The 144,179-nt window shown below is 36.3% G+C and overlaps 1 protein-coding gene and 1 pseudogene across 2 annotated transcripts; both read right to left on the minus strand.

Annotated features, from left to right (window-relative positions):
• Positions 1-23,247: 23,247 nt before the first annotated feature.
• On the minus strand, positions 23,248-25,806 carry LOC121141295 (annotated as a pseudogene).
• A 1,310-nt stretch (positions 25,807-27,116) lies between these two features.
• On the minus strand, positions 27,117-113,132 carry Gabrg2 (gamma-aminobutyric acid type A receptor subunit gamma2). 2 transcript variants are annotated; one of them, XM_040748467.1, is made up of 10 exons: positions 112,607-113,132; positions 83,638-83,789; positions 82,111-82,178; positions 79,251-79,471; positions 76,870-76,952; positions 74,383-74,520; positions 38,423-38,575; positions 33,044-33,249; positions 30,873-30,896; positions 27,117-29,510 (listed from the first exon to the last, which is right to left on the minus strand). In XM_040748467.1, exons 1-10 carry the CDS (start codon positions 112,708-112,710, stop codon positions 29,235-29,237), a joined length of 1,425 nt encoding a protein of 474 aa, XP_040604401.1. In that variant the 5' UTR covers positions 112,711-113,132; the 3' UTR covers positions 27,117-29,234. The 2 variants fall into 2 exon arrangements, with proteins under 2 accessions (XP_040604401.1, XP_040604402.1); XM_040748468.1 differs by lacking the exon at positions 30,873-30,896.
• Between the last annotated feature and the right edge of the window lie 31,047 nt (positions 113,133-144,179).

A 144,179-nucleotide genomic window follows, 5' to 3' on the forward strand; every position in this document is an offset into this window, starting at 1 on the left:
AGATACAGTCAGCAAGACAAAAAGACACCCCACAGATTAGGAAAAGATATTCACTAACCTCACATCTGACAGATGGCTGATCACCAAAATTTACAAAGAATTCAAGAAGCAAGTCTCTAAAACACCAAAGATTCCAATTAAAAAATGGGGGATTGAACTAAATAGAAACTTCTCAATAGAGGAGTATAAATGGGCAGAGAGACACATGAGAAAGTGTTCAACATCATTAGCCATTATGGAAATGCAAATCAAAGCAACTCTGAGATACCATCTTACTCCTGTCAGAATGGCTAAAATCAAAAACACCAATGACAATTTGTGTTGGAGAAGATGTGGAGAAAGGGGAACACTCCTCCACTGCTGGTGTGAGTAACAACTCATACAGCTACTATGGAAATAAAGTTTGGAGATTCCTCAGGAAAATGGGACTCGGTTTACTACAAGACCCAGGAATTTCACTCTTAGGCATATACCCAAAAACCACCCATTCACACAACAAGTTCCAGTATGTTCATTGAAGTATTATATGTAATAGCTAGATCCTGGAAGCAACCTAGATGACCCACAACTGAAGAGTGGATAGAGACAATGTATATTTATACAATGGAGTACTATTCAGCAGAAAAAAATGGAATCCTGAGATTTGAAGGCAAATGGATGACACTAGAAGAAACCATCCTGAGTGAGGTAACACAGTCACAAAAAGAGAAACCTGGCATGTACTCTCTCATATATGGATTTTAGACATAGATCTGGGGAGTGCCAGCCTACAATTCCATGGCCAGAGAGTCTGGGAAACAGAACCTTAATTCAGTGGCTGATGGAAGAAGAGGCAGACTCCCACGGCTAAGCACTGAGCTGAACTCAAGAAGGCCAGTAACAGAGAGGGAGGACTGATGACCAAAGGGATTAAGAATGGGTTGGTTTAACCCCCAGAAACAGCTGACCTGACAAGGGTTAACTCTTGAATCCCAGGCTGATGCCTGGGAATCTAGCATGGGGCTGATCAAGACCCCCTAACGGGGGGTGTCAGTGAGGAGGCCTAGGTAATCTATTGAGCCTTGGGCAGTAGATCAGTATTCATACGGAGTATACACATGGACTGTGGACTCCCATCCAACAATGTGAGATGCACTCTCACCCTGAACTCTTGGGGGAGGGTCTGGGCCCTGCTCTGGATGAAATGACAGATTGTGGACACCCCCATGGAGGGCTTCACCCTCCCTGGGGAAATGAGGGGATATTGGGGGGACTGAGGGGAAGGCATGGGAGGAGGGGAGGGAAACGGAGAGGGACCTGGAACTGACTTGTGAAGCAACCTTGTTTCTAATCTAAATTTAAACTTAAAAATATATAATAAAAAATAAAAAAGAGGGTTGCTACAAGGATGCTTGTGCTCACATATGTTTACATATCCATAAATATATATGTATTTAAAAAATAATGTTGTGTCTTTAAATGACACAACTCTTGGTTAACTTCTAATTGCAGCCCTTGATGTAGAACCTCCAAGTGACAAGCCTTTTTGTTAATAAATATTCATGATCTAATAAAAAAACAGAAATTGTGCATAAATTCAAGCATTCATTTTATTGCTGTGATAAAACACACTCAGGGTAACTTATAGTAGGAAAGGATATTTTTAGTTTATAATGTTAGGCCACAGTTTATTACCATGGGAATTCATAGCCGGATATCATATCGAATCAGCAACTATGGAAGAATTCTGCTTCCTGGTTCATCTACAGGTTCTTGCTTTGTTAGATTTCTTATACAGACCAAGACATGGCCAGAGAATGGCGTATCTCATAGTGGGCTGGGTCTTCTTGTATCAATTGACAATCTTGCATAGAGATATCCTCAAGTAAATCTGATCCATGTGATTGAGATTCCATTCTCTGGATACTCTACAGTATGTTGTATTTACAAGAGAGCTAAATATAGGAAGGAGAAAACATATTTATAATACATTCAACCTAAGGAAGTGTTTACAGAAGTATCTTGTTTACTCTCGTTGTCATATTAATGACTGGGACTTTTTAATATCAGCATCATGAGAGTCTATCATATCATATATTGCTAATTCTTGCAAAGATCACAATGCACATTTAAAATATATTTTCAACTGAATGAGTCGTCCTTTTTATACCACTGCAAGGTCAGACAATCTTATGTCTAATGATCTTATATCATAAGTCAATGCCTGTATTTACCTGTGTGAAGTAGTGAATTAGAATTTTTGTTCCCTAACTAGAAGTATGCAATGAAATATAAATTACTTTCAATCCATGTCTGTAGTTCATCCCCACAGAAAATGGGTTCACTGGGAGCATAGGGTACACAGGTTAACTTTATTGAGAACTGCTCAACATCAGATCTTTTAACATGGCTGTACTCATCAAGTAACACACACACACACACACACACTGACATTCACACTGAATATTTTAAACATGCAAACACAGAGAGGATAATAGCAGACACCTCTCAAAGTTCTAAGTGTCAAGCAAATTGCACTGTAAAATACTAATCCATTGTTTGCTCACCGTATCCTCCCAGTGATTGACTTCATAGAAATTTGGATCATACTTTAAGATGAAACATTTATCACTATTTATCACATCTAAAGTTACTATACAAACTCTATGAAGCTAATAATTTGATTTGGGTTTATAGTAACAATTTCAGTTGCTGCTATAGATCAAGTTGAAGTGGGCTGTTAACAATAAGGCAGAGAAACTCTGGCATGGAAAATGCAGACAATAGTAATTGTAGTTACTGCAGTATTTGTAAGAGCATCTTTCCCTGGGAGTAGTAATATCAGCATCACTTCAGTCCAAAAGTATGGAAAAGAAGAGTGTTTATATTTTGTGTTTAAAGAAGCTTCAATTCAGTTGAAGCTTTCTTATTCCTAACTTGAGAGTCACTGAGAAAATCCGTTCACTAAGCTCAGGAAATTTGCTGGTCTCTGTGTTTCCTGCCCATCTTTCTGCCTTTGATTTGCTTTTATAGCATCTTTTATTTCTGTGATAAATAATGGTTGGCTACACAGCAAACACAGGATGTAATGAACCTTATAAGGTTCAATTTCTTCCACAGTGCTATGAGTCACCAAACTTGAAATGTCTTCCTGATTTCTTCTTGTTGTTATTAATATTGACTCAGCTGTGTGTCCTCAAGAATCTTAATTCTAAAAGTACTTGCTGTATGATGTGATGGTATGTGCTTTGGATCCTGGCCCCCCATTCTTTGTCTCTCTTACATTCTCTCCTTCTCTTTCTCTCCTCTATTTTAAAACTTATTTCACATGTATAATCATATGACTACAGTAGAATTACAAAACCTCTGTGTGTCTCCATTCATATCTACAATAAAGAGATCAATATCAAGTTTACTTTTTCTACAGTGTCTTTATGAAGATCAAATGAAATCATAACTGCAAAGTTATTTACAAATTGTGACGTGTGATCACAAGACTGGATAGCGGCAGCATCATTCTAACCCAGACTGCTTTAGCATCCAGGAAGCACAATTTGTACTTGATTAATTCACAAGTCATTTTGATAAAACAACCATTTTAAATAATAGTTTTTCTGTGATTGTTCTCACATACTAGCAGAGGAAAGAGGGAGGAAATATCATGGTCCAAAGAATACGAAAAACATGAAAAAAGCAAACAAAAACCAGGCATTTTTTTCTTACCTTACATATTTAGATTTCCCTCTGGCTATGAGAGCAAAAACTAAATTTTTTACAAGTATTTATTGTGAAAATATAGCTTTTGGTATGTGTTGGTTTTCTCAGGGGCATTTAAAACACGAGTTGGAGAATGCAGGAATGAATAGAGAGCTTAAAGATAAGCTCATCATATTTATAAATTTCATGAATGTTATTGAAACCATCCATAAAATGGGAATGTACCTCTACAGGCCCATAGATCATCTCTGCATTCAGCAGGGCCTTCACACAGGCATCCATGGATATATGTCAGTGCTGTCAGCTTAGCCAGAATGGAGAATCTTGGACTTGTTGATAGGAGCAGTGAATAGCTTTTACAACTAAATGACAGTAGAGTCCAAATTGATGAGTCAAGGGGGTCCATTGACTACTTCTTTGATCATCGTCACTGGAGCTTCAATAGAATAGAGACTGGTTTAGTTCTATTAAGTAGGGCAAAATAGAATTAATGGGATTTGACTCTCAAATATTCCATTAACACACTGTAACTGTTCTCTTTCCCTCCCTTTCTTTCTCTATTAGTCTCCTCCTTCCCCTCTTCTTCCTCTTCCTAAATACTATCTCTCTCTTCTTTACTCTGAGAAAAATAAGTCTCCAGGATATAAGCAAACTTGTAAGAGTGTCATGATAAAGAATTGAAGCTCCCCGCATGCAAAGATAAGACTTTGCTCAAGACGAGTGTAGCCCAGTCCACTGTAGAGAGCAGCTTTGAACAAGAACCTTTCCTATAGTTGAAATCTTAGTGCTGATGCTCAGAGGCATTTTCATTCTTAAGCTTCCTTCATTAAATGGCTATGTTTCGGGAAAATGTTTTATGTAGAAGCAGAGATGATTAAAAAGATCTTTTCATAGCTTTATGACTGTCTATAAAGTCACAATGAAGTAAGCAAATAGAAGTCATTCCGTGATGATCAGATATCAACATATCACTGAATATAGCTCTCCCACAAAGATGGATTTTGCAATTTCCACCATTGTCTGACTACTAATTTGGCACACAAATGACTCTGATACCAGTAGAAAACAATATTCCTTATCCACATGAAGTAACATAAGTCAAAGAGAAATAAAATAGCTTACTATCCTTGGCTTTTACTAGACATGGGATTGAAAGCCACTGTAATCCCTGTACCACTTGATCTTCTATGAGACGGATCATACTGCCTCTGAGAAGGTACAGTGCTTTCCAGGGAAATGCACTCATACAGCATGCAGTCTCTGGGGACAGGAATGGAATCACATGGTTGCCTCAGATTTCACTAGCAGCATTACAAACAACAGCAGCCTCTTTCTAAAAGCATGCTGGGAAAGCAGTGAGAGAAATTCCAGACCTTTGGGTCCACATATGCACATCATCTGAGAACATGTGGTGCATTTCATTTTGATGCTGTTGTTTACAGGTGACATACAGCAGAATATCTTTGACTTCCCAATGTTTACTTGTCAAGAAAGCTATTTCTAAGATCATCTTAGTGCTGCTTGCTCAGTCACTCATCTGTACCCAGCAGAACATCTGTCAGAACTTGTCACTTTTATTTAAGAAAGGCTTTGATGCAGAGACATCCTCTTCTAATCATGCTTATGTCTGATTTGACAGTTTTAGAATATCTCATGCATGTGTCCACTACACCTGTTTGGAGAGATCACTTATCAGTAGGCTTTTCTCCTTGACCAATTTAGATAGACTCACACCTTCTTTTAGCTCAATTTCTAGGGAACTAAAAAGTGTGCATTAAAACATCACAGTTTTTGAATTCTCTGAGGACTGTGGGATAAAATATATTATAGAAACAAATGTAATTTATTGCTGGAAAGGAAAAAGCTGTCCATGTAATGAAACACAAAGAAATACAGAATCATAGAGAACTGCACCCTGAATGACTTATTTTCTCTTGAATACTATATTGTCTATGAAATAAGTTGTATTCATTCAGTTTTGTCCATATTTTTACACCACACTACAATGTAAATTAAAACGTATGTGACTGATGATACGTGTAAATTGGATCTCCTCACCTAACCTTACAAAGTCATTAATTGTAACTAATGGCTATCATTTGTGATTCAAAGGAAGACTATCTTAATAATCCCATCAACATTTCTAACTCATTACGGTGTGCATGGGACTCAAAGATTTGACTTATTTTATAAACATTACTACATATAACACATTCAGCGTATGAAATGTTAACTCTTTTGCATTAGTAAGGAACATGTCTCAAAGCAAACATCTCATTCACATTTGCATTAAATAAATTCTTGGAAAGTTAGTCATTTACAAGAAAAGTAGGTAATTATGAACACATATCTTTGAGTAATGGAAGCAAAGCAATTGCTTCATTATGATGAAGAATAATACAGAAAATACAAATGACTGCATTCTCAGTAGATAAAAAAGATGAAATGGCTGACACCCAAGTGTAGGAACACCTACACCTAGTTTACACAGGTTCCTAAAATCTGAATACCTGGACACCCTGAAGAAATTATTTTTATTATAGCCACATCCACATTCCCCAATCACAGGCTATTTGTCAATACCTAGAGCTGTTTCAGGTTTCATAAAGTGGGAAATAGCAGAAGGAATTTCTCTTGCTAAGCAAACTTCAATACAGGGGCAGTCACACAATAAGATTATTCAGTCCAAAATATTGGTAGCAGAGAGGTTAAGAAATTTTGATTTTTTAATTGGTGATATGTCAGTTATAAAATAATGACCTATATCCTATGTCAAACGGCCCAGAAATTTTATCAAGATGGAGAGTGGCAGAAAGATAACAAAAAAATGGGTTCTCTTATAATTTTTCTTTATTCTTGGGAATTTCATATATATGAAATATGTATGTTATCCACCCTCACTTCATACTACCAACTCCTTCTCTGTCCTTTACAGCACTTGTTCCTCCAAACGTTTAAGCATGTGATAGCATGCTGTGGAAGAAATGAAATCTTGATGTATCACAGGATGTCCTTCAGACTTCCCATTTTATTGTGAGGATAGCCTGTGACAGTAAGAAGTTATCAGATAGAAAAACTTGTCTATATTTTTTCAACTGTGAACATATGATACTAGACATATTGGAATGATAGTAGTGACCATTATTGTTTGATTGGCAGTGGCAACTTGTTTGTGCACTGAATTTCAGACAGAAAACAGCACGGAATTGATGATTGTCAATTCCAGCATCAATATTATATTGTGGAAAGAGTTGGAATTTGTGAGAAATGTCTCATTGCCTTAAGAATGTGATCATAAGATTTTCAGTGAATCATTCTCATCCTTTAAAGGCGCTGCCACCATCATAAGGCTTTCTGAGTTTCTGTACACAGTGTTGGTGTTCTGTTCCCCAATTGTTTGTATCTTGCTGGTTTGTGTAGCATGCAGTTTCTTTTATCTCATTTGTTCAATGAGTAAGGAAGGCAGTGTTGAAGTTTTCTTTCACAATTAAGTTCTATACAATTATAAATTAAATTCTAATAATATATTTATCCAAAAATATGATCATGGTATGTGTAATTGTGTGTGTGTTATGATGTGGTTGTGTGTGTGTATGTGTCTGTCTGTCTGTTGTCAGGGAAGTTGGCATGCATGAATGTATTTGTAACCAAATGCTTACAAAGTAGCAACTGCTATGTAAATAAATTAATGATAGTTACTGAAAATTTCACGTTAGTTGAGCAGGTGTCCTTATTCTGAGTGTACATCTTTTGAGTATATGCCTAAGAGTGGAATTACTGGATCTTTTGGTAAGGCTGATTTCCACTTTCCTGAAGAATTTCAATACCGATCTCCACAGTGCCTGCACAAGTTAGCATTCCCACCAGCAGTGGAGGAGTGTTCCCCTTTCTCCACATCTTCTCCAGCATAATTATCATTAGTGGTTTTGATTTTAGCCATTCTGATGAGAGTGAGATGGTATCTTAGAGTTGTTCTAATTTGCATTTCACTGATGGCTAAGGATGTTGAGCACTTTCTCAAGTATCTCTTAGCCATTTTAAACTCCTCTATTGAGAATTCTCTATTTAGTTCTGTACCCCAATTTTTAATTGGATCCTTTGGTGTTTTGCAGACTTTCTTCTTGAGTTTTTATAGATTTTGGAGATCAGCCTTTTGTCAGATGTGAGGTCTGTGAATTTAGTTTCCCATTCTGTGGGCTATTGTTTTGTCTTGTTGACTGTGTCATTTGCCTTGCAGAAGCCTCTCAGTTTCAGGAGGTCCCATTTGTTAATTGTCGATCTCAGTGTCTGTGCTACTGGTGTTATGTTCAGCAAGCGGTCTCCTGTACCAATTAGTTCAAGGGTACTTCCCACTTTATCTTCTGAGGGGTTCATTGTGGGTGGATTTATGTTAAGGTCTTTGATCCATTTGGACTTAAGTTTTGTGCGTGGTGATATATATGGGTCTATCTGCTGTCTTTTACATGCCAACATCCAGTTACTCCAGAATTTGTTGAAGATGCTTTCATTTTTCCATTGTATAGTTTTAGCTTCTTTGTCAAAGCTCAGATGTTCAAAGGTTTGTGGGTTGATATCAGGGTCTTAAATTTGATTCCATTGGTCTCCCTGTCTGTTTTTGTGCCAATACCAAGCTTTTTTCAGGACTATGTCTCTATAGTAGAGCTTGAAGTCAGGGTTGGTGATGCCTCCTGAAGTTCCTTTAGTGTACAGGGTTGTTTTGAATATCCTGAGTCTTTTGTTTTCCATATAACATTGAGAATTGTCCTTTCGAGGTCTGTGAAAAATTGTGCAGGTATTTTGATAGGGATTGCATTCAATCTGTAGATTGTTTTAGGTAAGATTGCCATTTTTACTATGTTGATCCAAGAGCATGGGAGATCTATCTATCTATCTATCTATCTATCTATCTATCTACTTGCTATCTAATTTCTTTTCTTTAGTCTCAAAGTTCTTGTTATGCAGGTCTTTCACCTGTTTTGTTAGAGTTACCCCAAGAAATTTTATGTTGTTTGTGGCTTTTATAAAGTGTGATGTTTCTCTGATTTCGTCCTCATCCCCTTTATTGTCTATATATAGTAGGTCTATTGAATTTTTTGAGTTAATTATGTATTCTGCCACTGTGCTGAAGGTGTTTATCAGATGTAGGAGTTCCCTGGTAAAATTCTTTGGGTCGCTTACATAGACTATCATATCATCTACAAGTAGTGAAAGTTTGACTTCTTCCTTTCCAATTTGTATCCCCTTGATTTCCTTTTGTTGTCTTACTGTTCTAGCAAGAACTTCAAGTACAATATTGAAGAGATATGGAGAGAGTTGATATCCTTGTCTTGTTCCTGATTTTAGAGGAATCACCTTGAGTTTCTCTCCATTTATTTTGATGTTGGCTGTTGGTTTGCTGTGTATTGCTTTTATTATGATTAGATATGTTCCTGTTATTCCGGATCTTTCCAAGACTTTTATCATGAAGGATTGTTGGATTTTGTCAAAGGCTTTTTCATCATCTAGTGAGATTATCATGTGTTTTTCTTTTTCAGCTTGTTAATATGGTCAGTAACATTGATGGATTTTCGTATGTTTAACCATCCCTGCATCCCTGGGATGAAGCCTACTTGATCATGGTTATGCTTTTTCTGATGTGTTCTAGAATTCAATTTTGGAAGTATTTTATTGAGTATTTTTGCATCAATATTCATGAGGGAGATTGGTCTATAATTCCCTATCTTGGTTGTATCTTTGTGTGGTGTGGGTACTAAGGTAACTTGTAAAAAGAGTTTGGCAGTGATCCTTCTGCTTCTATTGTGTGGAACAATTTGAAGAGTATTGGTTTTAGCTCTTTCTTGAGTTTTTGGTAGAATTCTGCACTGAAGCCATCTGGTCCTGGACTCTTTTTAGTTGGAAGGCTTTTTATGGCTGCTCCTATTTCTTTAGAGGCTATAGATTTGTTTATATTGTTTATGTGTTCTTGATTTAATTTAGGTAAGTGATATCTATCCAGAAAATCATCCATTTCCTTTAAATTTTCCAATTTAGTGGAGTATAGGTTTTCAAAGTATGACCTGATGATTCTTTGGATTTCCCCAGTGTCTGTTGTTATGTCCCCCTTTTCATTTTGATAATTAGCATGTTCTCTCTGTCTTTTTTTAGGTTGGATAGAAGTTTTTCTATGTTGTTGATTTTCTCAAAGAACCAACTCTTTGTTTTATTGATTCTTTGTATTGTTCTCTTTGTTTCTACTTTATTGATTTCAGGTCTCAATTTGATTATTTCCTTGCATCTACTCCTGTTGGGTGAGTTTGCTTCTTTTTGTTCTAGAGCTTTCAGGTGTTCTGTTAATTCTCTAGTGTGGCAACTCTCCAGTTTCTTCATGTGGGCACTTAGTACTATGAACTTTCCCCTTAGAACTGCTTTCAGAATATCCCACAGGTTTGGGTATGTTGTGCCTTCCTTTTCATTGAATTCTAGGAAGTCTTTGATTTCTTTCTTTATTTCTTCCTTTAGCCAGGGGTGATACAATTGAGAATTGTTCAATTTCCATGAGTTTGTTGGGGTTCTGCAATTTGTGTTGATGTTGAATTCTAATTTTAAGCCATGGTGGTCTGACAAGATACAGGAGGACAATTCCAATTTTTTTGTATCTATTGTGGTTTGCTTTATTGCCAAGTATGTGGTCGATATTAGAGAAGGTTCCATGTGGTGCTGAGAAGAAGGTATATTCTTTTTTTCAGATGGAATGTTCTATAGATGTCTGTTAAATCCAATTGGGTCATAACTTCTGTTAGTTCCATTGTTAAGTTTCTGTCTGGTGGACCTGTACAGTGGTGAAAGTATGGTGTTGAAGTCTCCCACTATAAGTGTGTGGAGTTTAATGTTTGATTTGAATTCTAGCAATGTTTCTTTCACAATTGTAGGTGCCTTTGTATTTGGGGCATAGATATTCAGAATTGAGACTTCATCCTGATGTATTTTTCCTTTGATGAGTATGAAATGACCTTCTTTATCTCTTTTGATTAGTTTTAATTTGAAGTCTATTTTGTTAGATATTAGGATAGCTATACCGACTTGCTTCTTAAGACCATTTGATTGGAAAATGTTTTCCCAACCCTTAACCTTGAGGTAACGTCTGTCTTTGAAATTGAGTTATGTTTCTTGTATGCATCAGAAGGATGGATTTTGTCTTTGTATCCATTCTGTTAGCCTGTGTCTTTTTATAGGTGAGTTAAGTTCATTGATATTCAAGGATTTTTTTGTTTTGTTTTTGTTTGTTTTTATGAGACAGGGTTTCTATGTATTGTTTTGGAGGCTGTTGGTTCAGCCTGGCCTCGAACTCACAGAGATTGCCTGCCACTGCCTCCCGAGTGCTGGGATTAAAGGCGTGTGCCTCTACCGCCTGGTGATATTCAGGGATGTTAATGACAATTGATTGTTGATTCTTGTTTGCTTTGGATCCATTTTTGGTGGTGGTTTTGTGTGTGAGTTTTTACCCTATTTTTGACTTCTGGTAAAGTAAGATTATCTATTGCCCATGATATTTTGTGTGTAGTTAACTTCCTTGTGCTTGAGTTTTCCTTCTAGAACTTTCTGTAGTGCTGAATTTATGGATACATATTGTGTAAATCTGGTGTTGTCATGGAATATCTTGCTTTCTCCATCTATAGTGATTGCGAGTTTTGCTTGGAATAGTAGTCTGGACTGGAATCTGTGGTCTTGTAGTGTTTGTAGAACATCTGTCCAGAACCTCCTGGCTTTCATAGTTTCCATGGGAAGTCAGTGTAATTTTGATGGGTTTGCTTTTAAATGTTATTTGGTCTTTTTTCCTTTCCTGCTCATAATATTCTTTCTTTATTCCATATGTTTGTTGTTTTGATTATTATGTGGCAAGGGGACTTTTTTTTGGTCCAGTCTATTTGGCATTTGGTAATCTTCTTGTACTTTCAGAGGCATCTCCTTCTTCAGGTTGGGAAAGTTTTATTCCATGATTTTGTTGAATATGTTTCTGCATCATTGACCTGAGTTTCTTTGCCTTATTCTATACCTATTTTTCTTATGGTTGGTCTGATCATGTTTCCTGGATATTTTGTGTTAAGGATTTGTTAGACTTAAGACTTTCTATTTCCTCTAGTTTATCTTCAGTGCATGAAATTCTGCTTCCATCTATTGTATTCTGTTAGTTATGCTTGCATCTGTAGTTCCTGATTATTTATTCAGCTTTTCTATTTCCAGCATTACCTCAGTTTGTGTGTGTGTGTGTGTGTGTGTGTGTGTGTGTGTGTGTGTGTGTGTTTTGGCCTCCATTTCAGTTTTCAGGGCTTGAACTGTTTGAATTGTTTCCTTCATCTCTTTGATTGTTTTTCCTTGGCTTTCTTTTAGAGATTTGTTAATTTCTTTCATTTTTGGTTTGTTGGTTCTTCTATTTCTTTAAGGGATTTTCTCATATCCTCTTTGAGGACCTCTATTATTTTCATGAGGTTGTTTTGAAGGTCCTTCTTTTCGTTTTCATCTGTGTTAGGATGTTCAGGTCTTACTGGTGTAGAGTTTCTAGACTCTGATGGTGTCATACTGGTTCTTCTGTTGTTGGCTGTGTTCCTATATTGCCATCTTCTCATTCCTTCTTTCAGTGGGAACTCGTGGGGTCTCTTCCTTTCCTGGTGTGTTTGGGTCTAAGGATCTCTTCCAGTACTTTCATGCAGGCATAATACTCCGATGGGTCTCACAATGGATGCAGGTGGGTCTGAGAAACTCTTAAGCACAGGCGAACACTGGAGGGAACTCAAGCACAGGGCAGGGGCTGGAGGGGACTGAAGGCTGAGGTGTGGCTGGACTCAGGTGATCCTTTCTGGTGAGGCAGGTTCTCTCTAGACACAGGGAACTCCCAGGGAGAAGGAAGCAGGGGATGTGGGGAGTTGGGGCCCAGAGCAGAGGCCCGACTCACCTCAAGTACTAGGCAGGGACTGGAGGAGACTCGTGGTGAGAATATTTGCAAAACCATAAATTTATTCATGAAAATATACAAAAAGATGAAATTCTATGAAGGCTTTTGAAATCTGAGTCAGAGCGAAAGAAAGTATTACAATGGTGCCATGATCAAAGTTATTATCAATTGGCATCTTGATATGGAAATATGCTTTACTGTACAACCTTTGCATTCTGCTTAAATGTGTCCAATTGAACTTTTGGAGCCTGGAAGTAAGGACCCAGAAAGAAATACAAAGGCACATTGAATACCCATATCCTTAGATAACATACATGAAAACCCCATTTTCTGTGATATTTTTATTCTTATTTATTTTGGGTAAATGATCCATCCCAAGACACTTAAAATACAAGTAATAATTTGATTTGGAAAGTTTTCAAATATACAAATTAAGATTTCAAGGACAGTTGATGCATTAGTTAAGTATCACATAATTTTTTTCACTTAGAAGATACATGGACATCCTTTAGTTCCCAGAATTCTAGGTGATTTCTTGTAGAAATCAATTGTAAATAAATAAATAAATTCAATAAATCTTTAGAAAACCTGATGAACAAATAATAGGACCCAACATTTGTACATTTATTCTTTTCCTTTAAAAGGAAAGGCAGCAATACATCAGATACAAAATACTGACCTTCTGTATCTGATGGCAAAGAGCCCAGAATTGGTACCAAAATTAAGACAGGAAGAAAGTGATGAAGCTAAAATAGCAGAAAGGTTTTTTGATGTGCCCACATATTTATCATCGAAGAAGCTTTTGACATAGAACTACTCTTTAAAACTCCAGTTAATTTTGTATTTTATTAACTGAAAACCAGTTGCTTATTTCAGTCTTTCTTTTCATTGACACTCTATATGAAAACAATTCTTAGGAAGAAAATGTTATATCCTTTTACTACTTTCTTAAAACCATTCAGAAAATTATTATGTATACAGCAATTATGCAATGTTATATAGGGCCTCACTATATAATCACAACTAGCCTAGAATTCTAGGTTGAATTGAACGCATAGAGATCACCCTGCTTTTGCTTCCTAAATGTGGGAATTGAAGGCATGTACCACCCCTCCTGGATTATACAATTTTCTTTGCTAAATTTTCTAACTCAACATACAATTTACATCATTTCCTCCTCATCTTTTCTCCCCTCAACCCTTTCCATATTTATTCCCCTCACTTTCTCACAAGTTTAAAACCTGTAGTCATTAATTTTTGCTAAATAGTGAGCCCTGAAATAATCAGTATACAAGTAACATACATATTGAGTATCTTATATTTATATATTAGTAATATAGGCATATATACATATCTGTATCTCTTAAACAGATATCTCATTGGAAATCATTTAATAATGATAGAAGGGAGAAAGTCCTTGAAAAAATGGAGATAATGCATTCAATATTGGGCAACATGTGTATTATGGTTTCATAAGGTACATCTTAGAAATTCTTAGGCCATTAAGTCACTGTTGTTGCATTAGTTATAATTCCAACTAAAACAACTCATTCGATATAATGTTAAAAATATGAAAAAGCAGACTAGTAAACAGAAATAGTCTCTTGCTTATCTAACATTTTTAATATATCCAGGTTTATTAATAAGAGATAAAGATGTGTACTCTAGTTAAAGTAAAACCAATGGCATTAACTGTGATTAAAGCAGTTGAAACATGATTTCACTCCTAAACTCTTCTCTGAAATGGCTTACTCAGTGGAATTACATTTGATCAACAGTTTAATGGCTTGAACTGTCTGATATTGCATTATTTGTAATTGAACAAATTCAATCATCTTCCAGCAGTTAGCTGTTGGTGTTCTTAAGTAGGAGGTTCAAGCAGACTCTACAAGCATAAACAAACAAACAAAAAACATAGTACTAGCGCATCTTCACAGGAGTTTCAATTCCATTTAGTCATTATTAAAAGGTAAATAATTGAAACCAAGCACAGTGTAACTCACCTATCTAGATAACTAAGGTAAACAGAGATGAGAATGGAAACTATTTTGTGGTGTGATTACCTGAAATGATATGCCCCAATAGACAATACTCACAGCAGATTTGTTAGTAATAGCCTTAAGTAATAGAAAAAAAAAGTTGAGATAGCCATCATAGCAGCATGGATAAACAAACAGAATTTTATTTTTACATGAGCATTTTATTTATAAATATACAGGGAAAATGTACATAGCAATAAAGTCAAGTATCAGATGAATTGTACCTTGTAAAAGAAATTTGTAATGAAGAATTCATGTTTCCATTTGGGAGGAGTCATGTGGGAGCAATTAAAATTGTGCTGTTAGTTCACATTTATTTGAGAAGTAAGAATGTTACTGTTTCCACTTGCCTCTACTCTTTGGTGACTTCTGCATATATTTTTGATGCTTGTTTACAAAATAATTAAGCACCTTACACATGATCTTTGTCTTAACCCTAAATCTTTTTTTAAAATTAGAAACAAGCTTGCTTCACATGCCAATCCCAGCTCCCTTTCCTTCCCCTCCTCCCACACCTCCTCACCAACTTCCCCCTGCCCCCCCACCCAATCCCCATTCCATTCCCCAGAGAGGATGAGAGCCTGTATAATCCTAAATCTTATAATGAATATCATTTTTATCAATATCTTTGTAGATCATTCATTGAACATCATAACTTGAGCCTTTTAACCTCTCAATTCTTTTTCTTAAATAAAATTTTACTATTCTTTAATAATTTCATACAATATATTTTGTACATATATTTTGACAGTGTTCACCTCCAACTCCTTCTGTTATCTCCTTCCAGATCCATCCAGTCCTCTCCCAACTTTGTGGCCTCTTTAATTTTTTTTTAACAACCAATCAAGCCTAACTTGTGCTGCTCATCTATTCAGGTTGTAGATATAGGGCTACCCACCAGAGCATGATTGACCAACCTGTGGCTAGACTCTCTCACCCCAAAAAGACACCAGTGTCAACAGCTTTAGTAAGGAGTCAGTGCTGCCCTTTTTGTGTGAGAATATTTACTAGCTCGATTTTGTTCAGAATCGAGTTCTTGATTATAGCAGTCATAGTATGTGTAGAAGACTGTTTCATCACAATCTTCCTGGATCTCTGGTTCTTTCACTTTCTGACCCCGATATCCAATGGACTCTGAGCATCCGTGAGAAGAAAGGTGATACCGATGTCTCATTGGCGGCTGAGTATGTCACAGTCACCTTTCCTCTGCTGCGAATGGTGACCACTTCTTGGTCCCAATATTATTGCACAAAGAAACATATCTGGTGATGTTTTTGAGCTGCACTAAGTTATGGATATAAGGATACAAATTCAGACAGCTGTCCATTAGCAAAGTAAGGGCGATAGATTCACCCCTAGTGCCTCTGAGTTCTGTTCCTCTAGGTTTTTGGCCCAATTTGTAGTTCCAGGCTTTTCACTGTATAGTTCTTTCACTGGTTTGTTAGGTTTATTACTCAATTTTTGTTTGAGCTTGAGGCTATTCTAAGTGAGACTGCTTCTTGACTTATTTCTATTTCTGCTTGTTTTTAATGTATAGAATGGTTTCTGGTTTGGGTATGCTAATATTTAACCTGCCAATTTGTTGAAAGTATTTATTAGTTCTATGTGTTTTTTGGTAGAATTTTGGGAATATTTCATGTGTAGACTCACGTTGCCTTAGGGTTTCTATTGCTGTGAAGAGACACCATGATGACAACAATTCTTATTCAGGAAAAATATTAATTGGCACTAGTTTACAGTTCAGAGATTTCATTCACTGTTGTTATGATGGGAAACATGGTGGACTGTAGGCAGGCATGGTGCTGGAGAAGGAGCTGAGAATTATGTGTCTTGTTCTGCAGGCAGCAAACAAGGGGTGAACTGTCTCCCACATTGGGCATTGAGCAGATAGGCGACTTAAAACCATGCTCCCACAGTGACATACTTTCTCTAGCAAGGCCACTCCTATTCCAACAAGGTTACATCTCCTAATAGTGGCACTTCCTATAGGTCAAGTATTCAAACACAGGAGTCTATGTGGACCATAGGTATTCAAACCACCACATATGCCATCAGTAAATAGAGGCGCTTCGGTTTCTTTCATTTCTGTTTCTAAGTCTTTCATTTTTATGTCTTAGTGCTCTAGCTAAGTTCTTAAGTATTAGGTTGAACATGAGTGATGAGAGTGGACATTTCCATCTTAATGGGAATGCTGTGGGTTTATTTTTCTTTCCCCGCATTTAACATCATGATCGGTACTTGTTTGTCATAGATAGTCTTATTACATTGAGGTAACTCCTCACATACAGAGGTAATCCCCCATATAGAAAGAGGCACATCCCCCTATCCTAGACTTTCCAGGATTTGAGTGCAATTTCTTCTTTGAAGATCTGATAGAAATTTGCGCTGAGTCTGGAAATGAGCTTTTATAGTTGGGAAATTTTTTTATTACTGCTTCTGCCTTATTGTTTGTTAGGGGTCTGTTTAAAATATTTACTTCATCTTGACTTAAATTCCATAGGTCATATATACACAGAAATTGAATTTTTCAGATATACCAACTTAGTGGAACATTAAATTTAAAGTATGTCCTTATGGTTATTAATGTCCTCAGTGTCTGTTTTGTAATGTCTCTCATCTCTAATTTTATCAGTCTGAGTTTTCTCTGTCTTTTGGTTAATTTAATTAAAGTTTTGTCTATTTTCTTTTTCTTTCCGCACACATAGACCTAGTTAAAAATACAGAATCTAAAAAACAAGTAAACAGAGGTTTTAATACTCTTACTAAATCATTCAATATATCCTATTAGGACCCAAATGGCTGAACCCTCAGTTCCATGTAGTCAATCCCCTACCATACCATATAGCCTCAATAAATAAACAAGAATGACAAAAAAAGCTGAAATAAAAAAGTTCTCAACTGAAATTCCCCTTCTGACTTGCTACTGGATGATCTTCCAGTTCTGGAGTCATATACTCACTTAAAACCATGGGCATTTTCTTTTACTAACTCTGCAATTAATCACAACTCTTGTACTTTCTGCCTTTTAATACCACAAGAATACATTTCTCTCTCCCCATCTCTAATGTTCTCATCAGTAATTCTCCTTTGACTGCCTGTAGCCTTTTCTTAACTGGTGTTCTTGTTTCAGGTCATGGCCTCTCCAATCCCTTTTTCGCAATTCAGTCAGTGATTTTCAGAAGTCAAATCTGATCATGTCACTTTTTGACTTATTTAAAACCTGTAAATATCACTATACTGCCTTGAGGATAAATTCCTACTCCTTAGCAGGACATGGAAGGTCACTCATGAAAGAGAATCTACTTAAATTCCTGGCTGCTTCTGTCAAAAGGATTTCATTTCCTTCTAAGCTCCAAAGATAGGATACTTAAGGTCCCCAAACATGCTGCATTTTATTTCAGTTTTTTTATAAAAGATTTTAAATGAAAGCAATTTTCTATTATATTGCTTTGCACTCCCAGGAAGATACATATGTCCCCCCACACACACTTTGCACCCTGTTTATTACGTATCCTGTCTGAATCTATGGATTATAGCATAATTACCCTTTACTTGACAGCTAATAACTACTTATAAGTGTGCACATACCAGTGAACTTGGGGAAGATAGGTACTAGAACAGGAGTGTTGGAAGAGAAAGAAGGAGGGAGTACTGGGAGACCGCACTAGAAATGGGGGACACTTGGTGAGCAATGTGGAAATCTAGTGCAATGGAAACTCCCTGAACTCTACCAGGGTGACACTTAGTAATGAGGAATACTGAGACTGAAGTTGCCAATTTTTATAATCAGGCAAGGCTTCCAATGGTGGGACTGGGATATTATCTGAGTCATAAAATTTTCAACCCACAACCTGTCCTGCCTGAAAGATATCCTGTGGTAATGGTGTAGAACTTTTGTGAGTGACTAACTAATGGCTGTTCTAACTTGAGGCCCATACCACATAAGAGGAAGCTTACATCCAGCACTGCCTGGTTGGCCAGGAACCAAAAGTTGGATGGACCAAAGACCTAGATATGGTAGAACTAAATATGACTGACAAAAAAAAACAAAGAAAAGAAAGACAGAAAAATGAATGGAGAGACTCATACAGGTATTTTGCTATACTCCTAGATCAATGGTTAGCACAATCATCATCAGAGGTCTCCTCTGGCAACTGATGGGAGCAGACATGTAGACCCACAGCCAAACATTAGGCAGAACTCAGGGAACCCTCCAGAAAAGGGAAGAAAGGATTGTAGGAATCTTGAGGTCAAAAATACCAGGAGGACGTAGACCACAGAATCAAGAAAATAGAGTTCACAGGGACTCACAGAGACTGAAGTGGGAATCAGGGACCATACATGAGTCTGTGCTAGGTTCTCTGCAAATATATTGTGATTGTTTAGTTTGGGATTTTTTGTGGGAGTCCTAACAGTGGGAGGGGAGGTGTCTCTGAATCTGTTCCCTGCTCTTAGGAGCCTTTTCCTCCTACTTGTTGCCTTTTTTAGCTTTGATATGAGGATTTGGGCCTAGTCTTGCTACATTATGTTATGCTGTGTTGGTTGGTATCCCTGGGAATTTTCTTTTCTGAAGGGAATCAGAGGATAAGTGGATATGTGGGAGAGCAGAAGTGGGATGCACACTGAGGAGAGTGAAGAGAGGGGAGCCTGAGGTAAGGATATACTGTATGAGAGAAGAATAAATAAAAAGAACACAGGGACGAGGGATCAGGTAATTTTCTCCTGCCTAATAATTTTACTTTCTTCCTATACTTAATCTCATCTTTCCCAAATTGTCTCCCAGGTATGTTTCTGTTGTGGTCTTCTCCCTACCATGAAGTTCCCTTATCTTGTTCAAGAGAATATGGACATTTCCATGGTCATAAAGTTTACTGAAAGAATTCTTGATTAATTTTTACCACAGTTTATACCCATTCAAAGGTAGATGACTTTCTTTTAGCTAGTTTTCTCACAATGAAAATATAAGGGATGGGATCAATGTAAATTATTTTGAATGTGATTACAGGAAACAGTAATAAGAGTAAAGAGACAGAGAGGAGATAGTTGTCAATAAAGAAGTGTTTGGATGTGTTGTCATGCCAGGTACGTGAAGCTTAGTATATTGAGGCATGATTAGCGTACATGTAAAATGTGTTTCTCAGAGTTACTCCAGCTTAAGAATAGTTAAAAGTTACAAAATAAGACAAGTGAACAACTTCCTGAACCTAACACTAGCTCCCTCAGCTTCCTTGCTGAAAACAGGTTACCTGAGTAGGTAAATAACTATTAACTCCTGGACACTTTTAGCTTAGGGTATATCAGCAGATAGATATGACCTCTCATTGCATTAGCTGTGCTAGCCTGTGCAGTTACAGGTATTCAAATTCATTTACTAAATAAGTGAAAAATCTAAAGAAAAAAAATCAATAAAACCAAATTTTATTATTATTTTTCATTGTTATTCTCACTAGCAAGCATTATTTCAGGCACATAAGCACACACTCCTTCCGGACTATCCTTCTCAAACATATGGTTTTATTATCTCCCAGAGGCACCTTGGTGAGAAAAGCACTGGGTTTAATCCTTTTTTGCTAGCCCACATCAGTGAAGAACACTTTTGTAGCCCTCTTTCTTCAGCTTCACAGAAGAGTGACTGTGAGTAATTGCAAGAGGACTACCATGATGGGGTTTGGGGGCACTGCTCCTTAGGAACATTTAGAATCACACTGTGGAGTGGTGGAGCACAGATTAGCTGTGGCCACATGGGATCCAGCAATGATGGAAAGGAAACACAGCTCCAGTCTCCAGAGCTATTACCCTTTGTATTCCCATGAGCTCTTTCTGTATTTTTAAAAAGAAAAGGGACTAAATATAGAGGCTTGAGTGTGGGAGAAGTTGAGTCTTCAAATAGTTTCTTGAAATGTCATGTAAAATGAGGACTCCTGTGGTAAGGACAAAGGAAATGTGTTCAAACATCAGCAGAAAGTGAATGCATATAACTTGGAATTTCTAAAACATTTGTCAAAACCATAACAGAAAATATTTAATTTTTCTTACTTTGGTGAATTTATATGAAGTCTAAATTTAAGTGCTGATTTTTTTGGTATAATTTCCACTTCTCTAAAATTGTTTCTATATTGGCTATTTATATAATATAATTTTAGATTTTTTAATCAAGGAGTTTTGAATTTCATACCACTTTTTTAAAGATAAAATGAATTTCTACTAATCATAGTAACACATACCTGTTAATCCCAGTGCCTTAAGGCTCATGCAGGGTGGTTAGATGCAGACAAATATAAGATGCAGTCACTTTAAGTTAATTTGTGTCAATTAAAATGCAATTGTCTTTGTAGTCATTGGACTTGCAAAAATAGCACTTTGTCTTTGCTATTTTTGGTCTTGAACTCATATAGAGTTGTGCTCTTGGGCTCCCAATGACTCAGAGGCTCTGTATTTCATAAGCCTTGTGATAACAGATGAGAAATGTTGACTCAAAAGGCCCATGGTTAGCTAAAACAGCTCAAGCTCATAGGAAAACAAACAGAACATAGTTTTCTTCTTCCATCAACTGGGTCCTGGGGTTTGAACTCAGGTTGTCAAGTTTGGCAGCAGGGAACTTTACCCACTATGCCAACTCATTGGTTCATGTGTGTATTCCATTCTTTTGATCTTTTGTCGCTAGGGTGCTATGATAGAAGAGTGGCCTCCAACAAATGTTGACATTCTAATCTCTGAAAATAGTAACCATGAAACAAACTATATGTGCTAAAATTCTGTTTTTTTTATAAGCATAAGTAAGAATTTTGGAAAGAGGAAATTATTCTGGATTCACAGTTGAGGCTTATATAGTTACAAGGATTCTAAATGGGAGTCATGGTAACAGACCGAGGGATAAAGCAAAGGCCACATTTATGTGATATGTTTCTTTTCTAACTTCAAAGAGGAACACTAGACAAGAGATATCAGAGGACTACAGGACCTAGAAAAAGGAAGAAGAGCTTCCAGAAGAAATGCAGCCCTGTGCACTCATCTCCACTTTAGCCAATGAGACTGCTAACCATCAAACATGGCCACTTGAATTGAGCTAAGTCAATAAGTTTAGGCAATTTGAAACAATACATTAGGAAATCAATGTAGTTAAAAATGGCTTTTCACGTGGCAGGCGAGAATTCTACATCTGGCAGAGGGTTGATCTCCAAAATTTACAAAGAACTCAAGAAGCAAGTCTCCAAAACACCAAAGGACCCTATTAAAAAGTGGGCTGCAGAACTAAATAGAGAGTTTTCAATAGAGGAGTCTAAAATGGCTGAGAGGCACTTGAGAAAGTGCTCAACATCCTTAGCCATCTGGGAAATGCAAATCAAAACAACTCTGAGATACCATCTCACTCCTGTCAGAATGGCTAAAATCAAAAACACCAATGACAATTTATGCTGGAGAGGATGTGGTGAAAGGGGGACACTCCTACATTGCTGGTGGGAGTGCCAACTGGTTCAGCCACTTAGGAAATCAGTATGGAGATTCCTCAGAAAAATGGGAATAAACCTACCACAAGACCCAGCAACTCCACTCTTAGGCATATATCCAAAAGATGCCCATTCATACAACAAAGATGTCTGTTCCACTATGTTCATAGCAGCTTTATTTGTAATAGCCAGAACTTGGAAGCAACCTAGATGTCCCTCACCTGAAGAGTGGATAGAGAAAATGTGATACATCTACACAATGGAGTACTATTCAGCAGAAAAAAATAATGGAATCATGAGATTCGCAGGCAAATGGATGACACTAGAAGAAACCATCCTGAGTGAGGTAACCCAGTCACAAAAAGAGAAACATGGCATGTACTCTCTCATATGTGGATTTTAGACATAGATCTGGGGAGTGCCAGCCTACAATCCTATGGCCAGAGAGTCTGGGAAACAGAAACTTCATTTAGTGGCTGATCGAAGAAGAGGCCGGCTCCCTTGGTTAAGCACTGAGCTGAACTCAAGAAAGCCAGTAACAGAGAGGGAGGACTGATGATCAAAGGGATTAAGACCAGGCTGGTTTAACCCCCAGAAACAGCTGACCAGATAAAGGTTAACTCTTGAATCCCAGGCATCAGCCTGGGAATCCAGCATGGGACTGATCAAGACCCCCTGAATCTGGGTGTCAGTGAGGAGGCCTAGGGAATCTATTGAGCCTTGGGCAGCAGATCAGTACCCATCCCAAGTATACACACGAACTTTGGACTCCCATAGAACAATGTGAGGTGCACTCTCACCCTGGACTCTTGGGGAAGGGTCTAAGCCCTGCCCTATATGAAATGACAGACTATGTACACCCCCATGGAGGGCCTCACCCTCCCTGGGGAAATGAGGGGATAACGGGGGGGGGTTTGGGGGGAGGGCACGGGAGGAGGGGAGGGAATGGGAGAGGGATCTGGAACTGACTTGTGAAGCAACCTCGTTTCTTATCTAAATTTAAACTGGAAAATAAAATTAAAAAATGGCTTTTCACAATTGGACTCATGGTAGGCTTCAGCTTAGAAAGTAAGGTCTTCATTAATTTTCTTAATATCCATTGGTGCATATTATCTATTTTCTGTCAGTTCTGTAATTAAGAATTGATCATACTTTTTATTTAACAAAAATTATGTTCACAAGTGCATTATAGGAATAGAATCTATGGGAGCCACATATACTGACAGATATGTTTTGTGTAGCATTATTTAATTATAACAATAAAAATTATGTCAAATTTCCCATGGTAGAACTGAATAATAACAACAGAAATCCAGAAACTGCCTCTTATATGAACTCATATATGCATGTAAAATTATACAAAAATACAGATATGCATGGTGTCCACCATTATACATATAGATATCTGTATCTAGGATTTTATTAATTTACCAATCTATTTAACCTATGTGTTTAAACACGTGCAGAGAGGAGAAAAAAAGACATGTGCTCTTTAGAGGGGTTACCTGTAGCTAGCGAATCATTGACAATTTTTCACACTTTGTAAATTTTCTTTAACTTCTCATGACTAATCAGAAAGGAAGTTCTAAAATCAGTGATAAATCTCACATATACCAGAACTTTGTACAACAAATGCTTTCCTGATTTCATTCACAGATAGAATACTGGCTTCTTCTACTATAACTATTGTCTGGAGTCCCATTAAGGTTATTTGTGTCTATCAAGGTATACCTGTAATTGTTCTTTCCCTGGCTTGAAGTTTGTGGTTGTGGTATGTCCTGAAGCTTTCCGCTGAATTCACTTTATAAGTGCTCAATCAAAACTTCCTTGATAAAAGTCATCTCAGAGTCATAACACACCAAAGGTTCAGAAAAACTATGAGGCAAATTTAGCAGGGAGTTAGATATAAAGATAAACACCCTGATTTAGTATGCAAATAAAGGCTAAATTATACATGCCATATTCTTGTTACAGCATTGTTCATTTAAATTTTGTTTGCTAGGAGGGTTGAATGACATGTCACTACCATTTTGAGATCTAAGTGTCACTGATGGTACTACAAAGTACAACTCAGCTGCAGACATACATTCTTACAGTGGACATGCTATCTATTTCCACAGCCATGATTTCAGATACTTGGCTTTCTGCTTTCCTAGGAGTTCAATTCCATGGCCTCAGACATTCCTGAATGTCAACGATAATCTGTAACAAAAGAATCGAGTAGCCTAGGAAGCAGAATTGTTTCAAAAGGATCAATGACAGCAAAGAGAGGTCCTTGCCATTTTAAGAGAGATACACAGACATAGTAAAGAAAAAAGTGAATAAAGATACACAGCTTTGTACATATTAGAAATATCTAATGTGCCACCAACACAATTTCCCTAAAACACAGAAAGCCCCAGCGACTGGAGCCACACTAGTAAAGAAAAAAAGTGAATCAAGATACACAACTTTGTACATATTAGAAATATCTAATGTGCCACCAACACAATTTCCCTAAAACACAGAAAGCCCAGCGACTGGAGCCACACTCATGTGTCTTTGTGTCACTCTTACTTTTGAATTACCAACCATCTATTTTTCCCACATCCTGACATACATTAAGACATTTTCAGCCAGAATTTTTTTGGCAATATGCTGATTTTTTTCAGCTACAGCAAGCCACACAAAAGTACTACCATTAATGTCCAATGGTTGTATCAGCCGAGCCTTTCTGCCACACACGTCTTCTTTAAAAGATTCTCCGTCTTCCCTTCATGAATCAGCAGTGCTTTGTCTTCACAGAGATCGCTTACTTCACACACTCATATGTTCTCTTCATCCAACATTTTGTTGATGCCGTCGCAGAGTTTCTGTAAGTGAGGCTTAAATTTTCCAAAGGGATTATACAAGGCCGCCAGAAAATCACAATCTGAAAAATGATCAAAGACGTTGTTAACCTGTCTGTGAGACTTGGCGGTGAGGTGGCGCTGGATGATGTCATGCAGCAGCTCCCGGCATTAGTTCAGCAGCCTGGACAGCACGTTGTGGTCGAAGATGTATTCCACCTGGTGGAAGCTGACCACCGTCATGGCAAGCTGGTGGACCTTCTTCTTGAACTTCTCCATGAGCACCAGCTCGTCTTGATTGAACTGATTGTTCCTGTGGAGGACAGCCAGCTTGATGACCGTCTTGATGAGGTTCTTGATGACCCTCTCTGCCTCCTTCTTGTTTTGGGTGTACTCCTTGGTGACCCAGTACAGCTCATCCAGCTGAAGATAAGACATTGGGTAAATATCAAAGAAGACCTCCATGAAAACAATCCTGCCCTGACCAAAATATGAGAAGGAGATGTTTAAATCAGAGGCAGGAAGATACAGCAGGGCAACACAATAACATGTGTAGGAAATTAGTAGAAATTTGTCAGTGACTGCTTCCATTGCTTTATTCTCAGGAGAATTTCAAAGACCTCTGAGAAAATCGGACACTATCAGTCACTGAATCATGGCTCATCATGTCCTGTTTCAAAATGTGGAATCATGGCTTTCGGCCTATATTTCTTCTTTGTGTGTGTGTGTGGGGCAGCACATGTAGAAGCAATAGATGACACTTGCATTTAATCCCCACTTTCAACTTTTTTTTTGGTTTTATGAGACAGGGTTTCTCTGTATTGTTTTAGAAGCTGTCGGACTAGCCCGGCCTCGAACTCACAGAGATCCGCCTGCCTCGGCCTCCTGAGTGCTGGGATTAAAGGTGTGTGCCACCACCGCACGGCTTCAACTTTTTTTTTAAGACAGAATCTTTTTATACCACCACTGTGTATATCAGACTAACTGGCCCATAATATTCCAGATATTCTGTCTCTCTCTTCTGTCTCACAGTAACAGCACTGGGATATGAGGTGTGCAAGCTACCACATCCAGCTTTACATGGATTCTAAAGCTATGAATTCAGGTGCTCCTGGCAGATGCTTTCTCCACTCAACCAACTTTCTGACCCCCAACATATAGCTTAATAAAAGGAATTATTTATCAAGCCCCCATTAAAAAGAACCACACTACACAGCCTCACCTTAAGGCAGATTGGATAGCTCTCTTCTAACAGGGCAGATTTTATTGTAGTGGGAGAAACTGAACTACATGGGTACACTGGAAGTGAGAGAAAATGTTTGATACCTGTTAGGTATCATTAATTGGGATGACATTATTATGTCTAATTTATAGTTTATAAACATAAAGGCTTCCAAAGGCATTATCAACTTTGAGAACAGTCTTTTAACTTAAAATTACTGCATTCTGAGAGAATATCCCTTTATGTGGAGTGGGATCCCAAAAGTTCATTCGTCTACTAGGGATAAATACTGATCCACTACCAGAGGCCCCCATAGATTAACCAGACCTCCAAACTAACACCCTCCTTCAGGGTGTCTGGAACAGTCCTATGCTGGTTTCCCAACTATCAGTCTGGGGTCCATGAGCTCTCCCTTGCACAGGTCAGCTGTTTCGGTGGGTTTCTCCAGCCTGGTCTTCACCCCTTTTTGTTCATCACTCCTCCCCCTCTGCAACTGGATTCCAGAGTTCAGCTCTGGAGGTTCTAGGCCCTGCTCCAAATGATATGACAGACTTTGAAGATCCCCCATGGAAGTCCTCACCTTCCCTGGGGAGCTGAAAGGGATGCGATAGGGAGTTGGTGGAAAACAGGAGAGGAGGGGAGGGAGAGGGAACTGGGATTGACATTAAAAAGAAGCTTGTTTACAATTTAAATAAAAAATGGGGGAAAGTACTGCAGTGTAGAGGAGCTTTACCAACTTCGTTAACACTTCTGTCTTTCTTCTTCAGTCTACCCAAAAAAAATGCTTATCTCAGTTTCTTTTTTAGTGGAAAAAAATCACTTGCTCAACACTAGCAACAGGATTCACAAGTAAAGCTCATTGAAATTGTATTTACAGAAATGAAATTGGAAAGAGACGATAACTCTTGAGAAACAGAAAACAGTCCAACGATACAAGTGAGATGCCACCATGGATTAGAATGCAGCATATTTATTGGAAAAGTTCATATGTTAGGCAATTCTCTTGTGAAAAGTTTTGCAAATACATAGACAGGGAGCAGCTGATGAATAAGAATTGGATGATGTATAATATATATCCATATTGCCAATAGTATATGTATGTTGGGAAGTTAGCTTTATTTTTTTTTTCAGTATCCCTAATGCAGAACACATTTCAAGTTGACAATAATATCATGTTTCTCACAATTGTAATTTGCCAACAACTCTCCCAAACAGTCAACATTGACTATTTTGACATTTGAAAACAAGAAAATAACCATCTATTTACATTTGTTTCAGGTTAAATACTAAAGTACTGGTATATTAAAGTTTTGCAAAACCAGCAGCTGAATGTTTTCAAGATTCATCCAGATGAATTATAATGACTTCAGGTGGTTTTATATTAACAAAGACACTCTCTTTAATTGTCTTTTCATCATCTATAAAGTTACAATAACTATGATTTAACTTTGATTCAAATTTGTGTTTTCCTTAAAGAACTGACCCTACGGTACTACTTTTTTGTTTTTTAATAATGAGTCAGAATTATCACATTAAAATCTCACTCATGTTTAAAGCCAGGTAATCACTCCATTTAATTATTATGGAGCAAAATGAGCCTACAGTCAGAGGCTCAATGTCCTCCATGTCAATCATTCAGTGTCATTTCAGTTTTTAATTTAATCTTCAGTAAATTGTTTTCAAGCACAGAACACTGCATACTGTATACCAGTCAGGTATGAATTTTGCTCATACTTTCATAGGTTCACAAGCAGAAATTTTTTAACATATTAAATTGATTCTTTAAAAAATACAAATAAATAATTGAGAAACTTTATGCTCAAGTCAGTTGCATACGTAAGTGTAGAAAGTAGATATTATTTTAAAATGAATACAGACTTTGTCTAAAACAATTTTTAAAAGATGAGTAGAGTAGCTGCAGTCCTTTAGATTCTCTGGTTATTTCTACAGATAATGCATCATTTGCCAAAAGCAATGTGAAAAGATAAATCACTTGTTCTGGGTCAGAAAAAGATATTCATCAGACTATAGGAGGGTGTGTTGCCTCCAGCCATATTTAATGAATACTAACTATGTGCCAGGCACAATGTAAAATGTTGAGAACCCAAAGAAGAAAGGACAAGGACCCTGCCCACAAGGCATTACCAATCACTAAAGCAGATATTGAGATGGAGAGAGATTTCTGTTAAGAACCTACATCTTCAAACAAAGATAAAATAGCAGCAAGCACCTACATTTACATTATAGGCTAGTGATGAAGTTGGGCATATTTAGAGCTGTCAAATATCAATCAGCCAAAATTTTACTCAAGGTTTCAATGTCACACAAGACTAATGTAATTTTAAAATCTGAATTTTCATGCATGAGGGAGAAGACAGTGAACCCCCTCCAATTTCAAGCCCAAATCCTTATAATTATATTAATATATTCTCTAACAGCCCACAGACACAAAATAAAAGACAATACTATATGATGATCATTTAGTTCATTTATTTTTGTCTCTAACGAGATGCATGCACTAAACTTGAAGCATTCTACATTACTGAAATATTTACATCATTGTACATATGATATGCAGGAAATTTTTTTCCTACCTTGGATAAAGGTATAATAGAATTCTAATCTAGACTTTTCTGTTGTGATTCTTCACAAATGAGGGAGGTATTCTAATTTGTTCCAATTTACCACAGCTTGAACTCAAGTGAACGCAGCACACAGCTTTGCCCCTTTTATACTAAACCATATGGGAATGAAAGACTGAACACTGATAAACACTCACAGCTTTCATCATTTCCATTGCTCTTACTCAAAGGTATCATGCTTGGTGTAATAGTCCTTGTTCTAGCTTTACTTTGCCTTGCAGGATTGAACGACAGTGCACATCAAAGTTCAAATTACAATAACTGCAGGAGAGTTGGCACAGATAGTATGACGTTATATATTTTACTAGGTAGAGACAGAAAAACAAATTCCAATGACCACATAGGGGATTATTTCATTGAACTTAGAAAGTTCATTTTCTTTCCATGAGATTCAGTGAATAAGACCCCCATCAATGAAACTCATACCTCCTCACAGATAAAGATAGGAGACCCAGTAAACCAGGTTGAACAAACAGAAGGCTGTGGGGAAGAAAATTCGAGCATAGGAATCCATTTTGGCAATGCGAATATGTATTCTCCCATGTCTCCAGGCTCCTGTTCGGCAATCTTCAAAACAGCAGAAGAAACTGGCACAGTCCTTGCCATCCAGACACTCATAGCCATATTCTTCATCCCTCTCTTGAAGGTGTGTGGCATTGTTCATTTGGATGGTTGCTGATCTGGGACGGATATCAATGGTAGGAGCCTGAGACAAGGTAGGTAAAGGAGAAAGATTCAAGTTAGCTACAGTGGAAGTATGCTACATGGTTTCTCCACAATGTCACCAATGAATTGATGAATCTGAAAATGAGTACTCAGGAAATTGCTTATGACATCTACGATGGTAAAATTGAACTCAGAAAGATAGCACAGTTGCAGATTTCAGACTCTGAGCTTAAGCGGTGCAGCTGGAAACAATACTATCAAGCTAATAGCTACAGCAATAATATTGAACAACAAAAGAACTCAAAGTATCAATATTTAAATCAAACTACATGGAATTTCATTATATTAATTATTAGATGTGAAGCTGGTTACATGAAGCTGGTTAATGGTACTGCAAGTGAGTAAAATAGAGAAATAAAAATGCATTGGTTTTTCAAATCAAATTGCATGTCATGCTAACTTATAGGCAAATAGGAACCCATTATACTGACCAAATATACTAAATGACTTTAATAGAAAATGCTAATATACATGGAGAAATGAAGAAGTTCCTTGATTTTTTTATACGACAAAGATTTAATTTATGTATTAATGTAGTTTGTCTAACACTCACCAACTTAAAACTGATATCAGTGTTTACATACATATCAAATAAGATTGTGAATTCAAAAGGAATGACATTACTTGTCAAGGTTTTCTTAACAAGATGAACTACAATTATTGACACAGTAATCTAATATTGCATGTTTGAACAACAAAATTACCCAAAACTCGGGGCTTATTTTTAGCTTTTGGAGTGTATAAATATAAATCACATTTTCTAAATTAGTTATTAGGGAAAATAAAAATCCCATTTCAATATTTCACAGAGCCAATAGGCCTAGTGATCACATTGGCACGAGAGGAAGGAGATTTTAATTAAAATCTTGTAAAGACAGTTTTCTTATTATAAATTCTCAAATACATAGAGATTAAGTTCATAAATGTGTTTTAAAACCTCATTTTAATTAGTGTTTACAGAGTTAAACTTTAGCTTTAAAAGTACATATATATTCTTTTAACATATGTATATAAGAAGTACATATGTAAATTATAGACAGTAAAATATATTTCATTTGCATCTGAGGAGACACAGCAGCCTATGTGGGCTTTGGAATTATAGAAGCCTTATTATCTGTGATTACTACTAGCCTTATGATTTTGAACTGAGTGTAGAATAAAAATCTATATAGTCTAGTTGCTGAATCAATTCTAAAGTTCTATAGAATATTCTCCCCTTGAGTGTGCCAGCATCTAGTAGACTACTTAAATGCTTACTCATAAAAAATAAAGCACCATGGAAAGCATTAATAGTTAATTCAGCAGTTGCATGCAGTGAAATTTCCATTCCAAAACATTATACCTTGAAGGAAAACATCCGAAGAAGCTTTGGATTTGTAGACAGAAAAGAGAATTGCATTTTTTAATAGAAAGAAGGAAAAGCAATAAAAAGAGAAAGAGAAACAAAATAAGACAAATTAAAAATACATTTTGAAAACGCAGTAAGTAAAATGAACTGAAAGCATAAACATAGAAGGTGGGCTCTGAGATTGGCATAATTTCTATATATCTAAAGTTAGAAATAACATTTTTGTGATTGGCGATCAAATCCTAAACAAATAACCCACAAGTTCATGACTACGAAGGCCAATACTGTTCAGTTTCAAGGATACATCCTAGTGAAAACTTTGACTGTAGAAAAACAGTATGAATTGTGTAATTGCCATTAAAGTGGATCTCATATATGAGTCCTGAGGAGGAGGAGTGAAGAACACGTTAAACAAGGAGATGCATTTTCAGCTACTTAGAACCTCACCATCTAGACTGCAACTAGCTCTGATAAATAAACAAACTGACTTTAAGGAGAAAATGTATAATATTCTCCAGGAACTATATTTTCTTGTTTTCTCTGTATTCTTTTCCTATCTGCCTTTAATTTTCCTCCTTCTATTATCAAGAACCGGAATTAAAGAATCCACTATTTTTGTCTCTGTAGTAATTTCCACACTCAAGTGATAAGGAAAGCCAGAGGACTTTTGGAAAGGACTTCAGACTTTGCCTAAAAGCCTGCCTCCTATCCTCATCACAGATGAGCATCAGTACAGCCATCTTATTTGAGGGAGATGAATTAGAAAATGAAGGAGAGGGATTAAGTAGAGAAACAAAATTTAAAGTAAGAAAATTCAAACAAGAATAGGAAAAAGTGGAAAGGCAGAGACAGAGAACAGACAGGGAAAGGAAGGACCACACATAGTACAAGCAATATTTGGGAGATTAAAAGAAAGCAAATTTCATGTTTTCATTAACCAATGATGCTATTTTATTTACCTTATTACTTTCAAATAAACAGGTCATTTGTAAAATATCTTAAGTAATTTCTGAACGTGCATCAGAATAGGAGTCAAGTCCAACTAGAGTTCTCTAGTCACTAGAGTTCCCTAGTCATCCCATAGTTCCTGGCCAGATAGATAGCCTCTCAGAGCAGAAAACCAGGGCAGGGTGTCAATCCAGGCAAGTAGGGCTATTACTTTGTCATCCTCTCAAAGGGAAATGAACTTACACTTTCATGGGGGTTCTGAGAACCAGAAGCTAGGGCAAGATGGATAAGTAGGCACCTATATGTTGTCCTCAACACTCATGATAAAAGATAATGCCTTTACTTATTCATATTTAAGTCTCATTCTCCCCTTTTATGATTTAGTACAAGCAAAAGTCATCTTACCTGTTTCCAAATCAAGCAGTCACCAAAAATAAAAATTCAGGTTGTCAACTATACAAACAATCAGTATCAGTTTCCATTACCATTCTTCAATTTTAAGAAACCTCATGACATTTTTTTGTATTTTGTTGGTTTGTTGATCTTCACTATAACATTTATTTTTCATATTAGTATTTTTTAAAATTTGTTTTTAAGATATCCATCTAATTTTACTTTATATGAGGGAGCAGAGACAGGCAGGAAGGCTAAGTAACTTGCCCACAGAATCTTAAGACATTTGTTTTGGAGAAAAAAAGACACACATGGGTATACAATGATTAGAAGCTTTCGAGTAGAAAAATGCATATGTGTGTATAAACACACATACACACCTACACATATGCATACACACACTAAGTTATTTATAAATTGGTATGACTAGTAAACTAATACAAGAACCTAATGTTTTGTATACCTTTGGTGTATATTTTAATTAAAACAGAGTAATTTAAAAATATTATAGTAAGCTGGACAGAAAGAAGAAATTCAATGACACAGAAAACGATAACTCAAATGTTTTAACTCCCTATACTGAAGACAATGTACAATTATATTTGCATGAAGAGTCTGACTTGGAGTATCTTGGAACTCTTCCCTAACTAATGATCATAAACAAATCTTTATTCTGGTCAAAAGCTCACTTATTCTCTTTTCATCATGGAGTTCAATGTGCTGAACCACATGGTGGAGGTAAGCTAACCAATCCAAACCCGAACAAAACCCAATGACCTTTCCCCATAAATAGTTTGGTTGTCCTGATGGGAAATGATACATACAGGGTTTTTCTTCTTTTTGTCTTTGTCCTTGCTTGGTTTCCGATTGCTGACAAAATAATGCAGGGTTCCATACTCCACCAAAGCAGAAAACACAAAGATGAAGCAAACAGATACGAAGAGATCCATTGCTGTGACATAGGAGACCTTCGGCAGAGATTTCCGGGCTATGGTACTGAGAGTAGTCATGGTGAGGACAGTTGTGATACCTACAGAGAAGCACAATAAAAAAATCACATGATATTATCGGTAAGGTGAGTATCTGAGGCACCCTACTCATAATATCACTTCTATTCAGCAGTCTCTGGAAGGGAGGAATAACTGGAAAATTGGAGTTAATTCAACTCTATCTAAAATACTGTTAGGTTTTATACATTAATTATTTTGATTGGCACTGAGTAAATAATGGGTAAAATCATAGATGTGTATCTCAGTGCTTTGTATTTTAGTGAGAGGAAACAGCATAATGAAATTAGGAAATAAAGTCCTGGTTTCCATTTCTGATATATACCATGGAAAAGGCAGGGATGGAGAAAACTCCTCAGACAGAGTTCACGTAGGAGGACCTTTAGTGGCATTCATGCTCAAACAGAGACTTCAGAGGTAAAGTGAAATCAGCCTTTTGACAATTAATTAGAGGCAGAACCTGAGGAAAGGCAATTATGTCTATTTATGAAAATTTAAACTGCCTGCCATCTGTGTAAAAGCAAGGAGATCAAGGGGATGTTGGTGACATAGAAGTTGTATTAATCCTGCAGTATACATGTAGTATATCATGTTTCTTCAACAAGAAGGAACCTTTCAAAATTACTAAACAGGAGACATTGGTAAATGCATAAATGACACCATCTAATTAAGTTTGCCGAATGAAAATAACTACCTCCAAAGTTATGAAAACTACCTAGAGCACAAGATGGAATTATATTCTGTCCAGGCTAATATAGGGTACAGATGACATAAAAATGTGGGCAGCCTGATATTAACTACTTTACACTGTACTACATTTTAAATGTAGGAATACAGGAAAACTTGTAGAATGAGTGATAAACAACGCAGTTCTGGGCGACTCCACTGTATTATTAGAGGAAGAGCCTTCTTAGGATTCCTATTGGTTTTGATAGTGTTAGATTTAGAGTTCAGCATAGAAAAAACGATGGTGAATCTTATCTGTCATGGTGCACATTGAATAGTTTACTGATGTATGTAGATGGTATTGTGTTGAAGATTTGAACTGTTGTTCAGTCTTCAGTTTGATTCTTTTGGGACATGTTACAACATTTAGTGACATGGGAGGAAGTTAGGACACTGGAGGTACATACATGAAGAGATATTAATATGACAGCCCAACTCCCTCTCCCCAGTTTCTGTGTATCCTCATGCCATAAGCATACACTTTCCTTTATGAACTTCAACCATGATGTCCCCTGGCTCAGAAAAACAAGGTCAAGTGACTACATTCTGAATTCACAAAACTTTGAACCAAAATAAGTCTTTCTTCCATTCACATTGATTTACTTATATACTTGTTACATTGATGGAAAACTGACTAACACGGAGAACCGACATCAAATAAAGTCTCAAATATGGTTAGATATTTGTGTTTATTTTGGATACGATCTACTTCCTAAGCTAAATGAAACTAATTAGGTTGGGTACACATTAATTCAAATTGAACTTCTTGATTGTACCTAATTGCATCTTATATTTTTGTAGTGAATGTAAAAAACTGAATTGGAAACTGGGCCTTCATTTTCACAATCAGGCCTCAAGCTATACTTGAACTTTGAAAATGTGAAAATAGAACTATTTTTGGTAGAGACCACAGATGAGTTCATTTTAGAAGACCTGGCATGTGATACTTAACTCAAAACAAATTCTGACACATTACTTAAATACTGATCTTGCAAAAGCAAAAGATCTTATTTAGGACACAAGGAAGTTCATCCCAGCTATTCAATGTGTATCTTGAGGAGCTACTTCCTATTTCCAGGGTACTTCCTGGGGTCACAGAAAATAGAAAAATTAGGACATTAGGAAGTAGGAAAGTCATAGTTTTACCTGATTCACCAACAATGTAATTGAAGTCCTTTTGAAGCCCAGATTTATTAACTGAAATAATTAAATTTTTCTTACCGTGGCATGATAAATGAGATGCACAGTTTTCGTTAATTAATCCAGTCCTGGCATGAAGTGATCTTCCTGGCAATGCTATCTCACCCCAGAATACGTGAGTGAAAAGTACCAATATGTTTGCATCTTGCTGTGCCCACACCCTCACTATATCATGATTAACTTTCACCTGCTCTCAGCTGTGTACCGATCCACATTCATGCGTTACAAGACCCAGAAATATGTCCTCAAAAAGCAGCCAATATCTCTGCGTGTTGTCAGTGGCTCTGCCATCATACAAGTCAGCTATATCCGTCCCATGACAAGAAGTTCAAAATCTGTAAGTGTTCCAGGTAATCACATTTAAATGCCTGAAAAGATCATGGAACTTCACAAATATAAAGTCATGTTCTGAAAAGTGACTACATACTTGACTCACCTGGGATTAACAAACAAAAGCCCATATGTGGGTTAGGCTCAAGATAAATGAAATAAACACTTCATGGTGTGGTGCTGTGGAATATTCCTTTATACTGTGTGAAGATATGTCACTGTGATTGGTTCAATTAAAAAAAAAACAAAAACAAATGGCCAATAGCTAGGCAGGAGGATTAGCAGAGACTTCTAAACAGAGAGAGCTCTGGGAAGAACAAAGGAGGGTCACCAGTCAGACACACAAAGAGAAAACAAGGCATGAAGGAAGAGAGGTAAAAGTTACAAGCTGTGGGATGGGGCATAGGTGCTTCATGCCTTTAATCCCAGCACTTGGGAGGCAGAGGCAGGTGGATCTCTGTGAGTTTGAGGCCAACCTGGTCTACAGAGTGAGTTCCAGGACAACCTCCAAAGCAATACAGAGAAACCCTGTCTCGAAAAACCAAAAAAAAGTCACAAGGTGTCGCAATATGCAGATGAATAGAAATTGGTTAATTTAAGTCATAAGAGCTAGTGGGACAAGCCTAAGCTATAGGCTGAGATTTCATAACAGATAAGTCTCTGTCATTTTTTTTGTGTGTGTGAGCTGGCAGCTGGCAGCCCAAAGAAAAATCCATCTAAAGGTGGGAATAAGTTTCCTGTACTTCCAAAATATTTTCACATTTACATTTAAGAAGCACTGATCTAGAAAACTGAGAACAAAGTTAAAATAGATATATGCCCAGCTTGGCTTCTGTCCTTTGACGACAAGTAAAATTCAGCAAGTCCTCCAGTTGTCCAAGTTGAAGATTTGCTACCAACTGACTGTGTGACTGTGGGTACTACTTAACTTTCAGTATATTCGCATGCTTATCTCAGTTCTAAAATATGATAATTTGTATTATTACTTCTTTCTGTGATGGTCGCAAAACATAGTAATAGTACCAGAAACACTGGGCTTCAAAATCTATAAATGATCAAAGGAGAACCTGCTTCTTGTCTTATGAAGGGCCTTCCCTCAACCTTACTTCCATCTCTTTCTTTTCAAATGCTTTGTTGCTAGAGAACACTTGTTACTAAGTGGTGGAAATGAATTGGTCACGTGGTCATTAAAGCTACATTGATCAAAGAATCCAGCCTTCCTAAAGGAAAGACTGAGTGAAATATTTTCATCAAAATAATTTTGGGAAAATGGTATATTATAATGTATCAGGCCTCTGGGCATTGGTGGCACATGCCTTTAATCCCAGCACTTGGGAGGCAGAGGCAGGCAGATCTCTGTGAGTTCGAGGCCAACTTGGTCTACAGAGTGAGTTCCAGGACAGAATCCAAAACAATACAAAGAAACCCTATCTTGAAAAACCAAAAAGCAAAACAAAAAAAGAATGTATCAGAGCATTTGTTCCATCTAATCATAAACATATAAATTAGCTGAATAGCCATTGAGGCAGTAGCATGCTGGAAGATCTGTGCCAGAGGCAAGCAACACATATACAATTTCCCCTGAGAGACGGTGACACACCAACAAGTAACACTGCAACATGAGGCTTAACATATTTAGAGTTTGTTTCAGTATGTGGCATTAGACAGGATATTTAAATTGTTGAATAGGATTTGTAACACAAAGTACTGCATATATCAGAAAAAATCAAAATAACTTCATTTTGAAACAGATGGGAAACTAAATTGGGTTTGGAAAAGGACATATGCAAATGTTGTCTTTTCCCCAGTAATCACTTCTGCCCTCAGTTTAATAACCTGGTAGAGATCATTTTATCAGAAATGATGAGAGTCATTATAATTTTTGAGGTTTTTCTCTACTCAATGTGTTTGCATAGAATATGCTACTTTAGCCCAATAAAACCCTTCAAGATAGGAAGAAGGAATGATATCTGTTTTACATGTGATGAAACCATGGATTATAGAGAATGAGGTTTATTGCATAGTCCTATTCTATGTATGGGTTGAAATAAAGAACACTGAGCTTCATAATCCAAGTTCTGCTACTAGTTTCTCCACCAGGGGTTTAACAAGCCATGTAGTACCAGGTTACACATAGCTAAGGATTAAGTTTTCCATACAATGACCATTAATTCTTTGAATGGAGACTGCAGTGTCCCTGTAAGTTGGTAGCTTTGCTTTGGTTTGTGGAAGTTTTCTTCCATGTATAAGCAAAATATGAAAAACTAAGTCAGGTATCTTCATATCCAAAATATTGACTAAATTGCAAATGATTGTAAAAATAACTGTGTTCCCAGATTTGTCAATAAGTGTTTCCAATTTATTAATCATTTAAAAGGCTACTCTGGCAAGAGTCAATTTACTTAAATATCGTCACAATAATTATTTGTGTTGTAATTAACCAGGAATAATGTGCTGGCAAAGTTAACAGTTGATTCTAGGAAACAACAGTGCCTGGTTACTGTGCTTCCCTTTCCCCAGATACTCAATATTCAACCTTGACAGATTTCAAATTCTTCTGTAACATCACTAAACAAATAATTGAGAAGGGATAAATGTGTTCAGCTCTTATGAATATTTGTGGAAAGATTAAGAAGCTAAGGCAAAAAATACAAAATTCTCTTGAAATTAAATTATTGTTTGGTTTTTATCTTTAGTTAAATTTATTGTTTAATTGTACTAAGAAATTCTATGCCAATTAAAAAGATAAAACTGCCAAATTAGTAAATCTTAAATATAATAAATAAATAAATAACCATACTGATTTCCTTTAAAGGAATAAAACAATGGGTTTTCATTTAACTTTTTAATTCTGAGTCATCTCACTTAAAAGGAGAAATAAAGACTTATTTTCTCAGGTACTTATCTTGAGACACCAGAGAACCTAGAAATGAGTCTCACCTAAAGATGTTCTGGCAGGAACAGCATCCTTATTGATCCAGAAGGACACCCATGATAGGACCACGATGAGTGTGCAGGGAATGTAGGTCTGGATGGTAAAATACCCCATTCTTCTGCTCAGATCAAAGTACACAGACATGACCACATAGTCACCTGGAACAGAAAGACAGAGCAATGGGAAATCTCATCAAACACAATGAAGTGCGGACAGTACGTATTTATCCAACTTTCTTGCACATACACTTGCTTTCATAGTTGACTTGAGGGATGAGTTGAAAGATCTTTTCTAACCACTTTGGCAAAACACAATAACAAAATTGTAAGATACAGTCCAGCTTGAACTGGAGTATAGCCCTCTTATTACACATGATGCTATCAGAGGGAAAGAAATGTTTTTAAGTCTCAAAAGTATTTCTTCTTTCATATGACTCTGGATCACACCTGCCACAGGTAGCAACAAGGTAGAAGGTCTTCCTTGGTGTAAGTGGAGGGATATCCTTTTTGTCCAAAGCCTTGCTTGATTGTCACATATTGCACATTTTTTAGCAGTTTCCCCTTATTACTTTTATATATACAGACCACTAGGTGATTAACACTCATAAAGTAATATTTTGCTCAAAATTATAGTTCCTTTCCCATGATGAATGCTACAGTAGTTTCATAGCAATTGCTTCCATCCATGATTTAGGGACTGATACTATAAGTCTGTCATTTGATTTTACATGCATGAATCTCTAAACCTTGCCTCTTTCCTACTCTCTCACACAGTCAGTTGTTAGCATATTGCTTTAGTGGAAATGGACAGTCACTAATATTTGATGGATACATTCATAAATTAAAGTCAATACTTTAAATTCCAAGAAGTATATTATAAATTATTTGGATTTTAGAAATGAGAGTGATATAACATGGCATTTAGACTAAAGAGTAATATTATGAGATGAATAAGAATGGAATGTAGGCAAAATGTCTCATGAAGCATGAAAGAGTATATACTGCTTTTGTTTTTTTTCTAATTTCTGCTGTTATAGTACTTTTTTTCATTTTCATGGTAAATAAGTGTATACAAATGTAATTGCTAGTTGTGATACAAACCCTGAACCAAAGCCCCATTGATTCTGAATAGCCATTCTAATGGAACAGTTAACTGAGACTCGTAGATTTTGAGACTGTGCAAGTGAATATTTGAGTGGTTGGTTATCTTACTCTAAGGGTTTTATATTTGTGTTTGTGAATTCCATGCACTAAACTGAATTTATCTTTATAAATGAATTTATTATTTCTTAATGTGTTATGGAACTCGTCTATAAACCCAGCATGAGGCAGGATAATTGTCTAGTTTAAAGCCTGCCTAGCAACCTGGGCTACATAATGAGTTCTGAGCCAGCAAGTGCTATACAGTAGTGCTGTATCTCAAACAAGGACGCAATGAAAACCAAAAACCAAAGAAAAACAGAAAATAAATAAACAGACAATGAAAAACACCCCACCCCAAGAATTTATGTTTAAAATTACAAGGAATGTATTAGAAATCTCTAAGGAACCAAAGAATAGTCATATATCTATTCATGTGAATAATTATATAAAATGATCTGAAGTCATTGAATTTAAAAAGTGACTTTGCATAAATTGTTTGCAAAACCTCTTGTCACCTGCTTGTATTATGCCGATAAAACAAACCACTGTAGTTTTCAAAATTACAAGTTTATATCATGGTTCATCTCTCACCTAATATACATTTATACCTTCTATAGTAGAAAATTTCAAACTCTGCATCTTTGGTAAAATGTGAGATTAATACGTGGGTCCCATTTTCAAATGTTTGCTTTCACTTTACTATATTATATTTTGTTCTAACGTGTACAGAGTTGAAGTGTAATCACATGTGGCAACTGGATAGTTTGGCTTTGTGACTGTTTTTCTTTACCCATGGCTTAGGCTTACTCAAGCTGATGCAAAAATAGGTAACTGATGTGTAAAGCCTCAGAGAAATTGATTCAATGGGATGTTACAACTCAGTCTGTCTCTTCAGAAGTCTCAGGACTTAACTCATACTCTTACAAACTGCTGCAATACATACCCTTTCCTCAGCTGCTCTGTAAGAAACTAAAAACATGCCTACCCCCATGCTCTGGAAATTCTCATCATTGAGTTTTTACTCATCACTGCGTATTGGTATCTTCACAAACCCTCCCTTGTCTCATTTAATCCTGTCTGAAGAATGTCTCACCTGGCTTTCAATGGAAACACCAGTAACCTCACAGTTAACAATGAGTAATAATTATTTTGGAATTATGCACACAACTTCAAAGGTAGAAAACTTTTCAACTCTGATAATTCACTTTTAAATAATTTCCTGAGACTATAGCTCTCTGTGTTGATTTATCTGAATATAGAGCTATTTGAAATAATTTTCATAAATTAATTTCTTCTCTGTTTTCATCCTGATTTTTAGTCTAATAGACACAGGTCTTTTTCTTTTTCTTTCTCATTTCTGTGGTCACAGAAAAAACAAATGTAATCTTATTAATATCATAGGGAAAGCAGAAAGAGAAAGAAATTTCTTTATAAAAATAATATTTGAAGATACCTTTTCTCCCATGAGTTTTCACTACATTTAAACATACTTTAACTACAATTTAGAAATAGTAAGATTTTAGATAAATTGGTGTAAAGCTCTAATTAACTTCATATTGTATAAGCAAAGGAGAGCCTACACTTTTATGTTAATAATCTGACTTCTCAAAAGTGAACTTAAATTTTGTTCAGCATTAGCAAGATTGTCATCTCGATTTAATTCTCCATTTCCCATTAGGCTATGGTCTAACCTCTCACAATCTACTTATCTAGCAGCCTCTATTATAAGGTAATGACTTTAGAATGCCTTCATTTGTTGGCTGCAAACCCTAAAGCTTTTCTACCAGTGGATTATGGATTCAAACTCCAGACCACGCCATTTAAAAGCAAAGCAGCTTCACACAGACAGCTTGCTGCCTGTCTTATCACCATGGCCATATAGTTTTTTTATATGCTTAAAAACTCTTATGCTGAGGAGCCAGGAACACCTAATCCTCTTAAAGTGATGCATCAGTTACTCCCCAAGTTCCTAAATACTAAGCAAGCCAAAAATGGTGACTTCAGACACTTCAAATCAAACTGTTCCATTGATACTTAAAGTCATACATTTGACAAATTAGTCCCAACTTCTTATGCTTAGCATGGAAAGATAGAGACTATAATTTAAAGACATAAAACATAGAATTGAATTAATAAACACAAGTATTAATCCTTTTTCTCATTTCTTAGGAAACTTCCTATGACTGGTTTGAGAAGGCAAATCGTCAAAGTCAGTGAAAAATGAGGCTCTATTTACTCTACCTGTGAGAATAAACAGTCAGATGAAAGCATTAGAATTCTGTTGTTAGTAGATGTTTGACCTGTTCTTTTATAGATGAAACTATAATATGTATACTCTGAACATCTTAATGATTTCATAGAGAGAATTTGCCTCTTTAGAAGCTCAGAGATAATGAGAGAAGTTATTTTCAAGTTGCTGGTAGTGAGGTTTTATTTCATGTAAGCACTGGTTTGATTGGTTAGCGTGTGTTTGAACACTTTGTCTGATGATGAAAACAAAACCAAGAGCTTCAAATATACCTCCCCATTATTTGTCTCTCATGATTTTTAGTATGTTTACATATAGTGGAACCAAGCATATTCTACTAGGTTTACAGTACAGGCAAATGATATTTTACTCTATTATCCTTTCTTGCCTTGCTTACCAACAGTTTTCATCATGGATCTGCCAAAATCACTCAATTAGCTACACTGAAAATAAAGACTTGTGTGATTTCAAAACTGGTTCTATGTTAAAGAGATTAGATTGAAGGAAAGTCGTTACCTTACTAGAAGCCAGTGGAAGATCAGGCACACTCGACCTGCCTTTATCACCTTGTTCAACACTGAGATCCAAGGAAGGCATCATTCCATGGTTAAATGGGTGACTGAGTGACTAACATGCATTAAATCTGTCCTTAACACTAGCACACAAGTACACTCTGCATATATAAAATTTATGAGTGAATCTAAATGAAACAAAGAGTATACAGACTATCGTACTAACACACAGACAAACTAGAAAGACTACCTTTGTAACCCAAAGTAGAAAAGAATGAGGCTGCATCATGAAATATAGAAGTCATAAAGAAATAGAAACAAGCTACTGTACAAAACTTAGAACTTCTAATTAAAATGAATTCTAAAATTTTTGTGAAATGCAAAATGCTACCCTAGAATACACTGTTTTCTAAACAAATACGGTATCAAAAGTAGTATCTTTAATATATACAGACTCCCCAGTGGTAATTGAGGAAATAAATAATTCTTAGATCTGTATTTTCTCAAATATAATAACTTGATTTTAAGCTTTTCATTTATCTTTGATAATCCCTTTTGTGTTCTCCAAACCCCAGCTAAATAAAGTTAAATGTTTTCATTTCATGCTTTTGAGGTTTCATCTCCCTTCTTGATTCCTAAGTAATCTCTTCTCACATTTTTACTCATTTCAACCTTCTGATCACACACAAGCCACCACCATCATACATATGTGCATGTGGACACACACACACACACACACACACACACACACACACTTCACAACAGGTATATACCTGTGCCTTTCTAGAATGGTAGCCATAATAATTACAACTTAAAATTGAGTTAAATGAAAAGAAGTATCTGGACCATGGTGGTGCATGCCTTTAATCCCAGGACTAGGGAGATATAGGTAGGCGGATCTCTGTGAGTTCAGGCCAGTCTGGTCTAAATAGTGAGTTTCAGGACAGTTAGGGCTGTTACACAGAGAAACCCTGTCTTGAAAAAACCAAAACATAAAACAAAAAAGAAAGAAAGAAGAGTAATGTGTCAGTTATCTAAAGCACAGATCAAACATTCAGTCCTACAAATGGCTAGCTTATTAGGGATTTCTCTGCATGGTGAAGCTTGGAGAACAGTTTCTTAATTGTAGCAAATTCTAGTTCATACTGATTCAGCACAACCTTGTCTCACACCATTTCTACTCTTCCATTTTATGACCAGCTAGATAGATGTACTTTATATTTTTCCCAGTGTATTCATTTCTCTCCATTGTTACCATGTGCCATATATTGTCATTAACTTATAGAAGTGTTCTTTGACCTTTATTCTCTATTTAGTTCTTTACCCCACTTTTTAATTGGAACTTTTGGTGTTTTGGAGACTTGCTTCTTCAATTATTTGTAAAATTTGGAGATCAGTCCTCTGTCAGATGTGGGTTTAGTGACTATCTTTTCCCATTCTGTGGGCTGCTTTTTTGTCATGGTGACTGTCTCTGTTGCCTTATAAAAACTTCTCAGTTTCAGGAGGTCCCATTTATTAATTGTTTATCTTAGTGTCTGTGCTACTGGTGTTGTGTTCAGGAAGCCGTCTCCTGTACCAGTTCCTTCACTTTCTCTTCTAAGAGGTTTACTGTGGCTAGATTTCTGTTGAGGACTTTGATCCATTTGGACTTAAGTTTTGGGCATGGCAATAGACATGGATGGATCAGCAATTTTCTACATGCCAGCCTCCAGTTATGCCAGCACCATTTGTTGAAGATGCTCTCCTTTTTCCATTGTATAATTTTTGCTTTGTTGTCAATATCAGGGTGTTCAGTTTTATTCCATTGGTCTATCTGTCTATTTTTGTGCCAATACCAAGCTGTTTTCAGGACTATAACTCTGTAATAGAGCTTGAAGTCAGGAATGGTGATGCCTCCAGACATTGCTATGTTGAACAGGGTTGTTTTGGCTATCCTGGGTCTTTTGTTTTTCCATATAAAGTTCAGAATTTTTCTTTCTGGGTCTGTGAAAAATTGTGCTTGGAAATGTAGTCAAGAGTAAGGAGTTGCCATGTGATCCTGGAAAAAGAGGACAAGTCAGGATGGTGTCCTCAGAAAGATAAATTCTTATAGAAATATATATTAGTAGTCATGGGTTAATACTTAAGACAGAACTAGTCAATGAGAAGCCCTGGACATTGGCCAACAGCATTGTAACTAATAGAGTCTCTGTGTGTTATATGGGGTTGACGTGACTCTGGGCCCAGTCTGCCGGGAAGACTGCTTGTTACAAACAGAATTTGAAGATCTCCCATGGAAGGCCTCACCCTCCAGGGGAGGAGGGGAGGGATAGAGAACTGGGATTGACATGTAAAACAAGCTTGTTTCTAATTTAAATTAAAAAAGGGAAAAATTAAAAAATACTGTAGTTGGCTTCTTAAAAAAAACTTGATGCTAGTAAAGAAAAAGGGATTGGGATCTAAGAGAAATTTGTGAAGGTCTGAGCAAGCATGTAGTCATTAACTCCTTGTTTTCTTCACAGTTAAACAGATACTAACAGAGGACGAGCTCTATGCACTGTTGAATTAGACATCATGATCAATTTGTCAGTTGTAAGCTAAGAAACACAATGAAGGGGTGAACATATTATATGGAGTCATGCTGACATAGGAATAACAAATTGCACCACAAGGAGAAAATAAGTGGGAAAAAGCCGGTGCCAGAGAACATCTGCAGTCTTAGGCAGTCTCTTAATTCATCCTCTCTTAGGATAAAGGCTCATTCTTCAAGGAAGCTGTTTACTATCCATCACATTGTAAAGACAAGAAAATCTACATTAAGAGTTTGAATTCTTGTCCCAGATTAGTCAGGGATTATTTGAAGTATCTGGAATGAGCCTCAATCTGTTCTTCTTTCCTCATCTGCTATCTTATTGAACAAAAGCTACTGAGGTCTTTCCGTGATACTTGGATCCAGTTCTGGTGTTTGCTGCCATTAGAGAGACCATGTGTGTGAAGCCACAAACTAATGAGAAGAGATTTCTCTTATGGTCAGAATCTATTTCTTTCTCGGATATCAGATAGTCACTTTAAGCAAGCACATTGATCTTGCCTACTTCTTTCTTGAGTGAGTTAAGACCAAAGACAAGGCTCAGAGGAGAGATATTAAGCAGCCCATCTTTAATGTAGCTAATTTTAAAAAGCAATGAAATCAGCAATGAGATGACACTTGAATTCAATCATAAGAAAGAACTGTTCTTAATGATTATATCCCTATGCCCAGAAACTGTTGTCTGGAGAAATAAGCATGTTAGTAGAAATGCTATATTGTTCCTTTTATTTTTCTCTCTCTCTTTCAAAAAGTCTCTTAGAACTGATTGGTGTAACCCAGGCACCTCTATTTCCCTAAATAAACGCCTCTGCTGAGCTTGAAGAACCTGATGTTAGCAAAATACCAAGCTTTCTAAAGTGACTTTCAAAGCAGCTAGGGAAAAAAGGCATGAGTGTTCAAATTCTGCTAAAGGTCAAATAACAACTTGAACCCCAAGATGTCAAATTATTTTTCTGGATGTAGAGCAAAATTATAGGCTTAAAAATCTGGCCTTACTTGGCCTTTAGCTCTCAGTATTCAATTTTTAAATTCTCCCCAACTCAGTGGAATTCTTCAAAAAAATGTTTTTTTGACTTGTTATTGGAATAAATTTAAGATAGCTGTTAAAGATATAGTCTTCCCCAGGGAAGAGAGCACCAATTTGTTATCTAATACCAAATGGTTTTGCCCTGAAAAAAATGCATACAACTAAGATCATATTGGCCAAGCAGTTTGTGTGTGTGTGTTTGTATGTGTGTATGTGTGTATGCACGAGCATGCCCATGTGTACACACATGAACATAATACCAATTTTGAAAAAAGAGGCCATGGATTTAAAAGAGAGTAAGAAGGAATAATGAATGGGTTGGTGTTAGGAAAGGTAAGGGAGAAATTTTATAATTACTTTAAAATGAATAAGAAAGTTTAATTTCAGATACACACTACCCTGTGGAAATTTTTTCCATATTTTAGGCAGTTGGTTCCATAAAGCTTAACTTCTCTCTTTAAGGAAGCCATTTTTTTGAAGAAAACACAGGACTCAATACCAGAAGTCCTAGAATCTAATTCTATCTTAACCATATGTTTCTGGGTAAATATCTTTCTCTATTCTCTACAAAATATCACAAATTCAGTCAGATATTAGATATAGGGAAAACACTGTAAAACATTGATTATAACCTGAGTAATTTTGTATAATTTTGACAGGTATGTCTGCACATTTGAAAAACATGTCAAATTTCACCAGTGACAGTTCTAAAGCTGTTTATTTTTAAAATGCAGGAATAAATAAACCACTTGGCAGAGAAAAATAAAAACATGCTTTTAATTTATATTTATTTTTATTTACCTTTTTAAATTTGATATTGGAGAGTTCTCACATATAAAACAGGAATAATAGCCATCCTTATCCCATAGAATTGTGGTAAAGATTAAACATAATTATTTCCGTAGAAAGGTAGAATGATGCTGAGATAAAGCAATGTTAATGATTGAAGCTGAATGTTATCATCTAAGGTTTCCTTTTACTTATGTTTACATACAACCTTAAAAGTCTTTTGATCTTAAAATGAAATTGTGGATTAGGTCTTATCCTTTAGGATTTATATGGAGGATGAACATCTTTGCATTTTTACAGATTTTGCCAGGACATGTTACAAAAATAAATCATAGGCTTTTTATTTGTGATTCAAGCTAAAACCTGTTGAAGACCTGGTTAGGACTTCTCTGTTATACTGCAATGCATACTTGGACTCACCGAGATGATTCCATTGCAGATGTAAAATTACAAGGCCAGAGTCCAGTCCTGGCTTGAGGAAACTTCTTGTAAGGGGAGGGGAGATGTTCAGCTGCAATTTTGCAGGCTGATTAATAGATGAGATTGCATCTGTCACTGCTTCAGTCCCATTACACACAACCTCCTTCGTCTGCCCACCAAATACCTTTGCTGCATTAGATTTTAAGGATATTTAATTTTTCTTGAAATCAAATAAAATAAAGACTGAGAAAGATATGTAGCCTCATACATTTGTAGTTTACATTTGATTTTCAGAACTCAGTGTTGTGTTTTCAATTCACATGTCAAAGATTAAATTGCAGTGTCAATCTGCTTGTCTCAGGGGTGCTATGTGTCTGACAGTTTTTAAGAATTGATCTGGAAAAGGGTTATTTTCATTCATTTTCTTCCAGAGGAAATTTGGATAACAGCTTTTTTTTGGGGGGGAATGTATGCACTCTAAGTACAACTTTTCAAGAGAAGGATCCTGTGAGTCATGATGTGTAGGTATCTACCCCACATCTTGTTTCCACTGTTACAGGATTCATGTAGAGGATCATCAGAGGTCATCGATCCATCCATTCATCCATCCATCCACCCATTTCTTTGGCATTTGTACTTATTATTTGTTTGCTTTTGTACAGATCATTGTTTCACCATCAAAGAAAAAGGGATAATGTTCTGCTTATCTACATAAAACTTTATCTGGCCTCATTATATAGAAAATCATCCATGCTTTCTGTAATAATAACAGAATTAACAGTTCATCCTATAGTAATGTCAGAGTGCAAAGGAAATGTAAAGATGAGAATATTTCCTTCATTTTGCAGATTAGACATCAGAATCCTAAAGGAGACAGAGATCTGCTAGCAGTCATTGATCATACTAAAGAAATCACATACAACCAAGTGTTTCATTTCATCCAAAGTGTTTACTTTCCCTTATATTATCATTTAAGTGAATAATATTTGAACTATAAAATTGAACCAAGTTTCATGCATTACAATTTTAATAGACCTTATCTTGCCTTTCCCCTGCCAAAGTTCCTGAATTAACTTTACAGTCAATGAATCCTTGATGTGGAATTACTACTTGTATGATTTGCAACTAATAAGGCAAAAGAGAGCTTCTAAATTTGAAAGGACTACATTAGCTTAGAGGCACTGATGTCTCAGCACAGTGACAACAGTTTGCCAATCAGAAGAGATCTCTCTAGGAAGATTTGATGTCCATGTCAATGAATTTGCAGCCTACTTTGAAATTTGGTTTTTCAATAAAAGAATAATTGAAATTACTGTTTTCTTTCACTCAGAAAAGTGAACCTCTCTCTTGTCCATCATTTGTGCATGCTGTAGGGTTTATATGTGCTAATGGAGCTCCATTTCCAACCTATTTCTTAACAGCATATAGAATTCAGTTGCAATAGGTTAATCGTTAATGTCAGGATATTTGTGAAAATCTGTAGGCTTCCTAAAGGACACTAGATAACAGAAAATAGCTGTCTAAAGTTATATTTTGCTGAATAATAATTTCCTCTGAAAGGCAAGATATAGACAATAGAATGCAATACTTAGATACTGACCAAAGCAAAAATCACCTTCTTCTCATGTTTACCAAGTATCAGCTTCTGTGGACAATTTGTATTTTTAATCTGCCATACCATCACACTCAAACTCACCAAATTTGCAGGATTTACCTTCTATTAAAGGAAAAACATTCTCAGCCTGGGGCTGTAGATGAGTATTTAAATTTAATGTATGTGTGTTTGTGTGTGTGTGTGTGAGAGAGAGGGGGGGGAGAAAGAGTAAAGGAAACTGTTCACATAAAATTTTCTATGCCTTATAGCTATGCTAAGTAAAACACTGACTAACAAAGAAGCCTCCAAATACTGAAATAATTTTTTAAACTACCATCACTATAAAGAAAATTCAAAATATATACAAAGCCCAAAAGAGAAAGCATTCAATTTAAGCTACTTTCATTAAAAAAAAGTCAAGGAAAATGTAATGGCTACAATTGAAAGGCTGCAGAGTTGAGAAAAGCCAGACTTGGGGGTACATTGGGTAATCCTAGCATCCAGGAGTGTTTTGAGCTAAATACTAAAAAGGAGCTAAACCAAAGCAAGAGTATTTTAAGCTGCTTTAGGTTTGACCTAAACGAAGGCAGAAGTATTTTGAGCTCAAACCCAAAAGACCATCCTTGCATAGTAAGACACTGTCTCCAAATAAGAAATAAACCAGAAAAAAACAGAGTTTAAATGTATATACCCAGAGTCACTAAAGTAATGAGTCTCAGATCTGTACCACTGAATCTCACTTGCTGCTTCTGAATTTAAAATTTTCTAGTTGAAATATTCCATTAAAAGCACTGTAGATGCTTTAATAGTGCCAATGTACTTGTGCATACAATTCAAGTAACACAGCACCTATGGTCACAGAAATTGAGATTTCCTACAAAGTTGTTTAATTCTCTCAAAGTGTAAATGAAGAAAATTGAACTCCTTTCTGTCCAAGCCTACAGCCTGGAGAACTAGAAATGCAAGTGTTCCTGTTATAGATCACAAAGTGGATAACTGGAAGAGAGAAAATGAAGGGGAGAGAGAGAGAGAGAGAGAGAGAGAGAGAGAGAGAGAGAGAGAGAGAGAGAGAGAGAGAGAGAGAGGGAGGGAGGGAGAGAGGGAGGGAGGGAGGGAGGGAGGGAGGGAGGGAGGGAGGGAGGGAGGGAGGGAGAGAGAGAGAGACTGAAGAAGACAGAAGAGCCATTGCAGAATGGCATTGGGAGACAATGATTATGTGCCTGCTGAGAACTGAGCTTGGGGCAAGGATCATTTTGCCATTTGCTCCTGTTTCTCTCCCTGATGTGAGTGTGAGAGGAGTAGGGAAACCAGGGCAGCTTCTAGCATTGTTCCCTGAAGAGCTGTGGTATGTGATTATGTAAAACAAACCAGGACAAGCAGAGATGCCAGCAAACAGTGTCACCACACTTAGTCAGCCCTCCTCATGGGAGAAACTGACTGTGTCTCTCAGTCACTGCCAGTTTGAGTAAAAGAACTATACTTGCTGAATGTGGTTTGAATGACCCTGATGAGCATCTGAGATGAAATCAATACACTCTCACTGCATCTCCACTAAAGAACAGGCATGGGACAGTCAATCAGAGGAGATGCTTGGCTTGGCTTATTGCCAGGTTCTGTGCTCTCCAGTCAACCAAGGGCATGCAGGAAATTGTACTGGTACCTGAGGAAAACTGGGCTTTCCCATTTCTGCTTAATTCACAGGTTAGTAAACCGTGATTTAAAAGAAAATGTATGTGTTATTTTCCCATTTCCCCAATTGTTTTTCTCTCTCCCTATGAGCTCTGTCCCATGAAACACAGATTTATTTTTATCTTCTACCCAGCTTCACACAGATAGCCTGTTTATTTGAACAGGCTCTCACCATGTCAATTCACAAAATATAATGTGGAAAATGAAATTAAGTTTGCACTTTGGTTCCTCCAAGTAGACAAAATTCATATAGCTACTTGAAAAGTCAGCTCTGTAGCTACGTTCAGCTACCACTGCATGACACTCCCTTCTGCCTGATCTTATGGGGAAAATGTGTAATATTTGCTTTTCCTAGGCATTTCCATTTTATGGAGGATTCTTAGAGAGACTTTTTTTTACCTACCTGGACAATTTCTTTCCTGTGAGTATTCAGAGCATCTATGAACACACCCTATCAAGATTTATTTTCATTCACACTTAGATATCACAATTGTTTACATTTGTTAATCATGTCACCGATGATTGAATTCCATAATAATAACAATATGCCAAATTCTATAATCCTACAAAACCTTAGGATTAGTCTTGCTTGGTAGTAATTCCCCCCTTTGCTGTCTGAGACAAGGTTAACAATTAAATTCTAATCTTTCTCTGTCTAATCATTTTCCTGGAAAAAATATCTATCCTAGGAAGCAAAAGCAATTAAATCTCATGAAATTGAAGTATTTGTTTAAAGACGCCCAGCAGGTCACAGAGGGCCTAACTTTAGTCATGTTATTCTTTATGCCAGGACATATCACCTTGCTCAGGATCCCCACCCCCACCCCCTGACCCTTCTCAGGAATGTTATTAATTGCAACTAAATTAAAGAAAAAAATGATTCTATAGTAGCATTAACAAAACTTTAAGGTTCCATATCATTGATTCTGAATATAGTCTACTGACACTTAGCAATTTGTATAGTCCTTAGAATAGACAAACACTCTAAGTCTTCTTACTTTCTTTCCTATGGTAGGAAACCATATATATTATAAACCATTTATATATTAGATTTTATTTTAATTATTAAATTTAATAAAACAGGCATTGGGAAATCATTATTTGTAACAATAATACCATTTCTCTCTTTGTGCCATTTCTCTGGTTGAAAAAAAAATCATGAAACTCTTCTTGAGATCATTGTCTTCATTACTTCCAACCCCTGGGCTTAACATTAAATGAAAAGAAGAAATTTTAATAATAATGTCTTTAAATTGTTCTTCATTTCTTTACCAAACTCTGCTTTTGGATTTTATTGTAATGTTTTTTTTCATTTTAAAGGAAAATGAGAAATGAAAATAACAACGTCTCATATAATTCTTTCTCTAAAATGACCTGATTTTATTTTAGGAATTTACTGACTTTTTCACTCAGTCATTAAATATGAGTGGTATTTTGATATTCATAGCACTTCCAACCCTAGTATGATGGTTTAGAGGCACAAATGCCCACATGTCTACATCGCTTAATCCAGTGATGGTTATCTAATCAAACTTATTTGCAATAAAGGAGCATATTAGGGCTCTGAAGAGATAACCTCTCACTAGAAGTTGAAAATATGGTAGGAAAATAGGATATCTTGTTTCATTACCATAGGCATTATATTAGTAAGTGTAAGCAGTTGAATTGTTGTGATGGCACTGTCCAGGGTAGCCACACATGCTGAAGATGGAGAAAATACGTACTCAGCATGACTAGATCTTGGATCTGAAGGATGTGTGTTTCATTCTTAAGAAAAAGTAATGAGTGATTCAAGGATAGATTTCTAGGGTAATGATGGGCCATGTCCTTATGTATGCTGTGACTATATGTTTTTCTTGTTGCTTTATGAATAAAGCTGTTTTAGCCAATGGGCAGAAAGAATTTAGCTTGGTGGGAATTCCAAAGAGTCAGGGAGAAGGAAGATAAAGAAAAACCACCATGTAGCAGCCGGGGAGTCAAGAGACCTGGCCATCACTGATAAACTAAGGTCAGATTGAGATACATAGATTACTAGTAATGGGTTAACAATGAAGAGAGAGCTATCCAATTATAAGCCTAAGCCAATGAACAAACAATTGTAACTGATATTAAGTCTCAGAGTGGTCATTTCATTAAATGGCTTTGGGACCCAGAGGATGGAGAGAAAACTGGTCCAGTGGAACTGAAATAGATGGAGAAAATCTGCTACAGAGGGACAAAGTTCATCATTCCTCCTATACCCATTTTCAAGCAAGATCCACTTTTATTCATCTGTGACTCATGATAAACAGTAAGTTTCATAAATTGTTTATCACATTTTCAAAAGGTTAAAACAGGTATTCAAAGACCGCATGTCTTATGACACTACTCTCCTTTAATATTTTTACATAATTTCATATCAATACATTCTTTTTCTGTGTTCGTGGGTTTATTTTGAAGCTCATTGCTTTTTATGCAATAGCATACCAGAAGGACTTTTTTCTTTGGTGATATTTTTTCTTGAATAGAAACACTGTTCCTTTGATCCAATGGAGAAATAGCAGATGTCAGTTTACTAGAGCTAAATACCAAAATAAAAATGAAAATGCAAGGCCACTACTGGTACAAAATGACTAGAAAGTCATCAACTAGTCTGAGACTTACAACAACAAAATGTTTTCTATAAATGATTGAACACTGAGTTAGTATTAGTTGAAATATACAATGTGCCAAGAGGTTTGTCAGAACCTTTATCTAAACTCTATGTAGATTGTCAATAAGTCCTTCCTACCCATCTCACTTCATAATAAGAATACTAAATTGGAAAAGTTAATTTATTCAGGGTAACAGCATGAGAAAATTGTTGAGCTAATATTTATTTCATGTTTTTGTTTGTTTTGTCAGAGTTTATGGCCTTTGTTACTTCCAAATTTCCCTTGAATATAAATGAAAAGTCATGTAATTTGATTTGAAAGATAAATGCTCCTAATTTTTGTTATCTTTAAGTACTCTGCTGATAACTATAAGAGTAAAGGAACAATTCTTCCCCTCAGTTCACACATCTTACTGCTAACTTTTTAGTATTAAAATGTAGCAAAACCAAGACAACAATGGCCACTGGAAAGCATTCTAGGCAAAATTGGTTAGTTTGGTTTTTTGTTGTTGTTGTTGTTGTTTTTCACTCTTACAGCAGTTGAAAGTAGTTGTGTCCTCTTAACTTTGCTGTCTCTGCAAAGCTGGGAAATGGAATGCCGAGAGAATTGTAAAGAACTTTGGATAAAGAGAGAAAACCAGTATGTTTCCTCTGCAGGTGAGTGTTCTAATTTCTAAGCAGAAACTTACAGTACAATGTGCTAAATGAAACAGAAGAGCCCAGTGTGTGCTCATGCCATCAAATGTCTTCAGCAAATGAATCAAGTTTGCATTCCCTGAGCACCTTTTGAAAGAGAAAAAAGCTAGGTGACCACATTGTTTTCAAACAATAATGTTTAAACATTATTAGAAATTCATACTGATGTATTTTGGTTTTGACTTTAAAAACATTTATTTTATTTTTTTGAGATTGTAATAGAATTATGTCATCCCCCCTTTTGCTCTTTCCAAAAATCCCCATATACCCATCCCAGTTCCCTTCCATTCATGGCCTCTTTTTTTATTAATTGTTTCTATATACATATGTGTATATATATACATATACACACCCAGTATTCAGCTAAAACACTTGTATTTCACAACAAGGACCAACATGACACAATAACTCCAGGTGTGCAATAGTGACATTCATCCCTTGGTGATAATGAACAGCTCTGTAATTGGACCTAAGGTCTCTCAACAAGTGGGAAATCATGTTTGGTACTGGAAAACTAGCCCACTCCCCAGAGCTAATGAAGATATGGGTCTTGGTAGAAAACCTACAAACTACTACTTTACTAAATCAAGATAATCTCTAACTAAACCATTACAAGTTTCTAACTATACTCTATATAAAGATATGGGTCTTGGTAGAAAACCTACAAACTACTACTTTACTAAATCAAGATAATCTCTAACTAAACCATTACAAATTTCTAACTATACTCTATATATTTTTCCTGATATCCCCATATAATACTTGTTTAAAGGTTAATTTATCTATTTTATTTCTTTTTTATGTATGCCAGATTGTCTATTGTATGTTCATGAAGGATATATGTTCATGTGATCACAGAACCTAGGAAAGGTTTTGGAGTCCCCAGAGTTAGGTCAGGAAATTTTGAAACATTATGTCAGTGCTGGGACACATAATGAGCTTATAAGAGTAGCAATTTATTTTTAACTCTGTTATCTCTTCAAGCCTTACCATTTTTTCAAAGATGATTTTATCACTGATTTTAAGCAATTTTATAATTATGTAATTTGATATGGTTTTTTGTTCTCTTTCCTTTGGTCAGAGCTTGATGAGATAGAGTTTTTGTGCTAATAGTTTTCTCTTAATTTATGAATTGTTGTATACCTGTCTCCTGTTTCTTTCTACTCCTGCTTGTTTCTTCTTTGTGGAGACTTTGAAACGAGGTGTTCCCCATTGGTTGTAACTGGCAACAAACATCTGCTCAATACCTCTGTAGTGCTTTCTTGACTTCTCTCATGTTATTGCTTCACATTCCCTAATAGTTCCTCTACAGTGTCTAATCCTCAATTAGCTATACCCCAGTTATTTTTCATACCACCTTGTAATGAGAGATTCTTTGTCCCAGCTGTTTCTGACGCCTTCAGCCCCAAATAAACATACAGATGCTATATTAATTATGAAACTGTTGGCTGGTGGCTTGGGCTTCTTATTGGCTAGCTCTGCCTTGATTATTAACTCATAACTACTAATCTTTGTATTCCCACATGGTCTTGGCTTATGGGAGAATGCCAGACTTGCAACTCCTTTGCCTGCTCTATGGTGACTGACCCTGGCAGGCTCTCTTACCTACTTTTCCCACATTTCACCTCCTCTCCTAGTCCCATCTATTGGTCATTGGCCCAACAGTGTTTTATTCATCAACCAATAAGAGAAACATATGTATAGAAGGACAACTCGCATCATGACCTACTATAATTTTAATATGGAGAATTCAATTTGTTCTTTAGAGTTTAAGATATAGGCCAAATAGGTACAACTGTTTTAATGACATCTCTAAAAATGTGATATGTGTGTCAATTCTGAGTTAATTGCAACTTAAAATTTACAGAACACACTGCTTTTCTGCTAAGTGGTATATGTTACTACTTAGAACCTTCTGAATATCTGTCCAGTTCATTTTCTGTGAATTTTCTCCTTTCTAAAATTCTGCTCTGTAAACTCTTCCTACGTTGCTCTTCTGAATTTCTCAAGTTCCTTTCCTTAATTCAGTGAACTGCTCATGCTAGGGACTCTGGCACATGCTGTCACGTATATGTATAAGGAAGTTCACATACATCCAGATATATGTGATGCTGAACAGAAGCAGAAGATATGTGTGTGTGTGTGTGTGTGTGTGTGTGTGTTTATAGGATAACTTTAAATACTAATCAAGAGGACCATTAATTTTGATAATTTTTCTTTTTTATTATTTCTCTCATTTTTGAGATTATAATAGATTATATCATTATCACATTTCCTTTCCTCCCATCATACCCTTCAACACACCCCTTCTGTGAAAACCTACTTACAAGTAACATTTACTGAGCAAATTTTATGCAACAATACATATGTAAATACATATACATATATCCATGTGACAACAATCATTGAAAAAGAGACTATGAATTTGAAAGAGAGCAAGGAGGTATGTATTGGAGAGTTTGGAGGGATGAAGGGAAGGGAGAAATTATGTAATTATATTAATGTGAAAATGAAAGAATAATAAAAATAAATAATAGATTATTGAGAGATGTCATTCTGTAAAAATGTGTCTGATTGGTTTGAATAAAGCACTGTTGGTCAATAGGGAAGCAAGATAGGTGGGACTAGGAGTCGAGGAGGATTCTAACAAAGAGAGACACAGGGAGACACGATGTAGCCACCAGGGGATTAAGGGGTCTGGACCCTTTCTCCGGTAAGAGAAACACTTAGATTAATAATTATGTGTTAAATACTTAAGTCAGAGATAACCAGAAAAAAACCAAGCAAATGGCCAACAGCTTCATAATTAATATAGCCTCCTGTGAGTTCATTTGGGACTGATGTGGCTCTGGAACCAAGCTGGTGAGGAAGACTACACTTTACAATAGATCCCATCAGGCTTCTGTCTGTCTGTCTCTCTCTCTCTCTCTCTCTCTCTCTCTCTCTCTCTCTCTCTCTCTCTCTCTCTCTCTCTCTGTCTGTCTGGGAAGCCATTTCAATCTTTCTTTGTTATAGATACGTTTTCTGAAACTGTGTCTCTTTGCTGTATTCCTCCCTGCAAGAAGATAAGCACCAAAGACAAGCTTTTACTCAATTATACCTTAATTAGTTCTATTTGCCCTTGCTTAGAGAGAGGTGGGGAGAGAAAGGAAGGGAAGGAGGTAGGGAGGGAGGAAGAGAATCCAGAAAAACAAAGAACAATAAGAATGCTGGATAAAACACCAAATGAGTTTCATCTCTACAGCTGCAAAAGATCAAATTTATCTCTTTTTCTTGAACTCAAAAAGGTCAGAAATTGCAAGGAAAGGGCAATTAGATAGTATAGAGCATCTAATTCAGCATTAAATTGGTAAAACTATGGAAAATCTGCCCTAGCCATTACTCACTGTTAAAACAAAGCCTCTTCAGGGGAATATTTGTTACTGAAATTCTGGGATGGCAACAGTATCCCTCAAATAATGTTCTGGCTGAGTCTGGAAGACACTAGTCATTTTAAGCAAGGACAGGAGACTCCCAACTGCTAGGAAAAAGGTGGGTGGAAGTAGGCAACTTCCTACAATGGGCCTTGTAGTTATAATCACCTATAATATCTCTTAAACAAGATAATGACTGTTCTGGTACCTTCAAATTATATTTCAAATATATACTTAAGTATTATAAGAATTTATGGTATTTTTAGGATAATGATTCTTTCATTCAGAAAAGTATAATTGAAGATGGCATACTCTGGAAGCATTTTAGGATGATGTGCTTTCCTGTCATAAAAATATGTAGGTATGTATGGTCAGTGCTTTGTAGCTACATCACGTAGAATCATAAAAAAGCTACTTAAAATTGAGCTAGATGCAGTTCATCTTTATTCCACTGAACAATGGCCTATTCTAGGGAAATTTATCTTCATGAGCTTATTGGTCTTATCATAAATGTAGGAGGCCCTAGATAGATAACCAAGGTGCTGAGATGAGCTAATATGAGCCTTGGACTACTGCCAGGGGCACCTTGAAATGTCATGTATGTGTATACAGGCAGGCTTTGAAGGATCTAGAATTCTAATCTTTTATACATTGGCTATGTTCCTTGGGTCAGTCACTTTTTGTTTCCTAGCCCTATGCTTTCCATCTACAGAATGGCTGAATGACAACTCCATGCATGGAGTAATTGCAGACAGTTACAATTGATATCATGACTTTATTATTTAAATAGCAACAAAGGAGATTTCTTTTGTATTTTTTTAAAACTTCTTCCCAAAGAACTTATACTAATTCAGGTTTGTGTTAATTTGCTTCAGGACCAGGAAGTTAAAAGAGTACAGAACCAGTATTTCTAAATGAGATGGTTGCATATGCTCACCCACTATTTGGCCTAAATTCTTCACATATATAAAATTGCTGGCCATTCCTCATGTTAGTGAAATTCTATAGTCAAAAAGTCTAGAAAATGAGAAAGCTGGTGCATGGAAATATCTGTTAGCTGACCTTTAAATATTTTTCCTTTCCTCAGCTAACACCTGGGGAGAATTATGAGTGTGAGATTGCCAGCTGGGCAGCCTGTAGCAAGCCTTGGAAGCTTGACAAGCAAGCACCTCCCAGAAATGCCTGCGTGAACATACGTTTCTACAGCAAATGGTTCCTTGGAGAATTCTTTATGGCCTCCCCTTTCTCTTCATCTCTTATCCCTATGGACACAACTTCTCATGAGTCCATCACCCTCACAAAAAATCCTGCAGAACAGAACTTCTATGACCTTGGTTCTTGTGAAGGGCTATATCTGATTTCAAATTATTTTTCCTAATTGCTGTGAAGGGGTTGGACTAGTTACAGAATTTTCTTGAGTCGTAGCTTTATGGACAATACTAATATCTTTTTTCAGGTTTTTGTGTGAATCAAGAGACCATCCATAGGGAAATTGCCATGGCAGTTTGCTATATGTATTATTCATTCACAAAAAGAAATATAATATCATTACAACAATGCTAAATATGAAGTTTGAAAATAAATAGTAATTATCCACGGAGAAGTATAAAACTAGGTTTTTAGTTTTCAAGATGAAATAGTCATCATCTCTCTCAGGTGCAGGCAGAAGATAGAGTAGCACTAATGCAAAATTTGTGATTTCCCTCCCATAACACTTAGATTGTGGATCATGCATGCCATTGTTGTCTTGAGATAAAAGGATAGTGTTTTAAACCTGTCTCTACATTTCTCGGAAGAGGCTAATTTCTCGTTTCCTTCCATCCTGCATCCCTCATTGAATATTTTGAGTCCCAAAAGAGCTACAAAGTTTCTTTTAAAGAGGCACAGATAATTCTTTCTCAGACCACAGGAGACTTCAAAGCTGTGTAAGGTGGCAGCTCCTTTATTGGTGTTAGGTAAAAAGGCAGTGACTCCAGGGCCATCCAAACCCTATCTTACCATAGGTTTCTCTTAATGTAGTTCCTTTCCTTTTTCTATCCACATTTAGTCTTTACCACTTAAGAACAACAATTCCCAGTGTGTGAGGCAAGGGCTGAACTGTGCCTTTCAAGTGACCTTGATAGCAAACTGACCGTTTTTGCTTAGCATTGAAGACTGACTCCACATGTAAGTCAGGACTCCACGTGTAAGAAACAGCCACTTGCCACTTCAGTCATTCTCAGCCTCCTTCCTCTGGAGTTTCAACAATGATTCGTTATTTTTATGTTTGTTTTATTGCTGTCATTTTTATTTTTATGCCACAATTTCACATTGGACTGAAGTGTATGTACTTTTGTAATCTTAACTGCAAAGTCCACTTCAGAACATCAAATCATCAGATCTTACAGATAAAAATGAGAGGAAAAAATGGTGGTGCTTTTCATCTGGGAATACTCTATGTTTCTAGAGTTCTTCATCATTGCTTCACTGGAGTTCCTCTACAGCTTTCTGAGAAAGGAATGAAACTACATCTGGCAGGCAAAAATCCAGTACACAGAGATAAAGAGATCTGCTTCAGTTGGGCAGAGTTAGAGGCAGACTGGGTCTGGAAGCTAGCATTAACACATTTACACTAGCTTTTTCTGTCAACACTACATGACCAAGAAGCCTAAACCACTTGTAATATCATCCAGAAAGCAATCAATATCCAGACCTTCCAATCAATGCAACCACTAGGCTGTATTTGGCATTGTTTTGTACTCTTAAATTTTATTTTTCATTATTATGATTTGCCTCACGCCCTTATAAACCAGAAACCTAACAAAGAGAACCTTCAAGCTAAAGAATGGGGCAGGGAGGGTAGAAGGAGATTTATTAGATTAGAATCTGGGAATTGATTTTTACATGCTACCTTCCTGCAAGCTATTTGGAAGTCCACATGCAAATCAATGTATTTGTCCAAACTTCATTTCTAAAATTGTAGCAAATAGCAGCCTGTAAGATGACTCATTAGGTAAATGTGCATCTCCTACAAGTCTGGTGCCGACAATTTGATCTAGAAATGTGTGTACCATAGTTTTTATAGAACTGACGAAAGTATAGTCACCTGGGAAGAGAGATCCTCATTTTAAGAGTTGCCTTTACCAGACTGGCCTATGGGCAGGTCTCAGGGCAATTTCTTGATCTCTAGTTGATACAGAGGGCATCATCCCATTGTGACATGCTATATACCTGGGCACATGTGGGGGAAACACAGCTGAGCTAGTCAGAGACTAGAAGGCAGTAAGTGTTGTTCCTCTGTGAACTCTGCCTCAGTTTCTACCCTCAGGTTCCATCCTCAGTTCCTTTCCTGCATCCCCTCAATGATGGATTTTTAGGTAGAAATATAAGCCAAATACTTTATCTCCCGAATTGATTTTGGTCCATCATAGCAACAGTAAAACATAGATAGAAGGAAAGAACTGGCATCACAAAGTTATCCTCTAACTTCAAGTAGTGTCCCTTAGCAATGCACTCCTTCCTACACTCATGGGCCATACATGCAGTAACCATGATCATAGAAATAAATTTAAAATAACTTAAATTATAGTAAATAAAGGGATTCAGCTAGGAAAGTTAAGGCTCCTACAGATTTGCACATTTTTGTTTGTACTATATGACCAGTTCATAAAGTATTATTAATCATATGAAACAGAAAAGTAAGATCTGATATTAAATTGGATGTATTAGACACCCAAAGCTAGTCAGAGCTAATAAAATATCAACTTAATCTATGCATGGTAGTGCCTGCCTTTAATCCCAGTACTCAGGAAGCAGAGACAAGAGAATCTGTACAAGTTCAAGTTCAACCTGTTCTACAGGATAGGGAGGGATACAGAGTGAGACTGACTCTTACTAAAAAAGAAATAAACAATAAAATAAAATCAAGCAAACAAGCAAAAATAACATGTTACATACAAATGGATAAAACACATATACATAAAGTAATTTAAAACTTTTAATAATAAAAATAAAATAGTATTCTGTGGAGGAATAAATCTTAATATACATCTTACAGCTAACATATACTACAACAAAGTGTTTTATTTTTCTTGAGATTACTTGACTACAGTTTTATTTCACAAAAGTTTTATTACACATTAGGGATTAAGTTTTACAAAAATTGAGCAAAAACAAACTACTAAACTAATCTGACATTTCTATTGTTTTTGACCAGTAAATATTGGATTATATATTTCCTCCTACAGGCAGGATGATAATTCTAGTTCATTTTTTGCACATTACCACTAATTAATAACTGTAAAATTGAATTTACTACAGTGAGACACTTACAAACTTGCCTTTTGTTGTAATTAATAAAGCTGTCTTGACAGTTCAGCATGGCTATCCTACCGATGTTTATAATATGTGACCATTCTCACCACTATATGATGATAGTCATGTTAACATCATGTTCTGTCTGATGCCTTTTTTATCTCTTTACAGGGGATGACTCTGAAGCTGAAATACATTTTTAGTCATGTACCATATTTCTCTCATAGCAACTTATGAGTTCATTTTCTCAATAACAATTGACACTGACTTGTGACCTTCAGATTTGAAGTCAAACAGAAACTGAAAATAAGAAGTTACTAGCAAATGACTCGATTCTTCTGATGTATTATGATGATCCCTCTTGTCCATGCAGAGTGGAAGAACACTATGAAAACTAGTGTCTCCTGAATGGACAAATTCTTCTAATGAGGACTTCATGAGAAAGGATAAATGAAATCCTCTGCCTCCTTGCACCTACATACATGACCTGTGCATGGGCCATTTTTAACTCTAAGGGTTTTTATCACTGTAATGTTTGTTTATATTTCTGGAATTTAAAATATATGATGCAACTCTTCCAAAGTCCATCCCAAAATAACCTGCTTGGAGGTCCTTTATGTACACAGCATACCCATTTCATCCCATGCACTTCACTCTTGCCATGAAGTTCCTCTTTAGCAAACAGACTATCAGCCAAAATGTCTTATGCCTTTCAAAGTAGAACCTTTCACACTACTTTTAATAAAATTCCATGTCATAGAATGATAAAGAAGAATTAACACCAAAGGTTTTGTCTTTAATCTACAAAAACTTTGAATATTATTTGCTATTTATGATCTAATCTAGTTTAGGCTTAAGAGTGCAGCCTAATTCTATCATGTTAGCATACAAATTGATTGATTGATTGAGAGAGAGAGAGAGAGAGAGAGAGAGAACTCAAGAGGTACAGAGACAGATTTATAAATAGGTATAGAAATATGACAGAATTATAACAAGAAAACAGGTTGTAAGATAGGTAAATAGACACATCTTTCTGCAAACACAAGTTCAACAATTTCTTCACCTTAAATAGAAAATGACTTGCTCAAGGTCATTCAAGCATATGGTGGTATGATTAAAATGACAAGTCTTAAACAGAAATTATACTGTTTTGCCCTATACCAGCTGTCGCGTTGCATTGTAGCAAATAAATAATAGGATTTTGTTGCAGATGCTGTAGATCTTCTGAACACTACAAGAAGACCTTGTTAATTGGCTATGCAAGACTGCTGATCAGTAATACACAGAAAAACAGCAACAAAGCTTACATGGGAGCTGCAAAGACAACACAATGCCTGTGGACACAGATGGCTTTGCATAGAACTGCATGTCCCTATTTTTATCTAACTTCCATCTCCCATGAAAGTGAATAGCAAAAGGAAGTCTACTGAAATGAAAATCAATGTAGCTGTTGATGTTAGTTGTCCATGATATTTATTCCAGGCATGAACATGAAAATAACACAATGCTAAGAATGAATATGCTCTGGCATTTCCTTGAGACCCATTTCAATTCCTGTTCTCAGGCACATTGTGTTTGTGTGGTTTCCTCATTTATTTCCTAACATGTTTTGTGAAGTAATTCTTTGTCTTTTAACAAACAATTACACTTCTTTCAAGATGTATGCTCTGTCACTTGGGGATTTATTATTTCATTTTCCCCTGTTTTAAATAATAGTATGGGTTGATACTATTTTCCAAAAATCAGGGAACATTAGATCAGGAAGGAAGTCAATACTTTTGAGAGGCAAGGTTAAGGCATGCTGAGGTCAAATGGAATTTTTATATTCTTCATATTGAGGCAGCTGATGACTCTTCTCCACCCAACAGTGTGCATGTGGAAATGGGGTTCAAATATTTAAGATATAGGAAAGTTTAACTTTCCTACCAACTTTCTCCTTTTCCAATGTTCACTGAAGTAAACAACACTGTACTCTGTTCAGACCCACTCAGTTCTGGCAGAGGCTTGCTAATTGATTCCCACTTGCCAACCTCCATGACTGTACCTATATGTTTTAATATGTATTAATTTCTTTCTGAGTAAAACCACAATTGCCCTGATCCTTAAAATGTTATGTTTGGCAGTAACATAATTTAATTGTTAGTCATGAATGTGGTAGCCAGAAACACCAACCAAAGGACTGTGGTTGTTTGGCACTACAATTATTTCACCTGGTTTTGCTATCTCTTTAACAAAGCATTATTACACAGCTCATGAGTTACATACCATCATTCATATTTGAGAACTCTTCACCATTCTGCAGAGAGCAAGAGATATAATTGAAGAAAATAAAAGCATTCAGCTCTTCTAGTCTCACGAGTGTAGGCAGAGCAGAAATCATGTTTAAAGGCTACGCACTCGGATTATTGGAAATGTTGCTTTTCCTTATATTTCATCATTCATAAATACTAGTGTCACTTCCTAAATCTTGTAGTAAAATATCAATGAGCAAAAAAAGTTTGTTTGTTGAGCATGGGCTAAAAAGTGAAATTTGAGGAGATGGTGCATCCTAGTGTGTATCCTTGTGTCATTCTAAGAATTAACTTCAACCAGAAGATAATTTTGGAGTGGATAGAGGGTGAATTGGAAGATGAAATATAATGCACATCTATATTGAATGCCTATGTTTATTGGAATTGCTGTCAATTTAGTGTATTTGGATCATAATTTCTCCCCAAAGCTCAGTCTGTGGTACTCTTGGTGGGTGAAGGGACCTTAAAGAGATGACACTCAGGTAAGGAAACTGGGTCATGTGGGTGTGCCCTTGAAGGGACATTTGGGACCTGCCCACTTCTTTCCTTCCCAGATGCTGTGAAGAGAAGACAGAACAGTATCCCAGACTGTGCTCCCACTATGACATTTTCCCTAAACACACATTCAGGACAGCAAACTAAGTCGCCACGGATTGAAGAGTGTGAAAGTGAGTAAAAATAAAAGTTTTCTCCTTTTAAGTTGATCTTCTGAAGTATTTTGTTGTATCAATTGAAAGCAAATCAGAGCTACATCACACACACACACCTGTGTGCATGTGCACCCCCCCACACGCATGACAAAGAAAATTCCTCCCAAGCTCTTATGAAAGGCAATATTTTGTGACCTTCATAGTAATCTCCTCTTAATGAAAAAAGGAAAAATACTGTTTTTGTCAAGTATTTGTTCTTTTTGGTGTGTTACATGCTTAAAATTTTAGATGCAAATATTGAACAGCAGATTCTATAAATACAGACATAAAACAAAGGAACCATTCCTTCACAGAAAGCAGAATAAAAAGAAGCATATTTGTTTGTGGAGAAAGTATTGACTCTGTATACTCAGTCTTCCATTTTTCACTTAAATTTTGAATTTTAAAAATCTTTTGTAGTTTTATATTAATTTCACACTAGCAGCTATCCAGGAGACATCTATAAGTTTTATATACTTACACTAATGTGTACCTAATATCTTACCTGTCTTAGAAAACAAGGTGAATATATTTTCATACACCAACCTGGTTGGTTTCTACCTACTGTCAAAACAATAGATTCATGCTTATATTTATTTTAAATAGTAATCATGAAAATGTTACATTGTATTTATTCAAATTACATTTTTCTTCAAGGAACAAATTAATGTAAATATATTGGGTTCCAGGATTTCTTACAGCACATGATATTTCTTTATTTAGTAAATAATGCATAGATTTCCTTAGCTAGTAAATAACAATATCATAATAGCTGCAAATATATCTCTAGATCTGATGGAATAAAATTAAATTAAGTGCATGACAATATTTCCTCTTTCAAAATGCAGTTACTACCCTAAGGTATAAGATGACAGTTTTACATGTTGCTAGTAGTCATAAGTGGTCATAGGAGGTATTTCTGTCAATCATGCACATACCTGTGATGTCAGCCATTGGTACCCATGTAATGCTAGCCATTGTAAACTCAGCAATTGATTTTTTAAACCAATCTCATCTCTTCATGGAAAATACTAATGAGTGGCATGGGTGAAAAGCTATAAGTCTGGTAAATAAGTCCATTGAATATCCTTGAGCAGAATACAAATGCCTGTAAATTTTTGCCTACATTTATCAAATAGAAAAACTGTGATTATATTCCTCAGAGACTTGTGGAAATAAAATTGTAGTGTTCATAATTACCAGATATTAGACCACAAGCAAATGGCAGTTTCTAGTCACGTTTTGTCTTCCTGGGGGCATGCAACTCATTTTTGCCAGGAGAAAACAAGCAGAAATCACACATGTCACCTTGAAACCAAACAATTGTCTTTTGTTTTCATGAGACTTCTAGAAGCACTTTACCTTCACTACTGAAAATCCATTTCCAGAATGACCCCAAATACTGTCAGAACAACATTGGAATTTAAAATGCAAACACACTGTATAGTCCAGAATTACAGCTAATAGAAAATTAATTATTATTTTGTCAACTTGGGAAGGGGGGAACTGCCATTTACTTTAAACTCAACACCTACATACCTATACGTTTATTTGCATTTGATTGGTTTATAAAGTCATACTGAAAATCTGAAAAGAAGAAAGATCCTCAAAAAATTCCACTTGTGCAGAAAATAACCACTATATTGACACATCTGGGAGGTATCCTAGGTTACAGGACTTGCCGTGGAGTGCTCAGGACAAGGACTTAAAAACATCTACTCAAGTGCACTCCTTTTTATAGGCAAGGAATTTTCATTACAGAAGAGGAACAGCTTGGCACACTGTACCAGGCCAACAGCAAGCTACATTATTAAATATTTTCCCTCCAAATGAAATGAATTTTAATGTCTTCAATTGAAGCTTAAAAATAAAATAAAATCTATTGTTGCACAGCCATTCACCAATTTATTCTAATATAGCAAGTTACTATTCAAGTAATTTGGAAATTTTGGTATTGATTAAAATAGATCCGTGACTCACACAATTTCAAAAATACCAAGACTACAAGACCAATGTTATTTCAGCTGATTTTCCATTCAGTTTTCTCTCCTCTTTTAACTTAATTAATTAAGGAAAATCTTACTGACTTCTGTCTTCACATTTTATTTCTTGGCTCTCCATTCAATATTTAGTTCACTTCAATAATCATTTGCTTGTGGGCTAAGAAGGGGCAACAAGTCTTATGATGTTCTAACATGCGGGAATTATGCACAGCACAGTTTTATTTCCACAGGTCTCTGAGGGTAATAATCACTGTTTTTTTATTTGATAAATATAGACAGAAACTTGCAGGCTTACATAATCTGCTCAAGGATAGGTAATGGATTTATTGACCAGACCCATAGCTTTTCCCACATGGCACTCATTTGGCTTCTTCAGTTTCTTTAGACTTCTAAATCAACCTTAAGTTGGGAACATTGATTTGTATTCAGATATTGTTTCACCTGTACATATAAGTAAATGTAGGTAGAAAAGGCTGAATTTGAAAGTCATGTCAAGTAGCAAAGTTGAATTAAACAGAGATGGAAGAATAGGTCAGTGCTTGTGGCCAGCTCATAGAGAATGGTAATGTATGGCAAGGGGTGGTGTACAAGGGTTGACGTTTAAGAATAAATAACAGCAACCCAAGAGTGGATAGAGAAAATGTGGTACATTTAAACAATGGAGTACTATTCAGTGGAAAAAACAATGGAATCTTGAAATTTGCAGGCAAATGGATGGCACTAGAAGAAACCATCCTGAGTGAGGTAACCCCGTCACAAAAAGAGAAACATGGTATGTACTCACTCATATATGAATTTTAGACATGAATCAGGGGAGTGCTAGGATACATTCACACTGCCAGAGGGTCTGGGAAACAGAACCTTCATCCAGCGACTGATGAAAGCAGAGGCAGATACTCACAGCTAAATATGGAACTGAACTCCTGGAATCCAGTGACAGAAATGAAGAGCTGATGATCAAAGGAATTAAGACTGGGCTGGTTTAACAGTTGACCTAAACAAGGGAGAGCTCTTGGACCCCGGATTGATGGCTGTGTGGAAAGCATGGGACTGATCCAGACCCCCTGAATGTGGGTGTCAGTGAGGAGGCCTAGGTAATCTATGGGGCCTTGGGTAGTATTTAATCCCTGGCGTACAAATAGACTTTGAGTGCCCATCCCACAATGAGATATGCTCTCTCAGCCTGGACTCTTGTGGGAGGGCCTAGGCCTTGACCTGGATGAAATGACAGACTCTGGAGATTCACCATGGAGGGCCTCACCCTCCCTGGGTATTGGAGTGGAGATTGGGTGGGGGACTGGAGGGCCTGGTAGGGGAGAAAAAAAGAATAAAATGAGCAAGTTTGTGTCTTCATCCTTTAATACATTATTGACAAAAATGTATAATTGAATTTTTAAAATAAAAACAAATTGAGAAAAACTTTTAAAAAAGAATAAATAACAGATAATTCTAGAAAGAAAACTATGAGCATGAGCATTATCCATAAACCATTACTTCTACACTGGGGTCTATGTATCATAATTGATGAAAGTGAAGACACATTTAATGGTACAGATTTTTTAAAATGTTTGCATGTATGTATTGCAATAGAAATTAAGGAAAGAAAAGGCATATGCATTAGTTGTTTTTCTAGTTACTGTGATAAAATACCAGACAAAATGAATAGGGAAGGATTTATTTTGGCACAAAACAGGGTGGAATAGTGCTGGGTGCAGGAGCTTTAGGCAGCTGATCACATTCATCCACTGTCAGGAAAACAGAGTTCAGCTGAATTGCATTATTATAGTTTTTGTTGTTGTTATTCAGTCCAGGACCTTAGGCCACAGGATGATGCCACTCATATTTTCGTCTTCCCACTTTAGGTAATTCTAAGTCTGAGCTCAAACAGTAGGTTAAAGACAGCAGAGAGAAGTAATCACTTATCTGTAATTTTTTGACAAAAAGTTATGAAGGTGTTTCATGAAACAGTTGATTCAAATGCCATTAAGAACAACAGTGTGGAAGGTTCAGTGGATAGGAGTGCTATGATTATTTTCTTTTTGGTTCACTATGAATTCATTTAGGTCCCAAGAGTTAATGTCCTCCGTGAAACCCTTTGCTCATGTTTTGATCTCAAAGTATGAACATTGGCACCAAAGTTCTGCTGGGAACACACACACACACACACACACACACATACACACAAACCACAAATTATGGAGAGAATTTGATGACCAAATTCTAAGAGTACAAATAATTATGAGCACAAAAATATCATTGCTGGTTTAAACACTGAATAGGGGAAATTTACATCACTGAATTCTGCATTACTTATTTTAACTGGTGAAACAGATATGGTTTCATCAAGGTAATTGTCACCTTCGGTGGCCTGAAATGTCAGGGTTAAGTATAAAAGGCACTATGTAAAATAAGGCAGCAGTAAATGTTCTCACAAGATAATAGAGTTCTTGGAGGGAAGTTGATGGTATTTTAATAACTAGTTAATGGTGATCATGGTAACAGTAATAGATTTTCTTTCCATTTACCAAGGGCTTTCCACAAGCCAGAACACTGCAAGTCTTTTTCACTTGGCTTTCTTTGTTATATGAGTGTGCTTATGCAGAAAGCTTTCCTACCTACTGCATCATCTCCCCAATGTCTCAGTTTTTGTTCTGTTTTTGCTTCTTGTTTTTAAATGTTAAATACAACACCCAACTTCATGTCTACATTAATCCCATGACAGTGGTGACATTACGTTCAGATATGTGGAATGATTTCTAAGAAAATCATTTGAATACTAAGAGATGAAGCTAGTTTGGGAACTGAGTTGCCAAGACCTAAGAATGCACACTGTCAATGAAGATTCCAGGTGGTTTGGGGTAAACACCAGTAAAAGCATTAAGGAGATTCTGGGAATTGTTTAAAATTTAGTTTAAAATTGAAATAAAATGCTGTGGGTGGAGCCTATGGGATGGCATTCAGTATTGTGAGAGTTTAATCTTCAGGACCTAGATGGTGAAAAAAAAGAGAACCAACTCCCATGGGTTTCAACTGTTCACCACATGCACACTGTGGCACATTCACATACACTAAATGAATAAATGAAATGTGTTTTCTGAAATATCATTCATGAATTAAAAAGCCATGTTACAGAGAAAGAAAGTTGAGATTGAATATGAATATAGGACAGGCAAGATCATCTCAGGCGTATATTAGCAGGTGAGTTTTATGACAAGCTGAGAAACTACAGAAAACAATGCTAAAAGTGACAGTGAAGTCAGTTTCTTAAATATTGAAATAACAGTGTAAGTTTGATTGAATTTGCTTCATTCTTTATGTTTGCTGGACTTTGTACAGTGGGGGTAACAGCATCTTGTACAGTGGGGGCTCACAGAATCAGCAGAGGAGCAAAATAAAGTAATAAGTAAGAAAAAACATGTGTTTGTGAGCAAACACATTAATTTGCACTGTTTCCTTACAAATAAATAAAATACTCAAAGTCACTGGTCATGAAATCAGCGTTGTTGATAATTGTAGTTAGTACTGTAATTTGGGGAATTTTTATAAGCTGTTTGCAGAGAGTGGGAATTCTGTTGCATGTCCATAGTATGCAAGAAGTTCTGCTGCTGTTTGTTTAATTTACAAGGCACACAACCTAGAGGAGAGAAACTGACAGCAGGGACATGACTTAATAAGCTGCCGACATAGTCCAGATAAGAACAGACAAATTTGTGGACTAGGACAGTGGCAATGGTAACCGAAAGGAGGGCAGTTACACAAGAGATTTCAGAGGCACCAGAGCCTTCATGATTCATTAGGTGCAGGAGGCAGAAACATGGCTCTGAGTGTTCATGGCTCGCTCACAGCGGCCATGGTGGTACTGCTGCCTGATAATGAACCATCAAGAAGAGATGAGGTTTGGAAGGAGGATTGTTAGATCAGGATTTATGATGATAAAGTGACTGAACTGCCAGTACTCACTAAGTGCTACACTAATCTACCACCTGGAAAATATTTTCCTCAATGGATGGCACAGAGGAACTGATAGTAAATAAGAGGATCAGGAAAGTAAATGTAAGGACTATGAAGAAGCAATGACTTAAGTAGGGATGAATTCTTTCCTATACAAAGTTCTCTAACTTATTTTTAAAGAGGAGGGTTATATGTTTTGGTGCTAATTGTAGTACATTCTGCCTTTTCTTGCTCTATTTCAACATACTCAGTTTTGGGAGCACAAACATATACACATACATACAATATTGATTTACTTTATTATACTTTAATAGTAACTCCTATCCATATGAACTGATTCAGACTTGCTACCTTTGCTAATTAAAAGAAAACTTAATTTAGCTAAAAATTCTGGAAGCTCATTTAAAGAAAAATAGCACTGAGAATAGTGCTCCAGCTTCAGCCATGATGAACCAGGAGCCACTCTGCTCCGTCTTCCTGCACAGTTTCCCAACATTTTATAAACGAAGAGCATCATTACAGAAGTCCACGAAGCTCATCTCCAAAAGCTTGGTGTCATCAGCTCTGGGAATGAGCTGGGCACTTTTGATGTTAGCATGATCTCAACCAGGAACATTCTGGTTTTGATGTCACTTTTCTCCTAATTATTCAATGAACTTCCTCCTCTAACCAAAATTACAGATAGGCCACTGGTCTTGCAGTTGCTTCTGAACATGCTATAAAATCATCAGGTTCATAATGCATTCCACTTCATGTCTCACAACACCTTCCATTCGTTTCACATGGAAATATTCTAGAAATTTTGGTTGTGAGCCTAGCCTTTAACAGCTAAGCCATCTCTCCAGCCCATATTCTAGAAATTTAAGGAAATAAATTGTCAAAATTGTCAAGCTGTCCTCTTGATATTGACATTGGTTTTCAATTCAGGACTTATTTTCAGTGAATCCATTGAAATAGAAATGCATAGGAAATACATATTTTTAAAGGAGAACATGGAGTAGAAAGAAATGGTAAATGTTAAATCGAGCCACCACACTAAAATTATAATGAAGCTGAGTTTTATAAAGGTAAGTTATTGCATCAAATTAGCATTCCCCCTCCCTACAGCTACACTGTCATTTCCTCAGAGATATTTTATTATTATGTGACTTCAGTAATTTTTACCATGTATAGAGTGATTGGATCAGTCTCTTTTGTACATTTGTCTTAACAAATGCCCACAGGCAGTCTCCAAGTGACATGGGGTGCAGGGTGTTATACTAGGAACTTATAATGCAGCATCAGCCTTCCTCTACTGCTATTTGTGCTGAACATCCTACTGAAACAAAATGAATAAACAGAAAGTGTGCTAGTCATGAGTTTGCGGATGCTGTTTTAGAGTGCTAGTACAAATATAGAAATGTGAATATACAACAGAACTTAATCCCAGTTCCTCCTTCTGGAAGATCTAACCAGCCACTGGAGATTATTTTTATATAGAAAGCTTTAGTTCAAAGGTATTCTTGAGATATTTTTCCCCTTGAACCAAATGGAAAATAAAAATGTTCTGGTACATGATGGTCAGTATCCCTGTCCCTGTGAATGAAGGAACAGAAGGCCACCTTTCTCCACACACTCAAGCACTGCTTCAACCTCTTTGTTTGCTTTTCAAAAACAATGGAGTCGTCAGAAGAAATGTGTCAGGGGTGCAAGGATCAGATGTTTCTGGAGTTTGGAGAATGGTGGTTTGAAGGCTGATTTCAAAATTTCTGTTTCATTTAGCTCCTGGTTCTTTCATCTCTGAGCAACAGATATGGTACCTTCCAAATAACTCAATAGAAATATTATGTCCTGTGAATTTTATGAAAAAGAGCCATTGGAAATCTGATTGACACTTAGATTTGCCTTAATATTAATAGATAGTATGGTGAGAACCTAAAGTTTGTATCTGAAATTGGAACATATTTAAGTTGGTATAATAACACTGAGCTGTTAGAATACTCTACATAGAGCATACATTCAGCTTTTGATAGTTCAAAATGGCTACACACTTTGAATATTCCTCATCAAAAAACATGTTTAATTTGCTCACACAGAGAGTTCTGAAACAACATATCATGCCATCTATATTAGGTACTTTTATATTACTCTGCTAAAACACTGTGACCAACACATTTTATAAAAGAGTTTATTGGGGCTTACAGTTTAAGCGAGAGTCCATGACCATCATCATGAGGAGTGTGGGAGCTACCACACAGGCAGGGTGTTGGAACATTAACTGAGAGTTTGATTGTTGAAAACCAACCACGAGGCAGAGCTAACTGGGAATGCTGTAGGTTTTTGAGATCTGAAAGCCTACTCACAATGGCACAGCTGGTATTAGTTAGGGTTACTATTGTTGTGACAAAATACCATGACCAAAACCAAGTTGAAGAGGAAAGGGTTTATTTGGCTCTCATATCATGAATCCTAGTCCACTGAGGGAAGGAGAGGCAAAACAAACAAACAAACAAACATACAAACAAATCAAACCAGGCTGGAGGCAGGGATGGACAGGCTATGGAGGAGTGTTGCTTACTGGCTTACTCCCCATGGCTTGTTTATCATACTTTTGTATAACATATAGGATTACCAACCTAAGGATAGTACCAGCCGTATTGGGCTGAACCCTCCCAAATCTATCACTTATTAAGAAATGTCCTACACTCTTATTTACAGTTCAATCTTATTGAAGTATTATCTCAATTAAGATCTCCCCAGATGAATTTAGCTTCTGTCACGTTGACATAAAACTAGACAGCACATACTTTCTCCAACAAGTCCCCACCTTCCAATCCTTTGTAAGCCATTCAACCAAGCAGGAACCAAATATTCAAACATGAGTCTGTGATACCCATTCTAGTTCAGACTACCCTACCATTAAAAGTCATGATACTTCATATAAAAATATTGATCATCAGCTTCTCTTACTAATTTAATGTCCTGACTATTTGTACTTAACAAGTGCAGTGTTAGCAGCATCTAATGATTGACAGCTCCAGAAATATCAGATCATTGTATGTATAATATGTATAAATATATGGGTAGAGCATATACACAGACTCTCAATGAGTAGTTTTTAAAAATACATATGAAGTAATTGGAATAGTTGGTCCCATTGGAGTTTCAGATAACTTCACAGTATCTGTAGCCAATTACTAATGCTGTTGTGACTTGAGACAGGTCTATCCAATATGCGAAGTGTGTTATCTTATCCAGTTTTGGAACCAGTATAAAATTACTAAATTGAACAGTGATATCTGGACACAGCAATAGCATGCATAAAGACTGTGCATGCTCCAGCGAGGAGAAATCCCAGCATTAATGCTGGAAGGTTAATACACAATCCTTTAGCTAAAGAGCTATTAGCATTTGATAGTCTCCAGTAGATGAGGATTCAGGTTTTTGTTTTTGTTTGTTTGTTTTATGACAGAACGTCTGACAGACTAGCAAAGGATACACATCAGAACAGACCACAATTCTAACTCTAGTTGTGCAACATAAACTGGATGAAAAGGGAAGAAAAAGGAGTAATCACAAAGCTGGGTAGGAAAGGATAAAGTGTTATAAAGGTGGGATTTGAGGAGGGCATGTTAAAAACACATTGCATGAAGTTCTCAAAGACCTAACGAAAGTATTTTTTTAAAAAATTAATAACTGGAAAGTTAATAAGTCTGCATCTACTTAATTTATTCTTATGATTATTGAAAATGTTTCAATTTCAATATTCCCTAAAAGGAATAGATTATTTTACACCTAGTAAACGGTTTCTTTTTCACATATAATTGCAATTCATTTTAAGAAATTAGTAAATCAATTACTAAAATATTTTAAATCCAATTTGCTTTAAGTTGACAGGATACATGTATATTCATCTATGCTACTGTAATACCAAATACCATTTTATCAAAGAAATTAGTCTGCTTCCTGGTCTTTCTGAATGTCATGCATAGATGTGTTACTTAAAATTCTTCTCAAGAGTGACTTACCAGAAGTTGTCTTCACTACTTCAGTGGTATTCCTCAACCCAACAAATGAAAACTGATACAGCCTCCAAGACCTCGTGTCGCCCACTTCAACAGAACTGCGCTTCCATTGATAAACAATTTCTTCACGTGGATAGCCATCTACCATGAGATGAGAATGAACACATTAAATGCAACAATGGATGGCCACAAGTAGCAGCTACTTTATTTGAACAAGTTGTAAATGTTAAGTGAGACACCACTGTAAGTCAAATAAGCACCTTGGACTTCGTGGAAAATTAACAGAACTATCACACCCTGCTGGAAAAGACTGAAAGCAACAAATTCAAAACTGCCTTTGAAAAACCACTTTTAATTGAATGGAATGTAAACAATAAATGATGTTCTAAATGGTACAGCTGTGTTTTATATCACCTGAGATAATACCAAAGTGTCAGGTACAAAGTGAAAATTAGAGATGTAAGATAGTGTTTCATAGTGAAGACTTAGCAGTAGTTCAAGATTCTGGGAGTCATGTAGGCATCAGAAACAATGAGAAAGATGCAATAAAGACATTTCTCTGGTTCCTAATATCATGACTACTTACACTATCAGATAATAATTTGTTAATTCTCCCTGCCTCCCCCATCTTTTGATCTAGCTTCTGGGAATAATGATTGCTAAGCAAGTAGTTCTTGTTGACCTTGAATCTATCATCTCCTGCACCCATCTGATTATTAGGATTACCAGGCTAGTGTATGACAGAGAGCAAGGAGAAGAGAAAATATAGGATATCGTTAAGATGCAGTTTGGACTCAGGTTTAAGATAGATAGAAATTTAAAATTGAAATTAGTATGTAGAAATGCCAAGGGGAACAGAAGATCTTCAAGAGAAATAATGTAGCACTGAAAATCAAGGTAAAGTAGTGACTATGAATATAGTTTTCATAGCTATCACAGAAATTTTCTTAACTGTTTTATAAAATAATTCTTAATAGAGATTATCATAGTTCCTGTATCATGAAAGTATGGGCAGTGAGTATTTCCTGAGTGGAAATATTATTTTGGATTAACTGTGGACTATTCTTTTCTCAGCAAAATATGAATATAATTAAAACCAAGGCTGGCAATAAAGCTCAGTGGTAGAATGCTTGTATATCATGAAAGAAGATCCTGACTTCACTCTCTCATATTGCCCCAGATGAGTGGATACAGGAATGAATAAGTAAAAAATAAGAATTCAACTATTTGATTATTACTAATGTTAAGTGAAGATATCCCTTGACTATAAAGTATGATTTTCCATTTGAATTGAATATCCTTTGCTTTAAACTTTGATTTTACTTTGGTTGAATCTTTATTTACTTTTGTAAAAGAGAGCAGATAGATGACGTCTACAGAAAGGTTGGGGACATGTGTAGCAACAAAGAGAATAGGAAAAGCGTGGTGCTGTAAGGGAACACTATAAGGAGGGTTGAGTTTTAACTAATTCTAAAGAACAGCAGCTCTACTTGGTTAATAAGACAACCAGTTTATTTTCACTAAAAGTGAAGGAAATGTCAACTTTATAACTGAACAAATTTTACTCAAATAGATAAGCATGAGATTTGATAAGTAATGGAAAGTTTCCTAAGTATATATTGTATATATTTCTACCCCTGGAATTGATCATATGATGGACTGATGATTGCTTCTCTTATAATTGGTCTTTTAAAATTAAGAATGGTTATGACTTTATTGATCTTAGGAGTTTCCATGACTCCCTAACAGAAAAATTGTATTGATGAAAGTGTGTGTTTAAAATCCATGATTAATTTTTCATGCATCCAACTATGTGCAGCTGTCATACAAAAAATAAGGCATTGATAGATAATCTAATGTGGATGCTTAACAAAAAGGAAAACACTTAGAAAACTGATACCTGCTTGGTTTCAAATATCTGCAGAAGTGTTAATGCTAAGTCGGTGGTGAAATTGTCAAAGATCCTCTTGGTATGTTATGCATTGAAAATAATAACAATGAGTCATGCTTGTATTGTGCAGTCATGCCATGCATTTGACACATATTATACTAAAAGAACAGTGTCAATGTGGGGTACACCTTGTCTAAGAATGTGTTATACATTCCTCTGAATTCACTGAAGAAGGGAACTCAAGAGTATAGAATTAACCATTGTGCCCTTTCTATTGAGTCCAGGCCTGGTCCTAAAGTCCTCTCAATAGTGACTCTATTTTCTAAAAGTTTCCCACTCAATGAATTCTTCTGCACAGATTGTCTTAATTGGCACAATTTAGAATTACAATATAAAGATTTCTGGAAATGAGGGAGAGTGGGAGGAGAATAAGGGGTGGGAGGAAGAACTGTGGTTGAAATGCAAAATGCAATCAAAAAATAAAAAAATGGAAAAACATTTCAAAATCAATAACATAGTCCAATGCCACTATGCAACTTCTATGATTCATTACATTAATCAATGAGATGATCGATGACTGCAGACAGACTATTACTTACAACTGGAGAACTCCAGGGGGCAGGAGTGTTCATCCATTGGGAAGTTGTGTAACTGCAACTGGCACTCAGCATCGATTGTCAGTCTAATTATAATGACAATAAACATATAGAGAAAACCACTGCCATCATTTCTAAAATATACAATGGCATCCTTTCTAGAACAATTTGACATTCTGATTGATAACACAGTCTGATCCTCAGTGAAAACATTTCCAAGTTCCAGGCCAAAAAAAGAAAATATTTCTAAGCAAAAATTTTCAGACAGCAAGCAGAACCATTTAATTCACCTCAACTCCATTTATTTAAAATATATGGTTACTTATTTTGTATTTTGTCTTATTTATGTTTTACAATTTAATTGCACACATTGGAGAATTCTCAGTGGATATATTTAACTTATTTAAGAGAACAAACTGTTTTAGGAACTTAAGCTCATTTAATGTTTGCATCGAAATGAATGCTGACAGTTCTCTGATCTTATCAACTAATTAACACAAAGCCTTCTGGTGGCAAGAACTTGCTGTTTTTAAATTGCCATAGGTGGGTATTAAAAATACCTCTGCTGTGCAATGGACTTGTGTGCACTTTTACAACACAGCATCATGAAGCCATCAGATACGATGTTATAGAGGAAGGGACTATCTAAACACAAAAAAGAGATGCTATATGTGCATACACTGAGAGATTTTGAGAGCCTTGACTAATTAGTCTCAGTTTGCACAGGACTAGAGCCTCAAGATGCAGAGTTTTAAGCCCTAAACTGAGACTCAAATTGTCTGAATGGAAAGGAGTTCAGATGTTCTGCCCACCTTTGGAGATGCATGGAAACAAGCCACCCTGCAATGGTGATGGTTGGTAGTTTTCAAAATGATCAGATCTGTGAGCTGCATTTCTTGCAACCTCCAAGACCACTGCTTAAGTGATAAAATTGATATTTTATTAAAAAACTTAATTTAAAAGACTTTCCAATTAGCATAACATTTAATTGGGGACATTTAAATTTTTGTGGTATAAAAAAGCAATTAATGATCTTTCTGTGCAACTTTAATTGCCTATAAAGCCTGGATTAAGAAAGCTCTGTTAGGCCTCTGTTGTATTTGAGCTTACTCAAGGTCACATGGCCAGGAACAAGTCACAGGACTTGGAGTTAGGCTTATCTCTCTTCACAGCATGAGGCTTTAATCACTGTCTCTTTATGATTTTTCTTCAAAGAAAAGCTTGACTTTATTCACAAATTAAATTGATTTTTATTAGAATTATATCTCAGAATTCAAGTGATATTACAGTTAAAGATACTACAGATAGATTGCAGATTTAAACATAGACTCAGATATATATTTTTTAGCTCTATAAACACGTACACATACAGATATTTGAGTATCTGTATGAGAACGCATACGCAAGCTAAAATCATGTTTTTATATATACATTGTCTCAAGCTTTAAGCAGATCATAACTGGCAATTTTAGGAGGATTCCATAATTAAACACTGTAGTGATTCCTCAAATTAATATAACTCAAAGATGACTACAACATTATAAAATGATAAGAAGGCCTGAGCTAGGATGAATGATTGCATGTTTCAAAAACCAGAATGAGCTCTGATTTACAGTACAGACTTTGATTTTCACATTTCTCATTCTAGTAATTACCTTATCAGTGATTTAATAAATTCCCAATGACTTTAATAGTGGCACAATGGCTTACTTTTGCAATTGGAGTCATTTTTCTCAGTAATTGATCTAAATATGGTTAGATCAGGTCATTTTAAAATAATATGATTTATATATTTAGTGTTAAGAATCATAAGACATTAATATACTTTACCGGTACCTGTTACATGCTAAAATCTAGAGGTGTATTATTTAACTTTTGGTAATATACAAATAAATCTTACATCTAACATACTTGTGTATCGTGCTCTGTGGTTAGCCTTTTACCATCACTCTTTCCACTTCTAACAAATATGAGGGGTAAGATTCTTACATGACAATTAAGAATTACTACTATATTTATAGACACTAATGAATGGGAGGTAAGTTAGTGGGAGGTAGGGAGAAGTGTATGGGTATGGTGGCTAAATTTTTCTTAATAATTTATATATTAGCTCATATAATTCACATAAATAGAAAATATAACAAGGGAAACATCTTGCTTCTTACATAGAAAAGAACTTTGATATGAATTCTAAAACTAGGTCCATTCTCACAACTTTCCAGTAAGTTCTGTACACAGAAATACCCTAGTTCATATGACAGCAAGATGGAAAGCAAAGATCCCTGTGATTCCCTTCCTTACCACCCAGCCTTCCTTCTTAAAAATTATAGGGTTGATTTTGTTCTTTTATTTTCAACAAACACTCCTTTCCTCCCAAATAATACCTTAAGGTGTAGAGAACTCGACCATCATTCCAGATTCGCAGCATCCTGTTGGGAGTGGTGATCCAATGAGCATCAGCCTTTTTGGAGTTCCTGAAGAAAGTGTCTGGGATCCATATTTTCCCCACCATATTGCTATTCAACCGGAGAACTTTAATGGTACTGTTAAATTTCAAACGTCTGTCATACCAGGTTTGGGCAAAAAAAATATCAATTGTATATTCCTGTTTTAAAAAGAACAGAGGATTTAGAGTGTTTGCGTTTCTCAGATCCAGTATAAGGCAGCGTTGTTTTGATTTTGAATAGCCCGAAAGAAAACAGCAGCTTTGTTTATGAAGTCACTACCATATCTGTCTTAGAGATCAGTTTCATATAGTTTTTATTTCTGCCCAAATAGCCAATCCCTGATAATTGCCTTTCTTCCCACTCTTGTAAAGTCAGCTCATTATTTGTTGGTGATGAGTGAAGGTAGGTGCTACCCAGGCCATTGTTAGGATGATTAGCATCATCTCTGCCTCTTTATCTGGATACCAGTAGCAAACATTCCACCCCACCTTACCCCTTAGATAGTTCTAAATGTCTCCTAAGAGATTAAGTGTTACTACTGCAGAGTAAACCAAAATCCAGAGCATTCAAGAGGTACTTAAATGGAGATTTGTAGTTGCCTCATAATAAAAGAAGGGTTCTAAACATCCCAAATGGTCACTCTTGTAAAAATACAAACTATGCAAGACTCTTTGCCCCTGACAAATAACAAACATTAAAAGACAACTTACTAGAATTTATGGTTGTTTATTTAATTTTCTCTAAAGGAGATAAAAATAATTAAATAACTTACTTAGTTAGCTATGCAATGCTTTTATTTGTGACTTAATTAGAATAAAGTGATTTTATTAAGATATTAGTGGTGATTCATATACTAAATTAATCTCTTCCATGGAACATGTCCTTAATATAATAACAGGAAGTGAATGCATTGATTTGCCTCAAGAGTCTATCAGCTATAAAGGGTTGACATCAGCCAAATGCAAGCAAATACTATGTGAAATTCAGAGCCCCAGGCCTGGACTCAAAATACTGAACTATTGTGGCTGCCACATTCATAGGCAGTCTTGAGAAAAAAAATGCTTCTATTATATGTGCTTTGCCACCCTCATTTTAAAAATGAAAAACTACTCTTAATACATGGCTGTCCTTTCAAGGTCTAGGATACTTGGATTCTTTGCATTTTGACTTTGTCATCAGTATGTTGATTTAAAAAAGTCCAGCTACCACTTCATGTGTGTGTGCCTGTGTCTGTGTGTCTCTTTGTGTACGTGTGTGTGTGTGTGTGTGTGTGTTTGTGTGTGTGTGTGTGTGTGTACATGTCTCTGTCTATATTTATTTCTGTGTGTCTTACTTTGGGTCAGTCCTCTGACTAAATGCTTTTCACTTGTCAGCTGATTCATAAACCACACTATTTTAATAATCCAAAGAACCAAGTCTGATAACAATAAGCAATATCATGAATTACATAGTGTCCTCATGGTTTAAACAGCGATCCCTGTGCCTTGTATTACTTTCTATCTTGATTTCAATCAGAGTAGTTTGAAATAGGAAAAGAAGAACAAATAAAATCAACTTAAGTTCTTAGAATAAGAAAGAATCAGAAGGGCCCTTTTACTTATCCAATGTCCTATACTCTATTTCATGTTGACAGCATGAGGCACCAGGAGAAGAATTGCTTTCTGAGGGCTGCATGCAACATGAGCATGTGTGTCCCCTGCTGCTGCCACACTGTTATGTGTTCTTGTCTGAACCACCCACTGCCATGTCTCACTGGCAGATGGCAGTCCACCGTTTATGTCCTGCCACCTTGCGCACAGTTTGCTTCTCTGTCTGAAGGTGTTGTTGTTTTTTTAAATGAAGGAACAACCAATTTTATGAACTATTTCTAGATAATTATTGATGAGCTGATAAAATAAAAATATGCAGCGGACATACTTTAGTGAAAAAAAATGAAATGAAAATAAAAGGTATAAAAACAGCATTTTGAGAAACCAAGGAACAGTTTCCAATACTGTTAACGCTGATATAAAGCTAAGCTCTAACTTTCAGTGCACTGCCAGGAAGAATAATCTGAATTGTTACTTACAGACTGTCTTTAAATATTTAGAGTTTGTATCAGAACACTAAGGATGTAATAACTGAGAGTTATTTTCATGATTATGTGAGTTTTATATCATTGAAGATTTAGATTATTCCATTTGTGTCCCTGAATATATCTGTATAGAATAAATATATTCTACCATGGCAAATCCCAGTTTTCAGTCATAACATCACCCTATTTTATTACATTGTTATACTATATTGTGCTGTGCATTAAAATAGTATTTTTCTGCTATGTGTTTTGACTGCATTTATGTTTCTCTATTTTAGTTTACCATATTATTTATATTAAAAAAGTTTATTCCCTTATAATGTTGCATTATATACTAAATATAGCTTTCACTTTACATTTGGGCTGAAAATACTATGAATATGAATATTTTCTCTGAAGAAAAATATTTCTAATTTGAAGAAAAGTATTATTCCAGTGTCATCAATCTTCTAAAAAGTAAAAGACTTTCATATTATGCTGTGGGTAGCACAGGTATACAGTGATTGTTGAATCAACATTGTATCACAACATAGACTAATTAATTTCATTTCTCACCATGTTTGATTTTTATTACAAAAATCCTTATGCTTTTAACAGCTTCAAATTACATGAAAAACACTAGGTATTAGGATTGTCTTTTCTTTCAAAACTCTTAGTTCCCTTTATATAAATATATTCCTCATTATTTCTAATCTAAAATAGAACTGAAGTTATGAAACTCACCATATTGATAGCATTCACGGGGCCAATGCTGTTCACATACATATCTGTGTGAATTAATGTTGGTTTCACTGCAAAAAAAATTACAGGTATAAGTGCTTGTTTGTTTGTTTTTACCAGGAATAAAATTGCATTTTTTCAGTTTATTTCTTAGCCTATGCTCACTTAGCTGTATTAAAAATAATTTATTCTGGACTAATTTAGAACTAGTCAATACTTTCATAATGATTTTTTTCAAAGAAATATATCTTTATAAGTATGTTATGTCAAAAATCAAGTGTAGTAGTTTTTGGCTTTTCCTTGTGAGAGTATATGAAAGTGAAGGAATCAAAACATGTTCTTTCAGTTTGCTTTTCTATAGTATTGTCTCAGATATCCTTGAATTTTAGCATCCTTTCTCTCCAATCTCTAGAATCTTTATGTGCCTCCTGACCACACTTGATTGATGTATATAGAAACACAATTAATGAGTGACAGAGGATTTAATGTTCAGAGAAGACACAACAATAATGTAACATTGCTCTTGCTGATTCTTTTATCACTATATGGCCCTCAAACACCTCCAGTCAGCATCAAATCAAAATCTTCACTAATGAACTACTGGATTCTGTAACAGTGTATAGTAGATGGAAACCATCAGGAACCCCATTACACACCAATCTGTTAGACAGAACTAATATTAAAAATAGGTGGTGTAATGTTAAGATCAAACAAATGCCATCTATTTCCATTTAACATTTAAGGAGCAGAAGATACATAATATCGTTCTGGGCTTCAGTTCAAGCATACTTGTCTCATCATTATTCATTTTCCTTGAAAGTACCGTGCCCAAACTCTCTGTCACAGATGGAATTCTTCATCCACAGTGACATCCAAACCTTGCCTTCCTGTGTGGGAGGTTACTTTGTTGTCTCTTGACTTTGGGCTTGGTGAATCTTACTTGGACAGATTCTCTCTAGACAAAAGTGAATGTGGTGCTTCTAAGCCCCCAAAGTAAACTTCATAATGTTTCTCCTTCTTTCTTGTTCTTTTCTATTACCATGAAAAAGAGAAAAGGATTCTCACAGGTCTCAGGTTGATTCTGTAGTAGAATGAGAGACTGTCAAACATAGTTTGGCTTAGTCTAGGTTAACCCATTCCCCAACTATGGTGCCAAATACTGCTTATTGCCAATATCACTGAAAATTTACCTGGGTGTTACATAATTGTGTGTAACCAATATCCTCTCTGCTATTCTTTTCTTTTCTTTCTTTTCTCTCTGGTATTATTTCATCCAAAGTTTTTTTATAAAGCAACAGCAATTTAAAAAAAATAGTCTTTGAAATATCTAGGAAAATATCTCAAAATTTTCTAGCTTTATTGCTATCCCTAGACTTGAGTGCTATTTATATGCCTTTTCTGTATGTTGAAAACTATAAGATTATAATTTAAATCATCCTGGCTCTTGAAATATAATGGTGTGTTATTCTAATTATGTTACTAGGGCTGGTGTATCCCCTCTACAGCACAGCATCCAAAGCTTCCTCATACCTCCTATATCAGGTCGAAGTTTGTTGTCATATCCTTCCAGTAGGTTGTTTAAGATGACAGTGACATCACCCTCAGGAACTTTTGGAGTCAACACCCATGTTTTATTAGAAGCATAATCTTCATAGTCGTCATCTGATTTTTGGCTAGTGAAGCTAAGAAAACAAAAATATTGGTTACTAAACACACAGATTACTTCAACCACACACCAGTTAGAGCAAAGTAGGAATGAAACAGGATTGCAGGAGTATAGAAAAACTACCAAAAATTTACCTGATGGTTAATCTAACATGATGGCTAATCTAACCAGTTAAACTGTGCAGATGGAGATTAAAATGTATTAAAATGTTTCCTCCAGTGTTGCAGAGTTCTTTGCCCTCCCATCTATAAATAAACCATGTGTTATCTTTTATTTTTTGCCTTTCCATATTTGATGTTCTTCTCACCCACCTGCCCAGCCTCATAAAGGGCATTTTAAAATATTGTGGACATGATATTTAAATTGTTGTAAGGAAGTCTAATAATTCATAATGTCTCTTTCTTGCTTCCTTGAGAAGTTAACTTACTCCAACCTATTAATGAAAGTAAGAGAGTGATAATTAGATTCACTCCCACAGCCCTCAGACAGGACCCTTCCTCCCCCAACTGAGAAGAGTTCAAGCTTACTGCCTTCTCTTCCCCCAGGCTACATGATGGGAATTGTCTTCACTTTCCTGCACTGAAGGCTAGAGTCATTCATTTATCTTTAGTTGTTAAGAAACTGGTACTATGAAGAAAAATGTAGTTGCAGACTTTAATTCACCCTTTGTCACAACAATATTTTTATATCATTTTTATTTTAATTTTAAATAGCTTGTTTTACATGTCAATCCCAGTTCCCTCTCCCTCCCCTCCTCCCACACTCCCCTTCCCCCCCCACCCTCCCACCCTATTGCCAATTCCTTCCACATAGGGGATATCTAGAGTCTGTCATTTCACTCCGGGTAGGGGCCAGGCATTCCCCTAAGAGTCCAGGTTGAGAGAGCATCCCTCTTTGTGCTATGGGCACACAATGACTGTTTGTATTCCAGGGATAGTCACTGATCCACTGCTCAAGGCCCTTAGGTTGCCCAGGCCTTCTCACTGACACTCACATTTGGGGGGGGTCCAGATCAGTCCCATGTTAGCCTCCCCGCTGTCAGTCTGGGGTCCAAGAGCTCTCCCCTGTTCAGATCAGCTGTCTCTGCTGGTTTTGCCAGCCCATTCTTTGCCAATTTGCTCATCACTCCTCTCTCTCTGTCACTGGGTTCCTTGGGTTCAGTTCAGTGTTTAACTGTGTGTTTGCCTCTGCTTCCATCAGCCACTGGATGAAGGCTCCCAAATGGTTATAGACATCAAGTTCACTATCAGGAATGGACATTCGAGGTGGTCTCTCCACTATTACTTAGCTTGCCAATTGGTGTTATCCCTTTAGATCACTAGAGGTCACTCTGGTGCCTGATCTGTCTTCTAACCTATGATTCCCTCTTCCCCCTATTCTACCCACACCCACTCAACTTCCTGTTCCCCCATGACCTACTCTGTCTTTCTCTTCAATATTAACTAAGCCAGGTGTAGTGTGGTCATATGAATAAAACTGATTGTTTTGACGGATCAAATAGTCTCAGGAAATCTTGTGAGTCAGTATTATATGCTGAAACCTGTTGGGAAATCCCTCGCAATTGGTATAGAAGTGAGGAATGGATATGGAAATGAATTGAATTCTGGGACTTATATAACTGTCCCAAGATCTAAGTCCTCCCCTTCCACGTACAAAATTACTGTATTTTTCCGGGTCTAGGAAAATGTTAGTTCCTGCCAAATCCTCCCCTTTCACTTTTCAATAGCACTCTAGAAGTCTGTACCTTAGTATGAAATCTGAGGATTATGAAAATTTGACATATAAAGACTGACGCTCCATCCTTAGCTTTAGATTTATTTGCCTAGTTATGTTACAGAATAGATTATTGGATAGTAATTGCCAATTTGCCCAGAATGTATATAGAGATTTTACAAAATGTTTAGTGCATTTATTTATTTGGAGTAAATTTCTTGGGAGAAATAAGTGTGTCATGGCACACCTGTGGAGGTCAGTGTTTATAGGAAGATCAAAAAACAACCCATGGAACTCTGTTTTCTCCTTCTACCATGTGGTTCCTGGAGTCATGCTAGGCTTGTGAAACTGGATAGGGACATAAGACTGGGTGGCAAGAAGCCTGTAATGGCTGAGACATGTATTTTTCCCTCATGCCAAATTTCACCTGTCCTCATTCATATCAATTAACATCCAATATGGAAAGAATAAATAAGCTTCAATATATGTATATGTGTATTCATACATAGGTATGTATCATTGCAGACATGTATATATATGCAGATGGATAGACAGAAAATAGATAATCAACAATATACAGATGTCCAAAATTTTAGGACAATGATGACTGAGTTGTTAATGTTGGTAGCAAAGAAGATAGATTGTGATGTTTTCAGAGTGAACACTAACTAGTTAGACTAGTTTAGAAAGCAAAAACAGCAATGTTGTCATTTTTTTAGCTATTGGAAATAATATCTAAAATTATGTATGTATGAAAAGCCTTATAGAAATGCACCAGTTCATAAATTAACCTGTGTGTGTGTATGTAGTTCATATAATGTACTTCAGTGAGTACACAATGCATCTCACAGAATACACATGTTATTAAGTGAGAATCATAATATAAGGCATGCGATACTTCCTTACAAGTTACTAGTCAGGGATACATCCGAGTTCTCCACAATCCACAAAGACTATCTTGATTACCTACCATAAGCACATGATAAAGACCATTATAGCTAAAGATACCATGCATTTTGCCTATAAGACATATAGAAATCAATCTCAAACCAACAGAGAAAATTCCTTTCTGCAGGCTAGCTTTTATAGTTCCAGGAAGGACCGTATAGTCTGTTAAAAGAGAAAAGGCCTCAAGGGCCTTAACTGTCTCTGATTGCTGCATAATGCAATAGTGAACGGCTATGTAAGGTATGCCTATTGGAGCAATAATGAGCCCATGCTGTCTGGTTACTATTACAGGGTAACTACATGCCTTCTTATTGATTTGTGGTTTCTTCCTCTAGTGGGTGTTTCATGCCTGGTACCATAATCCTGGTGCAAGACCCCATTGTTGGGGAAGTTATGGGCTCTAGAGTGGAGGATGATATCATTATTTTCATAAATTGTCCAACTGTTTCTTAAAGATTATGGTTACACGCTCAGAACCAGGCTCCTCTTAACTTAGTCAGAAAAATGTCTTTTCCCAGGAGTGCTGGTTAGTGCAGAGACACACTACTGGTCACAACTGTGAGTGTTCAGCTCTGAGCACAACTTATTTGTTAACCACCTTCCCAACAGATGTCATTCTCGAGCTAGGGTATAATGTCAGAGAAGAGGAAAAAACAAAGTAATATCACAGACGAGGAGGTGAAAAGAATGTGAAAGCTGGAAGATGGGAAGGAGTGCTGTGGAATGTTGTCTTCTGGAAATGGCATGGCTACGATTGTCATGAGCTCACAGTAGCTGTGGTCCTCTACAGAAAATCAAGCCAGCCAAAATGCTACCATAGACAGGGGAAGGTCTATTGAGGTGCTATGGACTATAGATATCTGCTGAGGGAGAACCTTTATAACTTGGTAATGTGGCTACTGGCAACTTGCCTATCCTCCAGTGGAGTCCATCATATCTATGGGTGTAAGAGTAGAACTAATTAGAATTAGTAGGTAATTCTTTATAAAAAGAAGCAAACATGAGTTTGGTAGGGGAATGTATGTGTATGGGGTGTGCCAGCGTGAGTAAAAAGTGGGAATGGTGGGTGGATATCATCTCGTATTATGGTATACATATATGAAATTACCAAGTAATAAATTTTTGGAAGTATGGAAATAAATAGAATATATTCATCTATAAAATTCTCCAACAAAATTTATTTAAAAAATAAAATAAAGTACATGGAAAAAGCATATACCAAAGCCACCATTTTACATTTTGTGTTTTAATGAGTGTAGGAGATTCAGATAAGCATTCCTTCCAGAGTGCCTGTACTGGATAGGGTGAGCTGGCAGTCTTTCAAACACCTCTCCAAAGAAAAGACCTCACTGCAGCCTAGACTAGCTAGGAAATTGCCTTTAGGGCCTCAATTCCTCATTTCACTAAAGCACTGCTAAGCACTGTCTAATGGAGCTCTGATCCTATGACCCAGATCTTAGGAGAGTGAATGGGGGGAGGGGCAGTTTACTAGCAGAAAAGGCTCAAGTTGTTTAATTTCACGAAGAAAAGAATATGGTTAGTCTACCAAATGTAATCATGATAGTGTTTTATTACTATAATCATTCAAACCAAAGTGTAAATGCCTTTTTTCCTGTTTTTTTATTTAAATTAGAAGTAACCTTGTTTTACATGTCAATCCTAGTTCCCTCTCCCTCTCCTCCTCCCCTGCCCCCCACTGATCCCATATTCCATCCCCTTTCTGCTCCACAGGGAGGGTGAGGCCTTCCATGGGGAATCATCAAAGTCTGTCATATCATTTGGAGCAGTGCGTAGGCCTTTCCCCGAGTGTCTAGGCTGAAAGAGTATCCCCCTATGTGGTGTGGGCTTCCAAAGTCCATTCCTGTACTAGGGATAAATACTGATCCACTACCAGAGGCCCCATAGACCAACCAGACCTACAAACTATCATACACCTTCAGAAAGCTCCTCTGAGTCTCTCTCTCTGCCTCTGTCTCTCTCTGTCTCTCTCTCTCTCACCTCTCCTCTCCTTCCTTCCTTATCAGGCATATTAATTCTATTTTCTTTAATGTAAGAAGATGGTGATTGCATGATTTAATTTATTTATGGAAAATTCTCATGCTAATAAATAAATACTCCAAGCACAGTGGTATCATATTGCTATTTTTACTGTCTAGCAATTAGAACCAAAAATTAAGTTAATGTAGAAATAAAATAGACTTGCTTACAAGGAAAGATACTTTCCTGAACTTAACTAATGGTTTTCTCAATGTCATCACTTTCCTACCAATTGCTAAAGCAAAAATATGATTATTAAAAATAAATACATTGCCAGGCGGTGGTGGCGCACACCTTTAATTCCAGCACTCAGGAGGCAGAGGCAGGCGGATCTCTGTGAGTTCGAGGCTGGGCTGGACCGACAGCCTCCAAAACAATACAGAGAAATCCTGTCTCATAAAAACCAAATATAAATAAATAAATAAATACATCACTGGTAGTTTTATTTCCACAATTCAGAATATCCAAATAGACACTGAAAGAAATAAAATTCAACAAAGAAATGAAGAATATATATTTAGGAAGCAGGTAAATCTAGTTTACCTTCTATATTCATTTTCACATTATCACCTGAGAAAATTTACTCAAACATAAAAAACCAAAAGTTTTCATCTGTAAGTATGAAAGATTATCCATGCTCATCACTGTATAGGGGTAAGATGCTTACTTAGTGCCTAGGTCCATCATGACTAATGGCTGCAAACATGTAGCTGTAACTAAAACATGAATCCGAACATGCTGCCTCAAGGCGTTTACCTAACATTACTTCAGAAGAACTAAACACAGATGTTTTCCAGGAAGAAAAATAATGAGCCCCTATATTATAAATAAATGAGGTTTAGCTTCTCCGCAGCTCTCCCAGCTGAGTTCTAAATTAAAGGGGATGATGCATGATCTGGGATCATTTCCAGATTTGTCTATAAAAAATGAGGCAAAAACTTCCCTCATTCATGGTAGGCTGTATCTTCTTTAGCGGTGGAATGTCTGTATTTACAGAAAGCAATGCAAGGATGATAATGTATGACCAATAAAAGAGGCATCCTGTGGAATTGTGAACATGCCTGGCAACAAACAGACTGATAATGATTTAAGAAAATCCATTAAACTGCTGTGTGGCTTGAAAGCAAACGAACTTGAAAATCAGAGTCCAGGAACCAGTCAGAATCCCCTGGGAATGATTTAGAATTATTATTTTTTGTAATACATTTTAATTTAAAAATACTTCCTTACAGAGGAAAGGAAATGCAATGCAATCAAAATTATCCTTAATTGATCATAATTTTTTAAAAGTCCACTTGAATGAAAATATCTGAGGAGCAGTGTCCGCAAACCTTCAGTCTTCTCATTTCTGAAAAACTTAAAGAGGGTTGCCATGGGCATTCTGGGCATGAGTTTTGGACTAGTAGCCTAAAGATTCTCAGGGGATTTTCTAGAAATACTGAACTCAAAGATCCATCTATAGTAATGAGTCAGGCTCTTTAACAAATTCCTTAAGAATTGCGATTTCTTTAATAAATTCGTGTTCACAGATCTATGTGTATTGCACGAACTGGCTTTTTGGAGCCCATTTCCTATGGAGAAATACCTTGCTCATCCTAGACACAGAGGGGAGGGCCTGGATGGTGCCTCAATGTGGTGATGAGACAGACTTATGGACTCCCCATGGGATGCCTTACCCTCTCTGAAGAGTGGATGGGGGTAGGGTGCAGGAGAAGGTGGGAGGAGCAGGAGGATGGGAGGGAGGTGGAACTGGGGTTGGTATCTAATTTAAAAAATCACAAGCAGGATGGCTCAATAGATATAGGTGCTGGTTGTCAAGCCTGGTGACCCAAGTTTGGTCCACAGAATTGTGCTAGGTAAGAGAGAGCAGACGCATGTATGGTTTCCTCTGAACTCTACATGAATGATGTGATATGCCTACATCCAAATAAATTGATATATGTGATAAAAAGACATTTGAAAGAATTAAAGAACAGAGATCAAATATTAAAAAAAAGAAGTCCATGCTCCCAGTTTGCCTCAGGCATTTGAATTTATATCTCTGCGTTATAATTACAGTATTTGTTTTATTTCTGTTTTTACACATTTATATGTAGTCTGAACTAAGCCATAGTCATAAACATTGACTTCTTAAATCTGATAATGTGTTATTTAGTAAGTGGCAGGAATTGTTTTTAAAAAAGTACAATTACATAAAAGACTCTAAATACTTGGTTTTGATAAGTATATATGGGGTGTTGTGAAAAACTAGTTATTTTATGGAGTTTTATATTTTCATTTATGCCATATTCTTACAGATTTACTAAAGCTTCAGATTAAATGGGTGGGGTTTCTCTATTATACCTTTCCAACATCAGAGATGGAAGAGTTGGACAAAAATTAAAAACATTTGTTGCTTCATTGAGTTGTCTGTAAATCCATTGATACCCACTTCCTTATAGATACACTCTATACTTTTCTTTCTCTAACATAGGTAAGGTAGTTGAATAAAATAAAAAAGAATTTATTTTTATGCTTGAAATACATTGAAGTACATTTAAACTGCTAGTGTGTTTTAAAAAATCAGTTGCCCTACTGTTATGCTGGTAGTGGTTGTAGGCTTATTTTATAGACACTATGATTCACTTTACCAATATTTTACATGCCATTATATCTCCCTCAGGTCATATATATCAGAAAAGTAATACCTTTGAATCATTTCTATTAAAAAAATCCTTATACTTGGGAGGTTTTGCTCTCTTAATTTTATCTTTGGGGATGGAGAACTATCTCAGCCATGCACTGCCATATCTGGCTTTGAACAGGCTCTTGAGATCTGAATTGAGGTAATTAACTGATCCACTGAGCCATCTTGTTAGTCTAGGAATAAATGGTGTGTGTTGGAAGGGGTGCATACTTGGTTTTCCTCTGGAAGTAACAATAGTATATATTATATATTTGTTGTGTTATAAAAAATCTTCAATAGCTTCAGTGTGTCTCTCATTTGTTCTGTGAGCATGGATATCCCTATAACTGCCATCTTTCAGAAATCAATACACACATTCACGATTATCAGTAGGCACTTTGGAATGCCAAAATCACAACATGTAATCTATGCGTAAGTTGCAAGGCAAAAGAATTGGGACAAAAGAATCCTCTATGTCAGTGGTTCTCAACCTTCCTTAAGCTGCAAGCCTTTAAAAACAGTTCTTCATGTTGTAGTGTCCTCCACCATAAAATAATTTTCATTGCTACCTCATAAAGGTAATTTTGTTAGTTATGAATTGTAACATAAGTATCTGTGCTTTCTGTTGGTCTTAGGTGGCTCCTGTGTAAGGGTCTAAACCCTCCAAACGAGTCATGACCTACATGTTGAGAACTCCTGCTCCATTTGCAGTCATCAAGAGACACAAAAAAGATTATGCGAACTAAATAATGGTTCCAGCTCATTTTCCCTTAGAAGGATAAATGAGTTTATGACTGAGCCCAGTGAATAATATGGCACCTTCAGTACAAAGTTAATAATGATCAAATTTCATAAGCTTGACATTGTAGTCAAGAAGGATTTGGTCTGCCCATGCTGAGGAATAACAACAAAGCTTGCAATTTAAGGCAATGGATGTGATCAGCTGCCTCATTTGGAGTTGCAGTTGTGTTTGGACAGCAACACATTTATAGATGCAAGACAGCCCTATGAACCAGTTTCTTTCAGAGAGTGTATCTGAAAAGAGAAGATTTATAGAAAGTTCATGAACAGGTAGAACAGATGAATGTAGATCCTATGAGGGTGCAGGAGAATCAGTGCTGCACACTAGAATCTGGAACTGCATCCTGTTTTCTACACTAAGAGCTCTTGAAGGGTTGTCTTGACTTTTTGAATAGTGGACTTGAGACCATGGTAGTTCTGTTTGTAGAGCCTTCAGTAGCTTGTGTATGGCTCTCTCTTGGAAGGCTTTTGTGTAACTGACTTACAGAGTAACTGCTTAGAAGGAGTTCAATGAATGTGTACTAACTGTGCTTGCATTCAGAACATTCTGAAAGCAGATTGCCCATCTTGGAATGACTTTCTTAGTTCACATATAGCTCAGTTCTTTCAGTTAAGTGTATATCTGTTCAGAAGTGTTTCACTTTGACAGAATCAAAATCAAATGTGCATTCCAGTGCATAAAATACAAAATATTTATTAACAATCCATCATAAATAATGTTTCATTAGCTGAAATTAGTCTTGACTACAGTAGTCAGAATCTCCAAATTAGGTTGGAAAATAGGAACACAAATAATTATGGTTGAGGTAGGGTGAACTTCAATGTGAGCTCATGCAATTTTTAAATTAATTTTTATTTAAATTAAAACTATCTTATTGTACATACCAATCTCAGTTCCCTCTCCTCCCACCCATCTTCCTATTTCCCCCACAACTTACCTTTCCCACCCTCCATCCACTCCTCAGGGAGGGTGAAACCTCCCATGGGGGATCATCAAAGACTGTCACACCACTGAGGCAGGACCTAGGCCCTCCCCCATGTATCTAGACTGAGTATCCTTCCATAGGGAATGGGCTCTCAAAGTCCATTCATGCACTAATGCAATTTTTAAATTGTGAATTTAAAAACAGAAATAATAAAAAGACCCACAGGCTCAGGCTGAACATGATCATGCCTGTATTCCCAGCACTCAAGAATCCATGCAGGAACATTGCCATAAGTATGAAGCCAGTCCAGGCTTTGTAAGAATTCTAGACTATGTGGATTACATGATAAAAATTTGTCTCAAAAAATAACAAGCACAATAGCAATACAAAACCAGACCCTTTCTGTTTGTTTCTTTCTATTGTCTTGCATACTGTCTAAATGAACACTTGCTTTGGTCACAAGTTGCTGCTATCTCTTCCTTTTCCTCCTTCCTTGTTTAAATACATCACAGAGATAAACATGTACAAAAGGTTGCTTTAAAAAGAGAGGTTGCTGCTTTCCCAAAGCTCACAGAATGTCTCAGTGTGTGTATTAAGAAGGATGATGTATACAGTAAGTCAATATCTTCAGCTAGAGGGTGAATTAAGCCTAGGATTTCAGTTTAATTATTTGTCCCTTAGTGAAGTCAAAGTGAGAATTAGCTTTCCACAGAGTGTGTGTCTCACTTCTATCAAAGGAAGACTGGAGTGCATGATCCTATGAAGTAAAGCATGAAGGCAACATCAATACCCACAAAGAACAAAGAGTTTCGACAGACAAATAACAAGCAACTCATGTTCTAGGATTACTATCATGAGCCCTTTGCTCTGGGCCAATCTTCTTGTCATGGTTTGTTGTTATTTTGCATTAAATGCTTCTCAAAACTTGTATGATGACATGGAATGACATTAGATTTCTTACACCTTTAGAAAGAAATTATTTTGCTATATTATCTGTAGTCTGGGGCATCTGTATATTCCATAATGCAGTCATTCCATCTTTAGTTTTATTTCAGAAAGTATTCATGCACTTATCTTCTAAAAGACATACATAAGGACTTTCTTAGACCCATTGCTGTGTTGGTCAGTAGATATGAGTATAACCCAAATTGACAGTAGAATTAGTAGATAAAATGTGGTATCTTCATGCAATGAAAGGCTAGATATCAGTGAAGTTAACAAACTGTAGTTACAAGCAACAAAATTAATTTGAAAAATAAGAATATAAACAAAACATGCAAATGTGTTATAAAAGTTAATATCAGGACAAAGTCACTACGGTGGTATAATGAGTACAACAGCTAATTGGAGGCAAGGGAGAGGAGACAAAGATTGGTAAACCGATGAAGCGTTTTAGACAATATTTTCTTTCCGTACTTGGTTGGTAAAGACATGTTATTTCATTGTACAATACTCCATCTATCTCTTTTTGTGCCTTATGCTCTATTTACATTTTATTTCACAAAACAAAGATAACTTAAAGTAACCATATTTAACCACAAAAAGTTAGGCATAGGAAAATTAGACTGACATGAACTGTTTCTGACCTCTGTTGCATTTTCCAAAACCATTCAAGTGCTTGCCATTTGATAAAATGTCCAATTAACATTGTCTTAAACATTGAATGGCTAAATAAGAACATGTGGTATTTGTAAAACTAGTAAAAAAATCATAAATTTATTCATGTTTTTATGAAACCACTAAAGCTATAATGTAGATGGAAGGCCTCTGTTACACTCTATTGTCTGTCGGTCACTGATTTCATCATTAAATGTCAACCACTCCTGTATGTGAACATGTAAATGATATATATGACATAAACTAGAAGTAGGTTTTAGGTACCAATAGCACAAGATTAAGATCACAACAAGGAATAAATTCTAAAGACATTTCAACCATGATAGTTATTTCATAAGATGGAAAAAATGTTGGTATTAAGTATTGTTAGGAAAAAATATAAATGAATAATTACTAAATAGGTATGGTTTCACTTATTCATTTTTATAATAAGACTTCAATATGCATGTTTTAAAAACTGATAAAAATGCCATTTTCTTGACAATTGTACTGGGGAATCAAACGCAGGATTTTCTGCAAGCCAAGCAAGCACTCTACCAGTTCAGCAATATTCCCTCATCAGATTCTTCATTACTTGCTCTCTTCTAGCTATGGATATTGACGGTCAATTTTAACAATTGATGATATACAAGACATAAAAGGTAATGTCAGTGAAGGATGTGATTATATACACCACCAGTAATTACTCCAAGGAGAAAATAATGTATATTTCTGTGTACATGCTAACTATGGTACCTAATTGCCTCTCCCTCCATCATAAATGTTCACACAGGATCTAGACAATTCATGTAAACACACTACATGCTAACTTTATTTGTAAGTCTTTATAAAAATACAAATGCTTAAGAAAAATCTTCATAGATACTGGCTTAACTGATCAAAGTCAAAGTCAAAACATGGGTTATCAACTGATTTTGAGGTGTTGAAAAATTAAGAGTTATTGAAAATAATGAGAAAGGACTTTCTAGATATCCCTTACTAAATATTTTAAGCTTCTTTACTTTTATTTTTGGAGTAAATAATCACTTGAAAATTTTTATTATGAAACTCAAAGTATATTGACAATAAAAAACACATCTTTAATATTTGTGTCATATAAAGAAAGCCCCTACTTGAGAAAATAAATTGAAATGTCACATAGACATAGTATTAAAAGACATTAAAACACATATTTTGAGAGTTTCACTGTTTTTAATTTTCTTTCAGCATATCTAATCATATCTTATAAAACTCTCAGTTGCCTATAAATGATAATCAACCAGTATTTTTAGTTTGCTAATTTTCTTTGTAAAAGAACAATAACAAAATCAACTTGTTTAATAGACAAAAATCATCTAATAAAAGCTTAGTAGCACTGGTCTGGTTTTATTGCAGTTACTTTGTAGCTGTCTTCTCTTATGAAAAGTGATACTAATTTTCTAGTTTTAATATCATTAAATGAATTTACTGAGATTATAAAATTATATTGAATTACTAGTGATTGGCTTTCGTTTTGAAAATGATTCAGTAAATAATGGGGTGGAGATATGGTCCAGTGGTTATGAGGCCATAGTACTATTCCAGAACACCTGAGTCAGATTCCAACTCCCACATCAACCAGTTCAAAACTGCCTATAACTCCAGGGAACCCTAAACCTCTGTCATCCATGCTCCTGTATGCAGACACACACACACACACACACACACACACACACACACACACACACACACACTATAACTAAAATAAACCTAAAGTACCAAAATGGATATTCAATATATAAATTACTAGGTGTTGTTTTGTTGTGAAATCATAAGAGTGGCTGAATTTCTAAAATGATGCTTTAGTTAATCAGCTCGTATTTAAAAATCATGCACAAAGCACAGCTGTAGTCAGACAGAAGGGAGTGTTAAGTGCAACCCTGGTATCAAACACCTCTCTTCTATTTGTGAAGACAAACGCTTGAACAAGTACAGAAAGGCAACACTTAACATTGAAAGACAATCCTAATGTGTTCTCTGAGCAAGAACATGACTAATCTACCTCCCAGTGCATCCAACTTGACATTAAGGTTAAATCTACTGACGTGTTTCTCTCTTCACTTTTTAAAATCTCAATGTTTTGGGCGAAAATGAGCATTTTTCTAGAACACACACTATTTTAAGAATCTGATAAAACTTTTGTTTCTTTTTCTACCAAAGGTAAAATTAAAATTAAATCATTCATATACACATGTACAACTTTCATGTGTTTAAAACATAACCACAGATGGACAGGATGACCTCTGTGTTCTGTCAGAGTCTGTGAGTGAAAGCTAAAACTGTCCCGGGTTTAGTGACGTCTGAAGGTCATTGGAAGCAAATGTATGAAAAAGAAGGTTGGCATGTTATTTCATGCAACATCTGCATATATCCAGATACATAGTTAAATGTATCAAATCCAAAAGCATTCGAGCAAGATTGTTTTGATGTTCCCATCTAAAATCTTTGTAGTGTTAGTCTACAGATGTTGAAATGTGCATTTACCTAGTGACTACTAGCTCAGGGTGTTAAATTTATGCACCTGATATTTCACATTATATTCCTTATTACTTCTGTGTGCAGGTTAATTTCTGCAGTGTTAACAAAGAGCCTTGTTGTCAACAAGGACAAGAGAGAACTTGTATGAGCTAAATATTAGTGAGAACATCCTGGTCACAGAATTTCCCCCAAATAGTCTATTCTAATGTGCAAATGGCTTTATGGAGTTTCAACGTGTGTTAGGTCACAGTGTTGATTTCATTGACATACACAAATTTATAAGAAAAGACAGTTTCTACAGTTTATAGATTAATAAATTTCCATCTTTTACAATGGCATAAGATTAGAGACATTACATAATTGTGAATTACTATTATTCTATAGTTATAAAAATCAGCTGTAAATCAGGGCATTTGAAAATACTTGAGTACAGCTATCACATGAGACTGTGGTAGCAAAGCAGGGGAATCTCTGTCCGGTTTTATCTGATGACTTCCTTAGCACTGGGGTTTGGGGAAGCTAGTGGCCAGTTGAATCAAAACTCTCCTAAATTTTTAACTTCACAGTCAAGAGGCAGTGGGCAATGGATGACTATTAAGAGGCCTAAAGTGGCTTGAGAATCTCTATTTGCAAAAAACAGCAACTTGTCCAAATTAAAAGTTTCAAGCAACCAATCTTCAGTAGAGCTGTCAGTTTACTAATGTCCTACTAATGCCAATTTATGCCAGTAAATTTTACAGTTAAGAAATTAAAACATACTTTCTAATTCTCTCCATGACAATTCCTTAGAACTTTTAAGTCAATCAACTAATAATGAGAATTTTAATTTGTTTAAGAATTATTTGCCATGTTTCAATGCCATAATTTTTAATACCACAAAACTAAATCTGCATAAACAAATCAGTTGAATATACAGATAATTTCATAACTGTTGTAAATAATTGTGTTGGAAGTAATTGAACATCTATGAAAAATAACAAGTGATACTTGGCCTTGTTTGGATATAAGTAAAGATGAGATTTCTGAGCAGGAAACAAGCCAAGAGTTAATGTCAATTGTCAATACTGAATGCTGGTGTGTGAACCACATAATTCATCATTCTCTGGAGGATATGCATGTGTCTTTTTTAAGAATGAAATTGGCTGGGCGGTGGTGGTGCACGCCTTTAATCCCAGCACTCAGGGAGGCAGAGGCAGGGAGATCTCTGTGGGTTCGAGGCCGGGCTGGACCGATAGCCTCCAAAACAATACAGAAAAATCCTGTCTCATAACCCCCCCAAAAAAGAATGAAATTGATTTCTTCGTGAAGTAATCTCTCCAGTCCAAAGCCTTTACCTGAACTACAGTGTGAATTCAAAGTACAGCTGCAAGGTTGTGCACTAGGAAGAAGCTTCCTGCCTCCCAAATCCTTTCTTCTAGCTTTTCTACCTTTGGTTGTGGTGTATCAAACATCTGGATTTAGTTTAATGCTCAAATGATGTCAAATTTTATTCCCATACTATTTTCTAATATTCTAAACAATTCTAATCATAAATATGGCATTTTCTTGCTCCAGTAATAGTTTCAACTTCTCTTAATTAAAAAAGTAATCACTATAACTTCTTATTCATTGTCCAGAATGCTTTCTCCTGACCACCCTATGAAAACTGAATTGCCATCATTTTATTTTCAATGACATCAAACACTTCTGTTCATTTACTTTTAATACCTATTGTAATGTTAAACGTTTGTTGTTGTTCCCCCTGTAGTTTTGTTGTTTATCTGTTTCTTGTCTGCCTTCTCTCTGAAATATCTGTGAGGAAAGGGGTATTTGTTCATTATATGTGTATATGTATGTTTGTGTGTGTGTGTGTGTGTGTTATGTCAAAGATAAGATATGTGCAAGAAAGTACTAGAAATGCAGTAAATATTTATTAAAGATGGTGAAGTCATAACATGGAATGATGGGACGGATTGATCTACTTGAATTTGTCTTCATTCCACATTCAATGGAGCACTTCAGAAATCATGATGTTTATACTCATTTCATGAATTCATGACACGTATTTGGCCATGTCAGCTCAAGGGAATATGAGATTTAGTTGTTTGAAAAGTTATTGAGGAGAAAATATATCTTAGCTATAAAACTTCCTTGAGTTGGGAGAAATAAATGAAACAGGGTGGTACATAGGTATACAACTGGCTACAAGTAAAATGATAAAAGATAGGCCTATAATGTCATCCTATATAATGCCACTATATTTTAAAGGTCTGCTTTTATTCTGTAATATAAATAACATAAGAACGAGTGCTTAACTTGTTCAGCTCCGTCTTTAGCATCAGACATAGTACTAGAAACAGAATAGATAAGTCATCTTGAAAGTAAACAGAAAACCAGGAGGTCACAAATTTAATCCACCAAAATAAGTATGGGCATTTTATTTCCCAACTTCTTCCTTAAATGCACTTGAAATTTTTGATGTACTTTATTGAAACTTAACAATCTGCTAAGAGTTTGCTTGGAAAATTACTTAAAATCAGAAGCCAAAGAGAATTAATTGAATGAAGTGCTCTTACTCCTTGTGCTTCTGAAGGGTGTCTTGGATGCTTGCTCATCAGAGAAACTGTGCTGCAAGTGAGAACAACAATGGGTTTTAGGAAGAATTTTTCTCTTGCATCTGCAAATTTAATACCTACTTGCAATACAAACACCTGAAAAAAGCTATAATGGATATCTGAATGCTTGCATATCTGTGGTTTTGGGTCACTGATTATTTTGTTTACTATTTATTCAATTCCATGAATGGAGTGTGTGTGTGTGTGTGTGTGTGTGTGTGTGTGTGTGTTTGTATTGACTTGTATTATGACTGAGAAGCTGTATTCCTTTCCTCAATATTGGCACTTTATGAACACTTATTTCATATTTTATTATTAATTTTGTAAATATCATTCTACTTAAAAACCTCCATTTTACACTATGAAATACGAAAGAAGTGTGTGTACAACTCTAAAAATCTGCAGTAATGATTGGATGAAAATTTCATGTGCATGATAGCTAGACTCTAAGAAAATGGGAAACAGATAATAAACTTTGATGTAGCAAATGTAGAAAAATAGAAATAAACCTCATGTTTAAAGACATCTAATTAAACTCAGTGTGCAATACAAAAAATTCTGCCATGCAGGCAAACACTCTCATTAGAAACAAACCCTGCTAACTCAGATTTTCAGTTCCACAGGCCTGTTGGAAACAAGTTTCCATTCATATTATTTTAGCCACCACCTATGAAACTTTTTTTAGCTGTTCCAACAGACTAAGGCAACCTCTTTCCTTTGACCACTGCCACAATGTCAAAGTTGGTCTGAGATACCTACAGCATATGGTATTAAAGATGGTGTACAAATTTAAGAGTTTGAAAACATATAACTTAGTGCATTTGGATATTAGTAGAGTTTCATTGCATAAGTTAACTGTGACCTCATGAGAGTCTATGAGCTATGGCTTCTCAGATAAGCTGTTCATAGCTGTATTTCTTGGGAAATCTAAAAAACTTATTCCTATACTGTACTGCTAACTTTTGGGATAATTGGTTATATATACACATGACTATTAGAAACTGATACAGTCTAAAGCTGTGAAATTTGAAGTAACTTTCACTGTTTTGAACTGGAAAACTATTCCACTAATTTATTAAGGCATTGTACCACAGCTATTTTGCATATAAATACTTTCAACAAGAGAAATTAAAGCATGATCTCAAAAACACTTAGATAATAATGCAGATGACAATGTTATCCCATTAATTTCAATCCAGACACACCGTGAAAATAGCTGGCTGTACTAAAACACAGCAATAAAAAGAAACATTCGTATCCCAAAGCATCATGTTAAACAATAAAATAACCATAAAGAAAATACATAGATATTGAATTTCACTAATTTCACAAGTAGGAAAAATATCTATGACCATAGAAATCAAAAGAAATATTCATTTAGCTATTCATTAAATCCTAAACAATTTACTAATTATTCCAGGTTGTTATTTAGAAGAACTAGCTTGGGAATTCTTTCTTCTGTGTCATGAGTGAGTAGGTAGAGAGAAAACATGGTATCAGAAAGGTATTTTGATCCTAATGTTGTAGCCTAGGTGACATGATTTCCCACCTATGATTAGATCTATGAGGCACAAAGAAATTGAAGAGTTAATCATGACCACGAATAGCAAAATATCAGCTTGTGTTTTTATCTTCCCCAACAGGCTCCAACCATTAAATGCAACTATTCTGACAAAAAAGACTTGACTTTCAAGATAAGCAAACCAAGTTTGTCCTCAATATTAAACCCAGTAATTTTGTTTAGCAAATAAATGTCAGTAGTTTGATACCATCTACTGGAAAATAAATATTAGTTTAGTTTTATTTAGTGATGTTATATTTAGGGAGGAGTCCCATGAAGTGACATACATTCTTGTTAGATTTTTGTCTACATCATTACAGTCTCTGGTTCACAGTAATAATATACTTAAATTGAATAACACAGGTATCATAGAAATTACTGTCATTTTCTACCATTATCTTGTCTCATTCCAGAGAAGAAAGGGGAAGAAAAAGGTAGAAAACAAAATAATTAAAAAATTGTCGGGCTGTGGTGGTGCACACCTTTAATCCCAGCATTCGGGAGGCAGAGGCAGGCAGATCTCTGTGAGTTCGAGGCCAGGCTGGACTGATAGCCTCCAAAACAACACAGAGAAACCCTGTCTCGTAAAAACAAAAAATTAAGAAATGTATATTTTGCAAGTTCACGATATTTAGAGTTTAATGAGGGAAGACAGAATATTATCTTGGTACAGAAACTGGCATTTAAGAAAGAATATAGACCAGGAAATAGACAATGACCCCACACTACTAAGAGAAGTAATAGGCACAAGCATGTTTCCAATTCACTGCTTAAAGTGAACATATGAGGAATGATAACTTTCCTTTTTATATAAAAGTTATTGTGCCAAAGAGAAATTATATAAAATGACTGAGCCTCATGATGCAAGTAAATGGCTATCTATAAATGAGTGTCTGACCAAACGTAAATTGGTAGTTTGTCCTCTTAAAGACTATATAATAGTAAAATTGAAAATCGTACCAAAAGCAATATACAGATTTAATGCAATCCCAACACAGTTCTTCACAGACCTTGAAAGAACAATTCTCAACTTTATATGGAAAAACAAAAGACCCAGTATAGCCAAAACCACCCTGTTCAACAAGGCAACATATGGCGTTCCATCCCCATCCCTGACTTCAAGCTCTATTATAGAGCTATAGTCCTGAAAACGCCTTGATATTGACAGAAAAATAGACAGGTAGACCAATGCAATCAAATTGAACATCCCAACATTAACCCATGCATGTATGAACACCTGATCTTTGACAAAGAAGCTAAAATTATACAATGAAAAAAGAAAGCATCTTCAACAAATGGTGTTGGCATAACCTGAGGCTGACATGTAGAAGACTGCAGGTAAATCCATGTCTATCACCATGCACAAAACTTAAATCCAAGTGGATCAAAGACGTCAACATAAATCCAGTCACACTGCACCTCTTAGAAGAGAAAGTGGGAGGTACCCTTGATCAAATTGGTACAGGATACGTCTTCCTGAACATGACTCCAGTAGCACAGACACTAAGATTGACAATTAATAAATAGGGCCTCCTGAAACTGAGAAGCTTCTGTAAGGCAAGGGACACAGTTAGCAAGACAAAAAGGCAACCCACAGATTGGGAAAGATATTCACTAGCACCACATCTAACAGAGGGCTGATTTCCAAAATTTACAAAGAACTCAAGAAGCAAGTCTCCAAAACATCAAAGGATCCAATCAAAAAGTGGGGTACAGAACTAAATAAAGAATTCTCAGTAGAGGAGTGAGTCTAAAATGGCTGAAAGACACTTAAGAAAGTGCTCAGCACTCCTAGCCATCCAGGAAATGCAAATCAAAACAACTCTGAGATACCATCTTACTCTTGTCAGAATGGCTAAAATCAAAAACTCCAATCACAATTTATGTTGAAGAGGATGTGGAGAAAGGGGAACACTCCTTCACTGCTGGTAGGAGTGACAACTTGTACAGCCACTTTGGAAATCAGTGTGGAGATTCCTCAGGAAAATGGGAATCAGTTTGCCACAAGAACCAGCAATTCCACTCTGAGGCATATACCCACAAGATGCACATTCATACAACAAGGATGTCTGCTCCACCATGTTCATAGAAGCATTATTTGCAGGGCTGGAGAGATGGCTCAGAGGTTAAGAGCACTGACTGCTCTTCCAGAGGATCTGAGTTCAATTCCCAGCAATCACACGGTGGCTCACAACCATCTATAGTGAGATCTGGTGCCCTCTTCTGGTGTGCAGTCATACATGCAGGCAGGATATTGTATTCATAATTAATAAATAAATCTTTTTAAAAAAGAAGCATTACTTGCAATAGTCAGAACTTGAAAGCAACCTAGATGTCCCTCAACTGAAGAGTGTATAGAGAAAATGGTGTATATTCACACAATGGAGTACTATTCAGAGGAAAAAACAATGGAATCTTGAAATTTGCAGGCAAATGGATGGCATTAGAAGAAACCATCCTGAGTGAAGTAACCCAGTCACAAAAAGAGAAAAATGGTATATACTCACTCATTTAGAAGAAACCATCCTGAGTGAAGTAACCCAGTCACAAAAAGAGACATGAATCGGAGTTAAGATCAGGCTGGATTAACCCATAGAAGCAGTTGACCTGAACAAGAGGGAGCTCTTGGAACCCAGATTGATGGCTGTGTGGAAAGCATTGGACTGACCCAGACCCCTGAATGTGGGTGACAGTGAGGAAGCCTAGATAATCTGTAGGGCTTTGGGTAGTCTTTATCCCTGGTGTACAAATAGACTTTGAATGCCCATCCCATAATGAGGGATGCTCTTTCAGCCTGGACTCTTGAAGGAGGGCCTAGACCCTACCCTGGATGGCATGACAGACTCTGGAGATCCACCATGGAAAGCTTCACACCCCCTGGGGATCAGAGTGGAGATTGGGTCAGGGGGGCTGGGGGGTCTGGTTGGGAGGGATGGGGAGGAGTGGAGGGAGAGAAAACTGGGATTGACATGTGAAACAAGCTTGTTTCTAACTTAAATTAAGAAAAAATAAAAAGACTACATCATATCCTAGGATGTTTTGTTCCTCAACAAAACACTTGTTCCTCAAGTGTTTTGTTGTGGTTTGTTTTCTCTTGCTTTTTAACCACACTTGATGAATTTCAAAGTTTAAGAGAAAGAGACTATGGAGAAGATCAAAAATATTTTCTTCCCATTATCTAATTAAACAAATTGCTATTGGGCTTATTCTGAGGAGGATACCTTCATTAATATTATATTTTCTGAGTTAGACATGAAGTGAAAAGGAATATTTTTTAAAATTTTTATGTATTATTTGTCAAATAAAGAGATAATATCTTAAATTTGTATTTCTGCCAACTGATAAATGTTTCCATTCTTATAGCATAGTGATTTTTTTCGTTAGAGAGAGAAAATTGAAGAAAATGGGTTATCAAGCAATTAATTTATTAACATAACTACCAGCATCACTTTTATCAAAACATTATGTTTAAGGAATGTTAAATAAAGTAAAGTAAAATCCACCAATGAACTAAAAGCTTCTCATGGGTACTCTTACATGACACATTCTTTTGCACTTACAATCTATATGCCTCTGTCCTTACAGTTTTGTTTCTGTAGTTAATTGTAGAATACAAATGTCCATGGTATCTAATGACTGTATTTGATCATTTATATTGAATTAACAAACACTCAGAAAAGATATATTAATAGGAGATAATAGTTAAAAATATATATCCACTGCCAAGTATGTAAATCAAGGACTTTGTTTTATATTAAAATATGTTATCTTATTCATATATAATTATAAACACAACTACATCTTACTCATTTATGCCAAATTTCGTACGGAGAATGATAGCAGAAATGCACTAATGATGTCTTTGTGTGTGTATGTGTGTATCTTTTAAATAGGTATTTTCAAATGCTAAGGGAAAAATAGGCTTAGGACATTTCAAAAAGTGTAAACTTCTTCAAAAATAAATATCATTATCTTGTAATTTTGCTATGTGTATGAAATATCAATACAGAATTATACTTAAAACTGTGAGGAACAAGAAAAAAATCAGTTTACTAAAACTTGTGCAATGAAGTATTTGTAGATGAATTTCAGATGGCTATGGACCTTGGGTTCTCTGTCCTGTGGTTTCCCAACACTAGAATTCACTCTGCTCTCTTACAGCATCATGTGGTTCTCATGTATAACATTTATCAGGTTAAAGCTTGATAATTGTTTGTATATCTTTCTGACTATAATCTGTTTCCACATGTTTTATACTGAAACTCTATGAAAACAGAATTTTGTGGCTTTGCTGCTCCATAATTATACACTCAAACACTACAGCAAATCTAACTTAAATACTTATCCTTTTTATATTAAGAATTTTTTACTGATTTATATTATTTTTTATTTCTATTTTTGAGATGTGGTCTGTTTAGCCTGGGTTGTCTTGAAATTCACTGTGTAGACCAGACTGGCCTTGAACTCAGGGAGTTCCCCCTGCTCTGCCTTCTGAGTGCTAAGATTAAAGGTGTGTACCACATCTGACATATTTGTACCAAGTTTTGTCTGAAGATTATTCACTAACCATACGTTTTAAATACATTTTCAAAAGCAACTTATGAAAAAGACTGATAACTACTGAAAAACACAAAAGACAATCTATCATTTATTTTTCCCCACCACAAATATATATTGAATATGACATGTTATATTTGCTATGTTTGAGACATTTTCCTATGCAATTCCCTGAACAAACTACAAAATTAGCTTTCTATATGAACCACTACATAGACTTGTTTCTGTAGCTGAACTTCTTTTCATGGCAGGGCTTCAATTACTACAAAGGATCGTTGCTTTTAAAAACATCCCTTGTTTTGCCCACTGCTATGTTATTTTCTGTTCTTATGGCTTTCTTTATGAATGAGTGGAGAGTGTAATGTCAGTGCTAAGTATTTACCATTTACATGGTACTTTATCTATGCACAGCTGTACAATGATCTCATAATAATATAGAATTATTACCATATTTATGTTCTCATAATATAATATTACAGGGATTAATATGATTTGGAGTTAAGTTTTATTTTTACCCTAAGCTTCTAATATGTAACTTAAAAGGACCTTTTTCATTTTCTTTTTAAGGACATTCAATCTCCTGTACATAGAACAAATGAAAAAGGAGCAAATCCCCAGGAATGCAATGTGAAGTGGCCTCTTGCATTTCAAGACAACCTATATGTTTTCTAACACTAAGAATTGTTTTTAGGTGACTGTACTTATCCAGTGTGTGGTGTATACTAGGAATGCAACAACAGGAATCTCAGTATTCCCTGAAGCTGATATTTAAGAATTCCTAAGTATGTCCCTTAATCTGCTTGCTTCTCAGTTATGACAGTTCTTTGAAGGGAAAAGTGGCACCCTCATCACCTAACTAACAAATCTATTGAGGGTATAAGATTACTGATATGAACATTGTAGTTAAAACTAAAAACCAGTTCCTAAAAACCAAATTTGTTTTTCCTCCGGAAATAAAAATGACAGTGCTTTGATATTAGGAGACCCAATAGCAAGACTAATTCAGCCAGCTCTACCATGATGCAGGTGATTAAAAATGTCATCCTTTGACCCCAACTAACATTCTAAGCAATAGTGGAGAGGCTACATTAAACACATTTCCCTAATAATAAGATTGATGACCATCTTATATGCCATTCTAGAGCCTTCATAGCTGATGGAAGTAGAAGCAGACACCCACAGCTAAATACTGAACTGAACTCCTGGGATCCAGTTGCAGAAAGGGAGAAGTGATGAGCAAAGGGGTCAAGACCAGGGTGGAGAAACCCACAGGAACAGCTTAACTCAATAAGGGGGGGCCTCATGAACGCCAAACTGATAGCTGGGAATTCAACATAGGACCCACCCAGACCCCCTGATCATGGGTGTCAGTTAGGAGGCTTGGGCAATCTATGGGGCCTCTGCCAGTGGATCAGTATTATCCCTAGTATACAAATGGACTTTGGGAGCCCATTCCACGTAGACACAAGGGGAAGGACCTAGGCCCTACTCCAAATGGTATGAGAGACATTGAGGATCCCCCATGGAAGGCATCACCTCCCTGAGGAGCAAAAAGAGGATGGGATAGGGGGCTGGTGGGGGGCAGGAGAGGAGGGGTGGGAGAGAGAACTGGGATTGACATGTAAAACAAGCTTGTTTCTAATTAAATTAAAAAAGGAAAAAATATAGCACAAAAAGTCATCCATTAATATCTACATATTTGAAGCCAGGCAGTGGTGGTGCACGCCTTTAATCCCAGCACACGGGAGGCAGAGGCAGGCGGATCTCTGTGAGTTCGAGGCTGGGCTGGACCGACAGCCTCGAAAACAATACAGAGAAACCCTGTCTCATTAAAAAAAAATCCAAAAAATAATATCTACATATTTGAAATTTTGTTTCTAGATATAAATGAAGCAATGCTATTTCTGCTTTAATAATCAGTATTATTAACTTAATTTCATCTTTTGCTTTTATAAGAATTTTGTAAGAAAATTGAAGAATAATACTAAGCAAATTTTCCTGTGAGTCTAATGGATGGTAGGCAAAGACTTTAAATATTAGTGACATTCCATAGTAGTTCCAGCATACCCAAAGAACTGCAAATTAAACTATTCCCTTATTACACATTATTCCAAACACAATTCTAATTTTGGGTTTGAACCATTGCATTTAATATGTTCTTAAATGTATAAAGCCACTGAATAAAAAGATGTGTCTAAGCATATCTTCCCAGATAATACAATGTGATAGCTTTTAATGGTGATATAATTGGTAAATACTAAGATATCAAGGAATCCTCAGGAAAAAAAGTAGATTAAATATTTTAGTTTATCCAAGGGACATTTGGAGCTAAGATATCTTTTCTAAAATATGTTATACTTAATATAGTACAATTGGGCTTTGTTGAAATGGAAAGTGCTTGTGATTTTTCAAAAACATTTTTACCAAATTGATCGCAGAAGACTGATTAATGTTCTAACTAAAGAGTGTGGATGTTCAACCAAAATGGGTGTCAAAATAGTCAGGATTTCAATTTGGATGGATATTCCGAAATTTGTTGTTGTTGTTTGTTTCACGTGGAGTTGCCTGACTGAGGATGTGGCTCAATTATAGTGAGTGCTTATTAAGTCCATGTTCAAGAAACAACCCTCGCGCCCCCCGCGGGACGCGTGCTATGCAGGCATAAAGGAAAAAGAAACCATCTTCAAAATCAACAATAAATAGACAAACTTTCAAAACTACTACTGTCAGATGTGTAGATATAGTGAACTACATATATTTGTGCCAATTATATCTAATCTTCACTATGGCTGGTGAAGCAGTCATTGTTACCCAGGCTTGACAGATTAGAAAATAGACATATAGGCAGACTTACTGGTTTGCTGAAGGACCACAGACAATCAGAAGTAACAATATGAGAATCTTTGTGGATTCATACAGCAAGATATGTGTGCTTAGTGATAAGTAAACATGTAGCATGTACCTAACAAGTGTATAAGCATGTGTACACATATAACCTAACTGGTTTTATTTTAAAACAGTCACTAATTACTTTGAGTGTTACTGATTTCAACTTACCTGCCCTCTGTTCTTTTAAGTCTGGTAGTTTAACAAGATTACTGCTGAGGTATTTACATTGTGCTCAAAAATTTAAGCATCCATGTTTGACAAGCTAAGGTAATATAATCAACAGCATAATATAATTGGGCCTGGTCGCACAATATGAACTCCAGGAACAATGTCCCTACACTCAGTCTTGACTTACTTCCAATTTGAGTGGATTTATAAAATACCTAAACAATTTTAACATTAAATAAAATTTTGGTAAATTATTTTAAACTAAATACCAAATGAATCTACGATGCCAGAAAGGCATTTATTATGCAGTTAATTATTTAAATGAAAACTTAAATTTAAACTGGTGCGGAACACAGCTGATTACTCAACCTGTAGACCTGCCTGAACTACACAAAGTGAAACATCAAAAACAAACAGAAAATGTGGAAGGAAAAGAATTTTTGGAAATTGTGAGTCATACTTACAGTCTCTTTTTTTTCCCCTTTCAGGCAGGTGCTTAAGACAGACTAACTGAAATCCTATGTTGACACCTAAAGCAATTGTGTGTGCTTATGAAAAATAAAAGTAATTTTCTACAGAAAACAAGGTAAGGCATTTGTAAAGATGTATAATAGCAAGCTTGTTGATGGAGATTAACTATATAAACAAGTTGGTTACATTGAAAAATCAGAGTTTTTCTTTTATGTTTATGGTTACAGTCTGCAAAAGTTAAAATCCGTATAAAAAGTAATTATGACATTAAAAATTTTCAAATTCTCAATATTTCATCAGAATCATTTTTTACCCAGCAACAGTTAAGGCCATAAAATAAATATAAGCATTAAAATGGTACTCAATAAATATGTATATTCATATACATATATGTGACAACAATTAATTGAAAAAGAGGCCATAAATTTGACATAGAGCAAGAAGAGGCATATGAGATCTCTGTGACAGAATGAACTTATACTAAAATAGTTTACCAAACTTTAAAATTTGTTTTGAAACATATTTGCCAATATATGTAGTTGCCGTATATAAGATTTGTGTATATACTAGCATAGACATTTATGTGTGTACATATTTAAAATTCTTCAAGAACTTTTACACATGATGTAAGTATAGTAACATCCTTTGCAGTTTTCATTTTTTGTCTACGAGCATACTTGATTGATATACAATTAGGTAGTTTACAGACAAGGAATTGATTTTCTGTACCAAGATGAATGAAATTGTAGTGAACAAAATATTCATAAATATTAACTAGGGCAATAAATAAACTTTTTTAAATAGACAAACGGCAGGCCTACTTTTTTAAAGGAACTCTGAGAACTTGTTAAAATTAACTTTCGTAGACTTCACTCAGACCTCATGACTCAGAATCATCCAGTGTGTGGTTTAGGCATTTCCATTTTAGTAAGTCCCCAAGTGATTCTCACAAGTTGTAAACAAGATACATGGCAGTGGAACAACTTCCAAGTTTATGAAATTCTCACTTGAAGGTATAAGCTTCCAATATGATCACTGTGGTATTCTGTTTTATGATTTATCCTGCTTTTATGTAGAGATGATCTAGTGAGTTTAGTCACTTAATAACAAAGAAAGCATATTTGGAGTTTTATGGATTTAAAAATGCCTGTTACATGTTTCTTTTCTTCTACAATGTTCAGTACCTTTATCTTACTATTATTGCTTACAACATGGAATATTAGGATTCCATTTTTTCAAGAGACTTATTATAGCCCCCACCTTTGCCCCAGTTTTAGAAATAAAATCTTCTGTTTTTCTCCATCCATACTCAGCACTTAGATCATCTATCGGCTTGCAGCAGATGAAACTCTGACCACATCCATTGCACCAAACTGCAATGGCTACTTGCTATATCATTACTGTGAGAACACAAAAATTTGTCTGTCAGACCATTTTCATAACACATAAATCATATTACTATCTTTTCAAACAATAATAAAATAATATTTTGGAGTAAAGTAGAATGCTTTGGAGGTGAAATACATAAGAATTTACTGAAGCAGTTAGTTACAAACTGTTTACTAAAATTAATGGAAAAAAGATTGTAAGACATATTCTCCCATGTCTGGTCTAGATTTTATTCCACAGGTTTCATGGTTTGCAGAAATAGAGGAAGAAATGCCCTATTTATGAGTACTCTTGTTCTGAGAGCAAAGTTTACAAACTTACATAAAATATGTAATAGGAAAGTGTATAATAGAAAAGTGTGCAATGATTTTGATTAGAAAAATATTTTAATGGTTCTATTCTGATATGTGCTATATGATATTATTACCAGTAGGTGTTCCTTTCCTCTTCTGGGACACTTCTTCAGTTTGTGGTTTTTAACAAAATTATCTGTACCCAACGCTTATGGTAAAGGAAAAAAGACAAGAAGAGTGAGGAGTTGTTATGAGCTACATACATACTGTCTGCCTCAATCTACAAAATTGGTTTGTTCCCTTTGTTTTGCTTGCATCTCTTCTGTGTCCAAAATTGACATGTTCCATCCCCAGTGCTAGAGAAAGAAGGTCCGAGAAATGTATAGATATCTGCAACCAAACTGAAAAGTAGTAGGTAAACTCTCAACCCCTTCAGCTTATTTCTATCAAAACTACTACATCAACTTCCAAGAAAACTTTGGAGTAGTGTCTTGATATCTTTCATAGATGTATGACTTTATTGGAGGTGGGGTATGGCACAAGCATAGTAGTTCTAACAATGCATTATTTCAAAGTGGAACTATAGATTGGCATGTTTTGGAAAGTGTGCACTGCTAGCTTTCCGTTGGTTTGGGTTGGAAACTAAAATGTGGTGGGAACTGCTTCCATGGTTAGAAGCATGGGGCACTGTGCTGGGTGGAGGGATTCTACTCTCATGGGCTTAGTACAGAGGAGTTCTAAATGATCTAGATGAAACACATTTCAGGGAACACTCATGCTCAGGAATTTTCAGGGCCCTCCTCCCTCTTTATTTGTGCAGGAAGACTGTAAAGCACTCATGTATACTTCACGATTTTGGCACTGCAGTCACTTGGTTGAGCATGTTTTCAAGACTGTAGCCAATCCAGCTCTGTTCCAGATATATTCCCTAAACATTCATTGAACTATATTAATTATCTTATATGCAGTAATCCCTCTCCCATCTGATGGTGAGAGTAGCAATAACCAGTGTGAGATCCCCAGGCTCCGGAGTTGTACCTTGGCCCACTGGCCTTCTGACTACATGGATGTCTTTTGTAGATTTAGGAATACTGGATAAGGTTGGACAAGCTTCTTTCCACAGGGCCCTCAGCTGGACCGCTGTCCTTGGTGCTGAATCGTGTTTTCCCATCTGGGAATCAGCTGCCGGGTCACTGGGGCTGGATAGAAAACCTGGCTGACTGAATACTCAGGTGCAGGACCAAAGAAGACTGTTGTGTAGAATAGAAACAGCTCTACCCCCGCCCCCAAGACTCCTCCACATAGACCACGCTGGTGTTCGCCAGGATCCAATTTGTAATTTTCTCCTCTAGACCCCCACCCAAATGCCTTCAATATGGCCTCAAATGCCGGTGTGTGCGAGCACAGCCCACTTCATATCAGATTGCAGCAAATTCAAATGCTATTCCCAGAACACAGAGTCTATGAGGTGAGCATTAGCACTCTGAAATAAAACACAAACAAATAAAACCTAGTTCATTAACAAATAAATCAATATGTCCTTCCTCTCTCATCCGTTTCTCCCCCACCCCATATATTCACTCTTCCCTAAATTATAAAGCCTAAATCCCAAGAGTGTCTCAAATCTGGTGGTCTCCCTGCTTCCACAACCCTATCTCTCCCCCACATCTCTCTAGAATCAAACGACGCTGAAAACAGCCCATCTTACCCCGGGTAGAGCGATAGCAGAAGCAGAATCCACAGCGTCATTTTCTGTGAAAATACAGGAGAGTAGACTGTGCTTCCAATGCTCCGTGTATTTGGCGAACTCATCGCTTTTTTTTCTCTTGCCTCTGGGTTGCAGAAGAATCCCTCCCCTTTGTATTATTATTATGCTGATGATTTGATGCTGGCTCCCCCCTCCTGCCTCTAGTACGTCCCGTCACTCAGGAGATGTATTGCTACCAGCTTCGAAAATTAATATTCAGGGGGCAGAAATAAAGATCAGTACAAACGCTCGCAGATACCATCAAAGCGTCAGCTCAGGCAGCGGCTTCCAAGTCTGGGAGGGTAATATAATTGAGGCGGGGGATGGTACACCCAGAGATGCACACGGAAGCAAATGAGAGAATCAGAGAGGCACTCACATTCATGCCCTGTGCGCTCACATGAACCCCCTGGGGTCTGTCCTTTGGGGTTTGTTTATGTGTTTGCTCTCTTTTCATTTCTTTCTTTCTTTCTTTTTAGATGGGGCTGTACTTGGTGCTATATATTTGTTTAAAAGAAACAGAAAAGGAAATCGCTAGAGGCTCTGCATGATCAACTCGTGCAGATTAACTGTGAGGTTAAAGTGGGAGAGATGTGAGACTGCAGCAAGAATTAACACATGCGTGATTTCTTGCCAGCACATTTTAACCCTTTCCTGTACCAACGTGCTAAGATTTTCATTCATGGGGCTAAAAAAAGAGATGCTTCAGTTATGTCCAGAAACAGAACCACCAGTGAGAGGGTTTGTTTTGCCAGATTTGAGAACAAACTTTATCTTAAAATCATGGAATCTTAAATGTTGATTGTATTGTTGGGAGATGGGCAGCAGGCAATGAGAATGGAGTAGCTATACCCAGTAAACTATCCTTCAGGGAGAAAGGTTTGTAAATGTAAATGGAATGAAGCAGAAAACACTGATAGGATAAAGCATGGGCAAAGTCCTGTGCTTCTCAGGACCTTACTCCTCCCTGGTCTGTTATCCATCTGCTGGAATGCTAGCCAACAGAGCTGCATGGAGATAGCTGCTTGAGTAAGGATCACAAAATAGGGCCCTGATTAATCTATGCCTGTATGTACCTGTGGGCAAAAACAGTTTGCGATATAGCAATGTGGAGACAGTTCCATTTCTTCTGTGTGCTCTGACCTTTGTTTCCTTAATTTTGTTTTTAGGTGGCTTGGAAGAAATCTTGTATTAACTTATTCCTTTCTTGATCAAATGAGCATCTAGGACAGTAGAGCTCTCTTATTCCAACATAGTTAATCAACCATATAGGAAGTCCCTACTCTCATATCCTGCAGAAGAAAGTGGCAGCACAGTGCTACCCACTTCCTGCAGAGTCAGTGTTGAATAAGCAATGTGTTCATTAAAAAGTATTGGTAAAACAATTACCATGACTCTTCATGGAAAGTGTCATTGAGCTATCTCTAAACCAAAACCTATTCTGATGAAGATCATCTTTTCCAAATGGCATATGAGCAAGCAGTTCTGGGGATTGGAACTGAACACATAGAAATCCAGTTCCACCATTACCCTCAAAATTATACCTTAGAAAAGCAGAAAAAAATAATAATGGCTTCCACCAATGACATAAGTCCAGGAGATGCCTTCTGGAAGGCACATCATGGAAACCTGCATGACACTAGCCTTAAGCATCATTATTTCATGGCATGTGGACAAAATCCAATTAAAACAATACCAACATTCACATGAGATCTATAGATTTCTTTCCACTGTGATTTCAATGAAGACAGAATAAATTTAAGTATCCTTTCTCCTAAAATGGTTCCCCACTCCTAACTATTTCACCTCATAAATATAAATTTAATTTATTCAGAGCTCAGGCAGTCTATAATTATATGTTATTAGTGACTACATCTAATCTGATCATAGTGTTATAGAATAGGGCATACAAACATATTTTTTAAATGCCTACCTAAAAAAAACAAACAAACAAGCAAATAACATAAATGGCTATGGATCACTAGAAAATTATAAACTATGCCTATTGAAGTGACTATTACTGTTAGGTATGAATATTCATGAATGCTCAGCCTTATCTTATGCTTATCACTACCTCTTATAACTTAGTTTGACATGTTTTTCTTCATCTACATTTTGCCTCAGGGCTTTTTACCTTTCTTTCATTCTGTTCTAAGTTTCCTGATTCTTCCCTGTCTAGCTGACTGGCAGCTGCCTGCCTGGCTGGGCCTTGGTATCTCCCTCTCTTTTCCCCTCATTCTCTCTCAAAACCAGATTCCTCTTACTACTTATTCTCTCTGCCCTCCTGTACCACCTATCCTTCTACCCCCTAGCTATTGGCCATCCAGCTTTTTTTTAGACCATTCCAATGCTTTAGGCAGACAAGGTGATATGAACATAACACATCTTTACATAGGTAAGCAAATGCAACATAAACAAATTTAACACATCTTTACATAGTTAAAGTAATATTCCAAGACATATAATTTATTCTTTAATACTTATTAAATACATTATTTGATAATTTATTTTGTAATCATCTTACCTATTATATTAAGTTTATATCCATTACCTAATGAAATGAAGGCCATTTTTTGTAAATTACATGTATATGTGTATATACATGTAGATAAACTTATATTACAATTTGAAAAATATAAAAAGTAGAATTAAGTAAACTACCACTTGTATTCTCTCACCCACAAGGAATTGCAATTATGGGAGACAATTTAATGATTATGGCTGCTGTCATTATTGTTTGCATTACATTTTCAATTTTATTTTTACTTTTTGGTTTTTCAAGACAGGGTTTCTCTAGGACAGGTTGTCCTGGAACTCACTTTGTACACAAGGCTGTCCTTGAACTCAAGAAATATGCCTGACTCTGCCTCCCAAGTGTTGGGATTAAAGACATGTGCCACCACACCATAGCTCAATTTTATTCTTAATTTGAAGCAGTGATCATAGTTTTACTGCTGTGGTCACTATCTCAAGAAGCAAATTGTAAGATTTAATATTGTGGGCCAGTGGAATAAATCTGTAGGAAAACATTGCTAGTAGTACAAGCCTGATGATCTGAGTCAGATCCCTGGAATCCCACTTCAAAAGCCAGATGAAGTGGTGTCCATCTGTATTTTAGGCATTTCTAACATTAAATACGACACAGAAACAAAAGAATTACCCAGACACTTGTGTATGGTGATATATTATTCATTATTTAATAAAGCTCACCTGAAGGATCAGAACGCAAAGCTAGTCACAGCCATAGAAGCTGGGCAGTGGTTGCACACACCTTTAATCACAGGGCTCAGGAGATAGAGGCAGATGGATCTCTGTGAGTTCAAGGCCACCCAGGACTACATGAGAATGAATCAGTCTGAAAGAGTAACAGAGCTCATGCCTTTAATCCCAGAACTAGAAAGGTATATAGGGAAGAAGCAAAGGGTCTCATGTGAGATTCGGTTTCCTGTCACAGGAAGACAGGATCTCCATTTCAGTCTTGGTGGAGGTAAGAGTTAAGAGCTACTGACCGAATGCTTTGTTTCTCGGATCTTTAACTTGAACCACATTATCTGTCTCTGGGTTTTTATTATGCTACACTTGTGGGAATAAGCTGTGTAACAACAAAAATACCCAGAAAGACAGAATCAATAAAGTGGAGGATTAGACTGACTCTTAAAATTTATTCTTTCCAGAAAGCTGTCTTTTGATAACCACAAGTGTGCTATGGCATATACATGTATGAACTTGTGCACACTCACACATACACATACATACACAAAAATACAGAGGTGGTGGATACAGCATGAGAGACGATAATTAAATGAGTATGTAAATTTCAAAATTAAGTAAAATATCTTAAGAAAAGTTAAAATGTATCAATAAGATTTTAGTTCTGGCAGTAACTTTGTAGATGATCATTTACTGGATAATATTTGTAACTGTTTGGGAAATATTAAACAAGCAACTATGCTAAGTATTAGAAAAATGTCTAAAATGGTCTGAAAGTACAAATAAATTAAAGTAGAATGCAAACAGAATTGAATTGGGCCTAATATTGTGGCTTTTCCATGGCAAACTTAAAAACTTGCCGCCTGTTCTCTATGTTGCCAGGATTTCCTTGTTTGTAGTCCCACATTGAAGAAAATTCCACAACCCCAGAAGTTGAAGGTGACTAGATACAGTAGAATCTCACTGATAGGTATCAGAGGACTCCCACGAAGGCACAAACTGTGGAGGAAATTTGTATATGACAACAAAGATAATATTTCATATATCAAAGTAAACTCCTTTTATATGTTTGTTTCTGTGTGAAAAGAAGTTAAGGACATTAACGAGCCCAGAGAACACAAACTGAAAGATTGAAAAAGAGTATCAATTTCAGCTGCTATTCTCTGCCATGAGATATGGTAACTGAATGCCACCAAATAAAGCACCTCACACTTCACTCCAACTTCCAGGACCATGACCTATCCATGTTCTAATGAAATCCTGATTTATTGTAAGGATAATGACAGAGCTGACCCACTTGAGATGGTACAGAGTGTATTCTCCACTAGATTATGGTGACAGGTGAACAAATTAACACTTATTATATCAATAATCATCATTCTTCAGAGACACATAACATACTAGAATCTTTTTCACATATTATGTAAGACAAAGACTCTGTAAAATCATGAGCTGTACACAGTACAGAATATTAAGTCATAGAAAATGTAATTACAGCGTGTTGAGGCAGACAAACATGAGATGTCCTAAATGTTGCAACTAGCAGATAGTAGCATTCAGTCAACCATAAAATGTAATTCGAGAACTTAATGAAAAATATGTTTCATTAAGTCATAATGTTTATGTTATGTTTAGACAAATGACTGAATGACATATATTCTCAGCAGAAAAGGGGTGATTGTTTTAAAAAGATAAAAGAAACTATCTGGAATTAACTTTCCAGTGTCCATAAGGAAAATTATATATAGTAACTGACAGAAAACAGAGGAAAGGGGGATAACAAAGGAAGTGATTGAGAAACATTAAAGAGGATGAAACAGGGTCACTGAAAATGCACTTTATATAAACACTAGAAGAAAATACTACAAACAAGAACATAAGTGTCTCAGGAATGGTGAGTGAACAGCAAATTTCCTAAGAAATACTGTGGATGGAGTAGAGAAAATTAAGCAGACACATCTTGAAGGCAATAGTGGCTGCAAATTCCCCCACGTTAGTCAGGACTATTAACAAATGGATTCACAAAACACAGTGATTCTAAGCAGTGTAAACACAATGAAAACTGCCTCAGATATCTTCATAGTCACACATACAGAAGAAAATATAGAAAGCTAGCCCATGGATCTCAAAAATGTCTGTTGTTCTCCAGTGAACTGTTGGAACCCTACCAGTAACTACTAACTCAAAACAGAATAATCCTCCTCCCTTAGCAACTATGCAATCTTCAGAGCATTTCAGTAAGGGATATCAGGCACACAATGTGGAGCTAACTAGACCAAGTCCATCAACACAAAATAAAAAGACATAAATTTGGGGAGGCTTTGGGGAGAAACATAAGGATATCTGGGATATGGAAAAAGCATAGATATGATTATATTTCATTGTATGAACATATGGCATGCTCAAAAGTAAAGTATTTTTTTAAAAAACTGTTGACAAGAGACAGAGATGACATATTTAAATAACTAAAATGGTCTATACACATAAAATTCATCAAATCTAGCATAAATTAAAGAAAAATAAAAACATTTTAAGATAAGTGAAGGCTGGGAGACCTTGTCACCAATATAAGTGAACTAAAACTAATGCTAAAGACCTTATGCTAAGAGAAGTGCAATATAGAAACATGGTTCCACAAAGAGGAACTCTAGAAACAGTCTAACAGAAAACATGATGTATTTTATCAAAATTTATACAATTAAAAATATTCCAAGTATCCCTGAACTAAATGGTACAGGAGACCGCTTCCTGAACATAACACCAGTAGCACAGACACTGAGATCGACAATTAATAAATGGGACCTCCTGAAACTGAGAAGCTTCTGCAGGGCAAAGGACAGAGTAAACAAGACAAAACGACAGCCCACAGAATGGGAAAAGATATTCACAAACCCCACATCTGGGAGGGCTGATCTCCAAAATTTACAAAGAACTCAAGAAGCAAGTCTCCAGAACACCAAAGGATCCAATTAAAAAATGGGGTACAGAACTAAATTGAGAATTCTTAATAGAGGAGTCCAAAATGGCCAAAAGACACTTGAGAAAGTGCTCAAAATCCTTAGCCATTAGATAAATGCAAATCAAAACAACTCTGAGATACCATCTCACTCCTGTCAGAATGGCTAAAATCAAAAACACTAATGACAGTTTATGCTGGAGAGGATGTGGAGAAATAGGTACACTCCTCCACTGCTGGTGGGAATGCCAACTTGTGCAGCCACTTTGTAGATCAGTATGGAGATTCCTCAGAAAAATGGAAATCAGTCTACCGCAAGATCCAGCAATTACACTCTTAGGCATATACCCAAAAGACATACCCTCATACAACAGGGACATCTGCTCAACTATGTTCATAGCAGCATTATTTGTAATATCCAGAACCTGGAAAGAACCTGGATGCCCCTCAACTGAAGAATGGATAGAGAAAATGTCGTACATTTACACAATTCAGTATTACTCAGGAGAAAAAAATGGAATCTTGAAATTGGCAGGTAAATGAATGGCATTAAAAGAAACCACGCTGAGTGAGGTAACCCAGTCACAAAAAGACAAACATGGTATGTACTCACTCATGTATGGATTTTAGACATGTAGGAGGGCATTGCCAGCCCACAATCCCACCACCAGAGAGTCTGAAGTGCAGGGAGGACCCTAAGAGGGATATGCATGATAACCCGGAGAAGGGTTATGGGATGCGATCTCCTAATTAGCTTGGGGAGGGGGAGAAGGGAAGGGTTGAAGGAGATGGGAGAAACAGAAGGAGAAAAGAGGAGAAGAGAGGGTGACATGGGAGAGCAGGAAGGTTGAGCCAGGGTAAGAATAGAGGAGAAACAGATGGGAGATACTATAAAAGAGGGAGCCATTATAAGTTGGAAGAGAGACCTGGCACTGGTGAGATCTTCACAGATCTATAGGAATGACACCAACTGGCATTAAGGCTACCTTAAATGCCCTCCCATGATGATGAGAATGATGACTGCCTTATATGCCATCCTAGAACTCTCATCCAGTGGCTGATGGAGACAGAGGCAGACACCCACAGCTGTGAACCGAATTGAACTCCTGGAACCCACTTGCAAAGAGGAGTGATGACCAAGGGAATCGGAATCAGGTTGACAAGACCCACAGGGGCAGCTGATCAAAACAAGGGGCATCACATGGACCCCAGACTGGTGATTGGGGGGCCAGCATGGGACTGATCCAGACTTCCTCCCACCGAACCTGGGTGACAGAGAGGAGGTCTTGGTAATCTGTGGGACCTTGAAGCAGTATTTATTCCTGGCATACAGAGGGACTCTGGGAGCCCATGCCACATGGAGGGATGCTCTCTCAGCTTGGATACATGGGGAAGAACCTGGGCCCAGACATTGAGTTACATAAAATTACAGTGTGACACATTTCCTCCATATCCTTTGAAGAGATAACGGCATGTCTGTAAATACACTTTGGCAAGAAACCACAGCAAATGATGTATAGAAGGATATGTCTAAATGCCATTAAATTAAAATCTAATGATAAAAATAATTGAATAAAGGCAAAGCAACCAGAAGATAGTAGATACAATGTTTAGCAGATGCAGTGTCAAAGAGCACCATTTGTTCTTCCAGAGATTCCCAGCACCTACATGGTGGTTCACAACTCTCTATAACTCCAGTGCCAGTAGAACCCCTACCCCTTTCTGGTCTCCACAGGCACTGAGCAGTCACGTATTACACAGACATACATGCGGGCAAATAACCCATATGCACAATAGTCATATTTAAAGGAAAATATTAAATATAAGAGGAATATGATGCAACAAAAATACATAAAAAAGCTAAATGCTGTAGGAATATATCTAAGAATTTAGAAGCATCATGAGTATGGTGGCTTTAGGGAGAATGGCTCCCATAGGTACGCATATCTGAATGCTTAGTCACCAAAGGGGGGGACTGTTTGTTGATTAGGATCAGGAAATGTGGCCTTTTTAAAATAGTTGTGCCTTTGTGGGTGAAAATGTGTCAGAGAGGGTGAATTCTGAGGTTTCAAAAGTTCATGACAGGTCCTCCCCCCCTCTCTCTATCTATCTCTTTCTCTCTCCCTCTCTCCTCTGTGGATCAGGATGTAAAACTTCAGCTACTGCTCCATTGCCATCCATGTCTGTCTGCTTGCTGCCACATGATGATTGTGGACCAACCCTCTGTAACTCTGACAAATGTTTTTACAGTTAAAATGCTTTCTTTTATAAGACTTGCCTTGGTTATAATGTTTCTGCACAGCAATAGAACAGTAACTAAGACAATGAGAGACAGAAGTTCATCTTTATAATGTTAAAATAACAAAATAATCAGGAAGACATAAAAATCATAAATTTATACAACTTAAAACAAGGTTTCAAAGGGAATGACGCAAACACTGATGAAGAAGGCATAGAAATACAGAAACACAACATATACACACAAACACACACAGTGATTTTCTAGATCACACTCTGTAGAATGGAGCAGAAACCATGCACTTCTTTAAGCTATTCATAAAATAAGAATCAGTAACTTTCAAATATGTGTAAGACTCTATCTAATATAGCAATTTTCTGAGAAACCTGTTGCAAATAAATAATTCCAAAATATTTGAGTATTAATCAAAATCCTCCTGACTAACACTGTTTAAAGAGAAAGTCACAGACGTGTCTCACAAAATGAAAATAAAGCATATCAATATTGATGTTATGGAGTTAAAACAGATTTTAGAGGAAATTTTATAGCAATAAGTACTTAGAAGATGAGGAACTTCAAAGTAATGATTGAAGCATACAAATTCAGACACAAGAAAGTGAGGAAATTAATTCAAAACATAGAAGCTGTAGGCTGTGCATGTTCCCATTTGTAGGTTAGAGGCAGAGGAAGGGTTTGTTCAAGTGCATTGATAGATAATACTGTGAGATAGGAGAAGACAAGCAAGCCAAGAATGGTCTAATCTCACCCACATGACAACCTTCATCTCCGGTTACTTTCAAAACTGCTGTGTATACTCAAACCACACAAGTGCTTCACAGTATGTAGAGAACATTTTTATTTTATTTCCCAGACCTTGAGCTTTCCCATGTGTTGTTGTCTCTGCATAATAATGTTCTTTTCCTTGCTATTTATTTCCCACTTATTCTGCAGATTCTATCTTAAACACGTTTGCTTCCCTGACTAATGAATTTATCTAAATCTCCAACTTAAGAATTATGGCTTCTTATGCTCAAGAGTGAGCCCAGAGTCTAGACTTTATTTAGTAAGTGATCTACCTTTGAAGGTACATTTCTAGTTCCATCTTAAAATTTCTATTATTTTAAAAGCAAATGATTTTTCTCTACAAAGTTACATAATTCCTTGTGTTTTTGATTTTTTCCTCAGCTTGGCCATACATTTCATGATGGGAGAAATTATGAATAGCATCATTTAGATTGTAAAATTAAAATGCTCTGACTATTTACATACAAATCATACTATTTATGTTATGACCCAATCCCTAGTTTTCATTTCACTAAATGCATATTAAAAAACTTTAGGTTAAAATGATAACGCCAAAGATTATACTATTTGTGTTGTGAAATGAGATGATTATACTGTTTACTTTCTCCTCTCTATAATGAAATACTGACAAAAAGAGATTCGAAGGGCAAGTGTTAGGTTTTTATTTTAGTTGTTCTTTTTTTTTTTCATTTTATGTGTATGTATGTGTGCCTACATGGATTTCTATGCACCAAGTGCATTTGTGTGTGTGCGGGTGAAGAATAGAAGGGGTCTCTTCTGATGGGACTGTAGTAGCGGATGCCTGTTAGGTACCATGTGGGTGCTAGGAAAGAAACTCGGGTCCTCTGCAAGCACAGGATGTGCTCTTAACTGATGTATAGTCTCCATGGGCCCAGAAAGCATTTATTTTTATGTCAAAGTTCAGAGGAATGCAGTCTATTGTGGTAGGGAAAGTAGGGTGATGGGGACATGAAATGGCTCTTCACACTGAATCCACAGTTAGGAAGAAAGCTGATTTCCCTTCATTCTCTTCTTTCTCTTTCCCCTTATACTTACTCTGAGGCTCCAGTTCACACTGTGCCACCCATATTCACAGCGGGTTAATTCTTATTAAAATCTCCCTGCAAAATCCCTCAAAGACATACATAAAGTGTGTCCCCTAGGAGATCCCAATTTCAGTCAAATTGACAATGAAGATTAGCCATCACAGGACCAACTAAGATCCAAGTGATCTTGCATATCATATTTGAGTGCAAAGTTTTATTAAAGAAACAAAGGACAATTATTATGATAAATGTTCCTTTGAGATTAGTACTTATATTTGCAGAATTAACCAATTTCACCTGGTGATAAAGTTGACTCTTTGCAGTCAAGTAAACTCAAAAATTATTTTTGAACCTAATTCTCCAGACAGTAGAATGAAATGATGCACTTAAAACTCATTTAAAAAGTCATTTATTTTAATCCCAGAACTCGGGAGGCAGAGGCAGGAGGATCTCTGTGAGTTCGAAGCCAGGCTGGACTGACAGCCTCCAAAACAATACAGAGAAACCTTGTCTCGTAAAAAAAAAAAAAAGCCATTTATTTGTTGATTCATACAGTGACTCAGCCCTGAGTAGATGCTGGGAAGCACAAGTATGTGTAAACTATATTTTTCCTCTCATATCTTGACCATGTTTCTTATTATGCTGCTTAATTATCAAATTTCTTTGTATCTACTTTAGGCAAAAATGATTTAAAGTGAAATACTTGTTGACATATTTAACAAATTTTTATGACTGATTATGAGATGTTAATATTGATTATAATGATAAGTAACAGTTTTTAAAACTTCTAGAGTTTGTCCATTGCATTAAATGATTTAAAATTTTTTTTTAATCATTTTTTATTTTAATTTTAAATAGCTTGTTTCACATGTCAATCCCAGTTCCCTCTCCCTCCCCTCCTCCCGCACTCCCCTTCCACCCTCCCTCCCACCCTATTGCCAAATCCCTCCACATAGGGGATGTCTAGAGTCTATCATTTCACTCTTGGTAGGGTCAAGGCACTCCCCCTAAGAGTCCAGGCTGAGAGAGCATCTCTCTTTGTGCCATAGGCACATGAAGACAGATTGTATACCAGGGATAGACACTGATCCACAGCTCAGAGCCCCATAGGTTGCCCAGGCCTTCTCACTGACACTCACATTTGGGGGGGTCCAGATCAGTCCCATTCTGGCCTCCCCACTGTCGGTCTGGGGTCCAAGAGCACTCCCCTGTTCAGATCAGCCGTCTCTGCTGGTTTTGCCAGCCCATTCCTTGCCAATTTGCTCATCACTCCTCTCTCTCTGTCACTGGGTTCCTTGGGTTCAGTTCAGTGCTTAGTTGTGTGTTTGCCTCTGCTTCCATCAGTCCCAGGATGAAGGCTCCCGGATAGTTATAGACATCAAGTTCATTATCAGGAATGGGCATTCGAGGTGGTCCTTCCACTATTGCTTAGCTTGCCAATTGATGTTATACCTTTAGATCACTCGAGGTCACTCTGGTGCCTGATCTGTCTTCGATCCTATGATTCCCTCTTCCCCCTATTTTACCCCCACCCCCTCAACTTTTTTGATATATTGTCCGAACTTCAGTGAATCAATGTATAGTTGAGAATTCACTGAAAAAATATGAAATATAATTTCACATCCAAAATTCATTTTAGGAACTATGTGATCAAGTCTTCATTTTGGAACGGAAGGAGAGGTAGGGAATATTTTAATGCCTATAATTTAACTTTCTTAAGCTTTATTTTCACCATATACTAATTATAAGCAATACTGGTAACAAGCTTGTAGCCCAATAAAGCAAAACAAAACCATCTCAATCAAGTACTAATGACCATGTGGAGCTGATAACTAGCCCTTTGAGAGCAGTAAGGATTCCCTGTTGCATTGCTCTGATGGCATATTTACTTAGATCTCATGCATTTAGTTTGCTATGTATACATGATTATGTTACACATTTGAATCTTACCGTAAACTTACAACCTTTAATACTTTTAATTTGATTTTTGTAGTTGCAGAATATATAAATTATATTCAGTGTTCTGGGAAGAAAACACATGCACACATACATACATATATATCATGAAAGAACTGTTATAATCTATGATGAATTCATAGCTCCTATTGATGGAAATTCAGAAAGGTAAAGTACAACCAATAGTAGTAAAACACCCCCTTCTTTATAAATTGACAGTATTGTCCATTTCAGCCTAAATGCCTCTAGAATTAGGGTTATTATAATTTTACTCTCACAGAATGAAAATGTGTATGAAAAACCTGACACAAATTTTGGCATTGTCAAGGATAGTTCAAGCATTCCTATAATTTATCCTACATGCCAATTTCAGAACCATTTTACCACAAATCAGTATTACAAATTATTAAATATATCATTATTCTCAAGTAAACTATAACATAGATGAACTATAACATAGTTTACTTGCTAAGTAACCACTCCAATAACAGACAATTCTCTTCCATCTCTTCAACATCTTAAACAATTTGAAATCTAGAAATATTAAATTTCTTGCTGGAGACCACACAATAAGCACGTTAGCATCCAACAGCTATTCTCAATCTTCCATAATCCTATGCTCTGAATGTGGATTGGGGCCTAATTCCCCTTATAAGTTAAAACTTTCCTCTACTGGGACTACTTCAAACCTTACCAAATAAAATTGAATTTCCTGTATCTCCCTAACCCCTGCCAACCACCCCACTCCTATCCAACTGTACTCAGGAAAGAAGTAAACATTTAGAGAACCCTGGAACAAATGGCTTTTTATCTGGACTAAAAAACTTTCAGTCTCTGCATCTTTTAAGAAGTAATATCAACGTGGTCGCATCACAGCCAGCATCTGTGTCGCCACCAAATGGTACATTGAAGTTTGGGGTCAGGGTGTCACCTTGTTCATGTCTGCAAGCCATACCACCAGCAGAGCTGTGCTGATTTGAGTGGCCTGTGCTTCCACCCGGATCCAGTATGCTGTCCAGGATCAAGCTGCTGTCGAGGGCTATGTCTAGGTCCATGGTCCTTCTGCACCTGTGCCCCATGTGACCTCACAGGGACATGGACAATATGCGTGATGGAATTAGAGGGCCATGCTGGGCCAGCCCTGTGCTTCACTGGTCATGGGATAGCTGGCCCTGTTCCTTCCTGGATTCTGTAGCAAGAGAGCGGGCACTGACCCTCATAAGAGAGCTGTCCCCAGGCCCTCATCAAAGGTTGGGGAGAGCTGACCCTGAAGGCTGCCTCCATTCCTCATCTTAGAGGCGTGTGATCCCAATGGCCTGGACTGACCAGTTCAACTACCACCCAGGCCCACAGCCATGCATGGGGTTGACCCTCTCTGACATCTACTGCAGCTAGAAACTGGTGGAGTTTGTGAAAGCACTAGTACTGTGGACTGATAGCTTCTGGATCTCCATGACTCTGGGAGGCTGCAGGGTATCCAAGAGGTATATGGTGAGGATCCATTGATGACAGTTTACCAGAAAACAGAGGCCTTGAACTAGACCAGTGACTCAATGCAATGTATATTTGCAAGTAAAGATGGTTAGAAAAACGGGTATACTGTATGACATATTGTGGTTCCCAAAGCTCCCAGGAGGAATGAAGATGTGCTGAACATATGGGAAAAGGTTTTGTTGTTGTTGTTTTTGTTCATTTGGGGTTTTGTTATTTGTTTTTCCCTTTGGGTTTGCTCGTTTTGTTTTAATTTGATTTGATATTTTTTTTATTTTTTTCTGGGGGGGGTGCTGATGCTGGGGAGGAGGATATGGAGGAAATGGGAAGTGCACAAAATTGGAGTACATGATGAGAAATTCCCAAAGATTCGATAAGAAATTATGTTTTTTAAGAAGAATTAATATAAAAAATTTAAAAGTTTGTTATTACTAAAAAAGGTGTACCTGATGAAATACATGCATATATACGTATGCTTGTACATATGTGTCCATACAAATATAGATATGAAAAACCTAAATATGCTTAATTGTTAGTAAGAAATAGTTAACAATGATAGTTGTCATCTTCCCCATCTCCATGTAAAAACCCTCAAGTGAGAGATTGTGTCTAATTTTTTTGGAAGTCTCATGTTTTGCTTTTTAATTCTTGTCTATTTTAGAATTGAATAGATCTCCTTTGTTCTCTCAGTTCATTTTAATACATATTGCTGGAGGTTGGGAAAAATACTTCAATATAACTCTCTCTGACCTCAGCTATAAATTTCGGTAATCTGTCAAAGCAATGGTTACCACATAACTGGGAACACTGAACCAAAAGAACATGAAAATCCTAATTAAATATTAAAAGTACAGACAGTTATACTTCTAATTGGTCACTTGTTATAGGCAAGTAGTAGAGACACTCACGAGGACCATGTAAATGCTAAGGAAATAGGCTCCGTGTTCCTACTGTCAATGTTAAAATGTTGAAAGAGCATGAGCTTAGGGATGTATATTTCCAGATCCTGTGCTAGATAGATAAGAGCAACCCTCTATGTGTCCTGAAGTAGAAATCACCTCTTAAATCCTCCAGATTGAGATTTTTAGAAATCACATACACAGTCTCATTTCAAGACAGGCATAATTATAGCCCTTATGGGTACATCAAGCCCCCCCAGCCTCATGTCATAATTTAGCTCATCTCCTTACTCTCCAGGTCACTATGCTATCCATTACATGGAAAAGGTTACACTGACTGGATTTAATTCCCAGAGAGGTATAACTATTCTACTCATTTGTAATGTTTTAGCATTCCAAAAAGTGGGGGTAAATTAAACAGAATTCTGGGGGCCTCTCAACACCAGGGAAGTTTCAAGAAATCTGGTGAAATGATGATTGGGAACATCCTCTGGAAGATGGAGGATGAGTTGCTACATCTGGGCCCTCTTTCAATAAACAGTCTCTTTTGGTTTAAGAGGCAATATATTCCCTTTTGGTGTGTTAATCTGCTCTACTTACTGAGACATCCAAGACTACACTCTTCTTGAGTTGGGGCTCATTATGAAGAAAGGTTCTGCAATAGCTCCAACCAATACTCAATACTCCATTCTTTATTTTCTAGTGGTGCATGCAAATTCAGGGATGCTGTTCACAGTGTTGACTTTAGAGGTAAATAGTAATGAATTCCCTTAGGATGTTGGAAATTCATGTTATCAGCTTTCACAAGTTTCTAGCTAAAAAGGACCTTTGTGCCAGTGTGAATCATACCTGTGTCACATGGTGTCTGATTTAAGTCATCTCTAGCCAAAGATTTGACCTTAGATCTTAGAAATGATGCTAGATGAGGTAAGACTTATGAGATTATTGAGATGCAATGCATACGTTTTACAAATGAGGAAGAAGGACAAGTTCTCCTGAGCAAATTGGGAGCATGGGGAGAGAAGTGAGGGAGTTAGGAGAAAGAGAAAGGGAGAAAAGAAGAGGAGAGGAGGACATGAGGGAGAGGTAAAATTGAGTCTAGGAAAGAATAAAGGAGAGAAAGGAAAGAGATACCGTAACAGAGGGAGTCATTATAGTTTTAAAGAGAAATCTGGCACTAGGAAAATGTTCAGAGATCTATAAGGTTGACACCAACTAACAATCTAAGCAACAGTTGAGAGGCTACCTTAAATGCCCTTCCCCAATAATTAGTGTGATGTCTACCTTATATGACATCCTAGAGCCTTCATCCAGTAGCTGATGGAAGCAGAAGCAGACACCCACAGCTAAGCACTGAGCTGAACTCCTGGAATCCAGCTGAAGAGAGGGAGGAGTGATGATCAAAAGGATCAAAACAGGGTTGGAGAAACCCACAGAAACAGCTGACCTGAACAAGGGGGAGCTCATGGGCCCCAGATTGATAGCTAGGAAGCCAGCATAGGACCAAAGCTGGTCCCCAAAATGTGGGTGTCAGTTAGGAGGCCTGGGCAATCTGTGGGGCCTCTAGTAGTGGATGTATATTTATCCCTAGTATATGAATGGACTTTGGGAGTCCATTCTACATAGATGGATACTCTGTTAGCCTAGCCACAAGGTGGAGGGTCTAGGCTCTGCTCCAAATGATAAAACAGACTTTGAAAATCCCCCATGGAAGGCCTCTGGGGAGCAGAAAGGCAATGGGATAGGAGGTTCCTGGGAAACAGGGGAAAAGGGGAGGGAGAGGGATCTGGGATTGACATGTAAAACAAGGTTCCTTCTAATTTAAATTTAAAAAAGCAAAAAAAGGTATGACTCTTAGCAGGTGAGGAATGGAATGATACAGTCCAAATTCTTGTGTCCTCTTGAAATAAATCTATTGAAGCCTGAACCCACAGTATGAGGGTATTAAAATTTGGAGGCTTTCTTCCTCTCTGTTTCTTCTTATACAATAGTTACATCACAGTATACCATAATGTACAATATAATTTATATTTTTCATTTGTATTTGGTCATATATTATTTTATTATTTAAAATTTTCATACATATAACAATGAAATACAATTCTGGGCACACCCCATTTCCCTACATTAATACCCTGAGTATCTTTCCAACATCTTCCCTCCCAAGGACATGCTTTCTCCTTTTTAATTTTTAAGATTTTTTTTGGTTTCACAAGACAAGGTTTCTCTGTATTGTTTTGGAGGCTGTCGGTCCAGCCTGGCTCGAACTCACAGAGATCTACCTATCTCTGCCTCCCTGCCTTTAGACATGCACCACCACCGCCCAGTAAAATATTTTCATATGAAATTATACTTACATTATTTCTGTCTTACCTTTGGAGGGTTTGGTCTCTTTCAAATTCATAGATTCTTTTTCATAAATTGTAACATGCAAACATCCTAAATATATAAAAAACAATGCTCTCAGTCCATACAATGTAATTTGTATGTTTCCTATGATTTCAGGACTGACTATTAAACACTGATAAGTACTAAGGGAGGTAGGCTCCAGTGCCACTCATGTATGTGGATATGGGGCCATTTGCTGGAGCATGGGAAACATACCATTGGCCATATTTTCAAAAAAGAATGATAGTCCCTTCTCCAGAAGTTATCAACTGCCAGTTACTCCTTGTTAAGGAGTTTGGAGCTCAGAGATCATATCCCTCAACTATGGAGGAATTTCAGCTGGTTTGATGTTGTGTAGGTATTGTTCAGGTAACCACAGATGGCATGAATTTATGAGCTTAACAGCAATATTATGTCCACAAGACAGAATTTAACAGATTCCCCTCCATTCTTCAGCTCTTCTATCCTTTCCCCCCATCTTCAGAGAGTTTCCTTGAATCTTTGTTGGAGTTGATAAAGGTATCTCATTATGGCCCGAGAAATTAGTCTTTTCTCAGTAGTAGGACTGACGTGCTTGTGTGTGTGTGTGTGTGTGTGTGTGTGTGTGTGTGTGTATGTATGTATATACATATACTATATGTATGTATATTTACATGCATATATTGACTTCAGTCTTAGTGATACATTTTTGGATGTCTTTCATTGGAAACTTATAAAAAGGAAGGTGTTGAATGTCCATACAACAACTGGAATACTACTTGTCTTCTACTGTGGAGATTATTTTTTCAGCTACAAGCTGCTGGAGTTTATTCAAATTAACTAGAACATAATGTTAGTCATTTCTTCAAACAACTTATGAACACACACTTGAACAACTAAATGGAAAAGAAATGAATCATGCCTACCTCCTAAAATCACATAATCAGGTCTATACCCTGTCTTTGATGTGGTTCTTCCAGATTTCTTCCATTGTATGTCTATTTATCTTAAAATTTGTCTTTTGAGAAGCATGGTAATTGGCCCAGCATGTGTACAACTTAGGTTTCTGTTAGAGAACGGAATTATAGGTGCAGTAAGAGGGACTTATATAATTCCTACAGAGAATTATGTTTTGCGCTAAGACCTGGGTCAGCTATTTCACACACATGATCTCATTGTGTGGAAACATGTCTTGGAATATGGAGTAGTATCAAGTCATTTGCATTGTCAAGATAATATGGCTAATAGTAGGAGAATTGGTCTGGAAAACAAATCATCTTGATGTCAAGTGCTGTGTCCTAAAGTGTGGCTCCATGCTATAAACAGGACTTGCTTCAGAATCTTGTCCATCTAAGCCATGTTGCTTCCTCCAACTCTCCTCTACCCTTCAAAGTGAGGTTTGAGCTACACCTTGACTTGAAATTTTAAAAAATGCCTTTGTTTCTAATTTGATCAAAGCACAGCATCCATATAATAGTGTAACTTTTAAGATTATCAGAATCAAAAAAAACTTTTTATATGCCAATTACATTGGGAACTTTATAGATTTGTATTTTTAAAAGCGTACTTCCTTGTGAAATATTTTGGTCAGGTATTTGCTACCATACTTAATGGGGTATTACACACTAACTCTCTAACACATATTTTTAAAAAGGGTTACTGGAGTCATGCAGTTATTCAACTTTTCAATTTTACTTCACTTCTTAACATTATGAATTTCATTGTAATTTTTAATGTGCATGTTTAATAACAAGCATAAACCTTATATATCATATATGTACATATATAATATTTTAGTGTATTTATCTGATTGATTCCCAGCACTGACAATGAGTGGCTCTCAAAAGCCTGTAAATCCATCTTCATCAAATTCAACACCACCTTCACAAGCATCTGCACACCTATGGAACACACACACTCACACACACATACGTACACATCCATAAAAATAAAAAAATAAAGTAAAAAATCCATATAGTGATAAGTATAGACATATTTAATATAAAATAATCCTAGAAAAATTTATACCCTTAACTCAAAAGTGCCATGTTTAATGCACAAAAGTCTTTAAATTATTCCAAAGAGTTTCTCTTAATTGGCATACAGAATGAGGAAAGAATACAAACAGATTTCTAACAGACAATGAATTGCAAATGGCCAATAAATATACAAAATAAAGACTTAACCACAATAATAATCAAGGAATTGCATATTAAAACAATAATGTGATGCTATTATGCTCTTCAGATTGGTACCAAAATATCTCTGATAGAAAGTGTTGGTTGCCTAGCTATGATCAATTTCCCAGTTATTCATCAGAATCACTGATTCTGTACTCCACTGAATTATTCTAAATACATTCATTTAATACAGAATATGCAGGTAGAAAAACCCACCCCAGGCTTGGATCCTATTGAGTTATATATTACAGTGTTCCTGCATATGACTTAAACATGGATTGATCTCACAATGTAGGCCAACGAACAAAGTGGAATCTGTATTTAAAATTATAAATAAAATTTAACCTGCCCTAACAATAGGGTCCAGAGTTCATTTTTTGTATTGAATGGAATTGGTCTCAAATGGACATCTGAAAGAGTTATATTGGTCAGCCTGTGATAGCCTTGAGAAGTCTTGAAGAAAAAAGTGGACAAAATAGCCCTCTTTACCCTGTAAACTCCTAGAAATGTGTCATGACATAAAGTAGACTCTTTCGTTTCAAGCACCTAATAGTTATACCTGCTGTAGCCTAAGAATAAATAGCCAGACACCATCTCTCAAATACTGCTCACAGTAATATAAATCTTTGCAACACTTCTAGATAATTACTAGTGTAACTTTACTTTAAATCTTTAATTTCTTTTTATTCAGACACCAGCACTAGTAATCTTTGAGATATATCCAGTTAAATAAAGCATAAGTACATATATGTATATCCATATATATACATACATACATATATATATAAGATCTAATATCTATTAGGTAACATATACATATGAATAATACATATATGTTTATATACGCACATATATCTTATAAAAACAAAGTGAAAACAAAAATAACATTGGAAATAATATAAATTCTTTTGACTAGATGCATTGATAATGAAAGCAATGCCATATTGAATGCTGTAGAGATCCTGTGCTTGTGTTTCATTTGATGATACAGAGCTTCCACGGCTTTTATTCATCCACATGTGTGGAGCCGCCACTACCCTCTACTCATATCTTGGCAAGTAGAACAAGAACAAAATACTCCAAGTCAACCATCACTTGCTACCATATTTCACCTAAACATGAATGGCTAATTTAAAAATTCACTTGAGACAAGACCCACATGTGCATAGTATAGTCTTCTTGATATCATCATAAAAAAAGTTTTGATTGGATAAAACAAGCATAGAGAAATCCAATAGTGTTGTATTGGCAATCTGCTCATAATATCCATCTATTTCAACCCTCTCACTTTGAGTGGTTCATTTTGGCCACCTAAACATGATACATGTTGAACATTGACCATTCCACATAATTATCTGAAAATAAAATAACAATTCTCTACATCTACATTCTCACCCTTAGTAACGTCATGAAGGAAGTTTTCTGTGAGAATTAACTTTGAAAATTCTAAGATCCCATAAGGCAATAATAACACCATCAGCTATTTTTATACCATTTTCACACTTCAGCTTAGTTTCATATGGAGTGTGAAATTAATTTTAATTTCATTCCATTCAGGACATTCACCTGACTTTTCTCACATTTCAGTCATGTCCTTTTATAGAGACCAGGAATCTAAATCAAGAAAATAGGATGTGGATCTCACAATGTTTATAGATAATTGAGAGAGAAAGAGAGAGAGAGAGAGAGAGAGAGAGAGAGAAAGACAGAGAGAGACAGGGAAAGACAGAGAAAGAGACAGAGACAGAGAGACAGAGGACAGAGAGAGAGATTTCTATATTTAAAGGAAACATTATTTGTGTTGAATACAAGGAAAATGTAATCTAACCAATGTATACACATTTAATATCATCTGAAGAGCTCAAAGAACAGAAACATACTTTGAAAGGCATATTAAAATATTCATCAATGAAAATATAGTACAACTATGACTTACCATTGTTTCTGGCATTGCCTGTTTTGTATTGGTAGGGTAGCAACTGAGAAAACGGAATCTACACAATAAACATCATGTATTTGCTCTCAGTTATGGGCCCTAGGGAACCATGGCCATGGCACTGGGAGGCAGCTATGGTTTCCTTGCTGTGACATTGTGAGACACAAGGCAGAATGGCAAGAGTACAAGGCAGAATTGAACTGGATCTTCGGTGTTTTTCTAGTTTTTTATTCATTTTACATACCAACAACAGTTCCCCTTCCATGCCCTCCTTCTGTTTCCTCCCAGTCCCCCAACCCACCTCCACCCACTGTTCAGAAAGGGTAAGGCCTCATACCATAGGGACTCAACAAAGCTTGTCATATCAAGTTGAGGCAGAACCAATCCCTCCTCCCATCAAGACTGAATAAGGCATCTCACAATAGGAAATGGGCTCCAAAAAGCCAGCTACTGAACCAGAAATAGACCTGGTCACACTCTCAGGGGCCTCTCAAATAAACCAAGTGACACAACTGTCATCTGCATGCAGAGGGCCTAGTTAGAACCTATGCAGGCTCCACAAATTTAGTCTAGAGTCCAAGAGTTCCCATGACAACCAGTCAGCCGTCTCTGTGGGTTTGATCTTGACCCCACCCTTTGCTCATATAGTCCCTTTCTTTTCAGCTGTAATCCCTGAGCTCAGCCTAGTGCTTGGCTGTGAATCTCTGCATCTGTGTCCATTAGCTACTGGATAAAGATTTTATGACAGTTAAGGTAGTCGCAATCTGAATGCAGGGGAAGGCCACAAACTTGATCTTGGATTACTACTGAACTCTCTTGATGAAAGCAGAGATGAAAGGAAAGAAGAATCTTCCAATAGGCCACATCTCCACTTTGGATTAAGCTTGCAACACATGAATACTGGGCTGTTCATTCAAACTATGACACCTTATCTGCCCACTCTGACACCATTCAATATTTTCAATTGTATTACAAATGTTTGTAAGTTCTCTGCTAACTCTGCCTTCTTAGGAAATGGTACAGACTAGACTAGAGTGAAATGCAGATTATCTGTAAGTCAATTCCACAACACACTGTTCCTATGATATAACCTCTGTAAAGACAAAATAACACAACCAAGTGGTTGTGAAATAGTGTGTATATGATATCCACTTAGTGAAGACTTAAAATTCAGCAAATACTTTTGCATCCTTTAAATTATTCTGAATAAGGAAACCAATTATTTTATTTCATTTTCAAGTCCATGGGTTTCTTTGATCATAGAAATCATTGTGAATTTTTTTTTGTTGGTTTTTCGAGACGAGGTTTCTCTGTATTGTTTTGGAGGTTGTCCTGGAACTCACTCTGTAGACCAGGCTGGCCTTGAACTCACAGAGATCCACTTGCCTCTGCCTCCCCAGTGCTGGGATTAAAGGCGTGTGCCACCAACGCCCAGGTCATTGTGAAATTTTAAGCAGGTAGAATCAACTTCACAGGAGTTAATGATCTGTTCTTAATCTTCATGCTTAGCTAGACACAGGATGTGAATGTCAGCTGTTAGTGTTCAGGCAGGCATCTCTACTGGCCTATCCTTGGGGTTCTGACAGGATATGCCTTCAACTGCAGCCACTAAGAGCACCACCTGTGCACATTCACTATGTTGCCTTTTAAAGGGTCACTACTCCCCTCCAATTTCTCTCTCTCTTTCCCTCTCTCTCTCTGCTTCACTGCCTGTCTCTCTCTGCCTCTCTTCTCTTCTGCCACTATTGTCCCCAGAGGCTAGTCACCCCCTTGTCTCCCCCCTTTTCCCATTCACTTTAACCCAATAAATAGCCCTCCACCCAAGCTTTTTGCATGGTGTTTTTCTCTCGAGCACTACTTTTTTGAATTACAACATCAGGCCTGGACATTGGACATACAGTACCAGAAAGAGGAAATGTCTTTGATTGCACATACATGCTTTGTATTTTTCACACATCTATTATGGACATTGATAGATTTATCTTCCCTTGTGGTGGACAAGTCACAGTGTGCCATCAAGCAACTTCATTATAATTAGTTTTATACATCATTCCTGAAAAAATAAGTTATCTCTCCATGGATGGAAGTGTTCATACACTTTCAGTATCTTTTCCTTGGTCATGAAAACACAAGGTAAATGTCTACCATGAGGAAATGGAGTTAAATGTGGCTAGAAATCTTGACAGGACTAACTCTATGTGAGTCAAAATAAATAGTAATTACATCAAATTATTTTCTAACGTTGTTTTATCAACCTTGCTCTGCCATCAGTAGTTTAATGGTGTTTTTGTAATTTCTATTTAGGATATTTACAAGTGTATAATTTCTAATTGATTAAGGATTAGAAATCACATCCTCATCTTCTGTCTTTCAGAAAGTATTTACATTCGTGAACTCACATCTTAAAAGTATTAAAACACTCTGGGCAGTAGTGGCACACATCTTTAATCCAAGCACTTAGGAGGCAGAAGCAGGCAGATCTCTGGGTTCAAGGCCAACCTGGTCCTAATAGTGAGTTTTAGGACAGTGAGTGATACACAGAGAAACCCTGTTTCAAAGAAAAATATTAAAAATCAAACTATTGTGAAGGTAAGGGAACTAATTTACTTAACGCCTTATTGCAATGCAGTTACTTTATGGATAGACATATTCCATATAACAATCAAGGTGATTTCAGTTATTTACCTCTGATTATGCCCTGAAATGCATAATGCATAAGACACAAAATGACAATGTGAAGGTCATTTAGCATGTAAACTTAATGCCGAAACAATGCAACTTGCTGATATTTCTTTACATTTGGTATTAAAACATCTCCATTTAAATGTATTTAAAATGATCATCAAAATCAAATTCAAATTCATTTATATCTTTTAGCCAAAGTGTGTGGGTGTGTTTGTGTATACATTCTTACTTACTGAGCTACCACTCTAGTCTTTAATTGCTGTTTATTAAAAGGAATTGGGGGATGAGTTTTCCACCTTTGTCCTGGAAGGTGAGGCTCTCCCATCTGGAACATGCAGTATGATGTGGTCCAAGAGCAAATCATCCCTTACTAGATACTGAATGGAACAAAATATTGATCTTGGAATTCAACACTCTAAACCTGTAGTACATATATTTATGAGGTTTACACATTACTTAGTCATAACTTTGTTAAAGCACCACACATCATTTAAGATATCCATTAATTAAAAGGAACCTTGTATCTTTCAAATAATAACAAAATCTTAAATCTAAATCTAGCTGCAAATGCCTACATACCATATATGCATATATGTATACATATATAACTTAATATTTTACTATGGAAGGATGATTCTAGTCTTGAACATGTTTTAATTGTTATGGTCATTGCATATAATTATCTCAGACAGTATAATAGAAATTAAGGGACTACTAGTCATGCTTGATACATATTTTTATCTTCAGTTTACCAGAATATATGTATTTCAATAGATGTAAACATTAAGAAAAGTCATAACTTTTCATAATTGAAAGAAAAAGTAGTTGTTTTTTTAAACAAAGCAAAAGTGCTTCACTTTAACTCTTCCACAATATATCTTTAGCTTTTGACCATGTTTTTGTAGCATTTTTTTCTTAAAAGACCTGGAGATAAAAAAAATTGGGGGTATAACTTAAAAATTTTTAGTTTCCTAGTTATCATGATACCTAATTGCTTTTTCCTCACTGTCACCTGGGAGTGTGTTGTGGAGGGAGACACTTAAGATATATCAAGGAAGATTTCTCATAAATGATCAGAACCAAAATAAATGGAAAATTAACTGAAGTTGAATACTCCCTGGGGGAAAGCCATCATTATTAAATGCCATTTTAAAGAGACAACCAAAGCAGAAATCCAGAAATATCTACTCTCCAAACAGTCACCACAACAGACCCTATAAAAAAGATGTAGAGAAATGGTGCCAGATAACTGGAGGCAGAAAACTCAGTGTAGTCTAATGATTGTTCAGACAAAATAACAAAAGAGGAAATTCTGGTTTCTTAATCTGCCTTCAGCAAGAGGCCAGCACCTCATAAGGCACTGTCAGGTGTTTTCTCTTTTACAGATGCTAAGATTTGCTTGAGAAATTCTGTCACTTTCAAAACCATGTACACAAGCCACAGGCCTTAGCCATGCTCAGACAGTCAGGCCTAAATTCTCATAAGGTGAAATTCTTTCTAATAAATCTTTAATAACACCTTGTCAAATACAACACGATATAATTAAAGGAAGAAAAGGGAGCAGATGGCTCTATTCCTGCCTGTAGAGATTATATCACTTCAATTAGGAAGCAAAAGAAAAGATTGCAATGCTTTTTTGCTTAATACAAATATAAATATTATTGCAATCATAGTTTGCACACAATCAAACAATGTATAATTACAATTTGCAATGATTTCTCTGAGTTTTAATAGGCTTTGGATATCGTGCCTCCAAATGAAGACTATGATCCAATCTTTCCATTTGGTGAATCATTTTCCTAGTGTTGCACACATTTCTAACTGACTCTATAGCTGATATATTTACTATATATTTTGGATGGTATCATAGAGAATTACAAAAGTTTAATTCAGTTTTACTTTAGTAAAGTGAACAGATCATAAGTGTAGTATTATATTATAAAGGAAGTCTTTTATAAAATATGATTAATTATTTTTCTTTTAATTTCAGGCAAATATTATTTGGAAAATATTGTTTTACAAAGAACTGACAGTTATTCAACTGCAGAACAGCATGACAATACCTAAATAACTACCAAATATCCTAGATACACTTCTATTGTTTGGCTTACTAAAGGTGGTGTTTTTCTGAACGTATAAAGAAAGAAAGAAACCAACCACCATTTTAGAATTAATATGCCATTTCTGCTAAATAAGGCTATTTTGCTTATGCTGTTGAGACACTAATTTATCAGGACTAACAGTGGCAAAGGTGGGCCTTACAGTCAGTGAAGAAAAAGCAAGAGAAAATTATTTTATTTGAAGTTATATTATTACAGCAGCTAACTATTTCTTCAAAAATAGTATCCTTACTAAAAAAAGTTTGTTATTGGAAAGAAAAATACGAGCAACATATGAACACATTCCCAGCTAAGGAAGTGTGAGAAATAGAAATAAATTATGAATTTGAATTTACACAACTATAACCTCAACAAGAATGATGTCAGACTTCTTGGTAGCAAATTGTTCAATTATCAAACTCCAATGTTACTTCCAAAACAACGTTCTCTCTTGACCACTCTCTGAATTTTATACTATATATATATATATATATGTTAATTTTACTACACACACATAGACACCTACCACATACACGCACACACACACACACATGATAATTTTTTACAGAACTTATAAATAATGAACATTATATTTTTTAATTTTACTTGTCAGGCTACTATCATTTTTCCTAACTAGGATCTAATTTTATTAAGACAAGGGTACTTTGGATCATTTTTAAAGTTTCCAATGCCCAAAGGAACTGCAGTCATGAAGATTTTGGAATGAATTAATAAATAACAAATACATGAACAAATTAATGAAATTGATTAAAAGTGTTCTCACACTTTCTGAGCTTGTAATTAGCTAGTTTTACATTAACATTATAAAAGCTTGTAGAGATAATAGCAAAAGTGATGAAATCATTTATTGCAGATCCAGAGACACCTAGCATAAAACACTGCCCTGACAGTAACTAACTTTGAAAATTACAATAAACTGCCTAACCCATATCTGCCCCCTTTTCATTTCATGCAAAATTGTGATAACATTTTTTATGATACCTTGGAAAAAAATAAAACAAATAACCTCTCTGAAATATTTGACAATTTTTAAATGCTGCCTGTATTGACTACCCTTCTTGGTGCTGTGATAAAATATTTGACACAGACAAACGATGTTGAGATTATTTGGGCCCCCAATTTGAAGGTATAGTCTGTCACAGTTGGGTGACATAGTGGCAGGAGGAAGAGGCAGCTCATCATAGTGCTTCTGCAGCCAGAAAGCAGAAACATGAGTATTAGTGATCAGGTTCTTACCTGTTTCATTCAATCCAAGACCCCAGCCTTGAAGACAGAACTAGACAAAGATCTTCTAACATCAAATAACACAGTAAATAATCTCCTTCACAGACACACCCAGAAGTCTGTTTCCATGATGATTCCCAAGATTCCCAAGGCAACAGTTAATATTAACTATCAAAATCGAGCTAGACATCAATCTGGTCACAGGATGAACAGTTCGGTCTACATATCCACTAGTACTAAGAGTCTTGGCTACAGAAAAGGAGAAAAAAGGATTATAGGATGCAGAGGGTTCAAGGAGTATGGAATATTCCTTTACTCTGTGTGAATATATGTTGATGTGATTGGTTTAACTCTTAACAGTGGGGACAGGGGCTGTCTCTGAGATTTTTGCTGGCTTTTGGGACCCTACTCCTCACACTGGATCACCTTATCCAGTCTTAACACATGGGAAGGTCTTTAGTCTTACTGAAACTTGATATGTTATGGGAGACTTGTGATTTCCTAAACAGAAACAGAGGAGGAGTGTATTGGAGGGTAGGAAGAGAGTGGGAGTGGGAAGAAAATAGTGGGGCTGGGGGAGAAGAGGGAGAAGAAACTGCGACTGGGCTATTAAATAAATAAATGACTTTTTAAAAAGGTTTACTCTGGAATAAGGTGGCAATAAGGACATTTTAGAGAACATACATTCTGATTAGGTATATGACTCGATTTGCATTACTTAGTCCTCTGATGTTTTCCCACAGTATCTCAATGTTTTAAAAACTGGGTTGAAGAGATGATACATATGAAAAGATCATGTGTATTTTTAAAAAGTCTATCACATTCAATAAGCAGTATGATTCAATAGTTTGATCTGGAATTCATGTGGCTTGCCCTTCCCAAAGTAAGTATATCTGTCCATTGTCTTTTGCTACAAATGTGAAATGGAAGTTTCCAAGCTGTTCTTTACAATTTAACTTCACATGTCACAGTTTAGATTAAAAGTGGGCACATAAGTAAAAGGCTAGGAATTGCCACCATACCCAGGGAGGCCTTAACTATTTTCATGTTAAAGACAATTTACTCATTACACTTTAGGATTAGTTCAAATCCTCTCCTAAATGAGTGTACACAGCACAATTACACCAGGAATATAATTTTGTCTCAAGTTAGTACTATTTATTGCATACCATAAAAAGCTCACTAAAGGTGAATGGTAAATCAAGGCCATTTCTTTGCCACAGGCCCATGATCTCAGAAATGCACTGCTGGTGAACACAAATTACTTAACTATTTTTAACACTGACAAATCATTGTGGAGTAGAGAAAGGAATAAGAGGTGAACTAAGGTCAGAATTCTACTGCCTTGTGTCCTTCAGGTACAAGGTTTCCCTCTACGTGCATTTTATGTATGCTTTTCTTTTTTCCTAGTTCTACTTAGTTACTTGATGTGGGTAATTTATTTTCATTTCATTGGAGTTAAAAAAAATCCATGAAAAATACAATTTCTTTTCTAAGAAATTTGAGCTTTCAATTTAAAATGCTAAGTAACTTTTTCTCTGAAACGGTACTATGTTTTAAATTTTTCTTTTAGATGTATTTATATGTATAACTGTTTTGTTTACATATATGTATGTGGACCATATTTGTGCCTGCCTCCTGTGGAGGATGTTAGATAACCTAGAACTAAAGCTAGAGATTATTATAAACTACCTTGAGTGCTGGGAAGTAATCTCAGATCTTTTGAAAAAGAAACAAGTCCTCTTTAATCACTGAGCCAATCTTCAGCCCCTCAAATGACATTACTATTTAACTCTACAACCACATTTTGCAGAAAACATTAAAAATTAAGATAGATAGTAACATCTACCAACTGAGTCCTTCTTACTCACATATATTAATAGAAATGTGGAATGGGTCAGAAAATCGCTAAATTCAAACATGTTGCAAATTATTTATGTGCTTCTCTATGGTATATATATAAATCACTCTGATCATAGTATTTCTAAAATTGATGCAAATCAAATATGAAATAGAAAAGACCCAAAAAACTGTCTCAAGCAAGAATCCTGGAAAAGTTCAACATTCACTTTTTTTGCTGTAGAAAAACTGCCACCATCTCTTCCTGATGCCAAGTATTGTGCAAATAAAGATCCCAGTATTGGCTTTATTTATCATTTGCTCCTGTTCCTACTTCTCATTAACTATGTTTGACTCCCACTGAACTAGTAAGAGGAACTGTAGAAGTACAGAGGATTTCCCATTTAGCATTTCTATTTACAAGTGCACAACTGAAACCCTGAGAACACACAACACATCACATATCAATAAAATTGATAGATTGTTACTTTTCTCAGGAAACATTTGGTGTGATAAGTTTGTATCCAACACTTTCAGGAAAGAAGGAATGACAACTAAAAACTGTAAAGACGCAAGCTCATTCATTACATATAGAATTTGCATTTATTTGGGGACAAAATAAAGGACTGTAATGGGTTTTAATACACATTGTTGCCCTTTTGAGGACAGACTCAAATCTGCTGAACACTGAGGAGTCAGTGGCAGGATGCAGTCACCCAAAGTTAATTTAGACCCCTATTAATAGATGACTGTCAAAATTAGACTCTTTCATTGGGAAATGACATGATGACAGCTGAAATGATGTTTGATGCCTCTTGAGAAAATCCCAGGCTCAAGGTGGAATCTGGCAGGTGTGTGAGAACATGCCGTTGCATAGGAATTCATCATATCCTTAAAGTGACTCCAAAATCAGAAGTTCAAATTTTGAACACTTTCTATAATCCATGTACTGTGTTTATACCAAGAAATTTGTCTTAATACATTCTGGAAGAAAGGGCCACAAGAGACATTTAACATCATTCAAATAAGTCACAGTGGTGAAACTGATTGAAACTGACACATATTGCAGTAAATATCATGTGGAGTCTGTTAATGTGGGTGCCTGTTAACCTTCATAAATAGGTTGGGTAATGTTATAAGGAGCAGTGCCAGAATTATGAATATTATTATAGAAAATAATATAGCTGATTAAACTTGCATAGTAATAATTTTCACACCATTGCACTAACTCTCTAGCTTCTACTTGTTCTCTGAGTAACTCCTAAAAATGAATAGCTAATGCTATACTTTTTCCTGAATCCAGGATTGAACATCAGACTTTTTTCTATACATTATTTATAAAAGAAACATAAATCAATCACACATGTGGCAACATCAGATGGCAAAACTCACATGAACTGATAGAAAAATGTAAGTAAAATTCTTAGACACACTTCTATTTTATTATTTTGAGCTAATTTTTCAGTTATTCTAACTGGAGAAGACAAACTAAGAGAACTTTTGTAGCTTAATTATGAAGGAGGAAACAAATATAGGGATTAGCATTTAGAAGTTCAGTTATTGTCACCAACAGAACAATGCACAGTCTATGAGCAGTCTAAATAACTTAGCAATGCTAAGGTATTATGTTGTTATAACTAGTACTGTCAGGAAAGCTAAGGCAACAGACAATGATTTCTTCACAGTTCTGAAGGCAGAGGGTACATATTGAAGTTCTCTCTGATTTGCAGATGGATGACTGGGTCCCTAAGGTATCCTAGTTTAATATCTGTTACAGTGATAAAATATACTGACAAAAAAAGATCAGGGGAAGAAACAATATTTGGTCTGCAATTCCAAATCACATTGCACTATTATTGAGGGTCAAGGCAGGACCTTAAGATAGGAACTTGAAGGCAGGCCTTCTTACTGTTTCACATTTCCTGCTCTTCAACTTTGACCAAGGAACTCATTTTTAATGTGACAAAAAGGTAGATAAAATCCTTATATACTGTGGACATCATTCTAGATTTTATAAGCATCTATGTATGTTTTTCCTATGGGAAGTAGTAATTAACAATGGTGGTTGGAATTCACTTGTTAGTTATTTCTACTCTGTTTTTTTCTAAATATATCACTCTGGATATATTCTTTGATTTTAACTATTATAAAAGTAGCTGGTAATCTGCCCACAAATAGCTGAGGCCAGGTTACTGCGCACTGCAGCTCCCATTCTGGCAGGAGCCAGCCCACCCAGAGACTGCCAACATCCAAGTCCCATTCTCCACCCATGGGACAAGCAAGTCTAACTTCCGATGCCCTGAGCAGAACCACCAGAGATCTGGGAACTGCACACTGAACATTCCATCCCAACAGGGTTCAGCCTACCCAAAGAATGCCAAGTCCCTGGTACTAGGAAAGCCACCAGAGTATTGGACCTGCTCACACCCACTGGAAAGGAAATGTGGTCACATACCCACCAGGAAAAAAAGAGATTCCATCTGCACCCACTGGAAGAAATGATGACAAGGAGGCAATATTTTTAAAAAGACAGCAACAGAAAACCCAATGTAACACCACCAGAGTCTACAGACTCTACACAC

Source organism: Mesocricetus auratus, unplaced genomic scaffold (genome assembly GCF_017639785.1).
Source record: "Mesocricetus auratus isolate SY011 unplaced genomic scaffold, BCM_Maur_2.0 Super-Scaffold_100007, whole genome shotgun sequence".
NCBI classification, from domain to species: domain Eukaryota; kingdom Metazoa; phylum Chordata; class Mammalia; order Rodentia; family Cricetidae; genus Mesocricetus; species Mesocricetus auratus.

Coding starts and splice junctions, on each gene's coding strand:
- Gabrg2 (XM_040748467.1), bottom strand. CDS start 112,710: ATGAGTTCGCCAAATACACGGAGCATTGGAAGCACAGTCTACTCTCCT. Junction 82,179..83,637: donor ACTTCGACCTGATATAGGAG/GTATGAGGAAGC, acceptor TTTTTTTTGCAG/TGAAACCAACATTAATTCAC. Junction 76,953..79,250: donor CGAGTTCTCTACACCTTAAG/GTATTATTTGGG, acceptor CATTATAATTAG/ACTGACAATCGATGCTGAGT.